At 39.0% G+C, this 131,387-nt stretch overlaps 3 protein-coding genes across 3 annotated transcripts; all 3 read left to right on the top strand.

The window, feature by feature from the left end:
- Window positions 1–12,399: 12,399 nt before the first annotated feature.
- On the top strand, window positions 12,400–50,371 carry LOC139740667 (sodium-coupled monocarboxylate transporter 1-like). Its single transcript, XM_071651238.1, has 14 exons — window positions 12,400–12,982; window positions 24,284–24,349; window positions 25,269–25,320; window positions 25,783–25,850; window positions 38,008–38,162; window positions 39,539–39,679; window positions 41,699–41,828; window positions 42,468–42,556; window positions 43,357–43,469; window positions 44,713–44,867; window positions 47,110–47,312; window positions 48,086–48,186; window positions 49,218–49,336; window positions 50,240–50,371. The coding sequence occupies exons 1-14, from the start codon at window positions 12,578–12,580 to the stop codon at window positions 50,369–50,371; spliced, it is 1,929 nt and encodes a 642-aa protein (XP_071507339.1). The 5' UTR covers window positions 12,400–12,577.
- Window positions 50,372–60,951: 10,580 nt separating this feature from the next.
- Window positions 60,952–93,544, top strand: LOC139740666 (sodium-coupled monocarboxylate transporter 1-like). The gene is made up of 16 exons (XM_071651237.1): window positions 60,952–61,284; window positions 61,797–61,862; window positions 63,403–63,454; window positions 64,473–64,540; window positions 67,361–67,515; window positions 68,416–68,556; window positions 69,624–69,753; window positions 71,863–71,951; window positions 72,731–72,843; window positions 74,518–74,672; window positions 82,709–82,914; window positions 84,045–84,151; window positions 85,857–86,884; window positions 87,275–87,461; window positions 89,914–90,035; window positions 93,440–93,544. Exons 1-16 carry the CDS (start codon window positions 60,952–60,954, stop codon window positions 93,542–93,544), a joined length of 3,057 nt encoding a protein of 1,018 aa, XP_071507338.1.
- Window positions 93,545–100,252: 6,708 nt separating this feature from the next.
- LOC139740647 (uncharacterized) lies at window positions 100,253–108,377 on the top strand. The gene is made up of 3 exons (XM_071651224.1): window positions 100,253–100,349; window positions 103,741–103,971; window positions 108,310–108,377. The coding sequence occupies exons 1-3, from the start codon at window positions 100,337–100,339 to the stop codon at window positions 108,375–108,377; spliced, it is 312 nt and encodes a 103-aa protein (XP_071507325.1). The 5' UTR covers window positions 100,253–100,336.
- The last annotated feature ends 23,010 nt before the right edge of the window (window positions 108,378–131,387 follow it).

Here is a 131,387-nt window from a genome sequence, read left to right as displayed (position 1 = left end):
GGAATATTTGTACAGCAGGCAATGGACCCCTTGTCCACATGGTCAGTGTGCCGTGACTGGTGCAGACATGTCAAAAAAAAAAATCATCAAATCAAGTTCGCAATTGCAAGTTTGCCGGATAGGCATCTGACATTTTGTTTTTAAATCCACAGACTGTGTCTAGTTTGATTGTACAGTGTAGTGATTTGATTCATGAAGTTGTCAGGACATACAGTCAACCTCAGTGAAATGTTTGTGATATCATGGTGTCCTAGTGAAAGGCTTATCCACTTCTTCAGGCCTTGTGATACACAGTATTATTGTCGCAATTCTGCATCATCGATTCCATGAAGTAATATGCTACTTTGTTCCTCCGTTTTTATTGTTGTTGGCTTTTTTATGATCATGTAGAGAATTTTTCCCCCAGGCTTGTTTTCATATTCTTAACATAATGTGAAGTAATATGAAGGAGTGCTCTCCAAAACGTGATGTTTATGTTGTTGAAGTAAATGTGAATTTGTGGTTCTGTTTGACAGAGTGAATACATGCTAAATGCTGAATTCCTTTAAAAAAAAATAAGTGTCTGAACATGACAATCATGGTAAGCTGAGCTCATGGAGTATTTTTGGTTTTTGTTTGTTTGTTTGTTTTTTATGTGGCATTGAACCTCTGGAACTGCTATCCTGTTAGTAATTTCTAGCTGCACTGGAGTTAGGCTAATGAGTGGATCCTTATTGATGTTTATCGTATTGTGTTGCATGAACAAAAGGGTCTGAAAAGTGAGAAACTAATCTGCCATGCACGGTCCTCTCTAGGGCTCAGAATGTATGGATGGCACAAGGAAATAACATGTCTGTTGATGGGAGGTTTATTACCAGAGACTCCAACTCTCCCGTTTTCGACGGGAGATCTCCCGCCGAAAGCCCATTTTTGCAAAATCTCCTGTTCTCCCGTTTGAGATTTGATTTCTCCCGCCCTGGCTCTGTGTCTCCCGGTGGATAAGATTTCTTACTTATTGCTAGCGTATGTTGAAAAAATAAGCCTTAGATAGCACCAGAAAACATCTAGAACCCTAGGAACTTCGCGCTTCTCACACATCAACTTGGAGTCTCCCGTTTGCTCGGGGTTTCGGACGGGAGAATCTCCAGATGAGAAGGTGCTTGGGGTTGGAGTCTCTGTATTACACATGTACAATGTTCAAGTTTAGCTTGAAACCACTGCTGTAAAAAAAGGATAATGGACAAAGGTGTGCTGTCACAAGAGTGTTTCAGGTTTAAAATTTTTTTCCAGTATGAGATAGAGAGAGAGAGAAACCAGCCTTACATGTAAAAATGACTGATCTATAGGGTGGCAGTTTGAATATTGATAATGACAGTAAAGCAGCATGCTTACGAAATCCTAGAGAAAAACACAAATGTTTTGTTTCAATTATGTTTTGAGATTGCTAGTAACGCCCATGACTCACTCCCTATTTTTAATTGGTCATATGAATGACTGCTGTACAAGGTAATGTTGTGTCAGTCTAGAAAGTCTAAATGACGTGTGAGTCAATAAACTGCATGTGTGGACACATATTTCTGAAACTGTTTGTTGTGGTACATGTAGTTTGTATTGTATCAAGTTCTCATCCGCCCCACTCTGATTACTGTTTGTGGGGCTTGTAATGATATTTTTTGTAAGATTTGTATTTGTTTTATATGTTTAAATCGGTGGAACTGGACCTATTGTGTACCGTATGTTGTAATGCAAGAATATGGAAGAGTTCTGCCTTTATTATGTCTGTTGCAATTTTCAGAATGTCCTCGTTGCATCGCAACAGTTCCAATTTTAATACTTTGAAAGGTTTTAAAAAGAGATTATGATTTCCTCCATTGTGTTAATCTTCATGAAATTTTGGTTTGACCAAACGAAACATATCAAAGACATTTGCCACAAGTGATACAGGAGGTGCCCCCTTTTTTTTTTCCCTTCTGTTTATTACATCCATGCCTGTATCTGTGCATTTACTCATCTAGTTTCTGTAGCATCACTTTTTGTAAGTCTGTAACTTTTATATATGTGTACTGCCACTTAAAAGTGACACATGGAATGACAATACTGATATTTTTTCGGTCCTGCCTTACTAGTGTACATGTAATGGTCTGCTAACTAATGAGCAGATATGCTATTTGGGTTCCTCATGCAAAGAAAATGCTTACCAAGTGATCAGTATTGTTATAAGCGGGTTAAATCGCTCAGTCTACCTTTGAATAGGACCAGGATTCAGTAAAGAACACTGAAATTGCTAGTGGATAATTCCACAAAGTAAAGACGTCTTCTCACGCGTATTCCCTAAAATAAGGCTACCTTGCAATACGAAACCGACATCACTTTGCGTGAAGCGGATGGAACCTAGCAATCAGTACAGCACTTGTTCTCTACATGGTTTAGGTGTAATATTTCTATTTCCTGGAATACCGCTTTTGCTTGTGATGGGCAGTTTTACTGCCGAACAGATGAAGTAAATACCTAGCTAGGCAATACTTACTGAAATGACTCTCTTTCATCATATTTCAAGGAAGTAACCCTCGGTGGTTTGAAGGCATTTTTTTCCAATTTCTGGTAAATTTGATCCTGTGATTGAATCATGCATCAAAATAGCGAACGGTATGACCTATGTGTACTATTTAATTCTAAAGTACGCCCTCTCTTGTGCAACAAGAAGTGAACATGTCATCCAAGTTTCCTATGTAATATTTATGTTTTCTGTGAAAGCCAATGGCCCCCATGATACAGTAGATCCTTCCTCCTTGGCCATTATGTTGCATGTATAACCATGGAGGGAATCGTGCATTTTGTCTTCCTCATGTGTTTTTATTTAAAGCTATGTACCTGTATACCAAACCCACTTCTTGTCCATACTAGGTTTTGACAATAGCACTTGTCTGCCTACCTGGGGCAAGTAAAAGTGTATGTAGGTCAAGTGAAAAGATAACAAAGCTACATGTAGGTTACTTGCCTGATTGGCAAGTGAAATTTAGACTTGAATATGAATATCGGAAGCTCCTCAAGTCTATATTTATATTGGCATTTTTTTGGGGGGGGGGCAAGTGCTTTTGACTTTCGGTTAAGTTGAATTTGATTATTGATTATTCCACTTGGCTGATGGGCTTATGAAAAAAGAGTAAATATCTCTACTGGTACCTTGAATTGATTTGTAGCTCCTATGTTGGATATTGTGGGAGAGGACTTACAGACAAACACCAACTTGATTGTGTGTAGCATGTATCAAGTGCATACCTCAACATACAATTGTACATGTACTGCAGGGAGAGAATGACAAGAAGTGATGTGACAAGCCGTAATGCTGTAAATGACGGAAAAGAGTGTATATTTTTTATGCTGCTGCCTTTCTAGGGCATCAGAAGCGTCCCGACTTCACTAGGTGACCATCTGTGATGATATGCGGAACTGTATAAAGTGTACAATAAGGTTGACATGTTCGGTGCAGGGGATGGCGAAATTTGCACAAGATTGAGCTTACCCATTGTGTGTTCATATGTCTGTTTTGTATTTACACCTACCATACCTAAATGTATATCTCGGTATGCTCACCCAATTTGTGGATTTACTGTGGATGTACAATTTGTGGATTTACTGTGGATGTACAATTTGTGAGACACCACGCTAGAACCCTGATGTTAAGACACACGTTAATGTGACTATACTCGGGTTATGGGTTAGTCGTCACAGATCTGCAGCACATTTCAATTGTTGCTTCAGAGTGTGTGGTTACAATAAGAACAAGAAACGAAAGGAGGAATGGGATGGCCTCTTAATCTGAATACATTTTAACTCTCATAACTGCCATTTGCAACCTGCTTGAACAACAGTGAACAATGGCATTTTGAGATTATAGTCCTCAACGGGTTACTATTTTTCTATTGTGTGTGTGTGTGGAAGGGGGGGGGGGAGGCAAATTGTTGGTAATAGTTATCGTTCAATTATTTGAATAAGTAGGTTTTGTTGTTTCTAAGAGACTGATCCCCCCCCCCCCCCATGTTCTGTTTCCTCACACATGTGCAGTTGTAATTTTGCAACCCTTTATGATTTTGAGCGAACTTATTTGCTGCTGACTGATACTGACCTTGTCCCATAATCAGTATAAAAGGAAACCAACTTGTGGCAGGACTTGTATGAAGAGTTTTTGCTGTTGTTCAAATAAGATTGATGCATTATTTCATTACCGACAAGCAGCATGTGTGCGGTAGTGTACGCTCATTTATAACGCACCACCATACGGCATTCACTGTCACAATAGCTAACAGTGTGTCTTTATGCATGTAAAATCACATTGATGATGTGCCATGCACAAATCTGCACTGTAAAGCTGCGCTGTAGCCCCCCCCCCCCCCCCCCCCCCCCACCACCACCACCACCACCCTCCCATGAGTTGCACTATGCATGAATAAAAAAGAGACTTTTGTTTTCTGGCTGGCAAGGTGGGGATCAGCAGCGATGGGAACAGAACTAGGTAATGCCCATCCCTCAACCTCTCAGCAACATCCAGCAATAATGCACCGTCATCAACACACCGACTCACTAGATTAAGGAGTAGACAAAAAGGAAGAAAAAACAAAAGATAAAAATAAAGAAGTAAACATGATGACAATCTCCTTTGTTAACTTGAGCAGTGAAACAAACAAGATTTAGATTCAGTGTAAATGGGATTTGTCTCGTATCTTGTATTCAAGTGTCCATATTTGGCCAGTCCACAAGCTTCTGTGCTGGCTGTCTTGAGACAGAAGAATTATGATATGATGAAATCATCTTGGTGAAAGAAATGAATACTGATGGCAGTGTTATTGATATTCAACATCTACATGTTTGTCATATTATGATGATGATGATTTTTTTTTTTTAATGGAGAGGGTAGTTGGTTAAGATTGCTGCATAGGTGACGTCCATTGTAACAAAGTCCTAAGGACTAGCAGATTTTCTTTGTTGTATCGAAATTAAGTTTGACCACATTAAAGTATAGTATGGATACATAAATGATAGTTTGGGGATGTCAGTCTTTACTTCATTGTAACAAGAATTTTGTTGAAGCCATGTTGGCTATAATGGGAGTGCACTGTTTATGTAGGTATTTGAGTTGAATTGTGTGTCATTTCTTGATTCATCAGCTGTGAGGGTCAAATTAAGGAAACAGGCCTAGTATGAAGAAATTGTCATGGACACATCTTTGGCTGTAGTGAAAGCTTTCTCAAACTAAATTGTAACATTCAAGGAAATGTATAATGGCACGATGTCGGCTGACCATCACCTCTAGAGTCCATAAGTACTGACCAGTCGTCTGTCATTCTTCTTATTTCACCGTTCTGCAGACTGACAGGCCAGTAAGAGTGTTCATTTGAGGGGACTTATTCTGTGACTAAACACCTATAGAGTCATAACTCTCATTTTGTGCATGGTGCAACATGGATACTCTCTATCCACCTTCTTGTTGCATTATTGAAGCTAACCCCCCCCCAAAAAAAAAAATAAATAAAAAAATAAATAAATAAATAAGAATAAATAAGTAAAATAAATAAATAATAATAATAATGATAATGATAAATAAATAAAGAAAGAAAGAAATGAATAAAATAAAAAAATAAAATAAGAAGAAGAAGAAGAAGAAGAAGAAACAAAGAAAGATGTATTATGAAGAGTTGAATCTGAACTTGAGGTCTTTGAGCTCTTTATCCTGTATTATGTGAAATTTTGACAACACAAAATATGCATGGCCCTTCTTTTCTCACCTAGCAAATCGTTTGAGTTGTGTATAAGTTTTCTTGACTTCATTTTCCATGTTTATTATTTTCTTCCTGGGTTTAAACAGAGACTCCACTTCATGTTTAGGCAATGGCATCTTCACCTTGCCTGCTTACGTGTAGGATTCTGACTGATATCACTGCTCAGCAGACTCTGATGAAAAACTTGAAATGTCCATTATCATGCTGTTCTTCTGTCAATTATCAATGAAACTTGTGCTGTTTATTTGGACTTTCTTGTTTCATCGAAGTCCACATGAATGTGGAGTGGTGTATCATATGAAATGCAGATTGTGCTGCATCTGTTGTACATAGTCTATCTTGAATACTCATGTGTGGTGTCAATTATATACTGTACTAAAGAAATGACATGATTCTTATATCATGTGACTCACTGATAGCTAGTGCCAGTTGAGCTTTGCTTGAAATGGGATATTTGCTTAGCATCACATTTTTTTTTCTTTTCTCATCAATATGCAACGAGAACATAAAACAAGTATTATGTAGATGAAACGTCTAGATTATCTTGCTTTTGTATGGCTTTGTGAGTTTTGGCAGACATTGTACTGATGCTAACAAGCTGACATAATTATATCTACCGAAATAAAATACCGAAGTACAAATATGCATATGGTTGTTACATTGCTTTGCTTCTTAAAGAGTCCTATCCGCACATTTCATGAAGATTATACATGTAGTAATCGTCTACTACTACATTGTATTGGAGCCTGCTAGTGAGATTAAACATTCTGCAGTGGATTCTTGGTTTAACCAGGGAGGTGGAATATCTCTTTCAACCTCCCTGACCAACCAAACTCCAATGAAATCAATGTTGACTGGAAAGTTTGTTTTATACAGTATCAGGGTTTTAGAAACAATAGAATGCAACAAAACTGAACTGTTGGGAAAAAATTGAATTACAGTACAATTGTACTTGGTTGTAATGAGAGTTTATCATATCAGTGTGTTCTTTGGGATGCACGTTCATTTTGTCATCCAAACATAAACTATACCAGGCAGACTTTTGGAATCTCACCCACAGAGGACTTGTGATAACAGAATTTCATATCTTGCACGAACATCATCAACAAACAAACCATGCTATTACAGGAAAAGTCCATACTGAGATCATGTTGCTCTGTATAAAAACAGAAAAATCAGAGAAGTAAATAAATATAAATGAAAATGGGTGGGGGAGGGGAATTACACACACACGCACACACACACATACACACACACGTTATGAACTGATAAAGTGTAGAGAGTAAGACAAATTGGCATCTCTGTGACATATATTTATATATATTATATATATATATATATATGAAGAGTTTGTTTGCAAAAACCGATAAGTCCATATTTGTCAAATGGAGATATTTGCGATTAAAGGTCAAGAAAAATAAAGAGAATAATAAGAAAATTTTTGCTTCTTTTGACCATAACTTCAAAAATATACCTTTATATGTAGTGAACAATATATCATTTAAAAGGTATTATTTTGTACTTAATGACAGAGACCGTACTTCAAAATCTTCAAAAATGGACTTATCGGTTTTTGCAAACAAACTCTTCATCTTATATGTTTAGCAGCTCTCCATTTGTTTTGTACACAAGATTTCACTAGTTTTTCTTTTTTCTCAAATATTTTGGCACAGACAGAACTTATCTAATTACGAGGACATGAAAAAATATATGATTATCCATATTATGTACCAAGAACAGAGCTGGAGAAAATATTTCTTGTGAGAAAATGAGCATTTTGACTTTTTGTGAACAAATCAAATGGACAGGTGCTCAACATCTACCTCACAGAGAGTTGCCAATTTGTCTTGTTCTCAAACTTTAATAACAGTTCATAACTTATTTGTGTGTGTCTAATTTATTCCCACAATTTTCACTGATCTACTTTTCCTTCATTTTTTTTTTTACTTTTTACTTTTTCTGTTTACATACAAAGCAACATAATATCGGGGTGGAGAGAAGACAATTTGTGTAATTGATACTGGAATGTGATACATGCAACTCGGTCATGAAGCAATTATACAAACAGTATGTATATAGTTGGTATTAGATGCAAATTATAGCATAAAATAAGACACTATGCAACTACGTCATAATGTCTTAGTTTCCACTGCCTGTATGTTGAGGTACAAAAAGAGATAAAAATGAGTATTTACTAGGATATGATTTACAGGGAACCTCAATCATTAAAGGACCTAAAAACCATTTGTATACAATTACACCTTGTTCTAGAGTGTATTAGGTTTCTGAGTATATCGGGTTAAAACAATAACAGCAGCGGCAGCAGCAGCAGCAACAACAACAACAACAGCAAAAGAACCACACACAGTGACTATATAGTACAGAGTGTGGACATGCAAAATCATGTTGTTATAAGAGGTTTTGTTAAATCCAGCCTCTTTATAAGGAGGTTCCACTAAATTGACCATGCTGATAAACTCCTCTGTCAGACAGCACTCTATTCTTATGCGTAATACACCTGTATCAATATATCAGAACACTTGTATGTACAGGATCTTTAAAAAATCCGTACTCGTGCTTTTGAAAAAAAAAATGGAAGAATAATGATGCATCTGTATCACATCACACGAGTTTGTATGACCACCTCATGTGAATGTAGTATACTGAATCTTGGTACATTATTATTACGTATGCAAATTACTTGGATTACACTGATGAAATACTATAATATATTGAAAACACCTTAAATTATGGTTGTAATGATATGATTAAGTAAGTGAACTGTTGAGCCTGAAAAAGTGGCAGGAAAAGAGGAATGGAGCAAGAAAAGAAGTGAGGTTTTAGGGAAAGAGTGAGGGAGAGAGAATGACAGAGAAAGTGAGGATTTTGGGGGTATATAAACAAAATCCATCAGCTTGCTTATGATCTCTTCTCTATTTTTTTTTTTTTTCGGATGACCCATTATATCCCAGCAGCACAAATAATGTGTTTCACATTGTTGATAAATGACAGTTTGAAATAAGGAAGAGAAGAGTTTGATCTCTGAACGAGATAAGTGCCACTCTTCTGCATTTTCAAGCAAGTCCGTCATCAGACAGAGCAAATGATTAAACCGTTCCCTTGAGAGGTTCCTGGTGTGGCCGACTCAGGACTTCCACCATGATGTTCCACGTGGTGGTAAATATTTTGTATTGAGATTAAAAATTTAGCACCAATTTCAGATGAATCCCCGATACAGATGAGCTAGTGCTCTAAAGCTCAAAGCATTGTCATGGATATTGGAGAGTACGACCAGGTTGTGATAATACGAAAAAAGAACAGTTGTCGGTCATGAGGTCAAAGGGCCAGGGTCAAAGGTTTAGTGAAAATGTTCAAATTCCCGAATACTTGCTCTCTGAAGCAATAATTAGCCATCCAACTGAAACTTGGTTCAAGGGATGTAAATACATTTGTAGTTCTGCTAAACTTCCAAAGATGTCATAGCAATTTTTTATCCAACCATGTGAAACTGTTGTCTTACATTGTCAAGATGTACTTTTTAAACCTACAATCGGGAGAACAATGCAATGTGGCGAAGAAATACCAGTCGCCATAGTGATATTTCCAGTTTTCGTCGTTTCCTTTCGTTTTTTGTTTTAGCACGGCATCAAGATTCAAACAATGGCTGTCTTTCAACATATCCGTGCAAGGAAAAAAGCATATAGAAATATACAATTACAATACAAAAAGAAAGAAAGAAAAAATAATCAGATATATACTACAAATAAGTACACAAAATGGTGAGCTTGGTGAGTACGCTGTACAATGTGATGATTTAAAAAAAGATAGATCATAAAGTCGTACAAAGAGATAATAACCTTTTGTTATCAAATATTGATAGCAAGATAACAGTCTAAATTCTGTTTAAAACATATGTGGGCTTTATTAGCTTTAAGTTCAGTTCGGCTTCGGCAAGGTCTCTGAACACAATTTAGAAGACATTCTTGAGGCACATAACAAGGGTGTGGGATTTTACCATCTTTTAATTGGTATGCAAAGCGTGTTGAGCAAAATGTGCAGAACACGCGCGTGCATGTGCGCAGGCTTGCACAATCGAAAACAAATACAAAGACACGATAAAATCAAAGGTAATTGGTCTGTCTTTGTCCTTGCTCTTTTTTTTTTACAGCAAAAACAGCAGACTCCATGACACAGCAAGAAACTCGCTGGTCTGGTGTGCTCATCGAAGACCATTGCACTTTGCCTTCATGGTACTCCACCTGAGACAACGTATTATAGGACGATATACATGTACATGTAGGCCTATGTATTTCAAAAATTTTGAAATTCGGGAATTTATGCACGGACCCTTTCGGTAACATCCTCCTAATTTGGGTATTTTGGACGCGTCTGTAGGGGCTCCTGAGGGCACCACCATTCCACCACCATCATTAGTAGACAATTAGGCCTACTAACTAAAATCCCCCCCCCCACACACACACATTGATGATTTCTTCTAAGTTTGGTCAAAATCCAGTCACCAGTTTCAAAAAAAAAAAAGATAATGTGTTGTCTGCGGTGATCCCATCCTCGTCGTCAGTAACGTGTTGTGAGGGGGTTGGGGGTTGGTTGTTGGGTTGTTGGCGTGATGTTGTTGTTGGATGACTATGATGTGGTAAGGCACTTAAAGCTCTACAGTCAATTGTAGCCATTATGTTGATTGTGTCCCCATTACAATAAAAAAAAACAACGAACAATTTTATGGACGATGGACGTCACATGATAGAGACGCGGGATGGCGAGGGATCGGAATACCTCCATGAGCTATTTGGCTCATAATGAGATGATGTTGAATAGAGAAGGAAAATCGATTGTGTAGGCCCTTATCATTTCAGACTTTTCGGTGGGGATTGGGGAGGGGCGCCCAAGATCATGCCCAATGGTACGCACAATAGTAAAAATTGACCAGGTATAATTTCAAGAAGATGAAAATGGTGAAATTTAGACCCAATTTCCCCCCCCCCCCCACCATTGGATCTTGGATCTGATGTGAACACATTACTTTAGAAATGTACATTTATCATTAATGACTTATGATAGGCCTACTTGTTGATAACATCAACTCGGCTCTATCGATTTTGTTTTGTTTCGTTTTTTAGATTGCAAATTGGGTTTTTGGGGTGGGATGCAAGGGGTACCCAAAAGTGTCATCACTTCCATTTCCAGAAATATTTACGTTATTACCCTTGTGATTATCAAGTTTGGCCATGCATTCTCCCTGAAAAGATGAAAATGTGAATATTGGTTCCAAATTTGATCTCCCCATGCACCATCGATCAGGTCCAGAGGAGGGCACCCAGATCTGTCATGGAAGAGCTTGTGAGTTGAAAGTAGCGCACTTGCTCATGTACTTAATTATTATCTTCAATCACTCCTGTTTCGGGAGAAGAAGATTTCTATTTAAAAAAAAATAAAAGAAAACTCTGATTCTGGAAGAATTTAAGAGAATTCCACAAAAAAAAAAAGGGTCTAGGGCAATTACCCCCTGGGCAATTACCCCGCACCCTTCCCCTGGCCCTAATCCTAATCCTAATCCTGAACCTAACCCTAACCCTATTCCAAACTCCTAACCCTAAACCTAATCCTAACCCTAATCTTTACTCTAACCTTACCACTAACCAGTATTTGGCTGGGGGGGGGGGGGGGTAATTGCCCTCTGGGGGTAATTGCCCGGATACGCAAAAAAAAAAAAAAATCATTTTTCATGTAAATTACACATTCCATCAACTTGATACTGACATATGTCAGGGATATCAAATAGCAATTATTCCCCCTGCTTTCTGAAAGCTGTAAGTGCTCATTCATAATGCTTGAAAAGTTGATTTTTGTGGAGTTTTCTTTATATTTTCTTTACATTGTTCTCCACACGATCACGTAGGCCCTACGTCAGAAACTCCAGTAGTCTCCTCATCCATCCAGCGGTTCCAACACCAAAACTTTAAAAATTCATAACTTTTGAATGAATTGTCCGATTTTCCTCAAACTTTCACTGATATGTTCTATTCATGTTGCTGCTTTCACTCAATCCACATTGATCTTTAAATCGGTTATTGACCCATGTGTGTATACTATACGCATACTTGTATCGTATGTCATTACCGGTACTCTCCGTTTTTTATTTCTTTTCTTCTTTTAATTCCCCACCTCCCTCTTGTTTTTGTTTCTCTCCTCAGCCCTTTATTTATCTTAATTGCAGTACATTGTAAAATTATACCATTTCCACTTATCTGCATGTATATCTGGGGGGATCTTGTTTAAAACAAACTGTGCTTTTTTTCAAGGTCCCACGTCCACAAAATTCCATGTAAACATCAACCTGGTTCAATTTTTGTAATCCCAAACAATGTACATGTCCCATGCCCATGCATGGGTGTTACGCAATGGAGCGTGCCTGACGATGTCGCTGTATACTAGTACGTATGGGACTGTGGAATTTGGCTGTGCATTTGCTACCACGTGCTTGTCTAGCGGGCAGTTACGACATTGCTTCTGACGAAGAAGTGTGTGTCCAGTGCAGTGTGTGTAGGGTACCCGTCCGCACCACCGTCTGCATGCTTTATTTGTGCACTTCCAACACCCGGCGAATTCCGCGTCCCCGGTTCTCGTAGCGTACTGGATTTCGGCCTCTGCCAACAACTGGACTGTTACTAGTTTGTGGTTGCAGGCATATGTTTGTTTTTTTTAATTGTAATGTGAATAGCGGAAACATCTAACTTTTCGCAGAGTTGTAACTGTAAGTCTGGACTCTAAAATCGTTGACTGAGCTGAGAACGGGCCTCGACATGGACGCAGCTACATTCGCAACAACAACCGGTGAACCGGCGCCGCCCGGCTACAATGGCCAGCCGAGCGGCCCGGCAACTTTCTCCGCAGTCGACTACGTCGTGTTCGTGTTGGTTTTACTGGTATCAGCTTCCATCGGAATCTACTATGCATGTACTGGTGGGAAGCAGAAAACCACGCAGGAATTCTTTGTCGCTGATCGCAAGATGCCGTCAGTTCCAGTTGGTTTTTCTCTCCTCGCAAGCTGGATGTCGGCTATAGCACTTCTTGGAACTCCATCCGAGGTCTATGTGTACGGCACCATGTTTTGGTACATCGGCGGGAGTTACATCCTTATGTCACTTCTAGTCGCGAATATTTACATTCCTACGTTCTACAAACTTCGCTTGACCAGTGTGTATGAGGTACAGTATGCCCCTAAATCAGTGCGATGATGAGGCTGAAAGTGCAAGAGAAAGTACCAATGAAAAAATAAGGATCCCACCACAATTGGTCAATGACATGTCAAAGTGATATTACTGGTGTGGTGGTGGGCTGCAATTTTGCAATAAGGTCAAAACTAGGAACCAATATAAAAACACCAAAATTCTGATGACAAATTGAAAGATAGGTCTAGATGTCATAACACTCATATGGAACCCACATAAAATACTTTACTTCCATCTTCCAATCAGTAATTATTTAATAGCCAACTGAAAAATTACTTTTGTCATTTAATAAGCTGGAGGAGTACATGATGTAGTATTTACAAATCTAGACAGAAAGATCAGTCTGTCCGGAGGAGTCTTCTATATTTTTTTTTTACGTTACGCTCTCCTCCGTAGACAAGGAGGGGATCCATGAAGCCAGACGCAGTCTCCGCAGAACATTTTCCCGATGACCAGATACAGGCCGATCTTTCGGTCAAGTACAAATCATACCAGTACTGGCAGTAGCAGTATGAGAGGTTGTTTTCAAATGGTATAATCTCCTTGTATACTACACTAGTTGTAGTACTGGTGGTACTACAAACATCATGTAAATATACCCCAAACTGTTATAGAATGTCCTAACACATATTCAGGGCTCTTTGTTTTGTTTTGTTTTTGTCTATAATCCATGTCCATACAATCCATGCTCTTTAATTCACTTTGTGGCATTTGTACAATTTTTTCCCCCAAGGTTTTGTATTACTTGTAGTCTCACCTGTTCTCGTCAGACCAGTAAATAGGCCCTACCAAGTTTTTCATCTTTATTACTGGTCTAATCTGAAATTTATGGGTCCTGTTCCTCTTTTCTTTTCATTTTTTTTGACTGACTCCAGGATCCAACTACAATGTAAGTTATTAGGTTTCTGTTATCATTTTTTACTTCAACTGGTCATTGTGGACTGTCATTAAATTTGGCAAAATTCCTGAAAATAGTGACTTTTACCAGTCTGGGACCATCAGAGACCAGCACCAGTGTTAAGCATTGTACTTGAGTTTTGACTATATGTTTGTGTTTTATGATGAATACAGGGGTCTCTTTGAATTATAACGGGCCCTTGTGCTCTCAAAAGACTAAGCTGTTTTTAATACGTGTAAAGACTGAAAATAGTAATATATACAAACTTATATTAAAATACAGACTGACCAGCATCTGACCTCTTGGCACTCGCCTTTAATAATGAAAAAGAAAGGGGAAGAATTGTGTCATATAGAGAAGGAAAAATTGTCAAGGATAATAAGGGCTCAATATTACTGGTGGCCAGGGGCCACTAAAGATTGGTGTTTGGCCACCAAATTTGAATACTGTACGAGCTGAAATTTTCGCGGTGGTTTTATTTCGCGAATTTTGCGAATCGCCTTTGAACCATGAAAATAACAACATGCGAAAATAACAACGCGTGAATAACTACACATACGTTCAGTTAGACCCTCGCAACCGCGAAATTAAAAATGCGAAAATGTCCTCCAAGTAGTAATTCGCGAAAATATCTGTACGCGAAAATTTCAGCTCGTACAGTAAAGGGTCTGTTGGTGGTCCAGTCAGGCAACTAAGATTTAAATGTTGTTGTTTTTTGTTTAGTGGCGTTTCACATTCTCTTTGGAATACTTTGATTTGCCGTAAACATCTAGCTATAAATTTTCTTTTTCCTTCCTTCTCTTTCTTCTTTTTTCACACAAAAAGGTAAATTATTGCCATCGGGGTCCTTGGTCAGCTGTTGGCACATCGATTTGCCTGCTTAAAATGGATGGTCATGTTTACCTTTATTTCAGGCCACTGCATATCTTTTTCAGGTCACCAAAATTTCAGGGTGGTGTTTCATCAACGTTTGTAGTTGTTAGCGCTGACAATTTCAGCAAAATCCTTGGTTTAGATTGGCTGAGATGCTCTGGTCACTGACTGTTACTATGGTGATCCAAGTTGTCAGCGCTGACAAACGTTGATGAAACACCCCCAGGTTTAAAGATTTTAGTGGCCTATATACTGTAAATGAACCATCAGAGAATTAAAAGTTAGTTTCAAGTTGTGATATAAGTTTGCAAATGAGGATTGTGATGTAAGGAGAGGTTACTGCGAACTGATAGTGATCTGATTGGCAAGATTAGATATTGTGAGGAACACAAAATGCTGGAGATAGCAGCGTACAGTGCATACTTTATATTTACACTCCCTGTACTCTTTTAAGTACGGGAGTATCTGTGCCTGGTCAATAATTGTTATCAGATACAGTGATCATAAAACTGTTAAAGAGTTTGATGTAATCACAAGGTAGGCCTTTGAAGTTCCTTAACCTCAAAGTTGTTTCATCACGGAGTGCTGTGCTGTGCATTGTGCACACAATGTTTACGTGATATCATTCTGGATTTTAATATGTCATGTACCGGTACATGTACAGACACTTTGTGATGACAGTAAAGGCTCTAGAATCGAGGGAAACAAAAAGCATTAATTCAAACACCTACAACAACTTTTATTCTTCTGTGTAGCTTCCAATAAATATTTCATTATTTACATACAAAGGATATGCTAGAGCCCTGTTATTATGTTTGAGTGGGACTTTCAGATGACTCCAGACGGATGATTGATTGCAATGCAGAACCGAGGCAAAACATTACTTCATGACAGGACAGTGGCTCAAAGTGGTACATGTAGACTGAAATTTCTGTCTGTCCGGAGGAGTTTTATATCATTTTTTTTTTTACTTTCACGACTCTCCTCTGTAGACAGGAGATTCCATGAAATCAGACAGGCGTATGTCTGTAAATTGTAGTCTCTTTGGAACATATCCCAGATGACAAGATACATGTACATCGTACAGACCAATCTTCGATCAACTAAAGTGTAGCGTATCTGACCTTGAAATCATGTGCCTGCATCATATGTTTGGCTGTGTAATGTTGTTTTGTGTCATCTTGTCCCCTCAAGAAAGAGGCAGAGATATTCCGTTCATTGGATATGGCATGAAATGGATGCCTTGTATGTGAAAGAGACTGACACGGACAGGCCTCAAATTCCACTTTGATTTGAGTCATGACCATTTTGGCCTTGACTCTCAAATTTTTGGAGGAGTCATCAAGACCAGTATAGGGGAGTCAGGACCATTTAATTATCGTACCTAAAAGTAATGTTTTAACCCTCACTGACATTGATTTGATTGATTTTTCTTTGCTTGGCAACATTTAAAGTTACCACTGTTGTTTTAGAGTGTGATGCTGCATGTGCTTTATATGTACCTGTAGCTAGATTGTATCTCACACAGCTGAACTGACAATGTCCAGCGTTAGGTTGTATGTGTGTACACAAGTCTGTGAAAAAAGAATGGGGAAATGATATCTTTGTCTTCAAAACTCGTAAGATTTTCTAGTTACTTTTACAGAAAAAGATCACAGCCAGTGACTGTTCATTGAATTTTGGAGGGGCATCGTATGCAGATGGTGGACATCATGGCCATTGGCCGCATGAATGGCCTCAGTGTAATTTGAGCACTGTAACTTTTCACTTCGAGAGATCGCAGTTCAATACTCCCAAAGAACAGGGTGCAATGGACCAGTGACACCAGCCTTTTATTAATCACTTCAGTTCAGACAGTTCAGACTACCAGTACCAGTTGTCCGCCAGTGGTATCAATAAAGGCACATGATGCCACGTGAATCCAATGAGTGAATGAATCAAGGATTTGACTAATCTGTGGTTAAAAAAGAAAAGAAAAAGAAAATGACTCATGTGTCCAGTGAGGTGAGAGCTCAAGCTTTTTTTTGAACCACGCAAAATGAATACTGCTCAATGTGAAAGCTAGTACTGCAAAACTTGACAAAAATAACAAAAATTGTGACTATTAGTGAATTTCTATGATGATGTGTTTGTTTAGCTTGATTGTACATGTACCACTAACTGCGACCAGCAGCCCCATACGCATAGCGTATGCGTATGGGGCTGGTCGCAGTAAATGTACCACATACCTATTATGTATAGATTTTCTACTAGAAATAGTACATTTCCTTAGGTACACGCGTACATACTACATGTATGTTGATGCGAAAATAGATACTGAGAGTAGTTGTCCTGAAGAGAATAAGATTTTCTAGAATTGAGGTTTCATAACCTAAAAAACAATAGAAGTTTCAGTGGTATGTATAAGGGTGTCAACAGATAACTTGTTTTGAGTAAAAGACCTTTTCTATTTCAAAAGAGCATGGCCTTTCAGTTACATACCTTTTTGTTAAAAGACAATGTCTCAAGTATCAGATCTTGAACTGCGTGGTTTCAGGCTGTACAATGTACATGTATGTTCACCACAGCCAATAGCCCTTCGAAAGTGAGCTCTTCATAGAAAAACAATACTGTGGGTTAACTCTTTTCAAGGACAAAACACATCCAAGTTTTTATGATTACTTTAGTTAATGGTGTTTCAATAGGCTCTTTGGAAGTATTACGGACATCTTCTTCTTTTTTTTTCATTTTGATAGTGTTGTATTCTGGTGTAGATGACTCTCAGGATAATTTTCAGTAGTGAGAGTTGTCCGAACAAAAATATAGTGGTAATCAGTGAGTTTATACTGCCCAGGGGTATATTCCTTCATATGAAAATCACAGATGGTTCATTTTACTCAGGCCTAATTGGGAAGAAATATTTGTAATCATGAGAGTGTGCAAGTGCTTGGAAATGTATTATGATAGGTTGTACAACTTGTATGAGATTATTGCATACAATATGCATTTTTCAGTTGTTGCAATGGCACTGTAGGGTATGAAAGAAGTTTAGTTTTGGAATCTGAATGGGATCTAAATTAGGCCTATCAGATTCATACTAATAAGCAGAGAGAGAGAGGAATGAAAATTTGTTTTCACTCTTTCAGACTGACATACAGTAACACAGCTTGGCATATATACTATACAAGATATAAATGACTGCTGTGTACGAGAAAACCCACGCCCACCCTAGTTGAACTTTAGAAATGGGAGTAATGACAGTACCCTGGTATTCATCAATTCATGGACCTTCATAGTCACTCATTCAAAACCCAGTACTTTGCACCTGGATGGGGAAAAACAGACCATAATTGAATTGTGACTAAATAAAGCAAGGGTATTCATCTTGAGTAACACATAATCATCGTGAACACTCATGCAAGTGCAATGAGTGGGGGTGTGTGATCCGCATACTTACATCTACTGCACAATGTACACTTTGTATAGTGGTACACACCATACCTGTTCTGTTCAGTCTTTTAGTTCATCAATGCATCATCTGTTGATGTGCTATTAAGCAAAGCACTGGTTAGTATATGGATGTAACCCTATATGCTTTGCATCATTACAGGAAACAAAATGTCGAAATATTCATCCATGGTCAGCCCTGTAACAGTTGCATACAGCTGTAAGTTACATCCAATATATCCAACAACAGGCCTTGTACTCAGTTAATGTGCATGAATACTTCTACAAACTTTATACTATTGTACACGGTTCATGTAAATGTGTACAGCTGAAAGCGAAAGTAATATTAAGAACAAACATTTTAAAAGTGACTGCTAATTATCTGAATTGATGATGACAGTTTAGCACAAAAGTGTTATTGATGAATCTTCGGTCTTGCAAACGAGCGACTGTTGACTTGGAAGCTTGATCAATTCATCTGGCGTCCGCCTCATGAGTCGTCAGTATAGCGTATGTACAGTAGGCCTTTCAGAGTTTCAATATTCTCAGCCTTATAAATTTCGAAATCTCAGGGAAAAAAGGTCTGTTTTTTACTGGTGGCATTGCAGTAAAATTTCATGGCCTGTCGACGAAACCTTGAATATCACAGGTTTTAACACGAATATGAATCTCTCTTAATTGTGTTTGTGCAGTGCTCGAGTAGTCGTGCAAATGATCGGCAAGATGTAGATTAGTTATGGAATTTCATGGAACCTATGGAATACATGTACACTGCTGATCTACTGATCTAATGTAATGATGGGTTTGCAAAGGTGTTGACAGGTAGGCTGTTTGTCAATACTGAGCAATCTGGAGATCAGACTACAGTACCACATTCAGACCAAAACCCATGGTGTTAAACTCCGGAATGGGAGTGCAACAAATCAAGTACATTGTATAATGGTGACCTGTTATAGAGACCGCTGAATGAGACCCATACAATATCATTGGCAAAAACTCTCAGAAGTCTCCAAGACCAGATACCAATAGTGTCTATGTGGAATGGCTCTTAAACTTCTTAAAAGATCACTGAACGATCAAAAAGAAATTTTCCAGCATACTTCTCAGAGATCTGGGACCTTGAAGAGTCCAGAATGTTCACTGAAAGACCAGTGATTGAGAGATCAATGAAAGATCATTTAAAACACTTTCTGAGATCTTCAGTCAAGATCTCTAAGAGATTCTAGTCTTTCGATAATCCCTCAATGATCTCTCAAATATCTTTCACTGATCTTCTCCAAATAGCATATGTGGCAATTCTTGGGAGACTGATGAGAGATAATTGAAAGACTACTAGGACCCTTGACCACTCATCGAGAGATCGCTGAAAGACATCTGGAAGCCATTTTCTTGAAAGACCGCTGAAAGACTGTTTTGATCCGTTTGAAAAAAACAATTTTGGAGATCATGAAGTTCACCGAAAGATCACTTTAGGAATCATGAAGGACCTCGGGGTTCATATAAGACCACGTAAAGATCATGGAGAGATCTGCTAATTTTTATGCGCTTTTTCAGTGGTCTTTGAAAAGTCTTGCTCTACATGGAAGTGGGGTATAACTACAGTCAAATCTGGTGCTTCTGTAGCTCGCCAGACTCGGTTGTGATGTTGCCAGCTCAAAGTATCCGTATGTTTACTTACAATGTACAAGTGACAATCGAAAGAAGCCCACTATAGACCACGCATTCGCCCTCTATAGTACGATACCTGTGGTTTCTTTTTTCCACACTACATCGCATGAAAAAGTAGGATGTCATTATGATGTCACATGAATTTCATGTAAGGCTAAATATTGTAGGCCTAAAGAGAGCTCTGCACATTTCATGCAAGATCATCAGAATACAAAGGGAGCTATGTAAATGGCACATACAACTGTACAGTGTATTTCCGCTGAAGAATTTCTTAGTGTTTAACAGTGCAGAGAGATGTTGCCATACTTTGCTGCAGACCATCTAAATACTTTACTGCAAAGAGGCATTTCAACTCATGATTCGCAAAATGTCTCAATGTTACAGAGATTGGCACATTTTTTCTCTCAAGACCTGTGAATGGTTTGGAAATACAAAGGTAACCACTGATAACTTTCAAACAAAAACAGACGGACCAAAAAGGCTTTGAGAGATACTTCCGCTCATATCTACAGAACATCTTAATTACTGCATAGAGACATTCCACTCAAGATCCCCCCCCCCCCCAAAAAAAAAAAAAAAAAAATTAAAAAAAATTAAAAAAAATTAAGAGGTTGGTACGTTTTCCCCCGAGACCTGCAAATGTTTTGCGAGTACAAGTCCATTATGTAAAAGGGCAGCCACTTACAAGCTTCAAACACAAAGAGAAACAGACCATTTGAAAAGGCCTTGCTTTTGAAGGAAGTGAAATTGCGGAAGTGGATTTGGAATGACACTGGCACTGTTCGACGGTCTTCAATAATGATTCCCTTTTATCGGAAAAAAAAAATCAGTTCAAGTGTGGCCAATTTTGTGTTTAATAATACAAGTCATTATCGACACCTTAAAATTTCTGGATTGTGGGCACGCCTACCGTGTTCCGTCATTGATTTGATTCGTTTGACTTTTTTTTTAAAGGCGAGGCATTGTGTAATGATGATTGTCGAATGTCCGGACAGACACAAAATGATGGTCTTGTTACGGGTACAAAGCACACATAATATACAGATCGTACAGTGCGAGGCAAAATTATTATTTCTTCAGCTCATATGATATGGTTTCCAAGATCGTCTATCAGAACCATTCAATCGCAAGATTTTCCTCAATATATTGTGTTGTTTTCATAGACTCACTGACAGAGATCGGGGGGAGGGGTACTGAGTATTTCATGAAGCGTTTTGGTCGGATATTTTTCTGACAAACAGTTATTTTACTGAAATCCTTGCATATGATTGGCTGAGAGCAAATTGTCCGACAACTTTGTCGGCAAAATGCTTCATGAAATGCCCCACAGGGCTTCGTAAATGAACAGGTATACCTGCTATATCTAAATTCGTCTTCAACAGTCACAACGTTTCATAAGAATGACACAAGTCTCATTTTGGATGACCAAGTAAATATGCGATTTGTGTTCACCCTGCGGAATGGAGGCCGTGTCGTGATGGAGCTGTATCTGTATTCATACGACTACCAGCCTGCTTGCTGTTCCAATCCGAGCTCCATCACGCCCTGGAATTCGGCCGCGCGGATGTTGTTCCACCTGCCAAGACGATCGATCGTACTCCGCTCAGGATAAACATCGTTACACATTATGCTAATTCCGATCCGAAACGTTGTGAACGACTGGTTCCCTTGCGTCTTGCATGTATACCATTTCTTTGGCCACTGCAGACTTGAACTAATACAGTGTACTTGTAATGCAATGGTCGCCCCCAGCTAACATTTGGACGTTTTCTGAACGTTCTTGAAACGTTTCAAGTTCGTTATTTGGACGTTTTGTCAAAACGTTTCCAGAACGTCCTTTTGTCTAAGGTTTTCAACGTATTTAAAACATTTCAAATGGACGTCATAAAAACGTTTTTTAAACGTTTAAAAACCCAAATACAAATCCTTTCGGAATTTTAAAGGACCTGCAGAAAACCTTTTGGATGTTATAGACGTCAGTTAAACCTTCAAAACGTTCTGTGGGCGTTCTGCGGACGTCCAGAAGAAAACCTTTGAAATCCGTCTAGAACGTTCAAAAATGTTTTAAGAACGTCTTAGTCTTATGACCCGTTCCAGAACGTTTAGAGAACCTTTCTTATCCGTCTTGAACGTCCAGAAAACCTTAAAAGAACATCTGATGTTTATTTTTTATTTGGTGTTTCAAAAAAGAATTATAGTTACGAGATTATACAGGCACAATCTGGGATTAATATGCCCTGATCCTAATCCTATATAATCCTATCCTAACCTGTTCCTAATGTCCTACCACCTATGCTACACATACCCAATTGATGAATCTGCATCACATTCTTTTACATACCAGCAAAATGTTGAGATGCATGAAGACATGGTTACTAAAATTAGATCACACACTCCTTGATTAGGCCTATTAACATAATTATGAAAATACCTTTCATAACACATTTATTCATTTGATTGGCTGTGTAAGCCTTTCACAGAGAGTGGTATACCACAAAATTGTTCACTCTCCGACGTTAGAATAGGCCTATATACATGACATGTTCAAATCCACTTTGTGAGCACGTATAAATATGTGTATATATATATATATATATATATATATATATATATATATACATATATAACACACACACACGTAATAATCTATTCAAGATTTATGACAATTGATCTTAGGTTGTTGTAGAGATGATCCGATAAGTAGGCGAATGCGATATCGACGTGCATGAAGGGCGCATTGATACGTCGGAACTCCTTATCATCGCGGGCTTCCCTAGATAGTTTGCTTCGAAAAAGTGCGAGTGCTTTTCAATACAACATACTTCAACGTCAGGCGGCACGAATGTCTCGGGCTTTGTGTATACACATCAGTCATTTAGTACAAAACAAATCTAAACCTATATGCTTAAGATAAAGGAGAAAGATCAAAGAGAGATACTTGAAATTAATATAGAGAGGGAGAGGAAAGCCGCTATGTCCATACGATGTATACAATCGTGTCGTTCAGCGTTGTTTGCGTTTATGAAAATAATATTTATGTCTTAATTCTTTAGAAAATAATGAACGCAAAGGTATAGTAAAGCTCGCAACCGCATTTTTAATATTTATCACAAATGAAATTTTAAGAACCACTCTTTTAATTCGTAGTAAATAAGATTAAAAAAATGTTGAGTAATGTATTTAATTACCAACTTCCCTTTATGAAACAATTTTAATTTGCGTAAGTTACAGTAATCACTGCCTGATCAGGATTAGATTCAGAGGCACTATGACCTATGTAGCCTCTATACAGTTTGTAGTAAAAGAACAATTTCCTGTGGCAGACACGGAAATTGTCGACAAAAAGAGTTCAGCAGAGGTTTGATTTCTTGCTGTCGATATGATTTACAGAGGAAAGCTGGTGTAATCATCATATCATTCAAAGAGATTTTATATTCTTTGATTATCATCATGCAGAAAACGTTTCAAAATGCAGAACAGCGTGATATCCACACGTCTTATGGGTATAGAAACTACAATGGTATAAAATCGGGAAACTCGACGTTTTCTGAAGGACAGTACATGATGTGTCTAGTAACTGAGGAAGCAAACAAAATGTAGTATTCGTTCACGTCAGCGTTAAAGGGATGGTATACTTTCGGTTGAGATTGGGCTTCAGATTACCATTTTGTGTGTGTGTGTGTGTGTGTGTGTGTGTGTGTGAAATAATGAGTAGCCAGTCATGAAATATGAAGGTAGTTGATGAAAATTGGTTTTGAAATCACTGAGATAAAAACAAAGATATCCTGATAAAATTTGGGTTCCCACTTTTTATTAGGATCACTTTGTTTTGCTTTGTTTTGGGTTTTCTCGGTCTTGACAAAACGGATTTTCATCAAATAAACTTTGAATTCCTCTGAGAATTGTATGCTCTCCATGTAACACTTCATACACGTAAGTGGTTTCGTAGTATCTTGCAAAAAGTTAAAAGCTCCAATCCTGTCATCTTAAACCGATACTCTACCATCCATTTAACAAGTTGCGGCAAATAAGCACCATAGCCTTGTAGAATTATTATCATGCGAACATGGCGACGAGTGGCTGCATAGAAGAGAATACGGTCGCAAGAAAGTTGATGGTAAGTTAGTGTTTTGATCGCGTTTGAGTGTGGTTTGTCTTTCTGCATTGGCTTGAAAGAAATGGGGATTTCTGCAACGCATAAAAGAAAATTACCATGATTTAATGACGTATATCATCACAATGATGCACTACATGACTGTATACGAATATATTTCTTGATCATACTACCAGATTCAAAGGTACACGTACGCCACTTCTTTTTGAAAGGATTAACCACAACTGAAGATTAAACAGTACATATATTTTCTTCATGGCCAGTAAAAGAAACGTTCTGATTTGTTTCGATGTTGCAGTATCTGGAACTTCGTTTTTCTGTCGTCGCTAGACTGATCGGTACAGCTGGCTTCGTCATCTACATGGTAAGACTCAAAGCGGACGTGATGGGTTTCCAAACGAATTGTGATGTGTCTGACGCGTATATTCCGTGACATGACATTTCAGCAGCAGTATATTTCTTTTGTAGTGATGGATACGATATGTATAGGCATAATATATTGTGAATTTTCTCTATAGGGTAGGATTAGAAGATGCTTAAAAAGCCCAAGATGCATTGTGCTGTGGCTCTGGAGTTTTATGGTAGACTTAGAACAATTCTTATGGATCACTAGTTTCAGTTTCCATGACATCCGTGAAGTGATGAATCGGCTAGTAGCTTTTCAAAAGTTGGTAAAATAACTAATTATCGTAACATGCAACTGCAAGCATCTGCGTGATGACATGGCTGTGCTCTCGACAAAATGGACCCTTCCTTCCAGGCTACGTTGATTACGAATTCCAATACAAATGTACTGTAATACATGTACTTCCAATACTAATAATGGAACCATGTTGTCATACATGTATTTCGATCAAGCCTTTAGAATCAGATAAAGGGACACAAAGTTCCTCGGAATTGTCCGGTTGGTCCCCATGGGGCACCAGGTGCAGAGCTCCGGTTAGGATTAAATTGGTAAAATTTCAAACTCGACGATATTCTCGCAAGTAATGTGACATTGTACACGATGTTTGTCCATTTTGACCCCTATAGTTACAAAAGGTCAGATATTGGAAGGAGTCAAATAAGAAGAACAAGAGCGAGAAACGTTTTTAAAAAAGTACAATGACAATGAGGTTTCAATATTCGGCAGGAAAGATCTGAATGGTACGCTATTTAAAGTTTAATACTCGAGTTGAAACTGTGTTACAAAAGCAGGGCCACGTCCAAGGGAAAGATCATGGCGGGACAATAGTCAAGAAACGCGTGTCTCTTTGTTTTCTTTTGTCCTTGCTGCTGTATAGGTGATGTACATGTCCATTGTTCTGTATGCACCAGCCTTGGCAGTCAATGCAGGTAGCGTATAGTATCATTTTAACTGTTGATCACCCCTGACTATAGTGATTGTCTCGTTTTAATGATTTTTGTAAAACATATGAATGATGCCAAAGCTAATAAAGTCCTTCAAAGGATACACACATGATTATGCCAATCAACGTTTCTCTTGTTCCATTACGCGGCCATTTTGACTTGGTGTCGGATCCAATCATTCTATAATGTATGAAGCGAGACTTCTGTGAGATGTATAAGTTAGTTTCAGCTTGTATACTAGTAGTTGGAGGCAAAAAGACGCAAGGATTGATGAAGAGCAGCGGCTCCGTAAAGATGTATGACATTGTTATATATTGTACTGCCGTTTGGTTCTCTGAAAGTCACCGATACTGCTTATTGAAATAAATTGGAACTTACTTTTGATAGGAGCAGTTAATTCACCATGTTTCGTTGACAGTACTTTTTTTGATTCGTGGTTGTTTTTAGTGACTGGTTTCACCTTGTGGGGATCTGTCTTAACGGTTGGTCTCGTCTGCACCTTCTACACCTCACTGGTAAGTATGGGCAGCTAGTGCTTTAGTATAGGACCGAGAGATGAATAATTTTAGCTGCCTCAGCTACGAATAGTACGCTTTGGGGATTTCCTTCAAACGAAACTTGAGTGTTTATTATTTATTTATTTATTTATTTATTTATTTATTTATTCGGCATTTCAGACATATGTAGGCCTACATGGGTAAACACAAAACACATTTGATTCAGCATAACAAAGATAAGATAATTTATAACACAGAGACAAAACACTTGTGAGAACCCCCCCCCCCCCCACACACACACACACAAATTGTGACATATAGAAAACAGGGCTGCCAGGGGCAGAAGAAAAGGTGAACTTAATTACCATGACCCGCAGGTCTTCTACCCCACACCCTATCTGTCAAAATCTGTACATAAACCAGCTCTAACATTGTCTCAGTCACAGTGAATTAAAAATGCAGTCATACAGGAACAAAATGGGGATATGAGGAGGGCAACATCTGCATGTATTTATGGGACGATGTCGTCTGCCTTTTTCTGCCGCACATGAGACACATTGCGTTATCTATTCAAAAGGGAGCTCATGAATTAGATTTTACCCGATTTTATAAAACTAACATTCAGTTACATTTCTGAGACGAGTGAGTGATAACCTAAGCCGCAAAGCGGATTTCTAGCATAGTTAATATGGGGAAAGCGTTGCTGCAAGCAACCTGAAAGCAACTAATTGACCAATTACCGTTTATCAACGATAAGCACCTATTATTCAATGTTTTTGTAGTAATGATAAAAGAATAAAAGGCATACAAACTCGTATCATGACAACTCTAAGACACTGAATAATCGGTGCTTACGTACGTCGATGAAGGGCAATTCGTTAATTAGTTGCAATAAACACAACCCGACGCAAAAATTCATCAATTTGTATAAAAACCAGGAGCATCGTATATCATTGGTTTTCATCAGTATAAATTGTGTGATGGTAAGTGCTGATGATCAACTCACAAATTTTCCGATCATTTTCCCCCTTGGGTAATTAATGACACATAGCTCTCCACTCTCGGTATAGCCTACCTCTACAGGGCCTTCGCAAATCATGATGGAAGTTGCTAGGCAACTGGATGCCAACGCTGCCAAAACCCTCATGAGAATAACTCAAGCCGGAGTGTTTTGTTGCTTCTTCTTCTTCTTCTTCTTATTATTATTATTATTGTCATTATTATTATTATTATTATTATTATTATTCGTTTTCGTCATCGTCTTCTTCTTCTTCGTCTTCTTCTCCTTCTCCTTCTCCTCCTCCTCCTCTCCTTCTTTTGTCGGTAGCTCCGCTAGAAACTCCGCAGAGTTCAGGCAATTCTTTAGTGTAAAACTAGACCTCAGAATTTCTCGATTTTTTTCACGTGACCTGTTTTTCCGGATTACAACTAATTATACCCCCGCCACACAGTGTGTGAAGGGGGTATATAGGAATCACCGTGATGTTGGTCTGGCGGTCGGGCGGTCGGTCGGTCTGTTGCAAAATTTTGCGTCGCGAACTCCTACAGTTTTGAAGCAATTTAAATGAAACTTAGGGTAAATGATGATATTGAGGTATAGATGTGCAAGACATGCTTTTTTGTGTTTGTCGGACAATGCGATGCCATGGTAACCATAATTTTACCAAAACCTTGTGGATTATAACTTCCATAGTATTTAAGCAATCAATTTCAAAATTGGTATCTATATGATGATCTATAGGTGTAGTTATGCAAAACACTCTTTGTGTTTGTACTTGACAAAGCGTTACCATGGTAACCGAATGTTTTCTTCGAAATCTTTTGGAGTGAACAACTTCCAGTTTTGAAGCAATTGAAATCAAATTTGGTAGGCATTATGGCCTTGAGGCATAGATGTGGAACACATAATTTTTGTGCTTGTCGGACAAAGCATTGCCATGGTAACCATAATTTTACCAAAACCTTGTGGATTGAATAACTTCCACATCATCCAAGCAATTAAGGTCAAATTTAGTATGTATATGATGATCGGGAGGTGTAGTTATGCAAGACAGCAATGTGTTAAAATAAGAAAAATATGTTGCCATGGTAACCACTCATTTTTGTATCAAATTGAACCATTTAATCTATGAAGGTGAAATTTGGTGTGTATGATGCTCTTAAGTGTGGTTTTGCACAATGTCCTTTGTATTTATATTGGACAATGCGTTGCCATGGTAACCGCATGTTTGTTTGTTTTTTTAATCCTGTGGAGTGAACTTCTTCCACAGTTTTCAAATAATTGAAACCAAATTTGGTAGGCATTATGGCCCTGAGGTATAAGTGTGGAACACATAAATTTTGTGTTTGTCACACAAACCATTGCCATGGTAACCACAATTTTACCAAAACCTTGCAGATTGAATAACTTTTCCATCATTCAAGCAATTTAAGTCAAATTTAGTATGTATCATGATCTAGAAGTGTAGTTTTGCAAGACATCAATGTGTTAGTTAAAGGAAAATGTGTTGCCATGGCAACAACTCATTTTTGTATCAAAATAAACCATTCAAGCTATGAAGGTCAAATTTGGTGTGTATGATGGTCTTTAAGTGTAGTAATGCTGGGGGAATGCATGTTTCCATTTGCTGTAAGTTTTATACTCAGTGTCAACTCTGTAATTGTACAGTAAACTAAAATAATTCTGTTTCCAATTCGACAAATGCACAAACTTGGTATTAACGTCATTGCCCTCATGACATCACATACTGTAAAGCAACACTAGGGGCGGGGGTATTAATCACCTTCAGTGATAATTCTAGTTGCTAGTTGGCCCGTATTCGAGATATTCTCATTAACTTTATCTACAACACGACAACATCTCGTTGTCCTTCCCGTTTCAATTGAAGTTGAAGAAGATCGTAGATTCTGGAGAATTCGGTACCGTTGTTCATAACTGAATGCTATACCCATCCATACCCTAGCGCTCACCACACACGTCCTGAGAGACGAGAGAAGAGGTCTCTGTACCTACTTAGAGCGTCTGAAAGTGACGATTGCAACATCGACATCCACTACTGATCGGGTTACTTCTCTGCTGTCCCAATAGCTCTTTCGTCTGTTTTATCAGCTTCCACCTTACTACACCCTTCTGCTCACTGGTTTCTCCCTCTGCTTTCCATTCATCTCCTTCAAATCATTCGTATTGCTCTCTATACGATCACAACGTCATGTTCGGATAATAACATGTTAGCTGACATGCTCTTCCTTTTCTGATTTACCGCGCCCAGCTGTCTCGAGATCTCTAGTCGTTAGGCCTATGTGCCCAGACCGGCCAACACTACTAGAACGTAGTCATCCTCTACCTTTACATCCATACTTGTCAAATCCCAGACGACATACATCAATCATGACAGAGTACATTGTACTCATATTACGAAGAATTTTTAAAATAAGGAAAAAGTAGAAGAAAGAAATTAATTGTCTCCAATTCTTGCATTTATTATCCCAATCCACGATTATGACTATGAACCTTTTTTCTCCTAGCCGTCACTTTCCCAAACTCGCAGGCCACCCCAACCCAGAGCCTCCCTACCTCCCAACTTTTTAGTCTTCACCGCAGTTCCTCTTCCTACCGACACAACAGGTGAAGACTCTCCACCACGTTCGCCGAGATCTCTTCGCCCTCTTTGACTCGTTTGATGACGTGTATTGAATTGTGGCGTTTTGTTTTGAGGCTTCTGGGGTCGTCTCTTCCATATCATTTCCTACAGCCTCAGCTGTAATGCTCTCCTTATCCTCAAGTTGTCCTTTCTTATCTATTGCCACTTGTCTTTCAATAGCAGTCTTTCCGGTTTCCTCCTTCATCTCATCTTGCTCAAAGGTCTCACTCATCCTTTCCTCTTCCAACGCACTGTCATCCTCAGATGCTGTCGCGTTCTTGCACATACCCACGATTATCCTGTCCTCCGTGTGAAGAGTCACCATTTCTGCCTCCGTTTTTGACTCCTCCGTATCAACGCTACAGTTCTTCCCGATCTGAGCCTCCTCCAGCTCTTCTGCGTTCTCGTTATCATGTTCCTCTTCCTGATTTATCTCGAACAACTCGTGTTGCCCCTTCTCATCTCCTGTATGTGTCCCGGTGGCAAGCTCCACTAATACCAGCCATCTCTCTCCAACTTTGTCTACTACTTCATCGTACTCCTCCGCACTGTAAATCTCGTAATTTCTAACTTCTTGTTTGTGCTGCACCTCACCCATCTGACTCTTTCCGAACTCCTCGCATTCTTCCTGTTTGTCCTTCTGTGACTCCACCTTCTCTGGTAGCTGTTTCCGTCCTTGCACAAGGTCCTCCCTTGTCTCCTCCTTCTCCTCCTCATCCTGTTCAGTTTTCGCACCCAGTTCATGTTGTTGCCTCTCCTCCTCCGCCTCCGCAATCCCGATCTGGTTCGTAATTTCCTCGTGCCTGCTCTCTAATTCCCCCTCAGTCTCCCCATTCTCCATCTGCCTTAACTCCTCATCCTCCTCCGCCTCCTCAATCTCTACTTGGTTCGTGATCTCCTCGTGCCTGCTCTCGGTTTCCCCCTCAGTCTCCCCATTCTCCATCTGCCTTAACTCTTCGTCCTCCTCCGCCTCTTCAATCTCGATCTGGTTCGTGATCTCATCGTGCCTGCTCTCATCAGTTTTCCCCTTAGTCTCCCCATACTCCATCTGCCTTAACTCCTCATCCTCCTCCGCCTCCTCATCCTCCTCCGCCTCCTCAATCTCGATCTGGTTCGTGATCTCCTCGTGCCTGCTCTCGGTTTCCCCCTCAGTCTCCCCATTCTCCATCTGCCTTAACTCCTCATCCTCCTCCGCCTCCTCATCCTCCTCCGCCCCCTCAATCTCGATCTGGTTCGTGATCTCCTCCTGCCTGCTCTCGGTTTCCCCCTCAGTCTCCCCATTCTCCAGCTGCCTTAACTCCTCATCCTCCGCCTCCTCAATCTCGAGCTGGTTCGTGATCTCCTCGTGCCTGCTCTCGGTTTCCCCCTCAGTCTCCCCATTCTCCATCTGCCTTAACTCCTCATCCTCCTCCGCCTCCTCATCCTCCTGCGCCTCCTCATCCTCCTCCGCCTCCTCAATCTCGAGCTGGTTCGTGATCTCCTCGTGCCTGCTCTCGGTTTCCCCCTCAGTCTCCCCATTCTCCATCTGCCTTAACTCCTCATCCTCCTCCGCCTCCTCAATCTCGATCTGGTTCTTGATCTCCCCGTGCCTGCTCTCTGTTTCCCCCTCAGTCTCCCCATTCTCCATCTGCCTTAACTTCTCATCCTCCTCCGCCTCCTCAATCTCGAGCTGGTTCGTGATCTCCTCGTGCCTGCTCTCGGTTTCCCCCTCAGTCTCCCCATTCTCCATCTGCCTTAACTCCTCATCCTCCTCCGCCTCCTCATCCTCCTGCGCCTCCTCATCCTCCTCCGCCTCCTCAATCTCGATCTGGTTCGTGATTTCCTCGTGACTGCTCTCCGTTTCCCCCTCTGTCTCCCCATTCTCCATCTGCCTTAAATCCTCCTCTTCCTCCGCCTCCTCAATCTCGACCTGGTTCGTGATCTCCCCGTGCCTGCTCTCTGTTTTCCCCTCAGTCTTCCCATTCTTCATCTGCCTTAACGCCTCATCCTCCCCTTCCTGCTGCTCATTCGTCTCTTGCAAGCACCCCTCTTCCTCACCCGCTGTCTGCTTCGTCTCTTCCTGCTGCCGATACTCTGCTCCCCTCTCCATCTCCCTTTTCTCCCCCACTAGCCTACGGTCCTCATCACTCTTCTCCTCAACTTGTTCATTCTCCTTTTGCCGGCACTCCTCTTCTTCTTCTCTCACCATCCGTGGCGTATCCTCCTGCCGACACTCATTTTCCTCCTCCTTCAGATGAGTGTCCTCATCGTCTTCCTTTCCATTCTCTTCCTCCTCCTCTCCTACAGTATGTGTAGTTTCCTCCCCCTCCGTGAGCTCCTGCCGATTTTTCGCAGGCAGCTCAAGGCTGTTTAAAGATGCCTCTTCTCCAACTTTTCCATCTTCCGGGATCTTGACCGCCTTGCCATCTTCATCGGACGTACCTTCTTCTCCTTCCGTCTGCTCTTTCATCTCTTCTCCATCCTCATCTTCTCCTGCCATCTCTTCAGCAACTTTATCTTGACTTTCCTCAACAATTTCCTCCTCTTCAGCGCGGTTTTTCATTTTCTGAGCCGTGCTGTTCTCCACTGATGCAATTTTTAGCTTCCCTTCCACGACCACGTTTTCTCCTTCCACGTCATAAATTTTCTGTGAGATTTCAGTCACTTCTCCCTCCCCAACTTTAGTTTCTGCAACCTCGTCCCAAGTTGTCTGCCTCTGCACCTTCCACGATGCCTCGGTCGTCTCGCAGGACCGCACGACTTCGTCTGTATTGCCGGTGTAATCATCCGGCATGATGATGTCTCGGATATCTCTCAGAAAGACGAATTCGATGAATTCGTTCATCGCCTTCAAATATTCCTTGAAAGCGGGAATGACCCGAGTGGCTGGAGATTGAATGAATAATACGTGTATTTTATATAACATAATTACATTGCATATGTTATATATGTGTGTGTCAGTGTTGTGTGTTTATAGATTTTGTAGATGGCTTTCATAATTGAAAATGCCCAGTCACTCACTAGCAACGCAAATTAAAGGTCGGAATGTCGCATCGTAAATTTTTTTCGTGAAATCAGAATCTTAAGACGCGTTAGAATGATGGCAAAAAAGAAAATCATTTACAATTGTTATTGCTGCAGCAGAAGTGTTAAATGCGTGCATTATTGTGTGGTGTATGGATACATATATATATATATATATATATATATATATATACAGTACGAGAGTATTAAGTAGCAGCATAAGTAGTCTCTATGACGGGAACTTTACATACAGCAGAATGACACAATGTACTCGTAGTTGGCAAGGCTCATTTGCAAATACATCTTTAGAATCATAGAGAATGCTCTTAACAAAATAAGGAGAACTTACGTTCGTCGCTCATGGTTGATTGGTGAAATTTCAACCCTTAATCGTAATCGATTAATGAAGAAAAACGCTCAGAATCAACGTATGACAATAGTCAATCGTCAAGAGCTCAAGCCTGTGGCCTAAAAAGGTAACAACTATATTGTGATCATCGTATTTATAGCCAGTTATGTTGCCATAGCTATGCACTGTAATTTTGCGCATGCGTGAGAGTGATGTAACAGTGGAGTTGTCGCGCCCATTGATACGCCCTCAATAATGCAACTGCGTAACATCAGCTCAGTGACGCGCATATGTAAATGAGATTATAGAGTATAATGCATTTTTATACAACACCTCAGAATGATGTCGAATTGTGATTGGCCAAGAACATGTCACATGACATTCAATAGAAAATACCTATCAAACTCATTGAGAGTGACAGCCATACAATAGGCCCCTGGCATGGGCCTATTGCATGGCTCGAAGGTACTATAGCATGGCTTCGCGGGGGGCTACTAATGCATGGCCGCTCACAGAGTTCTGTGGCTCACACCCACCCGTAGCAATTAAAGCGCCAGCAAACTACATTGTACGTGCTGGCCGGCTGCGCTGCGCTGCCGGTAAGTCTCACATCACATACCAGGCGCGGCGGAGTACTGGTTAACGTGTACGCGCAGCTACTTTACCTAGCTACTAGTAGTTGCATGTATCGCGGCCTTTACACCTACTGCTGTGTTTTTACTTTTGACTCTGATCTGCTACGTGGACCACAGTGATCCCAAAATCAAGACTTCATTTCAAGTTGAGAAACCGTAATTTGATTATTTTTCTGTGTTTTTATACAAAATCATTTTCGGAAATAGACAAAGTCTAGACCTACTACTAGATCTACCGACATCTCAGATCGGCCTAACAGTCAGGCCTAACTCGATCTAACGTAAGCGTATAATGGGTATAGACCCTGCGGAGGTTGTGATTCCTGTGACTGTGTGGTCGAATCATGACGAGTGTTTGAAAGCAGTACACAGGGTGGTTTACAATTCTCTGCCTGATTGTTACATTTATTTTTGGGCCTTCCTGAGTTAGCGGTCACTAATTTAGTACTGTGATTGTGGACAAGGTGTTGTATAAAACGAATAATTTATGATTTTGTTCGTGCATTGGGGCACGTAATACCGCACTCGGCGCGAGATTCGCCACTGGTCTATTCAACGCGGCGCTACGCGCCTTGTTGAATAGACCAGTGGCTTATCTCGCGCCTCGTGCGATATTCGTGCCCTATGCACTCACAACTCATAAATTATTCGTATAATAGTTGGGGTGTTCGGTTCGATTTCTGTTTCCGTGATTACGATTTACGATACTTTTAATCCCCTGCTGACGACCCATGTAACAAAAGACTCGAAATTTTCATCAGTCCTTCGGACTCGTCTGCATGTCCTCGGATTGATTTGCGTATATTACGCTATCTCACTAAGCGACGATCGCGAGTGTCTGCGAGCATATCGAATTTTAGGTTTCGTCAGGATTCACAATCAAATTCGCAAACAGTCTTCATTGTCGCAATTTTCATTGTCGCAAACAGTGTTTCTTGCCGCAAAGAAAATTTAAACATGTTAACAATTTCTTTACGACAAATTGCGACATGAAAAACTGCGACAATGAAAACTGCGAATTTGATTGCAACTTTTTACGAACCCCGATGAAACCTAAATCGTTACGTTCGAAAACGTTCGCCGCTCAGTGAGATACCACCACCCGCTTCCGACCATAATTATAGTCAACAAAGTGTCATAATGTCGCATGAGTAAAAATGTTCATGTTATACAACACCTCAGAATGATGTCGAATTGTGATTGGCCAAGAACATGTCACATGACATTCAATAGAAAATACCTATCAAACTCATTGAGAGTGACAGCCATACAATAGGCCCCTGGCATGGGCCTATAGCACGGCTCGAAGGTACTATAGCACGGCTTCGCGGGGGGCTACTAATGCATGGCCGCTCACAGAGTTCTGTGGCTCACACCCGTAGCAAAGCGCCAGCAAACTACATTGTACAGTGTACGTGCTGGCCGGCTGCGCTGCGCTGCCGGTAAGTCTCACAGACCAGGCGCGGCGGAGTACTGCAACGTTAACGTATACGCGCAGTTACTTTACCTAGCTAGTGTTGGTATCGCGGCCTGTATACACCTAGCGGTACTGCTGTGTTTTTACTTTTGACTCTGATCTGCTACGTGGACCACAGTGATCCCAACATCAAGACTTCATTTCAAGTTGAGAAACCGTAATTTGATTATTTTTCTGTGTTTTTATACAAAATCATTTTCGGAAATAGACAAAGTCTAGACCTACTACTAGATCTACCGACATCTCAGATCGACCTAACAGCCAGGCCTAACTCGATCTAACGTTAGCGTAGAATGGGTATAGACCCTGCGGAGTTCGTGATTCCTGTGACTGTGTGGTCGAATCATGACGAGTGTTTGAAAGCAGTACACAGGGTGGTTTACAATTCTCTGCCTAATTGTTACATTTATTTTTGGGCCTTCCTGAGTTGGCGGTCACTAATTTTGTATTGTGATTGTGGACAAGGTGTTGTATAAAACGAATAATTTATGATTTTGTTCGTGCATTGGGGCACGTAATACCGCACTCGGCGCGAGATTCGCCACTGGTCTATTCAACGCGGCGCTACGCGCCTTGTTGAATAGACCAGTGGCTCATCTCGCGCCTCGTGCGATATTCGTGCCCTATGCACTCACAACTCATAAATTATTCGTATACTATTGAATACAGTGGATCACTCACAAAACGCGCATTGTTGAAAAATCGCAAGACAGTCAGCGGGTTACGGAATTTAAGGGGGAAGGGTGGGTGGGTGAGGGGATACTAGTCTTCTCAAGAGGGTGCATGGCGACAGACGCGCTGCGAAAATTACCATTTAGATCTCGTTGTTCTCATGTTTTACTTTCCTGCAAAAACAAAGTTAAGAGGAAAATTGTGAAAAGGCAGAGGTCACTCGCATTCTTGCCTTCATACAGAAATATCTGCGACAAAAGCTCTTAAACTTCACGAGTATTAAAATAACATCAACTTGCTGGTATTTTGTTTGTTTTTGTTATGTTAAGTTTTGTTTTAAGTGCAGTAACAATGGTTTTGATTTTAAAACACTTTAGAATAATAAATCCAGTGCAAATTCTCACAAAGCTTCTTCAGATTTTTTTTTTTTAAAAGAAATAATTTCATCAAACCAGTAGGACTACCCATATAGACTATCTATATTTGAGGCATGTTGTAGGGTTTTCAGGTAAATGAGTAAATACCTGGTAAAGACTGATTTTTTTATATTTTTTATACAAAGCCCGGATATTTTGCGTACGTTGCCAACCTGCTGATGACATGTACGACAGCTTCCAGTCAGGTCAAAAGTTACTGAACTGTATTTGAAATTCATTACAGTGTGCTATTATTATTATTATTATTATTATTATTATTGTCCCCGCCGAACGAGTTCGAGCAGGGGACTATGAAACGGGCTCCGTACGTGTGTGTGTCCGTGTGTCCGTCCGTCCGTCCGTCCGTCCGTCCGTCCGTGTGTCCGTGTGTGCGTCCGTGTGTGATCAAAATCTTCAATTTGCTACTTCTCTGTCATTTATGAGCCAATTTTGATTCTGTTTGCTTTATATGATAGCACTACATGGGAGCTTTGAAACTTCTACACAGAATTTCAGTCGTGACCTTTGACCTTGACCTTTGACCTATATTGTACATTTTGCTACAAAATGCTACTCCTTCGCCATTTCTAACCCGATTTCGATTCCGTTTGCTTTATGTGATGGCACTAGGTGAGGGCTTCAAAACTTCTACACAGAATTTTGACCTTTGACTTCTTTGACCTTTGACCTTGATTTTTTGACCTATATTGTACATTTTGCTACAAAATGCTACTCCTTCGCCATTTCTAAACCGATTTCGATTCCGTTTGCTTTATGTGATGGCACTATGTGAGGGCTTCAAAACTTCTACACAGAATTTTGACCTTTGACTTCTTTGACCTTTGACCTTGATTTTTGACCCATATTGTACATTTTGCTACGAAATGCTACTCCTTCGCCATTTTTAACCCGATTTCGATTCCGTTTGCTTTATATGATGGCACTAGTTGAGGGCTTCAAAACTTCTACACAGAATTTTGACCTTTGACCTCTTTGACCTTTGACCTTGATTTTCGACCTATATTGTGCATTTTGCTACAGAATGCTACTCCTTCGCCATTTCTAACCCGATTTCGATTCCGTTTGCTTTATGTGATAGCACTAGGTGAGGGCTTCAAAACTTCTGCACAGAATTTTGACCTTTGTCTTCTTTGACCTTTGACCTTGATTTTTGACCTATATTGTACATTGGCTACAAAATGCTACTCCTTCGCCATTTCTAACCCAATTTCGATTCCATTTGCTTTATGTGATGGCACTAGGTGAGGGCTTCAAAACTTCTACACAGAATTTTGACCTTTGACTTCTTTGACCTTTGACCTTGATTTTTTACCTATATTGCACATTTTGTTACAAAATGCTACTTCCGGCGGGGACATATGTTACGCACCGCGTAATTTCTACTTTTCCTTGTTATTATTATTATTATTATTATTATCATTATTATTATTATTATTATCATTATCATTATTATTATTATTATTATTATTATCATTATTATTATTATTATTATTATTATTATTATTATTATTAAGAACCAGTACTTCACCTAATGATATTTAGTGGTAACGTGATTTGGTAGGAAAGATAGAAATGAACACGTTAATTTGCGTCATTTTGGAAAAAGGTCAAGGTCAGAGTACTTGGTGTATGTGATTGGTCATTATTTCAGCTATAGGAACAACCAGTGCTAATATAGTTTGGTAGGAAGGATAATGATAGATGGTAATGATTTTCATAACATTTTGGTCAAAGATTTAGGTCAGGGATCATTGTACTTTTCTTACAAAGGTCATAAAAATTGTCAGCTGCGAAAAATCCTGTGGGAAGTGAATTGGCTAGATTGGATAGAAACAACTTAAGGAACGATTTCTGTCTGCAAGGACAAGGATGAGAATCTTTTTTTTTTTTTTTGTCTTATGAGTGAAAGTGGCACTTTCACAAATCACAATTTTTCCTCCCATTATTGTTTCTGCGAATAGGGTGGTATGAAGGCGGTCATCTGGACTGATGTCTTCCAAACAATCATCATGGTGTCCTGTCTCATAGCCGTTATCATCCATGGCTCCATCAAGATGGATGGATTCGCCAATGTCTGGAGCATCAACAAAGAGGGCGGCAGAGTCATCTTTGATGAGTATGTGAAATGATTTTATGATGCTGGCCACAGTGCTTGTGAAATCATTGGATTTTTTTGCAACATATCAAATGGTCTTTGGCGAAATAGAATACTCGCTTCTCAAAAGGGATACAGTATAATTGGACAGCTTACTTGGTTCATTTGTGCCTTGTTGAAGAAAATAAAATGATATATATATATGTTTTTTATGTATATGATGTGAGGACGGGTGAAAAATGAATAAATGAATGAAAAGAAATAGAATAAACACACTCGAAATAGTTTTTCTCATGACAGCTTGCTGCAATCAAGTCTTTGATTTGGGAGTGGCTGGCTTGTCATTGGATCGCCTACTTCAGTAATTTTTTGATAGGTCCGTAAAACTTGTCCCTCCCTCAGAGGAGATTTTTAAGGTGTGGTTGGTCACATTCTGTGTGCTGATTAATCGTTTCTAACAGAAACATTCACAGTTTTCAGTCTTCCATGGAATTTGTTTAGGTTAAAGCAGATGTTCACGAGAGTGGAAATGTAAGAGATGCGAAGAAAGTGATTGAGATAAGACAAATTTCCGTGGGGTCATAAAGCTAGGACAGGATGTGAGGTATTTCAACTTAAAGGGTGTGTACAGTTCTGGTCGAGGTGAGGATTTAGCTTTTAACATTTTGCGAGATATTGAGAAACCACTCTATGAGATGTCACAGAGCATGCAATTCTAAGGGGTATCAAAAGTTTATTTGATGAAAATCGGTTTTGAAGTGGCCAAGATATCCAAAAACAAGGTGAAACAAAGAGATCCTAATAAAGTTGGGGCATGTAGTCTTTTATTATTATCACTTTTTTGGATATCTCAGCCATTTGAAAACCAATTTTCATCAAATAAACATTGAATCCTTCTTAAAATTACATGCTCTTTCATATTTCATAAAAGGTTTCTCATTATCTCACTTAGGAATGTTAAACCATGAATCACCACCTCAACCAGTACTGTACAGCCCCTTTAATTTTATATTATAATAGCTGTACCTAAGTCATCTGTATAACACTGCAGTAAAACTTGGAAGTGCATCACCATGGTTGTTGCGCTCATTACACTGAGAAAGTATTCATTTTGAACAGAGCACTGTAAGTTTGATGTCATTTAGTGTGCTACAGAATTTCTCTGCAAATGATTCAAGAAAAGGCATCTACTTTTGACTGATAAGCTTGCTGTAATTCTAACCAATAGAAAATATAACAAAATTAATGTTAGAGAACAGTTCATACTTTGCTATGCCTTCTCCAGCTCACTATAAAGTCTGCTTCTATTACCGACACAGAATGTTTGCTCACATAGTGCCATGTTGTAGAGAGAAGGCCCTAATGGCTTGGTCACTTTCCATGCCTTCATCTTCTAGCATTCGAGTGAATCCCACGATACGGCACACCGTCTGGTCCTTGATCTTTGGTGCAACCTTCAACTGGCTGGCTACGTTTGGCTGCAATCAAGCGTCCGTCCAGCGCTATCTGAGCTGTCCAACACTCCGCGCTGCCAAATGGTAAGGAAGTAAATGAAGGTCTAGACTCTAGGATAGAAAGCATTTCTCATGTGTTGAAGATGCAGGGGCGGATCCAGGAATTCCATAAAGAGGGGGCGCTTTTACAAAATTATTAAGGGTGGACACACGCGCTCCCTCCTCCATTTTTTCTTTTTATTTCTTTTGTTTTAACAAAAAATTAAGTGGGGGGCGTGTGCCCCCTCCTAGATCCGCCACTGAGATGAGATTTGTAATGTCTTTTATTTTGATCACAGTTTCACTATTGTGCTTTGAGATTTTACTCCTCTGTCTCAAACTAGCTTTTACTGGTCTGTAATTTTCCTTTAGAGGAACTGGGGTTGTAACAAAATTCAGCTTGTCCTTCAAGACTCATCCATAATGTGTGGTAGGAACATCTCACTATCAAATGAACAGCTTGTGTGACAAAATTGCAGATGTTAGAAGTGGTTCAAAATTATGCTCAAGACACATAATTATGTAAACTGCAGAGTTGCCCAGCTAGAGAACAAGATGAGTACATATTAGGTGGCTTTACCTAGGGTAGGCCAGTATTTTGAGGACCAAATCTCTTTTAATAAATTCATTTACCAAATAATGTAGTGGGGCAGATGTAGCAAAAATTGGCGGCCATATTGGAATTCAAAATGGTGGCCGACCCAGTGGTCAGATCACTTGGATCCAGCAATTTTTTAAATCAGTGCCCCAAAATACCCCTATATGCAAAATTTCATACTTTACACCAGATGTGAGCATCTGTTTCACATAGCTGCCCCACTGATGTGGTAAATTCATACAAATATAGGCCCTACTTAGGTAGAGAGAGAGAGAGATGGAAACAAGACAACTGAGAATTAGGAGGATTACAGTTCATAGTGTTATAATACATGAACTCATTAATTTAGTGGATGCACAAGTATCATTCATTCTTGAAGAAAAATTAATATAAAAATGATCTATAAAGATGGCTTTCTGTATTTGAGTCATCGGTCTTGTCGACACACTTTTCTTTCTTATCCACCTATTGAAGAATAAAAAACAAGATAGTGATATGACACATCCAGGTTATCCCACAATCCTTTCATGTACAGGCAACTTTTGGGCAAATCTGTCGATAGTATGAGACTCGATACTCTCTAGTGGGATTTTTCCAGTTTAAGATCTGTGCGGAACCACTATCAAGGCCAGAGGACGCAGTATTGGAAGTGGATAATAGCTTATGGCATCGGTAGTTACGAGCTAATTTCTACCATCCAATGTTTTCACAGGGCAGTAATTTCTCCCTTGCTATTGCCATTGAGGCAAATTGTGTGCCATTCCAGTTTCCTCTCTTCCTGTGTCTGGTATTTACTAAAACTTGTAAGCTTTTAAAATACAATACTCAGATGCAGAGACAGAAAAGACACACAGACAGACATACAGACAAACACACACACACACACACACACACACACACATACATACACACACATCTGCAAAAGTGAAATTATTTGTGTGTTTTAGGCAGAGTATTCAGAAATGCTATGCATTTGCAATGGTGTCAGATCATACATCCATAATTTTACCATGAAGGCTGCACATGTCTGATGATTAAGCAATACTTTTAGATGTGCATTTCATTTCTTTTCCTTTATCTCTGACTTTGTAAATTGCCTTTCAGTAACCTTGATTGTCTCTTTGGTGCATGTTTCCTTATTACTGTAAAAAAGAAAGACAGTTTTTTGGATGATTGTTCTTCCTCCTCTGAGCTAATGTTTATTGACTTTGTATAAATGCCAACATAAATTACGATCTAAAGTGATCCATTCACTGATAGTTAATTTCTATTGCAAATTTGTAAGTAGTCAGTTCATGTTTCAGGTGAAAAGAATCAGTCGGAGATATTAGTATTAGCTTCAGCTGCTTGTCAGTTTCAATGAGCAGACTGTAAGATGGCATGGCGTAAATCAACTTTGTATTTGTGCCAATCATGTTACTTTAAATATTGCTGCATGGCGTGTCTTTGTGTTGCACATATTGCAGGTCAATCTACCTCAACTGTCCGATGCTGTTCATCTTCGTCTCACTCTGTCTCATGTGTGGTCTCGTCATGTTTGCCGTCTTCGCTGACTGCGACCCAATCAAGGCAGGCTTTGTTGCCAATGGAGATCAGGTAAATGAACTTTCAAGAGAGACTGGCATGAGTTGATGACACTCAAATGTAGAATATGCAGAAATTTCACAAATTTACTTGCTGAAAAGAGTTCTACTGCTTTGAATTCTTATCTGAATCACACGTAAGTACCAGTACATTGTATGTACCAAGTTTTCTTTGTGAGAGCAAATTATGGTGAAATATGGGTAATGGTGTATTTCTTTTTAGCACTTTTAAGTGAACTGGAACATCTTGTAACTGGTTTCCCTTCAAGTGGTCATGAATGCACATTTCATAGACCACTTCCCCATAAAGGAGTCTAAATCTTCAGTACTATTGGTTGCTGGACCTCTTCTTGCAAATAGTGTTCGGCATGCCCTACATCTAGTCATGTTCCAAATCTCTTGTGGTTGATATTGATGTATGTTGATATTTCCCCAAATCACCAAAATAAATCTTGATTTGTATACAATGCAGGTACGTGTATGTGCCTTGCAAGAGGCGAATCTGATCACCACAAGATTGCAATACAAATACCGATACACAAATTTACTGTCAAGAGCAAGTCTGCATTCAATTCCACAACTCTCATATTGCAGCCCTCATGTACATTCTGACACAAGCTGATGATTTCTCTTACCTCCGCTATGTGTGCAGCTTCTTCCATTCTATGTGGTGACTGAGCTGGGCTTCATACATGGACTTCCCGGGCTCTTCATCGCCGCTATCTTCAGTGGGACCTTGAGGTATGCACCGAGTGATCGATTAGTGCCCTTTAATCAGCCAGTAGGCCTACACAGCTGCCAAGCCAAGTCTGCCTTGTTCTACAGGAGACTTCTGACAACTATGATATCTCTTTATGCTGTGACAGTAGATGTAAAAACCTGCATGTTTTTAAAAATCATTTTGCTACTTGATATGCATATACCACAAAGAAGTATCTCCATGACTAGTGCTCTTTGGAACGTCCATAATTTTGATGTGTGAATGTTATGCAGTCCTGATCAAGGCATTGGTGTATCTAGTAAATATCCAGTATACATACTTACTGTAAAAGTGGAAATTTTTGCGGTGTTGAAATTTTCGCGCATTTCGTGCAACCAGAAACTAGCACGAAAATAAAATCATGCAAATATTTTTGCTTGCCATGTGTTCCAGTAGTTGATGTCTTGATTCCGCGGAATTAAAAACACACGAAACTCCTCTTACCCGGCCGACTTTTACAGAAAGTGTCTGTTCTTCAGAGAGATGTTTTGGAAACTTTTGTTCTGGCCTACATTCATATTCATGTAGAATGTTTATACAAATGGTCAACGATTTTTGCTCCTTTTTTTTTTTCAGAATAGAAAAGTAGGTAATGTCGTGAGTCCAGAAGAACAATGATACAGAACAAATGGAAGTACCCTTTTGGAATCCTATCATATACAGGGCTGAGCAAATACTGGGTAGTGTGAATCCATGAGACTGGCAAACATATGTGCTCTTCACCATTTTAGAACCGTTTTTCCCCTTTGCCATTCTTTTTACCTGTGAAACATCATTGCAGCACTGTGTCGTCGGGGCTGAATTCGCTAGCTGCTGTGACGGTGGAGGACATCATTAAACCGCTGAAGAGGGATATCTCTGAGAGGAGTAAAACCATCACGTCCAAGATCCTTGGTGAGTCAGCCATATTGTTCACTTGTACAATCTTCCTGAAGATGATGGACAGTGTGATGTTGAGCATAAGTCATGATCGGGATTCTTCATTTTTTTTGTTTCACCACTTGGAAAAGAATGTGAATCCGTCATGCTATCTAAAAACATGAATACGAACAGTCAGAGATGAGCTGCTTCCAAAACTGAGTGTTAAAGGGATCAGATAGTTTTGGTTGAGACCTAACTTCAGGTTTCTATCATTTTTTAATGAGATAATGAGAATCCTGCTTATGAAAGATGAAAGAGCCTGTAATTTCAAGAGGGATAGAAATAGCCAAAACTGATTTTCATGTAATAAGCTTTGAATTCTGCTTGAAATGGTATGCTCTGTATTACTTCATATTAAGTGGTTTCTTGGTGGCTCGCACAAAGTTAAATCCTAATCCTCATCTCCACCAATACTATATTATCCCTTTAACCCAGTCATACGGGCAAGGGAAAGGGAGGCTACATTGTATATACAACACCTAGATGTGTATCTCAATAAATGCCTCAGATTGAAGAACTTACGACGGCAGGGTGCTAGATTGCAAATTTGAATGATATCTTTTTCCATGACAACCGACTTTAGCCGATCCACCCCTGGCACATGACAAACGCACATGGTAATGTACGTCATTGCCATTCCCTGGGGCAGGATTTCTGGCCTGCTCTTGTCAGTCATGTTGAAATGGTTCTACTCTGTTTAAATCTGGCAGTGTGTTATACTCATGAATGGAGAGGAACACCAGGGAATAGATAGCGTGTTCTGAGACACAAAGCATTATTGCATAGGTGACTAGGCATGTTCCTGCTAAGCATGCATACCCTTATACTCTGACACATTATTTTACAACATGTTTAGAAAGGCAAATTACATTCTTCATGTTGTTGTTCTTATCCCAAGCAATGCACATACGAGTCATTTCGACTTGATGTATTTGATCTACAGTAAATACATTCTGCATATTAGAAAGTGCAGTCAAGTTCCTCTGTTCTCTACTTTGTCCCATGCATCTACCAATGTTGTAGCTAAAACATTCAAACATAACACAAGTTTCTCTGTATCATTTGTTGCCAAACAGCAGCCATCATTCTAGAGAAGCACAAACAAACACACATACTCACACACAGAAGTTTCTTTTCAACATTTGTCCCCAAGCTTCCAATATGTTACATGTAGCTAACACACAAAAGTTGTTTCTTATCTGTTCATCTCCCACAGCTGCTGTGTATGGCCTGGTGGCCATCGGGATGGCCTTTGTGGCCTCCAGACTGGGCCCACTCCTCACTGTGGCCATTGGGTTGATGGGAATGATTGGTGGACCTCTACTGGGCATGTTCACACTGGGCATCCTCTTTCCATGGGCAAATAACATTGTGAGTGCATTGGTAACAGACCCCTTCAGTTTGTCGAGCAATATATTGACAAAAGTCAAAATAAATTGTGTAATTCTCATGGGCCAAAACTTGTAGCTGGGCAGAAGTGCAAATGTTTTTCCTTTGTATGTCTCGGTACACGTATACATCGTACATCATAACTTGGTATTTCACTTCTTTGGCTGTATGCTGTTAAAATGCAGACAAAGTATCATGTTCAGCAATTACAAGTAAATCACCTTCCTGTAGATATGATATGTGTATATCAAAAGTGGCATATTCCAGATATCCTGTCCTAGATCTCAAGATTGAGCCAGATCGATTCCTCTCATAATGACCACTGTAAATTTCTTCCTTCAGTGTGGTGGTGCAGAATTTGTGCATGCATGCCAATTAATTATGACATGGTGTCATTTTTCCCAGTCTTGTCACATGCTACTCCAAACATTTTTCATTGAGGTTTTATTGGAGTTCTGCTTTTCCGTATTACAATCTGTTTTCCTAGACATATGGTGGCTTTATAAAAAAAAGTTGAATTCTGCAATGTTTATGACATCAAGTTTGAAGAATAATTGTCTTCAAAATTTCGTATCCATTTCAAACTCATGGGTAGTCTTCCAAGATTTGCCATAATAAAGCCCTATACCGGGTGTCCCAAAAAAAGCGGAACGGTGGATTTTCAGTACCTTGCAGTCTAAAAGTTATATATCTTTTGACATCATTAGAAAGAGCATCTTCCGCAGAAGACTATGATACCAAAATCATTTAATTTGGTTCAGTACATTTTATTCTATGCCAATTTCTGAAAATGCAATCATTGTCAAATTTCGCCGGATTTTTGCGACTTATGAGATAATAATTTGAGTGCGACACGCGATCCATATGGTGAATATTGTGTAAGCTCGGTGATCCATGTCAACAAAGATACAGCTTTCACATTGGGCACGGGCCAGGAAAGAAAAAGTGTGTGTGTGTGTGCGTGTGTGTGTGTGTGCGCGCTCCCAATATGAAAGCGTTATCTTTTGTTGACATGGATCAACGAGCTTACACAATTCACCGTATGGAACGCGTGTCGCACCCAAATTATTATCTCATAAGTCGCAAAAAAGTGAAAATGACTGTATTTACAGAAATTGGCGTAGAATAAAAAGTGCTCAACCAAATTTAATGAGTTTTGGTGTCATGGTCTTCTGCGGAAGATGCTCTTTCTAATGATGTCAAAAAATATATCACTTTTAGAACGCAAGGTACTGAAAATCCACCGTTCCGCTTTTTTTGGGACACCCAGTATAATGTAGTACTCTGAGTTTATGAAACGAAAAGTGCTACTTATTTTTATTTTCCTATGTTTTGTGAAAATAAATGGATAAATGAAACTAAGTGAAATGAAATATTCAAAGGTCTGTACTTCATGATATGATATTCACCATCTTAAGATCAGCCTCCCGGGTCAGATAATGGAAACACCAGTCTCGCGCATGTGCAGAGCAATATTTTTGGCCTAATTAGCATCGTCTAAGCGTACACGTTGCATATCTAAAGCTTGCTATTATCAGTGCTTGGATAGGACATTAATTATTTTGATATGAGTATAGTACTTGTTGAGTTTCTTACCCTTAACTATCCTTATACATGTATTACTTAATGAGAAAATGATATATTCCAGGTGGCCATTATCAAGTTATTCTATTTCTCGGAAGGGAAAGAGATCTCCAAATAGGAATTGGTGTTCAAAAGACTACGTTAACCCGTTGAGGACGGACTGATTTTGCTACAACATGCATTTCCCTGACACCTGCCCGAGTATACTAGGGACTCGTCCTCAACGGGGGTAATATGAGACTATTAAAGGGGATGGCTAGTAACTGATCAGTGGGAATCAGTGGGAATTCTGGAGGATGATTGTTCCAATCCTTGTGGAATTCATTTAAGAGTACGTTATATATCTATTGTTGTGTGAAAATTATTTGCTTCAGAATGGTCTCATATTCAAGTAATGTGCAGTTTAATGTTTCCAGGTTAGCATGCTTGTACAGTGACGGGGCATTAATCTGCACATTACTTGAATATGAGACTGTTCTGAAGCAAATAATTTTCACACAAAAATAGATATATAATGTACTCTTAAATGAATCCCACAAGAATTGGAACAATCATCCCCCAGCATTCCCACTGATTCCCACTGATAGGTTACTAGCCATCCCCTTTAAGTGCATGTAATTTGTTTTCTCTCTGCATGCAGGGAGTCATAGTGGGCTCCTTGTTTGGATTTGGCGTGTCCTTCTGGATCGGCGTTGGCGCCTATGTGTATCCCCCAGTAGCGGAAAAGTTGCCAACATCGATTGACGGCTGCCTGCTCCCAAACGTGACAACGACAGTGGCTGCATACCTCGCCGAGAATGTCACGTCCGTATCGGAGATTCTGCCCGATTCATCAGACCCATAGTATGAATCTTCTGCATTTCTATTGTACAGACACTATGAATGCAATGAGTGATACCAGGTCCTGCAGACATTTTCAATTACTCCTGACTGGCCAAACACAGGGCTAGACCAAAACCAGATTTCCAAAGGCAATGGGTTAGAGTGCTGTCTGTGCGTGTATGCTTCCATTATTTGGTTTGGCTGTCCGTTAATAGAACTATTGTCGTACATGTGCTTTTGACGCTCCATAAGTTTGCATGGAGATGACTTATTATGCATCATTGAAGCATCTTTTTTAGTTCTTGGTCAATGACTAAAGTTGGTGACATCTGTTGAATAATAAAGATCAATAAAGCTTTTAAAAAAATGTTGTTGTTGCAATCATTTCTGGCAGATGTTAAGAAAGGCTTGATATGTTCTACACATATATACCATGTATGCATTTGAAGGCTCACATAGTATTAGATTACTATGTAAGTTTTGTAAATGACTATTAAATGTTGTGTATGTACAAATACAGTTTATAACGATGCTGAACCACACATTTCACCAATGCTTTTAATGAAGTAGCATTAGGTGGAGATGCTCTAAAGACTCTAGTGTTATAATACAGTACAATTCAAATGCCCATTCAGTATTCAAAGGCTTGTACAGTAGGAGTACATTTAGCAATGCAATGACCAATCTCCAATTTTTGCATGCTTTAGACTCTTCTTGTCTTTGCCATTAACATATTTTTGATGCTAATCATTTCTTCCTTTATTTCTCTCAACAATACTCCTGGCTGGCTCCAGTCCGCGCATTGCCAAGTTTTACAGCATATCCTACCTGTGGTACAGCTTCACGGCCTTGATGGTGGTTCTCTTTGTGGGACTTTTGACAAGCTTTCTCACAGGTACATTTCATCTTTCCTTTCAAGAATGCCACCTCTGGGCATTCATTCCCATGAGTGTGTAAAGTATTAAAAGGGTCCCTGCTCTGCAGCAGCAGCAGTAACTAGAAAAGCACTCGGAGAGCGCAGACCCCAGCCTAGCAGCTCTTTTCGACCCATACTCACATGCTAAAAATTGCCAACTTTCCCAGTGATAGCTTAGAAGTTAAGAAGAAAGCTAAGAATTGTTTACCTCATCAGCTTCCTGCTGCACGGGGTGGCTCTTCAGTGCTGCTCCTCAAGCAGAGCACTCACTTTAGTACACGAATGTAAGACTCATTTACACACAGCTAAAACTACGAAGTTCATTCACCTTATTTGCAAAAATATCAAAAATCCTTCAAAAATTTGTATATATGCCAGGATCACTACCATAATAAAATCATCTATTATGTCATTATCAACTTTTCCTGTAAGTTTTATCAAAATCCATTCACAACTTCATGAGTTATTTTGCAATCAGACAAACCAACGCCGACGGAAACATAACCTCCTTCCTTGGCAGAGGCAGTAAGTCATTAAAAATTTTGCTCATCAGCTGAAGCAACTGACTACACAGACTGTGCATACTGAGTGTTTTATCTTTGGAAGTGTAGAGGCTTTTTGGATTGTTTTACCTTTGTATAATTGGTGGTCTTGCAATTGATGATCCCTCTTTCAGTCAACTCATGCAAATGCTAGACACTTCAATTTGCTGATAACATTGAAAGACAGTCATGTCAGGAAATGTTGAAATAGTGGAGACTTATTCAAGGGATGATGTATCTAAAGATATCCAGTGATAAAGATTATGCATGATCCCACTCTGCTTCTTATCACAACTTGACTTTAGAATTTGCATAATTCCATTGAATTGATTTTTGTCTAGCCATGTATGTATTGTTTTTGTTGTTGATAATGAAGAGCAAATAATAGGAGACTTCAATACATGAAGCTGATTGAGGTGTCATACTACAAAAAAGTAATGAGAGCTGATCACTTCATCTGCCTGACAGGTGCCACTCGACCGAGGGACTTGAACCCTGACCTCCTGTGTCCGTTGGCGAGGAAGCTGTTCTGCTGCTGTCCAGTAGGATGTCGGAGGGTCATGGAGTGCGGTGTGGAATATGACCAGGTGAGAAAATGGGTTCATTTGCTACATTTGATGGATGTCTGTATTTCAATGATTATGGTGATAACAAATTGTTTGTCTCTTGTACATGTAACTCTTGAGCCTGGTTCATTACCATTTTTTCGCATCATTCATCACCTCAGAGGCTATGCTCATGCTTCCACTTTAGTGCCAGTTGTGCTTGTAACATTAAATTGGCATTGGTTTTCAGGTCATAACATAATGTGTCAATGAAAAGTTGCCAATCACGCAGTTTCTAGTGGCTGCCATGTGTACTCCAGTGATGAATGTAATATGGAATGGAATGTCAGTCTTTGCATCTTTCCATCAGGATGCCAAACAGATAGAGCTACATTATGACTCTTACTATTCCACTGTCATTGCTCATCTAGGCCCTATGAATAAAAATTTGTATATGGGCATCTTTTCTTCTTCTTCTTCTTCTCTTCTTGTTTTTTTTTTTTTTTGGGGGGGGGGGGGTGGGGTGGGATGGGGATGAGGTTTGGGTGAGGGAGAAAAGTTCGGGCAGTGCTAATAACCTTTCTCAAGGTACATCTAGTTTTGGATATTTATCCAAAAAGCAAGATGCCTCCATGACATCCCAAGCCAGAAACACCCAAATGTCAAATATGATATTGTCACTGCTTTATAATATCTTACATTGTTTAGTCACTTTACTGTTACTAAAGACTCTTTATGATTTGTGTATATGTTTGCCCAACCAGTTGGTGGTGTGTATTTTGTGAAACGTGACAGAGCTATAGACAACCCGGCAGAGGTGTAGTTTTGAGCTGTCATTTGCCACTGGCTTGACCTTTGACCTGACCTGTGACCTTTGAGTATCTTAATTCGTCCCAAGGGAAGTAGAATTAAAGGACTGCTATCATTCTTGCTTCTTTCTTACAGGAGGCCAAAGAGAAGAGAGATGCGAATGACTGGAACAATCATGACATTGAGGGACGTGATTACACATCCCTAGCTGAGAATGGTACAGGCAAGAAAGGACCGTCGTCAAATAGTGAAATCACCGCCTTTTAGCACAGGCTGTACTAGCTGTTGGAGCAGAATGATATCTTTCATGGAGTGAATGACACTGAGGTTCTTATGATTAGATTTCTTAAATTTGATCTTCAAATCGATCAAAATGTGAACATTGGGAATGTTTTGTGTTGAGAGGGTGTTTTTTGTGTGTTATTTATCATTGTATGCATTTTCAATATTCTTTCTCTTTTTTTTTCAATTTCAGTGAGATTTTTTAACATTACTACCAAAATGTATAAAATCACAGAAAACAATATTGCTTGATGCTAGTAAAGAGGAAACATCATTTCTAAAAAGAATAAAAAAACCCTAAATTTCATGTATTGTCATGATATGTTAAATTAGTGATGGTGTGATGTCAATTGAGGTTTATAAGGAGCCCTATAAACACCTTTCACAGAATTGTGTTGATGATTGTGTACTGTTAAGATTTCTGATCAACGAAGAGTATTTTGATGATATTGAAAATGCCGTCCTTTGTTTTAGAAAGCTCAAAATAATCTCTCTCTCTCTTTGTATAAACTTGTGTGTTTCAAGACTTGCCATCACTCCAATGATATATGTGGCAATAAGTGAAATTCCGTGAATCATGTTGTATGGAGTGACAGGATAATGAAATCAGTCTGATTTGTGACATTATCTTTACAGTTTGATTACTTTCAGTTTGACTGGGAGTCCTACATATGATGTGGCCGTGTTTTGGTATTTGTAAATTATACACAAAGAGTGATATATTTCTACAGGGCATATCAAAAAAAGTTACACTTTTGAAAAAATTGTCTAAATTACATTTCAAAATATATGGAAGATTTTTTCATATTTATGGATGCCCTATAGTATCATCTATCATGTGCAATCAACAAAACAAATTTTTGTTCACGCTTGGCTGAACACTGACGCTCTTTGTCCAAAGTGTGAAAAATGGCTTGCGCCAAATTGAAAGAAGATGGAAAATTCAGCCAGCAGTCCAAATAAGTGTTCTCATTCAAACAAATTGGTCTTTTTGCTCACAGTTTTGATTATGTTATGATAGTTTAGGAATTTTCTGGCGATTTTCTGTCACGTTTTGAATTATTCCAGTGTGTTATGGAAGGTTGATTAACAACATCAAGATCTTTTAAGCACAGTTATCACAAATCATGCACAGACATATCGAACCCACATGCCAGTCACTCAGTCAAGAAGAAAAGTACAAAATTAATGCATCCTCAGATCATTCAGTCAATCAATCATTCCATTCAATCAATCAGTCCAATCAATCAATCAATCAATCAATCAATCAATCAATCAATCAATCAATCAATCAATCAATCCAATCAATCCAATCAATCAATAATCAAGCAAGCAAGCAAGCAATCATTCATTCAATCAATCAATTAATCAAGCAATCAATCAACCAATTAATCATTCATTTAATCAATCAATCAATCAATCAGTCACAATTGTATGCATGTTTAAAGTGGCAGATCGACATAGGGAATATCCCCCCCCCCCCCGTGGCTTAAAAATGGCAAAAAAAATGACCACTGCTCTCTTCCCTTGTTGTTTCCACCACCAGCCTCTTTACTCATGTATCGATGAGTAGATTGTTTGATTGATTGATTAATTGATTGATTGATTGATTAATTGATTGATTGATTAATTAATTGATTGATTTGATTGACTTCTCAATCAATTGATTGATTAATGGGATGAATGATTTGAATGTTGATTAATTTGGTACCACTACCACATTAATGAATAACTGGCATATGGTATTGATGTGTCCGTGCATTGTGAAAACTGTGCTTTAAAGATCTTGAAGTACTTACAAACTCTAATTCTCACCAATTAATTTAGAAATGGATATCATTGAAATTATGTTAAAGCTGACAAAAAATCTCAGGCTATCGTAACATCATCAAAGCTTTAAGCAACAGAGCAATTTGCTTGAATGGGAGCATTTAGTTGGACTGCTAGCTGAATTTTCCATCTTTCAATTTGGCGCAAGTCATTTTTCACACTCTGGACAAAGAGCGTCAGTGTTCAGCCAAGTGTGAACAAAAATTTGTTTTGTTGATTGCACCTGATAGATGAGACTATTGGGCTTCCATAAATATGAATAAATCTTCCATATATTTTGAAATGTAATTTAGACAATTTTTTTCAAAAGTGTAACTTTTTTTTTTTTATACACCCTGTATAGTGGGTATGTTTTCACATGGTGCTTGGTAGGGAGAGAATTGTTCATGTCAAACATGACTCAACACTCCTTCCATGAGACTTCCAAGAGATAAAAATTGTGGTGTGCTGCAGAGGTGATGGGTAGGTGGATTATAAGTATTCATTGCGTTTGTATGAGATGTAGAGTCACAGATGCGTTCATTATGAGAGCTGTAAACCATTTAAATCTTGGTGATCTTGCAATGGCCGTGATGTTCCGAGATCGATAACTGTCTTTGACCACAAGATGTCATGAAAGTTGGTATTTATATCAAATGTTACTTGAATTTAGGTGGGTTTTTTTTTTTTTTCTTTGATTGCACTGTGTTCACCAATGACTCACAACATTTTAGTGTGACATCAATATGTCATGTCCATTTTGGCACTTCTTGGCTTTTTACTGGTCAATGAACATGTTGTATTAGTTTGATAGGGATGTTTATGTGTTCTTCCTTAGCTGTATGTTAATTCAGGAAATCTGTGTTATTTCCATGGGCACGATATCATTGAAAGTATTATTGCTGTGTTGAATACAGTACTAACAAAGACCCAAAGAAAAAAGAATTTAGCAGTTTCCGTTTGCAATGCCATAAAGTGTGCATTACAAGTGAATATGAAACTGTAAGCATAATTTTATGAAACAGATACTTCATGATAGCAACAGTCTGTGTGAGTTTTTTCTGAATGCTGGAAAAGTTTGTTACAAATTTATTATTATTTAATCTCTTCCTTTCAGATACATGATACTTCAAAGTATGCATGTACTTTTTTTTTTGCGGGTATACAAAGTAAAAGTATGTACAGTGTAATACATTTGTGTCAATTTTGTGAATGTCTGACACATCTGTGATTCAAAGTATTGTAAGTAATTGATTTGTCAGCTGATTGTCATGTATAGCACTTGCAGAATTTTTGTCAAAATTGCCATCATTATCATTGAAAAGGAGTGTGAGCGAAGTAGGTCCTATTTGTTTGGAGTTTGGTCCCCATTAAATGCAGGGACATGCAATATATGGCACATTGTCACAGAACTGAATTTTGATATTGCCCAAGTTAGGTCTTATTTTTAGTTATAAATATTCCTATAAAATTTCCTCTTCATAATTATGGTCTGAATCGGGTACTTTTTTTTTTCATGGAAGCAAGGTGATTTAGAGTTGAAGAGGTGTTGGAGTTCACACCAGCATGCTGTAGTCAGCGTGTCAGTCTGGCAAAGAATAATAAGATGAATGCAGAATGAGTAAGAGTGAAGGACCTTTACTAGCAACTCACCACAGAGTAATGAGTATGAAACAAGACTTTTTAGGTCTTTGTGATTGATTTCATAAGTTGCAGTTTGACTGGTGTATTGTGCTCTCAGCCCACAAGAACGAATCCTTTTGATTTCCGCTTCACCTTGACTCAAATTAAAGTGACTGGATAGGTGCCGAGAGCATCCTCCAACAGCAAAGCTTGTCAGGGGAGCTGTAAGCTAGTTTTTGACATGCAGTAGTGCATCAAGCATACATAGGAAGATCAGGAGGAATGATATCCAAATACAATGTACATCGTATATGATATGTGGATTATTGAATTGTAGTCTTAACCAGCGATGGCTGCACCAAAACTTTAAAACTTTATCACTTTTGAATGGATTGTCCAATTTTCCTCAAACTTCACTGATGTGTTCTACTAATATTGCTCCATTCATTCAGTACACAATACATATATTTGGGTTTCATTTGACTTTAAGGAAGCATCTTTTTTTTCTCATCTTCTGGCATGAACTGACTGAGCTGTCCTGTCAGGTGCTCATTGTATACCATGCCAATTCCAGCTTAGTATGAGAGATGATCAAATTATGAATCTATTCCCTTCTGTCAAGAGAAAGTGTAATTGTGTCTGACCTTAGATAGTGCTCAGTATGATTGTAGCTGATGATACATTGTGATTTCATGCCATGATATGTGATTAGTGCTGTTTGTATTAATAACTGTCAAATCAACACAGTATATTCATATTTTTATGAATCCTTTGTGTTGTCCTCTGGAAAGAGAATAATTATGTTTTATTCTAAGAGGTTCATTGCGGTAACCTTGCCCCAGTGATAATTGGTGCCAATATTAAGGTTGCATGTTTTATACTTTTGTATGGTAGGTCCTCAGAAGTTCTGCTCAACTTTTTCATATGTAAGGGTTGTATGCACTCACTCATACACACATCAGATGGATTTCAGGGCTCACAGATTATTCATTGTTTTACGATCTTCACAAGAAATGCTGTTACAATTGTTGAAGACTTGCTCACATTTCCACAAGTAGGCCAATGAACTCTGTACATGTGTATGGCCATAGAATGGGATTTGTACATTTTGTTAAAAATGTGATTTTTGCACCATGCATTATTTGAAATCAAGCATGTTTCACAACATATACATCATAATTCATGACATGAAACATGTACAAAACTATATGTTGGTTGCACAACATATATAGTTCACGACATGAATTATGTATAAAATACATTTGTTCTTTCATGACCATTTTTAAGAGAGAATGTGAAGTCATTAACACAAACATATGTCTGTCAAGAGAATGTATCACTCCATAGCTTTCAATCGTTTGTGTCAAGTTTTTGAGACTGATTTGTCTTTTTGATCCCTTGTCATTTGTGGGTCAACTTGAGTTCATGGAAATATGGGGTAAGATATGATCGTGCATGGGATCGGCGTATTAAAACATGATCATGTGATACACATTTACTGTACTTTATTGGTGATTTATTCGTTGTCATGTCATCAGCGATGAGAGTATACTGAGAGGTCGGATGGAGGTTCCGGTAAGCGTGTGATGCTAAACAAACAAACAAACAGACACAAACAATTATCTTGGAAAATGACAATTAGCTACGGTGTAAGCCTGTCGAGTCCAGATATTTCAAGATGGAAAATTTATAATCTTGTCAGTGCGTGCTATAGGCCGTACAAAGACATGTTGCTCTTGCTGCATTGACAAATGGCGTGTCATCGATCAAATTTAAAGAAGCATCCCTCTATGACAGTATGCTTTACCCGGACGAATGGTGTACTTATAATATTCACGTCAAAGATGCTGTATTTATTGATTGCAATGTAGATTAATCTGCATTTTGTTGTTAGCAGCTCTGTTGTTATGATCATTATGGTTATGTGGCAAAAGATCGGCAACTCGGCCTGTGGAATGCACGGTCCTTGACCAATAAGATTCATGCAGTTACTGATTTAGTTGTAGACAATAAGCTTGATGTCGTAGTCATAACTGAATCATGGCTCTCTCTGGGGATAGGAGTAGAGATGCTTACGCTTTGGCAAATCTTAGATCATCTTTGCCTAATTATGATTTTACTCGTCAACCCCGTGTATCTTCTAGAGGTGGTGGCATTTTTGTACTTTATAGATCGACAGTACGGTGCACTGTTAATACAAACCACACTTTTTCTTCATTTGAGCTGCTTGATCTAACACTTAACCTTACTTCATCCTCTGCAGTTAGGTTATATTGTATCTATCGTCCTCCTCCTTCTACAAGTGACAGTTTCTCAAGTCGGACCTTCTTGGAAGAGTTCCTCACTCTTCTTGAAGGCGCAAGTGTTAGTGATTACTTACCTGTACTCTTAGGTGATTTTAATGTGCATGTAGATGATCCCAATGATAATTTTGCAAAGTCTTTCATGGATGGAGTTGATTCTCTGGGGTTCAAGCAGCATGTCCAAGGTGCCACTCATCGCGCCGGTCATACTCTGGACCTATAATCCATACTCTGCACTAGAGACTCAGACTCTGATATCATCCACCGTGTCAGCATAGTTATCTTCGCTACCTTCAGATCATTCTGCAATTGTTGCCTCAGCAAACCTCACAAGGCCGCAGAATCCCAAGAAACACGTGAGCTACAGAAAATTTCGCAACATCGACATGGACTCTCTACGTAGTGACATTGACTTGTTTGTCAGTTCTTCTCTTGATCTGACTTGTCCTTCTGAAGTTGCTGATCATTACAACACCTGTCTCCGTTCTCTGTTAGATAGGTACGCTCCTCTCCAGGTGAGAACTGTAACGATCAGACCTCAAGCACCATGGTTCAATGACGAGATTCGAGAGGCAAAGAGGAGACGACGCCGGGCAGAACGTCGAATGATCAAGTCAGGACTTTGTTTTGATCGGGAACAGTATCGTTACGAGTGTGAATCATACTACGAATGCATCTTCAAGGCTAAGTCAACTTACCTTAAGAATCTCATCGCTGATGCTGACACCAAGAGACTATTCAGTCTTGTGAAATCACTCTCCTCATCAAATCACTCACTGATTCTTCCTGAACACTCGTTGGACTCTGAACTTGCAAACAAATTTGCAAAGTTTTTTGCTGAGAAGGTATCCAACGTTATATCTGCCTTCCCCGACTCTGTTCCAGTGTCATCAACCGCAGCCTTGGTTGGTCCATCTCGGTTTCAACTGTCAGAATTCTGTCCTGTATCTGATCTGGAAGTTAAGGAACTTATCGCATCACTACCACCGAAGTACTGTAAATTGGACCCAATACCTACCTGGTTGTTGAAGGACACGCTGGATGATATTCTTCCTGTCATTACCAAGTTGTTCAACCTCTCTCTGTCCACTGGTCTCGTCCCAGAACCATTTAAGTCATCTCTACTCCTCCCTCTCCTGAAGAAGTCTTCACTTGACCCAAATGAACTCAACAATTATAGACCCATCGCTAATCTTCCATTTTTGGGTAAGGTCTTGGAGAGGATTGTGTCATCACAACTCAAAGATTACCTTGAAAGATCCGGCATGTTTCCTATTTTTCAATCCGCATATCGAAATCATCATTCCACAGAAACTGCCTTGGTTAAACTTCTCAATGATCTTCTACTGGCCGTAGACAAGGGAAATGAAGCAGCGTTAATACTTCTGGACTACACAGCTGCTTTTGACACTATTGACCACAGTGTGTTACTTCGCCGCCTTGAAAAAGACTTCCTGATATCCGGAATTGTTCTTGACTGGATCCGTTTATATCTTCACAGCCGTACTCAACGAGTCATCATCAATGACACGCTGTCTTCACCATTCCCCCTGACCTGCGGGGTTCCGCAATGTTCTGCGGTTGGGCCACTCCTTTTTCTTCTATATACCAGTCCATTGTCCAAAGTCATTGAATCCCACCAAGGCGTTCAGCATTTGGTGTATGCTGACGACACACAGATTTATGTTACACTCAAACCAAATGAGAAGGCTGAAGCAGCTCAAAAACTTCAGAACTGTCTTGAGGACATCAAAATCTGGTCCTCAAACAATAAGCTTTGCCTCAATGAACAAAAATCAGAGATGATCCATATATATTCCAAACATAGAAACACCAATTCATTCCCAGATTTAGTTTCTGATAATGTTTCTACCAAGTGTAGTGAATGGGTACGCGATCTTGGTTTGATCATTGACAAAAACCTTACCCTTCAACACCACATTAAGCACATTTGTAAGGCAGCATCTTTTGGATTGTTCAAAATTGGGAAGATGAGGAAACTACTTGACCGACCTACAACTGCCAAATTAACTCATGCATTTGTTTCTTGTCATCTAGATTATTGCAATTCCATATTTTCTAACCTCCCTCAGACACATATATTCCCACATCAACGGGTACAAAATTCTACCGCAAGACTTGTCTCCCTCTCCAGGAAATCCGAGCCCATAACTCCAATCCTCCGTTCTCTCCACTGGCTTCCCATACGTCACCGCATATCTTTTAAAGTTCTTAAAGTGCAAGCCCCCAGGTATCTCACAGATCTTGTTTCTTTACGTTCCATTACTTCCTCAAGATCCCTGCGTTCATCATCTACAATGCAATTGACTCCTGGACCACGTACTTCCACAAAATACGGTGATCGTGCTTTTTCTACAATTGCCCCTTCTCTCGGGAATTTTCTACCCGCCTATATACATCAAGCCACTTCCGTTAATCAGTTTAAGATTTTGCTGAAGACTTATCTTTTTAGTAGATAGTCCTTTGGAATAGTCCAGTTGTGGGTCGGTCGATGGAGGTGCACACTGATTTCGACTTTTATTATTTATCGTAATTATACACTGTATCTATTTTTTTTTTTTTGTATTTTTGTACTTGTATTTTGGTATTTTTGTATTATTCTGGTATAAATATTAATTTTTCCGGTAAACTATGCGCATAGAAACATCTGTATTAAGCGCCTTATAAATGATTATTATTTATTTATTTAATTTTTGCGTGTTTCTTTTTCTTTCAAAACGTTTGGGCCAAGTGCGTGAACACATGTAAAATTATGAACACCTCTAACAGATTGGTTTAATTTATTGCACACACTGAAATTGTTCGTTGTACCAATAGGTTTTGTTATACAACTTGACTTGCAGAAGACCTGATAAAAATCATGGTCACTTCAAAGTTATGAGCTTATTGCCATTGATTTTGGAACTCATACATGTAGTTAATGAAGTTCATTCTAAGCTTTTACAACATTGTAAGTTTTATCAGGGAGGTGAGTTTCCTCTCACCTCCCTGGTTTTGTAAATGAAGGTGTCTCAGTGTAGCCAGCGAGCAGAGAATTCTTGGAATAGCCTTTGTACTGATGCTGTCGAGGCAACATCAGTTAACGCCTTCAAGTCTAAGTTCAATGATCACTGGAAACAGAAGAATAATAAATTTAATTCAGATCGCATAAATTGACCACCCCGTGGGTACATCACATTGAACTCTTCAGGCTCGGGATTGGATCTGTTGAATAGCCTTCTACAAGTCTGACATACTTGGCATCATCATACTATAGGTAATTCAGGTTTGAAATTCAGTTTTACTGAAATGAAGATCAAACAATAATGACACCAATCTAAGTTTACAAGTGGGTAATAAATGCAAATAGCCCGCTGCATTACGAACAGAACAACACGGAGCAGGAACCTGCTTAGTACGACGTTCTTGAGAATCAGGTTGAATAATTCTTTGTCGTATTTCGACTTCTTGGAGGTCTCATGAAGTCTTTTGTCTCAAATTTCATGGACAGGAAAGATGCCAAAGCAATTCATACACTATTGCAGTGGTTGGTTGGGAAACAATATTTACACGTAATGTCATCCCTCGTTATTTGTTACTGGATGAAAGGGAAATTAAGAATAAATGTTTTCGAATGCAAATCATAAATGGGTCTAAGCAACAGGTATGTAGTTCAATTAATTTTGATTCACTAGATGAACAGCTATACGGGAAAAAAAAAGTTCCAATTGATGTGATATAACTTTAAACGCCATCTCTTGTTTACAGTTTGAGAAAATGATTTTAACTATAGCCGTCAAACAATTAGACCCGGTCTCCCCTATACATTTTATACCTGTGTGTGTTATGTATGAATGTGTAGGTGTATGAATGTTGTGTATTTAACCTGGGTATGGTCTAGGGGTGAGTGTGGAATTGTATGAGCCCCCAAGCCCCCACCCCACCCCAATCCAAAAAGGGTGATGTTCGTTATTCCGAAACACTTTAATTTTCTTGTACCTATGGGTGTTCGTTTTTCCGAAATGAAAATAGGTTTTGCCAATCCAAACGCTTATGGGGTTATTCCAAAGGATTTTTAGTCAGATGATGAAATGAGGATCGTTATTCCGAAGGTTCAATAGTCCGAAATAAACCTGATTATACATGTCATAATGTTCGTTAGTCCGGATGTGGAAAGGGATTCGGACTAACAAACCTTCGGAATGACGAACCTTATTGCGTTTTCGGATAAACGAACTTTAGGAAAAGCGATTGTCTTTTTCTTCTTCTTTTTCGGATGAACGAACCTTCAGAGTAACGAACCTCGGCTCATATTCGGATTAGCGAACCTTCGGAATAACGAATCTTTGGAATAACGGAACGTAACCCTGAAAACTGCTTCGGGCGTGCCTGAAGTCTGTCCACGTGACGTTGGCCTGCAGACGCCAACTTACAATAACACGTACCGTTCTGAATCAAAACGTCACACGCCCCCATAATGCAGAGTGACATAGTTACTATGACCTGCCAGGGGGCGGATCCAGGAATTCCATAAAGGGGAGGGGGCGGAAAAATATTTCTTGTGCCCCACTTCCGGGTTTAATCAGCTGACAAGCAATTTTCTGGTTGACAAAAAGGGGGTTCGCACACGCCCATTGCAATTTTTATATTTACTTATATTTTAAAGGAGGGCGCGCCCCCGGTGACTCCCCCCCCCCCCCCAATCCGCCACTATATGCTATGGTATTGGTCCTATCTCGTTGACAATGCAGTGTTCGTACAGGTGGTACTCGGAGCAAACTAGAGGCCCGCACTGAATATCTCCCGAAATCAGATTTTCTTCCGTTCACGATGGCCACGCTATCAGTTTTCGATTATGTTGTTTTCGCGCTCGTTCTCGTTCTATCCGCCGTCATCGGCCTGTACCACGCGCTCACGGGAGGCAAGCAGTCGACGACGGAGGAATTCTTCGTAGCCGATCGCAGGATGAACCCGGTGCCCGTCGGTTTCTCGCTGCTTGCCAGCTGGATTTCGGCGATCGCCATCCTGGGAAATCCAGCCGAGACATACTCCTTTGGGACCATGTACTGCTACTCCGTGCTCATCTTTCCAATAACCATGCTCATTACCGCACACATTTATGTCCCACTCTTCTACAACTTAAAGCTCAGCTCTATTTATGCAGTGAGTGTTTGTTTTTTGTCTGTTTTGTTTTGTTCATGTTTTCTTGTTTGTTTGTTTGTTTGTTTGTTTGTTTTTGTCATGCTATTAACTTGCAATTTCTGTATGTGTTTCACAGTATTTTCTTCGAGCTACGCATTGCAGAAGAAAAGAAGAATGTCATAATTATGTCATAAACAACACAGACAACTTCTACATGAATCGACAAGTATATCGCAAGCATCTCATTAAAAATGATATACGTTTAAATGCTAGTATTTCTTTTACGTATAAAATTAATAAGAACAATTATATAATACAAACGGTAAAATAAAACACAGTGTAACTAAGCGTCAAGTGAAAATTTGTCTGCTTTGACTACTGCATCGTAATTTCTAATAAAGGGCGCCTTTGAATTTGTAGTGAGTGCGAGATTATTCTACAAAAGATATAACACTCGAAATGGTGAGATGTGTAGAAACAAGAAAAGGAAAAAAGCACAGCCTCACAGATTTGTCTACTTAATTTCTCATCAGTATCTGGAGATGAGATTCAACTGGGCTGTCCGAGTCATTGGGTTAACCCTTTTCCTAGTCTACATGGTAAGCTATCTTTTTTTTTTCTCTCCCTAATCTCTTTCTCTCTTTGATACTTATTATGATATATGTAAGTATGATAATGATAATAATAATAGTAATAATTATAATGATAATAATTATATATATATGTATATATATATATATATATATATATATGATTTCTTTTTAGACTTAAAACAACAGATCTGCTCATGTTGGAAGCATTATTCCAGTCACTTATAGATTGTGCGTGAAAAAGGAAAGAGATATTACATGCTTATTTAATCTGCTGATTTCTCGGACAAGGCTAATAAAATTATGATAAGTAAATAAAAACACGAAATCAGCAATGATTACATGTTATTAGTACCTATGGAGGTATACTCTAAAAGCACCATCTTTACCCCTGTAAACAGGATTAATTGTCTAAGTGAGAGAAAGAAGAAAAGAAATAAAAAAGCATGCAACAACTATATATATCAGGTAACAAAGTAATCTGTCTATTTATGGCCTTTCATTTTCATTTTCGGCATGTTGCAAGTAGTATGGAACTAACAACGCAATGGATCGCTTCATGTAAGAAGTGCATGGTTTGAAAGTTCGAAATCGTTATCACACTTTGACAGTTTGAGCTAGCCTTTGTCCGATGTAGGCTTATACTTTTAGCCCAAAGATCACAGATTATTCTTTACTCAATCATAAAACATACTTTTTAAAGTCCCCCATGTTCGGATGCAAACATTTCCGAGGCTTTTATAGAACGTTGAAGTGTTTTTACAGCTTCGAGTAAATAATGATGATGTTAGATAAATACACACATCATTTTGAAGTTCTTCTTTTATATATGATCATGATATAAAAATCGAATATAGGCTTCAGGCCCTACATAACTGAAGGTTCATTTTTTGAAAGTTTTTTTTTCCTTTCAAAACCAATTAACATCGATTTGATATCTTTGATTTGTCGCAACCATCCGCAGTAGAGAATGTCCACATTTCTTCATTTGTATGGGTGTCGTATGTGTGATAATGTATGCTCGTAGGATACCTGAACATTCTTTTTCACTTTTTTATTGGAATCCTATAACAGAACCCCAGCTTTGTTGCTCATGGGGTAGAACACACTCATGTAGATCAAGAACTAACGTAATGCCGTGGTGGAATACTCAAACAAAATTAATGGCTCAGTGTAGTCTAGAAGGAGATGAAAATAAAACTCATGGCATCTCTTGTTATTATCATAAATACAATGTACACTATATTTTTGGCACCCATACAAGCGAATTATCGAGCAGACTATTCTAAATGTCGCAACTCTACCGTAGCTTGGTGTCACCGATCATACTGTCGATGTATAGAAAAACTGAAGTATTCATCCAAAAAAAAAGTTCACAATTCACGCACACATATTTCACGGCGCATTCATTCTATTCTCCCATTCTATGATACAACGAAAGCCCCATAGCTTTTAAGAATAAACAAAATTGGCATAAAATGAAAGAAAAAAGAAGAAATCGATGACTTCGCGGAGGTAATTGTGAGTTTACTTCGTTTATCTTGTGAAGGTGATGTACATGTCAGTTGTGCTCTACACACCATCATTAGCAACAAGTGCAGGTAAGAAGGCTCACTTGAGAATACAAAGACTACATTATTGATGAACCATAAAGTATGCTGGATTTACAGTGCGTGCTAAGGAAGTCTGGATAAATTACGAATACTGGAGGTCAAGTTTAAATCAAGTGCGTGGAAAAGAAAAGTGGAAAAAATGGTCAAGCTCACGGGGAATATCTTTGGTTGGTTTGGCAAACTGTTTGCTTTGTTGTTAGTTGGTTAAAACTGAAACACTATGAATATATTTCTCGGAAAAAACGGCATCAAACTTCAGAATCCACGCAGCAAATCTGTCCTAAAACACTCTCTATGAAGTTGTGCAATTGAACTATTTCTTCTACTAACAAAACCACAATCAATATCATAAGTAGGTTTCAGCTGTGAAATTAGTATACCATTCAATAACTACAGAATTAACAAGTCGTGTTGTTAGGCCTACTTATGTAACGCCATAAATCTTACTAGTTCGAAGTTGCACTGTTGTTCTTGTGAGGTCATCCCACTACACCGACACCCTCGAGTCATACAGCCCACGAGTTCGACGTGAAAACAGGTCCATGAGTCATACGGCTCACGGTTCATACAGCCCATGAGTTCGACACTAGGTAAAAACAGTCCACGAGTTCGACAGATATAACACAGGGCTTAATGTGTCGGTCTCGTGGGCCCTGTTAGCTTAATGTCGCACCAATGGACTGTAAGACTCGTGGGCTGTATAACACATGGGCTGTATGACTTGTGAGCTGTATGACTCGTGGGCTGTATGGCTCGTGGGTGTCGGTGCACCCGTTCTAATTGGCCTATCATCTATAGACTGCATTATCAGTTTAAAAGAAATATCGTAGTAAAACAAACGAATAAAGGATATCACGATCAACGATCATAGCTTTCATTCTGTTCCTTAATGTTTAGCTGTCATCCCTATCCAATTGTTTAGATGTCTTTCTGAACACGTCTTGACAAGCAACTGCTCTGTTTTGTGATATGATATTCTCACGACCGATCCCTTTAATATCTGCAGTGACTGGTATGGACTGGTGGCTAATAGTTCTCCTCATCGGTGCTTTATGTACCTTCTACACAGCCTTAGTGAGTGTGACTATAGTTGTTTTTTTTATTGCAATCATTCGATCTGATCACACGAAACTATGAGCAATGACCTGTGGAAAGTCCACTGTACTGATACTTGTATGCACATGTGCCATGTTCTGGAACTATTTGCTTGCCATATCACATAGAAATGCTATTCCCTGCTGTAGGTCATTATTGAAACAATCGACATAATATTTCATGGGGTGTATCAGGAAAACAAATACAGTCATAAACAGCTCAAATAAACTGCCGTATAAACTGCCATATTTTGTTTGAATGTCACGCTCCACTATCATTGTTTTGTGATAAGCAAAATCGAAAAGCTCATATACATTTATCTTACATTAGGTCATGCATTTTAAGAAAAGAAATAAACATTGTTCCCCTTCTGAACTGATTTGTTTCCGCAAAAGCCTTGAATTAAGAGCTTGGATGGTGCTAACGTTCGAATTTTTTGCAAGTATTGTCATGATACAGTGTATGTAAAATTACATGTTTTTCTCTCCATGTATATGGATCTTCATACGAGCACTCATCGCTAATTATAGTGATAAGAAAAGGGCGGTAATGTTATGTTCACAATCACTATGGCACAGTCTAAAATGAATAACCACGGAGTACACAACAAGTCTTTTTAGTGAAATCCACGTACTATCATGAAATTGTAAATTATACTTCTTTGAATTCTGTATACCACCCATTTCCAACTTCGGTTCAAGCCAGTTCTTTTCTGTTTATCTTTATCAAATTATAACGTTACAGAATTCTATCAAGTGCAGATAATGATTAGGGTCTCTATCTAAATTGATGTAGGGGCTACATTAAGTGATACATTGATACATACGTTCGAACATACAATGTAGGAAAATGTAAAGAAAAATGCAAAATCATATTAAATGTACACAAAGAGTACACTTAACGTAAAGTTTAAGGGTGGGATTTCACGGAGCACGCGAATGATTTGCGAAGGACGGGAATGACAAAATCCAACATTCGGAAAAGTTTTTCTCCGAATGTTTTCCGACAATGAAGCCGAAAACTATTCTTGCGCAATTTGTGCGAAGTTTCCACGACGTATGTGCGAATGTCGTGTGTATCATTGCTAAAGTACAGCATGTTACGTACACGAAGAACACGCGAAGGAAATGCGAACAACGAAAAATTTTCAATAATCATGGGAGAAAATGTACCCAAGGAGAGGTGGAAGCTGTCTTGAGTTAAATTTTTTTCTTTCCTCTATTTCTCCTTTCTTTTTCTCTCATTTTTCTATTGTGTGCTTGCCTACATTTTTTTTCCTAGGACTTATCTCCACTAGTAAAGCATATGATCTTTTTTTTTTTGCAGTTCCTACAACACATAATCTCTATACTTCAAATGAAATTTTACATACTTTAGATTAATTTTAACTGTATTCTGCGATTTTTTTTATATCAAACATTTCTTTCTCTTTGCTAGTCTTTCATTTCTTTTGTTACTATAGTTGTTGATAATTGTTTGATGTTTAGGTGTATGCTACGATTTTTATTTGTAGAAAACGTATATGTCATACATTCCCCAAACGTGCGCTAAACGTTCGCGAGAATGTCTCAAAAGGTACGCGAAGAGTTTGCGATTACGTCGTAAAATGATCGGAAAAACTTCGCAGATTTCGCGTAACATACGCGAGACATTTTTCAAAGTTTCGGAGTCTGTTTGGGGTTTCACGAACATTTTGCGAACATCGCGCGTGTCTTGCGAAGGTCTTGCGCATATGACGAGGCTTTAAAGACACTTTCGAGAACAATTCACGAGCAAATCACGACCAAGTGTGCGGAAAAGGTTCGCAGAAAATTTCAAACTTTTTTGAAATTCTCGCCGAAGTAAAAACGACATTCGCGAACAATTGACGACGCTTCCGAACCCTCACGTTCGTTTGGCGATCTTTTGCAGACCAAAATGCGGATGCTGGATTTTGCCATTCGCGTCCTTCGCAAATCGTTCGCGTGCTCCGTGAAATCCCACCCTAAGAGAGATATTTATAACGCATGGTGCAAGGGAACATCTTCGTATACGCAAAGCTTTACTAGGGTGATGGCGTCAGGTGTATAATGTGAGTGGGTCTTTAATTCTGAAGGGGTTATAAATCGTACCTGACAACCATCATAAAAACACGTTATCCAAATAATCAAACGACACAACAAACAATAAATAGATGATGTATATGAAAACAAACTTTATTCGACAGCCCCCCCCCCCAAAAAAAAAAAAAATGAAGAGGACAGAATTGAACGTTTTCATTTATCCAGTCGCTATTATGTTAATTCACATGATATACCAAAATTTCCCAAACTAATCGACTGTTTGTAAATAATACATTCAATCTCTGCTCATTTTTTATGTAATCCCACCCCCCCCCCCCCAAAAAAGAAAGAAATAGATCTGATTCTTATAAATCAACATCTATACATGCAGAACTAAAACTCAAAGGACTCAAACTTTTTTTTTTGTTCAGAACTAAAATTCAATGTTCTAATTCATTCCAATACAACATAGCAAATCAGAAAAAAAAGTGAGTGTCTCTTTGGTCTTCTTACCTTCAATCTCTTACCTTCAAGTTCAAACAATTTTAGGGTTTTTTCCGTCATAAAACGAATGATCTGTATAGGGCGATGACAATGGTAATGAAATAGATGGGTTTCCTGTATACAGGTGATCCCCGTTTAATGTTTCAGCGCTACAATATAACAGTCTTTAAAGTAGAAGGAAGGGGGGGGGGGTCGATTACTATCAACAGGTATCATGCCGCTGATCAATATCCAACACTTGATTCTCCCCAAGGGTGGCATCAAGGCAGTCATCTGGACCGACGTCTTCCAGGCTGTGGTCATGATCGGCTGTCTCCTCGTCGTAGCCATCTACGGCGTCGTTAAGAAAGCAGGGTTCTCGACGATCTGGGCGATCAACAAGGAGGGAGGACGGATCGTCTTTGATGAGTAAGAAAAGACTTTCAAATATACAGTCAAATTCATGAAATTCTTCCGGCGAGATGTTTTCAAAGCATTCAAGACAAGTTGCCCTACATCGACGTAAATAAGCACTGAATTTATCAGTGTTTTAGTAGTAGCCATGATAAAAAGTCATGGGCGTACATACTCGAGCAGGATTCGAACCTACGACCTCCTGATCACCGGACAGGCGTCATCTCCACTAGACCACCGAGCTTTCGCCCGACAACAATTGTTGGTTCTAATCCTTATAGCATGCAGCGGGTACTGCGTATTTATTCAAATTCATGAAATTCTTCCGTTGAGATGTTTTCATTGCAACTGATTGACAAATTGCCCTAAATCGACGTAAATAAATAAGCACTGATTTGATCAGTGTTTTAGTAGTAACCACGATGAAAAATCATGGGCGTACATGGGACTATGTACGCCCATGATTTTTTATCATGGCTACTATTATACTAAAACACTGATCAATTTCAGTGCTTATTTACATGTACGTCCACATGCAACTTGTTGGAAAATTCGATTGCAAGGGGATCGCAATAGTTATTGATCATCACGTTACGTCCTACCTACTGAGCCGCTACTAAATGGAAAGAGCGTTTCACAAATAACGGTCTTATGCAAACGATAGTTACTGCAACCTACTCCTCTGATCAAAAAAAAAAAAAATCAAAATAACTCATTATCTTTACAAATCGCGTCAGCCAGACAAGTCTCTTGGTAGACCCGTTCGATGTATATTGTAGGCGACTTCCGATTGGCGGAAGATATATTTTGAGACCCGTATGAGAACTAGCTTTTGGCTTTATTTGCAAACCATGTCTCCTTGTAGACTTTTGCCACGCATCACTTATACATCCTGTACACTTTCTCTTGCGTCAGCATCCGCGTCGACCCGACCGTCAGGCACACAGTGTGGTCACTGCTGATTGGTGGAAATTTCACCTGGCTTTCAGTCTTTGCGGTCAACCAAGTGTCCATACAGCGTTACCTCAGCTGCTCATCTCTGAAGACAGCTAAATCGTGAGGTTTTATTCTTCCTTTCTTCCTCTCTCTTGAAAGTGAGGATCCTTCACTTCTCCCCATTACATGCTCTTCTTTCTATACTGATATCAAAGAAGTGCTAGTGAATCATTCGATATAACTATGGTACGAAATACAATCTAGTTATAAGTTCAAGAAAATGTCATGCTTTCATCGCTCTTTCCATACTGGGCTTTTTCTACGTGTATATACGTGCGTGCGCTTCCTATTCTGACACATTTTACGTTCTGTTTTAAACCACAAAATGAGCCTCCAAGAAAATTAAAAGGTAGAAAACATAAATTCAATCTGTCACTCAATATTGAGCAACAATGATATTATTTTCATCTTTATACATTTCGTATATATTTTATGTATATTTCATTATTGGGAGATTGAGATAGTTTTATTTTGTTCTATACAATTTTATTTTTCACTCCTGAGTGTAAGGAACATTTTTTTTAAGTGATGTGAACATGGTACGTTATACTTTCACCTTTCTTTCCTTTTCCGTCTTTAATTTTTGTTGTTCATTATTGATATAAGCAGATATATAGTATCTTTTGTCTCATGTAATTTTGCAATCTATATTGTACTCTATGAAACGCATTCAACTTTAAGAACCGAGTAGTCAAAGCAAGCATTGCTTTTTTTCTGTTGTTGTTGTTGTTGTTTACGGGTTCCATTATATTTCACATTCTTATTCGTAATGGATTCAAGCCTAATCGTTCCTACATTTACTTAAAGATATACACTAAACTTGTATTGTCTATTTGCTCTTTCATCGCATTTATATTTTGTAGCTGTACGTTTCTATCTTTTTTTTAATGTAATCTGATGACTTTGATATTGTTTCTGTCCTGTGATATGCATCGCTTTTGGTTTTTGTCATGAAATATGAGAAATGACTTCACTTCAAGTCAGTTCAATGAGATTACATTCAATATAAATCTACAGCAACTATAGTGCACTATTCCATTATTTTACTGCCTATTTGCTCAAGTTTTCCTTAATTACGAACAAGTTTGTTTTTGCTAGACATCTTCTATCTTCTAAATATTTTCTAGAACTTCGCTGGTAGGAATCCCCCTCTACATGTTGTTTTCGTCACTCTCCTTATTTTGTGGCCTCGTGATTTACGCCTTCTATGCCGACTGCGACCCTCTAGAAGCCGGGTATGTCACATCCTCTGACCAGGTAATATTCAGTAAAAAAATACGAAATTAAGATATTCTTATGTCTTGCTGCTTTTTTGTAGGTCTTTGAAGAGATAGGTACTGGCTTCATAGATCATTGTTTACAGTCTGAGACGTCACCTTGACTTGTTATTGCGTACATTCTCTTCCGTACAGAATGATGGAGTGTTTATGTTTTATATTTTCTGCATGAATCATCATACTTGATATTTCAAGGGATATACATTCTAACTCTCTTGACATTTTCGAATCCCGATAGACTATAATAAAAACAGAAGGTACTTAAACTTTCTTTTGAAGTTTTCATAAGCGGATCCAGAGGGGGGCACCCCGGGGGCGGCCCCTCCCTATTTATCTTCTCTTTTTTTTTTTTTTTTTTTTTTGGGGGGGGGGGGGGGGGGAAACAAAAAGAAAAAGAAAAAGAAAAAATGAAAGGGGCGCGGGCGCCCCCATTAGCATTTGATTGAGCGCGGAAGCGGTTTTTTGTTTTGTTTTGTTTTGTTTTGTGTATTTTTTACTCGTCAGTCGATGAAACCAGGAAGTGGCAGCAGAAATATTTCGCCCCCCCCCCCCCTCTTTCGGAATTCGTGGATCCGCCCCTGCTTTCTAAAGAATCATGTGTACAGTCTGAGACGTCTCCTTGACTTGTAATTGCCTAAATCCTCTGAAGTACGAAACGACGGAGTATTTCTCCGATATGCGGCTTACGTCATCGGGTTTCTTTCATTTTCTGCATAAGTTATCATACTTGATATATCAGGAGCTACATTCTAACCTTGTTGACATTTTCGAATCTCGATAGACAAGGAGGTACTTGACTTTTCTTTAGATTCGTATAGAAAAGCCTTAACAAAGCGTATTTAACTATTGGTTTTTGTTGTTGTCGTTGTTGTTCCTCTGCTGTTGTCATGTGCCACTTGAATCATCGAATGTCCAATAAGGGGTAACCAAGTCCGTCTGAGATGAAGTATGGGAACATTCAGCTTTCGAAGGGTCTTCTCATTCCTTATTTCTGTTTGTTTTTGTTTTTTTAGTTTGAAATCTCCCCCTGTTGAAACACGAACGAAAATTTGAAAGAAAGTGACTCCAACTAGAGATTCCGATAGGTCAGCTGACGAGGCACTGTACCCTTGCTGGTTTTCAGTTCAATTCGGTTTAACTCAAACGTTTTTTCCAATATCACATTTTTCGATATAGTCCCCAAAAGAAATTTAATACAAAGATATAATAACCTACGTATGTGAAACTGTGTATTCAAAATCGTTTTATTAGAGGAAGAGGGAAGCCCACGTTAAGGAGATGTGGGCCACTCAATTGATTGAACGCTCAGACGAAAGTTTAGAAAGCACATAGGAGCACATGCGCACACTGCACACAGGTATACAGACACTCGTTGAAATAAGGACAATACACACAAGAGGCTTGGACCAGTCCCACAACGTGGCTGAGGTGGTCACGATAGTGACAATAATTCATATCAACACTAACTTTTACTCAAGAAGTGGTCTCTCCAAATCTACATGTCTTTCTGTCCATATGAACAAATAGGTAGGTGTAAAGTTGAATAAATAATACATAGGCACATACTTATATGAACATATATCTATCTATATAATATATATATATATATATATATATATATATATATATATATATATATACATATATATATATATATATATATATATATATATATATGTGTGTGTGTGTGTGTGTGTGTGTGTGTGTGTGTTGTTTGTTTGTTTTTATGTTACAGTTCATTCCAATCTGAAAGGCAGGTGGGGCAGTCCGATGTCAACGAAATATAAAGCACAATAATAGTCTCCTTTCATGTATGGCTGAGGGATCCAAAGGTTAAAGAAGTCAGTCTAAAAGAGTATAAGTCCTGCAGGGCGTTCAAAGTTAAAGTGAAAACTCAGCAAACAGTGATGAAAAAAGGTTGAAACGAGAAAAATGAGTGGATATTCTGATGACGACGTAGCTCTGCTTTCTTCTTTGCATTCCAGTCGATCTTCCATGCCATTTCCCCCAATATCTGGCAGGAATTCCAGGAATTCTAATCTGACAGGATTATTTCGTTATACTTTCTCCCACTTCTTTCCCATTGCAGCTTCTCTCGTACTATGTACTGAATGAACTTGGCTTCATACCGGGTCTGTCTGGACTTTTCGGGGGCGCCATTCTGAGTGGAACACTGAGGTATAAAAAAAAACAATCACTCCCTAAGAATTTTCCTTATAATTATACGCTTGTCAAACTGCATTTCAAATGATGACACATTTGCTCCTGCGACAATTGCTTCAGTCTTGTTTTCTCTAAGGACTTATAGCGTTATAGGGTTAAGATTATGATAGGGTTTTAAGTTTATTTTTATGTGAGGATTAGGATTAGGTAATGATGAGGTCATGTTTGTAGGTAGGTTTTATGTTTGGCTTAGCGTGCAGATAATTGATGGGAGCGACTGTCGCAGGAGCAAATGTAATGGAACCATTTCAAACATTCCTATATCACTTTAATTACTTACTTACTTTATCATCACACATCTAGATCATGCCCATGCATACCACTGTGCTCCAGCTTTATTTACATGTATTGATATCAAAGCTGCTGGAGTAAGCGTTTCATTTTAAGTGTCATCGATTCTGTATGTAGCTGGCTTTTATGTTTTTCTTTGTTTAATATGTTTATTACTCACACCCTGCATCATTATGATTATCATATTTCTTTTTTTAGTGTGTGTGTGCGTGCTTGTGTGTGGATGTGTATCGATTACGTTGATTTAGTTGACTGTTTGAATGAGTCGAATGTATTCGTTTCATTGTGAAAACGATGGTGACATCAATTAGAATTCCAATAAAAGTATCATTCAAAAAGTATGTGTGTAATTGACTACCGATATCGCAAATTTGAACATCGTTGTCAAATACCCTTTCCTTCATTCTCCTTGTTATCATGTGTGTGTGTGTGTGTGTTTGCAGTTCGGTCTCGTCTGGCCTCAATTCTGTGGCTGCTGTCACTGTCAAAGACATCGTGAAGGTCATCGTGAAGGACATGACGGACAAACGTCAAACGGTGATATCAAAGATCATTGGTAAAGTGATCGTATGTCATGTAAAATGAATAGGCCTTCCTTTGCCATAAAGTTTTTTTCCTTAGAGTAAGAAAGATAAGTTTGATGAACCGAAGTAAAGGGACGAATGATAACTACGCTATGGCCTCTTAGCCGGAGAAGAGAGTGAGCTTGAACAATATTATGTCAATAGAGAAACACAGACTAACTTGACTGTTGTAGACATTACGTGTTACGATGCTATTGTTGTTTTTGATTTTACTAAAAGATCGTTTATAGCAGTCGACCAACTCTTACAAAAAAAAAAATAACCAAACAAAAACAAACGCCACCAGTTTATTTAGTGATTGCAAAAAGTATGTTGCTCCCAGACTCTCATGAATAACATGGTTACAAAACATTATTCCGAAGGTTCGTTATTCAAAGGTTCCATAATCCGAAAAAGAAATGCTAGTAAGCCATCTCGAATGTACGTTGATCCGAAAATGAAAATAGGCCCGTTAACCCGTTAATCCGAAAACGAAATATCTTTCACAACTCCGACGGATTGTTTTGAAAGCACTCTTCTTTTTTTTTTTTTTCGTTTTAGGATTGACGAACCTTCGGAATAACAAACCTCATTTCACTTTCGGATTAACGAACATGTAGATGCTGGGAATTTGTGCTTTTCGAAATTAAGAACGTCACCCGAAAACTGAAGAAAGCACGTGATGCTCCAAACTTTTTTAGTACAGAATGATAAACATTTATAACGTTGTCTCAGTTTATAATTTTAAAACGACTCTCAGTTTTGTGTTGTTGTTTTTTTTTTTGGTGATTGGTAAAGTTTTCACTTTAAAGCTTCAAACTGATCTCGATGAACTTCATCTATATGTGCATCTAAGTGTATGTTTTTGTTTAATATCTAAACTATAGTGCACATTAATTTAGTTACTATCTAGTTGTCATAATGTCGCTTTCTATGCGCAGTTACAGAAAGGCTCTCTACAACCCACAAAATTATTGTTTCCTGCAACATTTTTTTTTGTTTTTTAGATACGAGCAAACTAAATTTACTTCGGCGTAAGACAAAGACGTATGATTTAGCCAACGGTAAACATATACTTCTTCAAACTAAGTCACAAAAGCCTGTATGCAGGAAGAAGAGAATAAGAGAGAAACAAGAAAAAAAAAAGAAGAGAAAAGAAAAACAGAGAAGGCCGTTACAAGAAATGAAAACAAGGCTAATTAACTGTAAACACTTCACAAGGTACCTTTATTTTGTGGTTTCTGATTACTTTATTTCGTGCCAAATAAGAAAAATAATATGTTATTCAGCAGTATTGAAGAAAATACATTCGCACTATTCTTCTGAAGCCGTCTTCTAAATTACAATGAGTTAGATCTAGTAAAAACAGCACCTCTAAAGTTTCAACAGTGAGGGCGTCTGCGTGCAGTCTACTCAAGAGTCCATTAAAGAGACTCTCGTCTGCTCCAGAGCTCCTATTTTATACTAACATGCACTCATTGCCGTCAGTTTCCATATGGGGGCAAAATTAAAGACGGAATTATTGATCCACACCCACACTTTCACAAGAGAGAGGAAAACCACACCATTATACTTCTCTTCTTTTTGGTGTTGAATATCATGTATGTACGTTGCAAATCGATTTTCTTGTGACACCTTGTACGTATCCACCTGCTTTCACGTTGCAGCCACCTCATACGGAGTACTTTGTGTTGCCCTGGCGCTCGCCGCCTCACAGATGGGGCCCGTCCTCCAGCTTGCGATCACGCTTATGGGCCTCATCGGGGGTCCTCTGCTGGGCGTATTCACTCTCGGTATCTTTTTCCCATGGGCCAACTCAAAGGTATATAATAGATATAGCGGGCGCCTTCCACGTGTTTAAAAAAAATGGGTGTTTGAATGAAATGCAATCAGTGTACGAGTTCATTGCCAGCTATCAATCAAATTGCTTTCTTAGTGTTCTCCAAAATGGTGCTGTGTGCGGCGGCAATATTAGTATCACATCCATATCATGACAATATCCGGACAAAAAAAAATGCATATATATATATATATATATATATACATATATATACATACATACATATATATTGTAACGAAATTCGTTTTAATCGTTCGATTATAATTTGTCATAATCGATTGTGCCTGTAGTATAGAAATGGGCGCATTATCGGAATGTTGGACAAACATTTTAATGTGGTAGTGCATTATTATGAGTTTTAACATTTATTATTAGATATGTGGTTACTTGTTTGTCATGGGCAAGTTTGGATTATTTCAATACCAACTCCGGTTTAGACCGATGATATATGCCGAATTATAGTAACCATGTACAAGAGATACTGTTAAAACGTATACTCATTGTACGAATTTTGTAACCACGCCAACATTGTAAATAATTTGAACCAGTACTGCAGGTAATTTCCGCGTTACTCACGGCCGTGCGGGATTGCCTTCTTACTCCGCGATAGGAGGAGAGGCATATAAAGTGGCCGTTGTGTGACATAGTCCGCAACAAGTAGCCCGTGTATGATGCATTTCCAATGTATTGGTCATGTTCACTTCTATATGTAATAAGCTATACATGCGTTCCTGAATTAGTGACTGCACTGTGTCTTCTTGAGACTTCTATCACCAATAGTCCATGGGCCAAGAGCCGAAAAATGGGTTGTTGGTACCACCCGAGGTGGCAAAACCTTTTTGGTGTCATTTTGTTTGTCGGACATAGATACGCTTATCAAGCTATGATAGCATTTCCAAATGAGTAGCTTAGTCATAATAAATGAATTTTAAACCAATTTGGTCTCGTTTTTATATCCCTATACTTCTGAATCGAAACTAACCGCTATACAAATACGAGCACTGCCTTCTGTATGTCCACAGGTATTCTGTTGTAAACGTGGTGCGCTTAGTCTTTATTCAAGGCAGCGAAGGGAATATCCAAAGGGTTATGATGTCCACAGCTGTCACGCGGTGTGCTTAGTCTTTATCTAGAACAATTTACCGTTATCATATCTAAAGTTCCTAATAAAAGGGATTATCTATACTGTTTTTATACCACCCTCTCAACAAATACATCAGTTTTAAACAAAAATCACTGTTCATTTACAACATTATTAATTATAATGTATTGTAGTGTACCGGCACATTGTTTTTGCATGATCTTTCATTGTTGGATGGAAATAAAGCGACATTGGCATAATATTAGCGTTTTCAACGTAGCGTTTTCACCGGAAAATGATAAATAAATGAAAAACAGCTACAATTCACGAGAAATTGATTTTTTGTTGTTGTTTTTAGATAAAGGGATATACATTGTATTATAAGCTTTGGATATTCCCTTCGCCGTCTTGAATATTAGACTAAGCGCTGTGGACGTCATAACCCTTGGATTTCCCTTCGCTGCCTTGAATAAAGACTAAGCGCACCGCGTTTACAACAGAACACCTGTGAACATACAGAAGACAGTGCTCTTCTTTGTATATAGCGGTTGGTCTCGATTCAGAAGTACAGGGATATAACAACGAGACCAAATTGGTTTAAAATTAATTTACTATGACTAAGCTACTCATTTGGAAATGCTATCATAGCTTGATAAGCATATCTATGCCCGACAAACAAAATGACACCAAAAAGGTATTGCCACCTCAGATGGTACCAATATCTGGCCTGGCCCATGGACTACAAGCAGCGGTGTGCGGAGTGGTGATACATGTTCTTGAGCTGGAGCACCGTTCCTGAGAAAACCAACTAGCAAGCCGTTGGATTTCGGGTATATTGGTAATGTGACTTGTCGCATAGTCCGTGCCCAATCCAAGTTCCAGTCGTCGCCGTTGGATTTCGGGTGTAGTGGTAATGTGACTTGTCGCATAGTCCCTGCCCAATCCAAGTTCCAGTCGTCGCCGTTGGATTTCGGGAACAGTGGTAATGTGACTTGTCGCATATGCCCTGTGCCCAATCCAAGTTCCAGTCGTCGCCTGAAGGTGTTGGTAACGGTGCGATATAGCACTTTACCCCGTGCCATCAACGATACCTGTGCCACCATATGGTTGTGAAAGGTGTTCCACGTTAGCGTGACTGAGTTGGTAATAAAACTTGATAGCAAAACTTGGTAGCAGCACTTGGTAGCAAGAGTTGGTAGCAGAACTTGGTAGCAAAAGTTGGTAACAAACTAGACGTACCAATTTAACACCATCTACAACTGACGTTTGGAAGTGACATTATCTAAGTGATGCTGAACTTTGTATGTGTGCCGCTTGTGTTGGTGAGCTGCTTCTGACACAACATATTACATGGTAGACACAGACTGGTAGTTTTAATGATTTAAAGGGATCGTTGTAAACTGCAACAAAACGAACCCCGCCTACTCGGCCATTCTGACACGGCTCGCGGAGACATTTGTACAAACAGGCAAATATACTCTCTTAATTCACGACGAGAAGGCGAGTTCGTCACAATATATATGTATTTACAAATATATATATATATATATATATATATATATATATATTGTGACGAACTCGCCTTCTCGTCGTGAATTAAGTGAGTGTATCTGACTGTCTGTACAAATGTCTCCGCGAGCCGTGTCAGGATGGCCGAGTAGGCGGGGTTCGTTTTGTTGCAGTTTACAACGATCCCTTTAAATCATTAAAACTACCAGTCTGTGTCTACCATGTAATATGTTGTGTCAGAAGCAGCTCACCAACACAAGCGGCACACATACAAAGTTCAGCATCACTTAGATAATGTCACTTCCAAACGTCAGTTGTAGATGGTGTTAAATTGGTACGTCTAGTTTGTTACCAACTTTTGCTACCAAGTTCTGCTACCAACTCTTGCTACCAAGTGCTGCTACCAACTGTTCTGCTATCACGTTTTATTACCAATTCAGTCACGCTAACGTGGAACACCTTTCACAACCATATGGTGGCACAGGTATCGTTGATGGCACGGGGTAAAGTGCTGGTATCGCACCGTTACCAACTTCCTCAGGCGACGACTGGAACTTGGATTGGGCACGGACTATGCGACAAGTCACATTACCATTATACCCGAAATCCAATGACGACGACTGGAACTTGGATTGGGCACGGACTATGCGACAAGTCACATTACCAATATACCCGAAATCCAATGACTTGCTAGTTGGTCTTCTCAGGAACACGTACCACTACTCTCCAAGCTGTTGTATCGTGGTAGAACACTCAAGAAGACACAGTGAAGTCAGCATTACAGGAACACATGTACAGTTTATTACATATAGAAGCAAACAATAACAACACATTGGAAATGTATCATACACGGGCTACTTGTTGCGGACTATGTCACACAACGGCCACTTTATATGCCTCTCCTCCTATCGCGGAATGAGGAGGCAATCCCGCACAGCCGTGTGCGACGCGGAAAATACTCGCAGTAGTCCTTCAAATTATTTACAATGTTGGCGTGGTTATTAAATTCGTACAACAATTATATATTTTAGCAGTATCTCTTGTACATGGTTACTATAATTCGGCATGTATCATCGGTCTAAACCGGAGTTGGTATTGAAATAATCCAAACTTGCCCATGACAAACAAGTAACCATATATCTAATAATAAATGTTTAAACTCATAATGATGCACTACCACCTTGAAACGTTTGTCCAACGTTTCGATATTGTGCCCCTTTCTATGTTATAGACACTATCGATCATAAAAATACTAATCGAACAGTAAAATCGAATCGGTTCCACCGAATTTCGTTACATGGCTTCCCTCCCCATGCAGGCTTCGTCCCTGGAGCCGAACACATGAAGAAGCAAAAATGACAACAAACATGTACTACTACAAACATTGTTGATCGTTTTGCTCCTTTACAAAACTCTACGTACAGTTCATAGCAACGTTATGAGACAACTACAGTATTTAGTTCAAAGTTGTCCAATTGTCATATAGACTAATTGTTCGTCAGAATCTCATCTTTTAAGAGTTCAACAGTCTCTTCATTTGATTTCCTGTCCTGGCTGCTCCCTTGCAGCAGACAGGTCGACGAGAGAAATGTCACATTTCACCCTGGCATGGTGTGCCAGAATGAATCGGATGTACGACGAGATGAAGAAGGGGCGTGTCTCAACGGAGAGCGGTTCCTCGATCGGGGTAGATAATCAGGTGGTCTTCCCGGTGACCGAGAGTAGCATGCAGGTGAGGAAAAGTCGTCACACCGGCGATGTCCTCTAGGTAGCTTTCCCGCAACCACTGGTGCTGTCGCGCTGACGCTGACACGTGTCCCTGCTCGGCCTGTAGAGAACACCTCTAAGTCGTCTCTCAGAAGCTGGTATGCCGATGAATTGCTTTCTGGGGGAGTTTCTGTCAAACTGCATTGACAGAAGTTATCCAGATGTGGCGGCACACGATTCTGAGATATGCCTTCGTCGAGAGGCGTGGTCTCCGTGTCGTCCTCAGCAAGGCTGGTAAGGTTGGCTACCTCTGTTCCTTTTACCAATGTTGGTGCTGTCGTTGCTGCACATTTCTGTCTCTCATTGTTTATACATGGGAGAGATACCCATGGAGTATGCAACTGCATGTTTTCGAAAACTAGCGCGGTTTGAAGACCAGTCAAGAGATCCAGACCAAGGATGCCCTCAGCTCTTATGTCAGCTACTACCAAGTCAACTTGGCACAAGCAGGAGCCAAGCTGAAGTTCCATGGTTGCATGTCCCTTTGTTTTCAACCGAGATCCATCTGCTTGACGAACGATGCTTGTCACTGGTTCAAGTGGTGGCTTTCGCTCAGGTCTCATTCGCAGGTACATTCCTTCTGAGACATATGACTGCGATGCACCAATGTCTACCAGAAACATCACCTCCTGCCCATTCACGTTCAACTTCACGTACAGTCCTTTCTGGAACGTGGATGACAGAAGTGAAGCTGCGGAACTAGGTAGAGGCGGTGAAGATGTCTCTGGTTCGGGTGCCTTTCTGGCTGGCGTGCACCCGTCGTCTGGAGGATTCGTACCCTCCTTGGATGTGTCCTCCTTGTTATCAGAAGGCTGACTGTCCTCCTTCTGTTCGCTTTTAGGGAGTGTCTCAGTCTTTGATGCCAAGTCGCTTCTCGGCATTGGCGTTGTCTGCTCCTTCTCCTTCTTTATTAGATCGCTCACTGCTTCGATCATGAGAGTGGTGCTATTTTCAGACACCCCCATTGATTTGTCAGCAGTGTCTTCATCCTTCACAGCCACGTCTTGTTCTTCCTCCTGTGACAACAAGACCCGGGTATACTGTCGACGGTCACTCTCCATCCGCAGGAAGGCTTCTGTGTTGAGAGCAGCTTGGATTGCCTCATCGAGCGTACGAGGCTGAGCCCGGAAAAGGCCGATTCGGATATCCCGGTCAACTATAGCATCGAGAAAATGACCTCGAGCCAATTTATCTTGGCCCGCTTCCTCGAATTCAGGATATGCCATGGATGTAAGCTCGCGAATGCTCTGTCCTAGCTCCTGCAAACTTTCCTTCGGTTTGCGTCGTCTGGTACGCAGTTCTGCCAGGAATACTTGTGAATGCGAAACAGGTCCAAAGCGGTGCTTCAGGCAGTTCACGAGTTCTTGGTACGTCAACTGACGTCCCGTCTGCTGTGCTAGTACTTTGACAGCAGCTGCTTTCAAGCTGGCAGCCAAATATTGAAGAGCTTCCACTTCCGTCCAGTGGTTAACTCCAGCGCAAGCTTCGAAATGGCAAAGATAATCCAGCACAGGTCCTTTGCCATCATATCTGTCTGGTATGACAGCCGGTGTGCTGGTTCCGTTGCCCTGAACATCATAGTGACGTCTCTGGTCCCAGAGCTCTGTTCGACGTCGCTGGTTCGGGCCAAACTGGTGTGGCATTACATCTGGTTGTCCTCCAACTGTAACAGGCTGGTCACTTGTACGAGATGAATGCGCCTGCTGCATTGGAGTTTGATGGTAGTAGCTTTGCCGATGGCGGAGCTGACAACTCCACCTCTCTATTCGCATCTCCAAACAGCTGAGGTGACACCACTGGTGAGGGTGGCAGTGACGACTGGTTAGGGCGCCCTGCAAGTGTCATCGGTGAGCAGCGTAAGTTTGAAACCGAAGTTGGTGCTACTCCAGTTTGTTTGCGCACCGACTCTGACACCTGAGCAATCAAGTCGTCGATTTCGCTAATCTTGCTCTCCAGCAAAAGTGACAACTCCAACAATGGCGTTTCGCGTGCCATAGTGAAAACACAGTTAACTACATTTATTCATACAAAAGTTACAAATAGGGATCCCACTCCTGACACCATGTGTGACGAACTCGCCTTCTCGTCGTGAATTAAGTGAGTGTATCTGACTGTCTGTACAAATGTCTCCGCGAGCCGTGTCAGGATGGCCGAGTAGGCGGGGTTCGTTTTGTTGCAGTTTACAACGATCCCTTTAAATCATTAAAACTACCAGTCTGTGTCTACCATGTAATATGTTGTGTCAGAAGCAGCTCACCAACACAAGCGGCACACATACAAAGTTCAGCATCACTTAGATAATGTCACTTCCAAACGTCAGTTGTAGATGGTGTTAAATTGGTACGTCTAGTTTGTTACCAACTTTTGCTACCAAGTTCTGCTACCAACTCTTGCTACCAAGTGCTGCTACCAACTGTTCTGCTATCAAGTTTTATTACCAATTCAGTCACGCTAACGTGGAACACCTTTCACAACCATATGGTGGCACAGGTATCGTTGATGGCACGGGGTAAAGTGCTGGTATCGCACCGTTACCAACTTCCTCAGGCGACGACTGGAACTTGGATTGGGCACGGACTATGCGACAAGTCACATTACCATTATACCCGAAATCCAATGACGACGACTGGAACTTGGATTGGGCACGGACTATGCGACAAGTCACATTACCAATATACCCGAAATCCAATGACTTGCTAGTTGGTCTTCTCAGGAACACGTATCACTACTCTCCAAGCTGTTGTATCGTGGTAGAACACTCAAGAAGACACAGTGAAGTCAGCATTACAGGAACACATGTACAGTTTATTACATATAGAAGCAAACAATAACAACACATTGGAAATGTATCATACACGGGCTACTTGTTGCGGACTATGTCACACAACGGCCACTTTATATGCCTCTCCTCCTATCGCGGAATGAGGAGGCAATCCCGCACAGCCGCGTGCGACGCGGAAAATACTCGCAGTAGTCCTTCAAATTATTTACAATGTTGGCGTGGTTATTAAATTCGTACAACAATTATATATTTTAGCAGTATCTCTTGTACATGGTTACTATAATTCGGCATGTATCATCGGTCTAAACCGGAGTTGGTATTGAAATAATCCAAACTTGCCCATGACAAACAAATAACCATATATCTAATAATAAATGTTTAAACTCATAATGATGCACTACCACCTTGAAACGTTTGTCCAACGTTTCGATATTGTGCCCCTTTCTATGTTATAGACACTATCGATCATAAAAATACTAATCGAACAGTAAAATCGAATCGGTTCCACCGAATTTCGTTACATGATATATATATATATATATATATATATATATATATAAAGCCCTTGAATAGTGCACATAATGACACTCTCTTGTTATTCATTTGTTTTTGTTCGATTAATGTTTTCAAGTATATCATATCACATTAAATTGCATGCTTTACTGCTGACATTGCTTATCTCTAATGCCATTGTCTACACAACGTCTCCCTAGAGCTGGATTAAGAGTTTGTTCGCATCGTTTGCAGAGAATATATTAAAATACACACACACACACACACACACACACACGCACAAACGATGCGAACAACAGTATACATGTATTACATGAATATATATGTTGTTGTTGTTGTTGTTTTTTCTTTTTGGTTTCCAATTAGGGTGCCATCGTTGGATCACTCTGTGGAATAGGGATGGCTCTTTGGATAGGAGTTGGCTCGTTCTTGGACCCACCGGACAAACCGAAACTTCCAGTGTCCACTGACGGCTGCCTGGCAGCGGAAAATGTGACCACGACTAGTGCCCTCCCCACAACTACTGATCCATATGAGTTAATGACAACATCTCATGGCAGTAGTTCGTCATAGTACGTCTTTGAGAGATTGAGCATTTATAGAGTCGCTTGATAATGTGTAGGCAGGAATAAAAAATGTCGATAAGGATGTATATAGTCCTACTTCATTCATCATTCGACCTATTTGAGAATAGAATAAGAGTAAGCATTATATAGGATAACAAAAATAACTGATAACTTCATGCCTGTTCAGTTGCTTTGTACATTTCATGCCGGCATTGTATTTAGTTGAACAAGGCATAAACTTTTGCAGTTTTAATCTATGTGATGGTAGAGGACAACGTTTTTATGTTAACGACCGCCAAGAAAGTGATGGTATAACGAATAAAATCGTTGCCTCATTCATCGCTATGAACAGTCATACAGTATTTCCAAAAAAAAAAAATACAATCGGATTGTCGCATTGAAAACTCCCAATATGATTAAACTATCTAAATACTACTTTAGGGTCTTGAAATATAACATCTTAGCTCTATTTTGCAGAAAACCCCGTTCAATTTGGTTATGCGGTCACAGAGAAATGTGGCTTGTTGTAGAGCATGTCATGAGTCTGATTCTTCCAAGTTTAGCACGTGAATGCTCTTGGACTGTGAACACAATGGACAGAACTTGGAGGGAAGAGATTCCTGACGTGCTCTACAAAATTCCTCATGCACTGAATCAAATCGAATGGGGTTTTCTGTACTATTTTCAAAGTTATCATTGTGGAAGGTCCCGTTGTAGTTTTTTTTTTCTGGGGGGGGGGGGTCATACGGTAGTTTGGTTCTGATCTGATCTAGTGCTACTTACAGCGATGTAGTTATTGTTGGTGCACTGGTTCAATTTACAGTCCAAATGTGTATTAACGTAATGATTCTACGCCCAAAATGGGTGGACATTTCGGGAGGTCTTGTTTCCACGACAAAAAGAGCTCGGTGACGCTCCATAAACAACGTCTATCTCTTGTCTGTTCGAAAAAAAGAAATATAGATGAATTGACAGAAGACGATTAAGACGATTTAGTATACGCCTATATGGAACAGAGCTCACCGACAAGTTTTAATTGAAAGAATGAAGCAAATTTTCTTGAAACCTTGCAAAATAGAATACCGTTATGTTTCTTATGAGTCAGTGTTGCTCCCAACTCTTTCCGGTCCTTGTAGCTCAGGTCACAGCATCACAGACCTGTACCACGTGTCTTACTTGTACTACGGTCTTATCAGCGCCTTCATCGTCGTCTTCGTTGGCCTGCTCTTCAGTTTCCTCACTGGTGGGTATATTATGCGATTACAGCTCAGAAAATGGCAGTAAGCATTACATACGGAGAGATGAATTCTTGGTTGGCGGATCATTGAGAATGATTATAAACACTTATAGGCCTATAGCCCTTTATACTGGCTTTTCAAAACGAATCAATACGAGACAAAGAAATTGAATCGAAATACAAGTAGGAAAAAGAGAAAGAAGGAGGGACTGAGATGCGAGGTAATTATACATTTTAGAGTGATGAGGAAAGACAGCTGATAGAAATATCCAGAGCCATACACAAAAGAGCTGAAGGTAAATCACAAAAAAAAAAAACTATTCACTCGAATTGCCGACCAGCACGGAAATTCAATTCCATTCAATTCAAGTGATTTTATTTCCACATAAAGTAATACAAATCAATATACATAACGCTTACATGAGTACATTATATTTCAAGGAACTTTGAATCACATAAGTTTCAACAAAACATGGATACAATTATTATGATGATATCAATTTTGTTTGTATATAAATAGACAAGTATGCAATACAATTTTATTTTGTAACTCTATATGGAAAAGAGGAATTCACAAGAGAAGCATAATAGCTTGTAAATTTTGTGAATTACTCACCGCCAGTATATATTGTGTGTTGTTTATACGCCCTCTAGAGGCGACTGTATTGTAACCATGTTACAGCCTGGATCTCCAATAAAGTGGAGTGTTCTTTTCGCATCCTAAATCCGATGTGTTATGTTTGTCTGTTTTACGGTAATGGCGTGGTGGCAGCGCTCGGATCGTTTTCCACCCATCAACCAAGGCTTGCAGGCCACATATGGCCGACACATCAACAGTTAGATACAGTAGCTGTCGTGATTTTTGCGATTTGAACTGGCTGTTCATCACCTCCATCAGCGTTAGCGACACACAGGTAACGCTTTGATAGCCCCACGTATACATACGATACGATGGCGCGGTCAGCTGCGGATGCGCCCGCACAATGGCGCTTATGTCGGGACGAGACTCCCGAGTCCTTCCTAGCGTGGAAGAGTAGTCTCATGAGCACACTTCGTGCATACCCGGAATTCTCTCCATTCCTAGCGGAGGGGGTTTCTTGGAAAAGGAAGTCGAAGGCAAATCGTTTGCGCGGTTTCGTCGATGATTCCTCTGACTTGTCTGGCGGCAAGACAGCCGCGCAGAAAGTTCAATTGCTAGAATTGATGCTAGGTCAAATTTCAGCTTTCTGCCCAATCATTTCTCGAGGTTCAATTGTCAATAATTCAACTTCCCTGGCAGACATTTGGCACCTGGTTTGCATCCACTATGGGTTCGATAGACAGGTAGTTGATCATGACATACGTAACTGTGATTTTGTTGATGGTGAATCTGTTGCCAGTGATGATGAACCAGTGAATGATGTTGAGCCATTAGAGGATTATAATGATAGTGAACTGAGAATCATTGATGAGCCTGAATACGAGATTGGGCCCAGAGCAAATAAAGAAAGCAATCATGATGGGTTGAATGTGAGAAGTGTAGATAACGGGATAAGTTATGCCAGATCTAGTCATAATTTGGATGAGTCACAAAGTGAACTGACTAGCAGTACCAGTTGGGATATGTCTGTTGGACGCATTGTACGTGTTGCTCTACCCATTGGTTGCACAGGATCTAGATCTGTTGCAGACTGTGATCATGATCATACCGCTGTTCCCCCTTATGGTCTAGGCCAACATGGCACGTACACTGACAAGAGGTTGGTAGTAGATGAAGTCGAGCTCCCTGATGACATTCCCAATATTCCTGGTGATCATAAGCATGTGGAGAGTGTGTCAGTGTTAGATGAGGGTATTCTCGGATATTCTCATGGTCTTGAACTCGCTCTTGGATGCGACTGCCCTTGTCACATGTTGGCACATTTTGGTTTGTCAGACATCAGTAATGTTGAGTTTACTGCCAATGTTGACAACTGTTTTTGTTGTGTTGGGCCAGTAGAGAAGGGTGAAACTGTCAAAGAAGCGGAATTTTGTGGTAGCGTCCCTGTATTGCAGGCTCAGTTCTCTTCTTCTTGTGTCGATGAGTCCCAGTGTTCTGTAATGCTGCACTCTAGGCGTACACACACTCAGCATTCACACTCACGCAACATGCACACTGTATTTGGTAGCGAACATCACGATTTCGCCATCACGCAGAACACCGGTCCAGCCAATGCCTTGAGCACACATCATCCGGATCTGTACGTGGACCAGCCATTTCCACGTCAGCCATCACCGCTCGATAGTCCACCCCCCACACTAGATCTGGGTGCTACTCACGAGCACGTTACGGCAGACGGCCAGCTCTATCCGTGTGTTGATGCTCCTCAGCCCCACACAGACCAGGTCCAGCTCATTGCAGTTCCTGATCATCCTTGTCTCTGGGATACACGTCCACAACATCTCTGGTGCAAAGCAGCGCAGACGTTCCTTGATGACGCGCACATCTTCATGTACCAGCCAACCAGTCCCGTCCACCCCACCCCCATTATGGTCGATGTCGAGGGAACTCAACTTCAGCTTGATATGAATCAGGCTCCTCCAGGCCGCCCTCCTGACACCCCCGCTGATGGGACCCACCTTCGGCTCGATGTGAATCGGTCTCCTCTAGGCCGCCCTCCTGACACCCCCGCTGATGGGACCCACCTTCAGCTCGATGTGAATCGGGCCCCTACAAACTGTCCTGATTACCATGCTGATGGGACCCACCTTCGGCTCAATGTGAATCGGTCTCCTCTAGGCCGCCCTCCTGACACCCCCGCTGATGGGACCCACCTTCAGCTCGATGTGAATCGGGCTCCTACAAACCCTCCTCCTGATACCCCTGCTGATGGGACCCACCTTCAGCTTGACGTGAATCGGGCTCCTTCAGACCGCCCTCCTGATATTCCTGCTGATGGGACCCACCGTCAGCTCGATGTGAATCGGGCTCCTACAAACCCTCCTCCTGATACCCCTGCTGATGGGACCCACCTTCAGCTCGATGTGACTCGGGCTCCTTCAGACCGCCCTCTTGATATTCCTGCTGATGGGACCCACCTTCAGCTCGATGTGAATCGCGCTCCTTCAGGCTGCCCTCCTGATACCCCTGCTGATGGGACCCACCTTCAGCTCGATGTGAATCGGGCTCCTACAGGCCGCCCTCCCGATACCCTCGGCTGCCAGCAGACAAGCGGTTCTTACTCCACCCCTCCCGTTCCTGACACCATTGCGACCCATTCTCCAGGCCGCCCCCCTGATGTCCTTGACTATCACCCTGCCTGTGGTGCTACAAAGTGTACCTTTGTTGCTGTCAAGGGTAGCTGTTGTGGAACCTACCTCTTGTGTGACAACATGTCATCTCCTCCAGGTCGTCCTCCGGACATTCTGCAAAATGACATCACCACCACTGCAGCACTAGGGCTGCTGTTACTGTATCTTTGCATACCAATGAAGATGCCTGTGATCATCTGCACTATCTTGCCACAATATCTCCTAAGTGTCTTAGTGCTAGCTCAATCCATGTTTGCTGCCTTGCACTGATCATTGTACAGCATGTTTTTGGCACTGGACTGTTAAAACATGTTTTAGTTGCAGGCTTTGCCTGTTTGCTTTGAAATGTTAACGCATTTATCAGAAACGATGATGTATTTTTGCATATTTTTGATAGTTATGGTAGCCTGCCGGCTGTTTTGTATGTTGATTCATTTCTTCATACCACTTTTGACTGAGCAGACAGTTTTGTTCAAATCCTTCTTGCTTGTTTAATACACATGCATTTGGTGCTCGGATTTATATATTATGTGTATGTAGGTTCTACATATTTACCAATCATTTCCTGTTTGTACTGAGTGTTGGTAAAGTATGACTTTATCATTTGTGCAGGTTGTCGGAATTTTTGTGTGTACTTTGTTTTATTGTCTCTTACGCTCATACTCCTACACTTGAAAAAAACTTTCTGCAAATTTGTTGATGGTTTGTTTAGAATATTACAGCACTACTTTAATGTTGTTAATGGGATTTTTTTTTCTCCATTGGGAGGTATTTTATTGACCACTGTATTTTTGAAGGCTTTAGTGATATAAGTATTTTGGTGTACTCTTATCGTTTATGTACATGTCGTATGCTGTGATGATACAGTTTTGATTAGTTTTATGTCTGTGGTTATTTTTTCCAATTCACAGTCCTGAATAGTTCAGGGAAAGGGATATGGAACGTGGTAAAAGAAGGGAAGAGCGTATAGCTTACAATGCAGTTATACAGTGTACTTGTTTTATGGGGGCAAATATGTATAGAAGTTCGGGTAGTGAAAGAACAGAGGAGGTAAGGGAAGTAGTGTGCGTGGATAGGACCAATGAAGATATTATGACAGAAGAATAAAGAGAAGTTATGATGTGTATACAGAAGCCACAGTGTTTTGATAGGACAGAAGATTATAGAGAAGTTATGTTGTATTGAGGGAAAGAATGATGTTATGATTTAATGGATAGTATACAGTAATTGACTACTGTCATAGGACAAAAGAATGTCAGATGTGGTGAGGTACAATGTAATGACAGGACAGAGTAATGTACAGAAATTTCAGTGTAATGAAAGAAAATGCTGAAAGTTGTATGGATGAGAAGAAGGGAGATAATTTCATGAGTTATTCGCAGTTTTTTGATGCATTCTGAATATGTTAAAGTGTAGCATGCAGCACTTACAATACATAAGTGTATGTTGTATTATATTTTGGAGATATACAATGGTTCGGTGAATGTAGGGTTTTTTTATTTAAGGGTTCCAGTTTGGGCTTACTGGATTGATAAAAACAGTTCGCATATTATCCCCTCTCTTTTCATGGAATACAGTGTTAGATGTTGTGTGATGGTACATGTGTATTGTGATGTTAACGCTACACTCGTACTACGGTCAATCCTTGTTTTTTTGGTTTGGTTGGCTAATCACATAAATTGTCAGAAGATAGTAGATATTGGATGCATACAAGTACTGCTTGAGTTATTTTTGTAACGTGTATGTATAGTATGTATGGCAGTACACCTGTAGTTCAGAATATAGTACCTCACAAGTTTTTTAGTATTTTTATAGTTTATACAATAGGCCTGTATATACGTGAAAGGTAAAAGATGACATATTAAAGAAAGTTTGGTGAAGTAAAAGGCTGCTTTGATGCCAACATCATGCACGTGTGATTTTACACGTCTTATGTGAGGTTGTGGAACACGTGACATCATAGTTAGTTATTTCTAATAGAAAGTTCTGTCTCAAAAGCAACACATGTTTGCACTACGTACAGTACATATTGCTTTTAGTTTGTTGGAGTACGGTACAAAGTGTTCCCATACTTGTGATACATTATTCTGCACTACGTACAGTACATATTGCTTTTAGTTTGTTGGAGTACAAAGTGTTCCCATATGTATTCATTATTCATGGTATGCACATGTTTGCACCATTCCCAAGAGAGGAAGGAAAAACAGAAAGAAAGAAAGTAGTCACGCCAGTATATATTGTGTGTTGTTTATACGCCCTCTAGAGGCGACTGTATTGTAACCATGTTACAGCCTGGATCTCCAATAAAGTGGAGTGTTCTTTTCGCATCCTAAATCCGATGTGTTATGTTTGTCTGTTTTACGGTAATGGCGCACAAAATAGGAAAGTAGTAAAAGATTACGGGAAGACACGGGAGATATTATAGTAATTATTCGCTCATCTGTAAGTCGAAGCCGAAGAATGAAATGTGGTAATCTATGGTTTCTTTCTCCGCTCAGGCGCCACGGACCCAAAGGATGTTGATCCGCGCCTGCTGTCTCGAGTCTCCCGTACCCTCTGCTGTTGTGCACCCAGTGGCTGCCGCCGGAAGTTGGACTGCAATGTGCTCTACGAAGAAAAGGTGTGTTTAATCACAAGATCAATCATGTAAAGACAAGTCCTGTGTATGCCGCACCAGATACCACATTTTTTTGGTGTAGTGCTGCATATTTTTGTTATCTTTGTTTATTATCTTTTGTAGTTTTTTTTAAGTTGCTCTTCATTTGAGTTCTTTGTTCTTAATCCATCGATTTTTGTTTCGCCCACCGGAGGTGAAGGCGAGACTAAAGGATCAAAATGGCGTCCGTCCGTCGTCCGTCCGTCGTCCGTCCGTCGTCTGTCCGTCGTCCGTCCGTCGTCCGTCGTCCGTCGTCCGTCACAAATGTTAAAGTTTACCTGCAAGACTCTCTTATGATGCATAACTTGGCAACTGTTACAGCAATGGCAGCCACACTTGGGTGATAGAAGCACTAGGGGTATCTTTATGTTATGGTGTTGTCGGAGGTCATGTGATGATGTCAAAGGTCATTTGAGGTCATATATTAAAGAGTATGTGCAAGACTCTCTTTTCTATGTTAAAGTTTACCTGCAAGACTCTCTTTTGACAAATAACTTCACATAAGTTGCTTGGATTACAACCTAACTTGGGTCATAGATGCACTGGGGGTACCTTCATGTTATGGTTCCGTTGGAGGTCACAGGATAAGGTCAAAGGTCATTTGAGGTCATACGTTAAAGTTTACTTGCAAGACTCTCTTATCACACGTAACTCGACACATGTTGCTACCATGGCAATCAAACTTGGGTGATTGATGCACTGGGGGTACCTTCATGTTATGGTGCCATAAGAGGTCACATGATAAGGTCAAAGGTCATTTGAGGTCATACGTTAAAGTTTACTTGCAAGACTCTCTTATCACACGTAACTCAGCACATGTTTCTACAATGGCAATCAAACTTTGGTGATGGTAGATGTCTCTTGGGAAGTTGAAGGTAACCACAAGGTCAAAGGTTACAGACGGGGGTCAACGAACTTTTAGGGCCCAATGTTAAGTTTTTAGGGCGCATTTCGTTTATGGCTCATAACTTTTGATCCCTTTGTGCGTTTGTGACCAAACTTGGATGGAAGATGTCTCTTGGGGAGGTGAAGGTCGTCACAAGGTCAAAGGTCACAGACAGGGGTCAACAAACTTTTAGGGCCCAATGTTATGTTTTTAGGGCGCGTTTTGATTGTGGCTCATAACTTTTGATCTCTATGTCCGTTTGTGACCAAACTTGGACGGTAGATGTCCCTTGGGGAGTTAAAGGTCATCACAGGGTCAAAGGTCACAAAAAGGGGTCAACAAATTTTTAGGGCCCAATGTTAAGTTTTTATGGCGCATTTCGATTATGGCTCATTACTTTTGATCCCTTTGTCCGTTTGTGACCAAACTTGGATGGTAGATGTCCCTTAGGGTGTTGAAGGTCACCACAAGGTCAAAGGTCATGAGCAGGTCAATTAACTTGTGGGAGTTATAAAAAATATTAATTCCTTGTACGCGAATGGGCGAGACACAATTTGGCGATTGCCTTGTTGTAAATTATTGGTTTCCTTGGCAACTTTTCTGAGGCATTTTATTTTCTAGAATGATGCATATGACTCTGAAAGTGGTTACAGATCTGTTAAGACCAAATTGCCTGATTCTGTCACCAATTGATAAGTTTTAGTATATTTTCATGTGTGTGACTGTTTGCAAATTTAAGGAATAAAACAAGTTTTACCATACTCTTCCCTAAAATAGAAATATGCATTAAAATCCACATTTTCCAATTTACTTGCTGGGACAAAACCTTTTTTGCAGCAAGTTAACCCAAGGAATCGATACATTAAAGAATCATAATATGTCTTTTTCTCCAAAACATAATGATTCAATCATACAACTGTACTTTCCAAAGCCAAGAGCTTGTCAGATTGTTAACGCAATAATAAAATAAAATAAAATAATGCAATCGTATAAGCATGCATTAAATTAGCTTTGCAGAGTGCCAATCAAAATCACCCCAAAACATGGATTCGGTACACGCAGAAAAATTGATTTAAGACACTCAATGAAAGCTTGAGGTAATCGGACAATCTTTTAATTGCTAGGTCGTTTTATTGTTGTCACTTTTTCATTTTGATTCAACATTTTTAATGATTCACTTTTCGCTTCAATTTACAATGTTGCACTTTTAAATTTTGATAAATAGTGTGCCGTCCTTTCTGTTATCGATGAATTCATTCTACAACATTGTGTTGTCACAATTACTACAGTGATAAGAGGCAAAGAAGAACAAGAATTTCTCGAAATTTCATTTTTGTGACCTTTGCACATTCCTTGACTTGTTAATGAAATAATGTGAAGGCAAATAGTATTCATCATTTCTGAAGAGCTAAAAAGAGCGAGATCAAATCATTTGTTAAAAGTTTTTTTAATATCAATTTGTTTTTCATGACCTTGTGCTATTCCGCGCCTTGCGCACGTTCTGCGTTCTGCACTATACTGTATTCTGCGCCTTGAGCACGTTAGTTATGTGGAATTGGCGCATTATAAGTACCCTGTATTATTATTATTATTATTATTATTGTTATTATTATTATTATCATTATTCCATTTACACATTTTTCTAACATGAGATAATGAAATTCCAATAATGATTTTCACGACCTTATTGCATCAACAATACTCTTAAAACATCCGAGTCAGAAATGACCGGGAACTGGGTCCGTTGGGGTCATACACCGTTCCGGGTAAAAAATAACTTGGAATTTGGTCATGAAGACCCCAAATGGGGTCACCCTTACCCAATTTATGACTCTGAATGGAACATATCTGACCCCATTTCTTGTCATTTCTGACCCGGAACGGTGTGTGACCCCAACGGACCCAGTTCCGGGTCAGTTCTGACTCGGATGTTATAAGAGTGAAGCTTGAGCTAACGTATGGTTGATCTGTTACGTCTGCAATACCCTGGTAAATGAGTGCCAGTCTTCCTTTTAGGGTGTAAAATACACTCAAAAAGGTATGATTATATTCATTAATGACAGAGAGCACTGCCGAAGGAAAAGCTTCAGTAATGACACCGATAAAGGGACAAAATACAGATAACATAGATTGTGAAATATTTTGGTCCTCCTTGTCATTTGAACGACATCAACTGTGTCACTGAAATGAATGCCAATTTGGAACGGATTCGACGATATCATAAATTATAAAGAAAAAATACATGAAATAACATCTGCTTGAAGTTACATAGCATTGTCATTCAGGGAAACAAATAAATTATCAGATGAGGCTTTCCATTGCATCAGCATGTGCATCCCCCGGAATTCTAAATCCGTGGCGGAGCGTCGAAGGGGACATCCGGGCATTTACCGAAAATGGTATTGGTGCACGAGTTGCTCCAGTCGTTTTATTGCATAATCATCTCTTTGATCTGTGTTTGCATTGTTAACGTCATTTTCAGGCCAAGAGCGATGCCCGGACAGAAACGCCGGACGTGACAAAGAGCTCGAACTTAAACGGAGATGGTCAGACTCGGGACATATTTGTGATCACATCCTCAATATGATATCCTGTTATGACAGGAAGGTGTGAAAAGACGCTGTGTTTATAAGTCCGTTTAGATACACGAATAGGCACAATTATTACAAAATACTCATGTCAGTAAAATTGGATGAATTACGAGACAGTTTTTAAGTCGGTAAAATCATGTAATGTGCATGCCTTCGGAAACCTCAGAGATTGCCTGGAATGACATTTTCCTCTCTCTGCTTTAACACGATGACCCTGAATGAAAATCAAACTTCTTTGAAAGTCTCTTTCGCATGCGATTAATGTGCTAAAATGATTTTGTATAAAGATTACCGTACATCTCTAACTTCGTCGTTGATAACGCTGAAATGGCAATCAGTTCTGCAACTTAAAGATATATAAATTTTGTGTTCTTGCTCTTTAAAAATACAAAATAATCTAATACCGACTTATTCAGAATCATACAATGTAAACCAACTGTAAATAATAGGGCACGTTTTTCTTTGAAATGCCCCCTTTAACTTTCTCTCTCTGTACACTCTCTGTAAAATGTTCAAACATGTAACACATCCCTTTATGGATTAAAAAAAAGACGATGCAAAGCCCTATAGTGATTCAATTAATTTGTAACAGTGCTATGTACTCGTATATCCATATATACACGTACACTTATTCATCATTAACCCACTCTCGATGTTTGTAGTGTACAATGTTACCTAAAACTGTTTTATATTTTGTATTTTCATGTAAAATGATGTGTGTTATTACTGCTGGGCGCCTTTGGAAAGCATTTTTTTTTACAAAACTGAAGAGGCCAACCCTACAGTATGAAATAGATAAAACAAGATAATAATAAATACTTTTCTCACGACAAGAGTTCTGTAATGTAAATCTTTGAGAAGAAATTCCAAGCATTGATTTGCGATTGTGACACTATGTACAGACCTATTATGTCTCCACAATAATCTTCTGAAGAGGAAACCCAATAATGAACAAAGTCAGTGAAGAAAACAAAATCAGGGCAAAGTTTTGAAAGAATAAATTCTTCATGTCTGCAGAGCAAAGTAACAATATTATGATCATCTGAAGAGAAACCCATTAATGAACAAGGTCGGTGAAAAAAAAAGCAGGGCAAACTAATGAAAGAAAATACCCCCCACGTCTCCAGAGCTATAAAGTAATAAACAGTGCGTGCGTATTCTGTGGTCGTCTAAATTATGCTTCTCTGAAAAAGTAATATATTGTTGTTAGGTTGCACTGTGTACTTCTTTGAAAATTATGTGACACAGCTGAGGCACATTAATCATAGGAACATTTTTAGTTGATTGATCTATAAGAAAAAAATGTTCAAGACGTTCATTATAACTGTCATTGAAATAGGTAACTTTGACGTGAGATGTGTTTGTATCGTCATGATTGCTGTACAAAATGTCAATGGAAACAAAATTTCTATGTTCCCATAGATCAATAAATGATTGAATCTGAATCTGAATAAAGTAGTACGATTGTGCAGTGATTCTTCGATACTGAATAATGCTGCGATAAAGATCACCTTATTTCATACAATAAAGGAATATGACTATATTTTGATATTGGTTTGGTATTTTTTAGCACAAAGCAAAGCAAGATTCAAGAAGTAATGCCATCTTCGTCTCATCTATGGTTACATTATCCTTATTATGTAGTTGCTAACGATTTATATGTTGTATTCCCAGAATTCCCATAATCTCTTCATTGCACTTCCAATGTCGAAGATACTTCATCAATCTGTTCCTTTAAAAAAAAAAGACTTGGTTACAGTATGCATTAAAGTCAGCTTAAACATATTATGGAGTGGTATGACGCGAGAAAGAAACAACATGCATAGCTAGCCCGACCAGACGCCGTGCGTCAGCAAGGGGTCCCCATACGTTAGCACGGCCTGTCGCTACATTGTACGGGCGACAGGACTGTGTATAGCTAATGCATTGCAGACTCCTAATAGATTTTCCTGACAACGCACGAGTAATCAGTATACATAATCTGGGTGAAATAAAGCTACAGACAAGTTCATTGATATTATACATCAGCTTGATAAAGAAGTATTATGTAGGGAAGGTGGGGTGGTAACAAGGAGAAGCTGCCTGGTTAGTCAATAAGTCCTCCAAATGGAGGAGATTTGATCTGCACACTCATGATGTCCTTGCCTAGAAATTCTCACTCGGTTTATCCCAAATGACCACATCTGTTTCTTGACAATCATCATGCCAAGAAAGACTTGAAAATAATGTTGCCTGCAATGCGTGTTCATTTTGTTTCAAATAAATTCACCGATATCACAGTGTGGTAAACAGCCCTGGATTTATCATCGATGATCACATCCACATGATGGAGCAATGAATTCCTCTTTCATTTCTTTGCTTTCAGTTCCTGAAATGATTAACGGAACATTGCTGAATCTTCAAACATTTTGCGCAGACCAGATGATAAATATTTTTTGAAAAACTCTCTATAACGTGGGACTTTCACATCCATGGCAAGATTTCATTTTGATACCATATAAAATCTTCGCATTATACAAACTCGGAGCAGTTTCAGTATAAAAAAACCCCGAAAACACATGATCAATATGTGAGTGTGAGTATGTGTGTGTGTGTGTGTGTGTAGGTGTGCGTCTGTGTGTGCGTGCGTGTGTGTGTGTGTGTGTGTGTGTGTGTGTGTGTGTGTGTTTTAAAGACACAATTACGATTACATTTTGTCGATCATACTGGAGGTAAGACCCTTCTCGAACAATAACCATGATGGCCGTTAGCAATAGTGCTCTTCCGCCTCGGGTTGAGTGAAAAAGCCCCAGATCGCCCTTACATTTTACTTTATAGGCCCCTCCCAAGAGGAGACATTGTCAAATGGTATACCTTCAGGTTTACTTTTCTTTGAGTGCATAGATGTTGTTTCTCAAGAATGAAGCAATTGACGCAGGTAAAAGCCACCCATCGTGAAGATTTGGTGAGCTACCTTTTCAATAAGATGCAGAAAGTATCTACCTGTGGAACACCACGAATTAATCACGTGTTGGCAGTGTCGTTTAATGGATATGAGAGCATGTTTTCTCGTTATGGCGTGCTCGCACCAATTTTAGCCGAGAGTGGAAAATAGTTCGGTTGCTATTTGAGCAGCCTGAATCTAAACAAACATGGTGGCTTTAGCTGCGATGCAAACGCAAACGGCTACCAGAATGGCCATCCGGAATTGCATTTCACATCCCAAGGGTTTAAATTTGTTCTTGCAAAGGAATAGAGGTGAGCTCAGATTGTTTTTTTTTTCCAAAAGAGATTGACATGGCGAGGGAAAAGCTGTGGGAACTGATCAAGAACCTGATCTTAAAATTTGAAAGCGGTTGATTTGATACGTTATTGTGTATATTTTACAAGGTATCCTACTAGTGTCAATGATAATAATGACAGGGTACTGTGTCGAAATCTACAATCCATTCGTATCAATTTTCTTCCTGAAACAATTGTACTTTGTTTACTTCTGTTAAGTATTTTGGCATTTCCCTTTGAAACATTTTATTCATGAAACTGTGAAATGCTAAACTGGTCAACGGTCATTACGGCAAAGGTAAGAAAGACAAAGAGAGAGAGAGAGAGAGAGAGAGAGAGAGGAGGGGAGAGAGTAGATAATGTTATGGTCGAAAATGTCTGTGGTGTCGATGATAAAATCAAGCGCAACGCAAATGACAATCTATAGAAATTTGTATTGACATTGAAATAAAACATTTTGTCTGAAATTTGTGTTCAGTTACTTCTGAAGTTTTTTAACCTCACTTATTTTCACCTTGGACAATTCTATCTATTGCAATTTTGCTCTATCTTACTTTTTTATATCTTAAACCGCTTGAGCGAAAGTCCCCAATGCCGGATTGACAGTTTCATGGAAGGGATCTCATCTTGCTATCTATCAAGTACAAAATCTTTGTGCATGTAGTATACATAAATAAGGGCGGTGCATACATAAATAAGGGCGGTGAGTTGGCTCAGTCGGTAGCGCGTCTGCCTCACAATCACGCGGCCCGGGTTCGAACCCGAGTCTGGACTGAGCAATGTTGTGTGTAAACATACCGTCCCCTCTAGCAAGAGGCAAAACACTCTGTCCCTCGGATAGGACATAAAATGGAGGCCCCGTGTATGAGAAAGTCACAGCTCATGCACGTAAAAGATCCCCCTTCATTCATTCATCGCAAAGTGCAGGGTGTCTAACCCGGTGAAGTGGTCCCACCCCACATCCAACTGGACCCCATGGAAGACCAGCTTAGTGTAGCTGAATATGGGCTATCCAGCCATCTTTCACAGATGGAAAATGAACAACAACTTGTCATCTTGTATAACTGACCCTGATGGTGAGTTAGCAAAGAGCTGTCTATCAGTCATCTTGATCAATACTATGGAGGTGGAGTGCTTTCTTTGTAAAATATACCTGCAAAGGAAGAAAATTATAACCATATTTACACCTGCTGTTACACAATTTGGTACAAGTTACCGTTTTTATATAGCCAGGGAGTCGAAGAGATTATGATATTATGGCCCCAACACAAACATTTCACGCACCTACTGTACATGCACACCACTTACTCACATCTTCGTTTTCCCTCTGAAGCGTACATATGACATTATTGCAATAGGGAAATAAAAAATAAAACTACTTTTCGTGAAAGGCAAACCTGCACTACACATGTATATTCCCAATGAGGTCATCAGCCCAGTCAAGCCATGCTAATGCTGACTGTCTCCTGTTTCCTTATTAAATCAAATGTACTGCCTTTTCTGTATTATGTGCAACTATAAATGTTTTACAAAGATTTGCGTTATGCATATAGTATAAACTGCCCTTTTGTATTGCTCCTTTGTAATTTGGTTATTTTTGTTTAAATTTGTCATACCCATGTAATTCATTTTGATTTGATTTGAGAAGCAAAATAAGAACGAAAGAACGAACGAACAAACGAACGAACGAACGAACGAACGAAAGCGATGTGTAATTAATTGTATCTATTTTGTATCTACTGTTTTTCCTTTCTTCACTACATCATTAAACTGGTTTGATTCCCCCTGTTACGGAATATTTTGGTAAATTGCACATTTTGGTAATTTACCAAAATGTGCAATTTACCAAAATGTGCCGTAACACCCCACCTTAGAAGACATCGTTTTCTACGAAATCCTGTAAAGTTACTAAATATCCCATCAGTTTTTATAGACGTGAACTTACAATACTGCATACGCCCTGTTTTTATAAACTTTTGAATACTGCTGTACCAGGAATAAATATTTACACCCAGAATAAATGTAAAGCCCAGTGTTTAATGCTCATTCCCGCATGCACCATTAACGAAACTGTGATTGAACATTGTGTACATTCGCGGACGAGTGGGATATCGTTTGTTTCTATATAATGTTTAAAGATCCATCATGCATGTTATATCTGTATATATATATATATATATATATTAACACATATCATGCATGTTGGGCTTTTGAAGTGTTTTGGGGGAGATGAAACGTTAGTTGAATAATGTATTTCATTATGCCTGTAAGGCCTACGTTTATGGCATTCATATTGGTGTGTGTATGTTCATATTTATTCTAACTTATCCAAGTTTTTGTCTATTTATCTCCCATGTTCCTAGACTGTCTGAATTTTCCTCTCTCTGGTTCTTGTTATTTTAACGTAACGTTATCTTTCAAACGGTATTTATGTACGTTTTGAATTATATGGCTCACTTTGCAAAATATGCCCCCTACTTATAAATCATATCTCTTTGTATCAAACTTAATGTGTTGTTCGCTTTTTGAGTTTTAATCCAGCTTTGCCACCAGATAATCATGCTCACTGACATTTTCTCATAATTTCATTTAAAGTCTTGTGGACATTTTAAAGTCGAAATGCAGATGACTACAGGTTTATTGACCGGGTATGCAAGCGTGAGTTTATGTGTGATCATTGTAAATCATAAGATTGTGTGTGCGCGTGTGTGCATTGCACACTGACTGTGCGTGTGTGTATATGACGAACTTGTGTTTATAATGTTTGTACTTCTTATCACTGTCACATCTGCTGCTGTAAATCATAAAATCCACACTACTGCTGTTTTATCTCCGACTCCCAGTTTTCTACCTGTTCCCCACACTCTTTTTTTTAAACGGCTATAGCTCTCAAGCATACGCCCACAGACGTACAAACACTAACACAGACGCCACATTCGCACATACACACATACACCTAACACACCCACATTTAAAATGTGTTCACCCAATCACACTGACCCGCAAAGTGCGTTGGTTCTCTTCAAGGCCCGATGTCATGGAGCGGTCAGGACAAGCAGACAACAGGATGGAGACCTTGGCAACGCGGGAACGAACTTCGTAAAAAGGGATCTGTATAACTCCCGACGCAACACCTGGTAAGATGAATCTACAACACATCGCAGCGAAGAGCCGCTATTAATCACCTTGTAAATGATTAAGACATCTTGATATGCAAACATGTTTTTGAATAGGCGAAAGAGAGGATTGTGGGTTTTTATGCTACGGATTCTCGGTACAAACTTAGATAGAGGGACGTCAAACTTTCATTATTATGTTAAAAACGACCGTTACCTAAGTATATAAGAGACTGGCGCAATAAATCAAGAGTCAGTCACAGTCAAGAATCGGGCCTGGCCATAAACCTGCAACCAGAGGTGATAGTGTTGATTTGGCCTCTTGATTTTTTTGTTTTATTACCCCGTGCTGTACCACTGAGATTTATACAGAGTGACGAGTCATTTTCTCAACACGCTCTCATTTCCACCATGCACGGCTTAGGTAAGTGCACACCAACTCACTTTCATGGTTGCTGTAGATACGTGCCTCTCTCCGTATAATGTGTTGGGAGCTGACTAGGGACCTCATCATCCGGGGTCATCCCACAAGACCGGCACCCACGAGTCATATAGCCCATGAGTTCGACACTATATAGGTAAATAAAGCCCATGAGTTCGACACTAGGCAAAAACAGCCCACGAGTTCGACAGATACAACACGGGACTTAATGTGTCGGTCTCGTGGGCCTTGTTAGCTTAGTGTCAAACTTATGGGCTGTATGACTCGTGAGCTGTATGATTCGTGGGTGTTGGTCTCATGACGTGCACCCCATCCTCTGATAATGGCGGAACAGATTAAAAAAACAAATTTAATACTGCGTTCACATTACTGTATTGGGATCAGTGATGGCTATCATGTCATAACAATTGTGTTGATTAAGTTTGATTGCAAATTAACAATTTATCTGTTGCATTAAGCGGTAGAGTTTAAACCTAATGAGACCTCTTATGCATTGATCATAACTCCGTACCACAAAATTGATAAACCATTTAAAAATCGAAATTACTGGAAATTTTATTCTAAAGATAAACCGCTTTGGATAACCTCTTTCACGAACTTCCATAAGTACATACAATCACAGATAAGGTCGTACAAAAAGACTTGAAGCCTAACGGTCGGTGCTACATAATATCTCCGATACCTGCAGAGTATGTATTAAGAGGTTAATGGTGAAGACTAGCACTGTCTATTATGTCGCTATTCCATATTTTTTCTATAACAAAATTGCGGACATTAACCTTGAACTGCAAAATGGAAAGTGGTATTCGTAATTTACAGTACAATAATGGAATAAAACAAAATTCATCCAATATCAACTTTTGAGTGAAATATATTCAACCCTTTCTCTCAATACAGCTATGGTTGTTTTTTATTGTATTTTTTCAATCAATTACTTAATTGGCCTGACATGATTGGGCTGAATTTCTGAGAACTTATGTACTTTATGATAGTTTATCCTGATTATGCACTCAGTGTACTCAATCTCCGCCAATAAAGATGGTTCCCTGCAGGCGCGGATCCAGGAATTCCGTAAGGGGGAGGCGCCTTTACAAAATCCCCATTTTCTCTTTTTATTTATTTTTTTTTTAGAGGAGGCGCAAGCACGGTACACCCCCTCTGGATCCGACACTGCCCTGTATCTCCAATCTTTTCTTTTTCAAGAACTTCATTCGAAGTGTTTCCTCCGCTAGTGTACTTTCAGTCTGAAACGTACTGTATTTTGTCTTCAGTTTATACGTTTAACTAATATTTATATAATATTGGATGGCCTTGAGGTTAATACAAGGAAATATTGGACGAGCTATGCACAAATATTGGACGAGTCGAAGACGAGCTCAATATTTTGCTTAGCGAGTCTAATATTTCCTTGTTTTGACCGAAATAGGACATCCAAGATTATCATTATTATCCTACAGAGGATTTTAGCAAAGAATATTTTCACTTACCCTTTCTGTCTCTGAGTGCTGTATGGTCTCCTACTGTACTTGATCCTGACATGGGGTATGGTACACTCTTCAGTGCAAGTTAATCCACTTCATTCCCAGATAAAACAGTGATCTATGTATTTTGATTTACATTCCAAAGGAAACTTAGATCAACGTTGAACCCGGCCAAACCAACCATGTTCTTGTATCCGAGATCTGAGACACAATTCACGTCACATCTACCGTAGATCGTGAAAGATCGAATTAACATATAACGTAACATGCATGCAAATGCAAGGGGCGGCCGGCTATATGTATTTGTATATCGCGGGCCGGCTATCTAGCAGTAGCGCTGAGTTGATCGATCGTCGCCTGCACAACAAACCTAAATCTAATTTCCTGTTACGAAAGTGATATTTTGAAAAATTGTATGAAAAACAATTTTAACTAATTAATATATGATTTTTTTGTGTGTGTACAAACACAGAAAAAACGATATCTTAGTTAATTCGTGATTGACCAATCACAGATGTTTTTACTTCATATTTCGGGTCATCTCGTATATCTCAACCAATCACGGTGCAGTTTATAAAAACTTTGGGGAATCCCCCTCTTGCCGTCCAATATTTTAGATATTGGTCGCCTCGGCAAAAAATATTGGTCGAGTTCAACAAACTTTCTAAGTGGGTCGGAGGTTATGAGGTGCGTCGACAAAATAATACGTGTATTTGGGCTCTAAAAATCCTCTGTATGGATAATAATACATGATAATGTGTAATGATATTAGTTATTCATAGAATTATCCTTATCACCTACACTTTATTCAATTTTGTTAAATGTATTGAAGATAGGATGCAGAAATAAAACTGAACCGGAACCGATCTGGTCATCTGAGAGTTGATGTGATAAATAAAATGCTTTTCACAACTACTGTCGATTTTTTTTTTTTAGTTCAGAGATAGTTCTGAACGATTCTTATTTAGTAAGTGTATCATATTTCAAATTTATTGGTATCATTGAAGATAATAAACTCTCTTAGAAAATACATATTGATCACTTTTGTAAAATCATGGACGTCATGAACAGACTGAAATTTCATATCCTTCAAAAGCCATTATTTATGCTATTCTCCTCTTTGATATTGCCTAACCTTAATCATAACCTTAGCTTTGGCAATACTCATCAGACGCCCCTGAATACAGTGCTGTTTGCAGCAAAAGAAAGCTCTCCGTGTTATTTGTTACTCTCCCATACGTTGACATACAAATTTATTGTTTGCTTCTAATAAGTTATTAAAAATGAAAGAGTTTTTTTTTATTTAAGTTAGGATAATTCATGTACATGTATAATAATAATTTACTCCCGTCTATTTTTGATTCCATGCTTCTAAAAAGTCAATCATTCCAGAATTATCCCACTCATTGCTCCAAAGAGTTTCACTTACCACTTATTCGAACGATTTTAGCTAAGAATAATCTATTCATACTGAACAAATGACTGGAATTCCCTGAATCATAACATGAAACTGCTCCTAACGTACTCATTAGTGGGGGCGCTGTGGCATAATGGATAAGACTCCGACTCCCAATTTAAGGACCCGAGTTAGATTCAAAGTTTTCCGTTTATCGTGTTCCAAAGTAACGAGAATAATTTCTTTTTTTTTTCTCCCATAAAAGTGTAAAAACAACTTTTACCTGATAAGATTACAAACAACAGTGTACCACAGTTCTCCCTCAATAAATAATGAAGTAAACTATAAAATGTAAATCTTCTTTGGGTGACGGAAGAAGTAAATATGTATTATTATATGCAACATGCACAATTGAAAAGAACAGTCTCACTTAGAGTCGAAAGATTTGTGAAATAATTACAGTATATAGGGGATTTCATATCCTTTTCATCTGCAGTGGTTTTACTGGCGATAAGCTACATGGCAGCATTTTCGACAGACGCAACAGAAGCGCAGATGCATCGCAAGAAAATCATTATTGGCAGGAGAAACGGACCGGAACAGCTCCCCCTATGGTCAGAAAACAGCAACACCAGGTCGTTCTCCATGTATGACCTGGACGGCGATGGGTTCCTCTCACAGCGTGAGTTCTACAGCCTGCCGCTTTGCCGAGATCCCCCGCCATGTGGTAAGGGAGCTGTTGGGAATGAGTGAGTGTGTCCGAAAAAATACCCCCATTCCACGGAGATTTTCTCTCATCGGTCACTCACCGGGAGCAAAGTTTACCGCTTCCAGCCACCCACCGAACTGCATCCCGTGTCCGATAAATCCGACTTGTGTTGGTCGACTCTCAGGCCAGTGTCATACATTCATGTCGGGCTGTGATGAGAAGAAATCTCTGTGGAATGGAGGTATTAGAGACAATGTAAGTACCTCAATTAGTTAACTGGACACCTTTTAATTCTTGTCATGTTTTGTCAAGATCGCAAAATTAAAGATGGCTTTCGACGTCACGTTGTCCAGATCAAGAATATTAATGAATCAAATGAAAATCTTACCATTGGGACATCTTATTTCTCAAAAACACTGAACAGACATTGACAACAAGTACAGATCATAAATAGACAAGCGAAACAGAAAATTAGGACAGTTTGAAAGACGTATGTTCATGTAGTATGGCTTGATTGGCACGTGGACATATTCGTTTTGGTCACATAATAAATAACACGGAGACGTCTCGTCATGTTACTAAAGTTCATGTTCGCGAAAAGTCGCTCAGTCTTGAAGGAGCTCCTTTTCTTTTGAATTTCTTTGCACAAGATACATCAAACAAACTGTTCCTTGATGCAGGGGCTGATCCAGGAATTCCATAAAGATGGTACGCCTTTACAAAATTGAAGGGGGCGCACGCGCCCCCTCTGTCCTTTTTATTTCTTTTGTTTTCCCAAAAAATGAAAATAAAGGGGGGCGGCCCGGTGCTCCTCCCCCTTTTTTTTATTTATTTTTTCTTACTCTTTTTCATGTAAAAGGCCGCCGTCAGAGGTACATTGTATAAAGATACGCTAATATCACCTCAGGGGCGGCGCAGCTGTGGGGGCCGTGGGGGCTCGGCCCCCCCCACTTTTTGTTCACCATACAAAGGAACACATAAGGTGTCATCACTTTGGGCCCCCACACTTTTTTCAACCCGGAAGTACGTAAGAAGCACTAAAATGGGAGGGGAGAGAGTGAGCTGAGGACCTTTTTTGTTTGTTTTTTTTTTGTTTTTATTTTTTTGCTTGTCAACTGAAGAAACCCGGAAGTGGACGGGGAGAGATGAGCTGAGGACCTTTTTTTCTTTTTCTCTTTTTTTTTTTTTTTGCTTGTCAGCTGAAGAAACCCGGAAGTGGACGGGGACGGGGAGAGATGAGCTGAGGACCTTTTTTTTTTTTTTTTTTTGCTTGTTAGCTCATGAAACCCGGAAGTGAGCCCCCACACTTTTGAAAACAGTGCGCCGGCCCTGTACCTTTAAGAAATTCAATGGGTACATTGTGAAAATTGCCATTAAAAAACATACACAGTTTTGTTATTCTTGTGTAGGTCCCATAGCACCATGGAAAGGTAAACAAGCATGAAAACAGGGATAGAAAACACAAAGGCCTCCAAGAAGAACTAATCATCTAGTAAGGAAAAAAATAATGACGTGTGTTTGAAAGAGACCGAGAGAAAACGAGAGACCGATGGCGCGAAAGAACAGGCGGGAACATAATAACAAAATCAGGCTGAAAATGTCATATGATGAGTGACATGATTCCAGTGCAAGTGTTCCGTGGAAATCTCAACATTGCCTTCACCCCATAACCGCATTAAACTCCCACATATACTTATTTCTCAAGGTTAAGTACCAAGGATGTTCTCTCATTGTCATTGCAAGGAAAATATCGATAGTATCAATGACCGCTTCTTGGAAAGGCCATCATTTGAAAATTGTGTGAGCGATTGCAATTTTATGTTCAAAACAGTTTCAACTGTACGAACTCGGAATGCGCGAGTGCCACAGATTCTACTACGCATGTATGTTGTCAGTGGCGTATCTAGGGAAAACGGCGCCCGGGGCAAGCGCGAAAATTGCGCCCGTAATTTCAGAAAAAGACTATTGTTCAACCCCAACCCCATCCCGGTAGGGACTTTAAGCAAAGTCCACATGATATGCTTTTCAAGCCCTTAAAAGGGGTCTTTTGAGGGTGATTTAAATGTAATGAATTTTGATAAATTTTGGCGAGCGAGCGCAGCGAGCGAGCCGAAAATTTGTGTATTTCAGCTGACAAAACATGGAATTCTTGTCATTTTTTGTTACCAAATCTTACAATTCTAATCAAGATAGTGACGGCCTTATAGATAACGATTTATCTATACCAACAAACTGAGTACTTTAAAAAATATTCTAAATCAGAGGGGCATTTCATGAAGCATTTTGTCCGACAACTTGTCGGACAAAATTTGCTTTCAGCCAATCAGAAGCAAGGATTTCAGTAGCTTTTAACAGTTTGTCAGACGAAATATCTGACGAATTGCTTCATGAAATGCCCCCCCCCCCCCATGTACACGCGAGTGAGCCGAAATTTGTATATTTCTGCGTCATCATCACGTTTTGTTTCTTATCTCCTTTTTAATTTTGATAAATTTTGGCGAGCGAGCGCAGCGAGCGAGCCGAAAATTTTTGTATTTCAGCTTACAAAACATGGAACTCTTGTCATTTTTTGCTTATCAAATCTTACAATTCTAATCAAGATACAATGTATAGTGACGGTCTTATAGATAACAATTTTTACCAACAAACTGAAGACTTGAAAAAATACTCTGAATTAGTACGAGCGAGTGAGCCGAAATTTGTATATTTCCGCGTCATCATCACGTTTTGTTCTTATCTCCTTTTTGTTTTGATAAATTTTGGCGAGCGAGCGCAGCGAGCGAGCCGAAAATTTTTGTATTTCAGCTTACAAAACATGGAACTCTTGTCATTTTTTGCTTATCAAATCTTACAATTCTAATCAAGATACAATGTATAGTGACGGTCTTATAGATAACAATTTTTACCAACAAACTGAAGACTTGAAAAAATACTCTGAATTAGTACGAGCGAGTGAGCCGAAATTTGTATATTTCCGCGTCATCATCACGTTTTGTTCTTATCTCCTTTTTGTTTTGATAAATTTTGGCGAGCGAGCGCAGCGAGCGAGCCGAAAATTTTTGTATTTCAGCTTACAAAACATGGAACTCTTGTCATTTTTTGCTTATCAAATCTTACAATTCTAATCAAGATATAGTGACGGCCTTATAGATAACGATTTTTACCAACAAACTGAGGGCTTGAAGAAATACTCTAAATTAGTACGAGCGAGTGAGCCGAAATTTGTATATTTCCACGTCATCATTACGTTTTGTTCTTATCTTGTTTGATTTTTTTGGCGCCCCCCCCCCCGTATGTTCGAAACCGTTGGCGCCTTCTTTTGATCCAATTGGCGATCGCTTCAGAACGAAAGAAATTGCAGCCGCTGCTCAGTGAAACATTTTGCCTGCTAAATATAAAATGACATGTGTGAACACAATAGAAATGGTCATTTTGTCCGCTTCATCATCACATTTTGTTCTTACCTTCTTCTTCTATATAAAATTTAGAGAGCGAGCGCAGCGAGCGAGCCGAAAATTGTATTTCAGCTTACATAACATGGAATTCTTGTGTGAACACAATAAACATTGTCATTTTGTCCGAGTCATCGTTATGTTTTGTTTTTATCTTTTTTTGATTTGGTTTTCTGCCCCCCCCCCTTCCGGTGAGTTTCTTCTTCTTCTTCTTCTTTTCTTTTTTCTTTTTTTTTTCTTTTTTTCTTCGTTTTTTTTTTCTTCTTCTTCGTTTTTTTTTCTTCTTCTTCGTTTTTTTTTTGCGCCCCCAAGGAGTGGCGCCCGGGGCACGTGCCCCCCTTGCCCCCCCCCCCCCTAGATACGCCACTGTATGTTGTCTTCCTAACATGATATACGAAAATTTCATTACGTATTGCCAGCTGCACTTCCGTATACTAGTAGGATGAAAAAAAAGTGGTAGCGTTGACTGCTTTTAAAGCGCTCTCTAGTTATAGATAATGTGCCGGGCTAATTTTGAGCTAGCTTATTGTTCTTAAATACAATTGCAACAGTGTTATACAACGGCTGTTTATATGTACGTTGTCTTTCTATTACGTTGAATTTCAAATTTATCATCTTACCAGCTTGTCTATTCCTGATATTCCCTTTCCTGAATAAAACTGCACAACTGTTAGATGACTGTTAGACTTGAAATCAGCCTGCCGAGTAGTGAGTGGCACACGCTGTCTCATTGACATGAAAACAAACTTACAGCTTTCACCATGATTGTCAGTAACTTTTCTCTGATGCTCATCTCTGTTTCAAGTAAACTAAAGTCCTGTATGTGTTTATGCGTTGACGTCAACGTTTCTTTGAAACTAGCTATGATAATAGAAGAGTCTTCTCCTCAATCTTTAACGTACAGATCTGACGATGTTGGCCGAGGAACTTAAAGACGAACTGAAGACAGAGCAAAGTGACTGGAGACGATAGAGAGAGGGCGCCCTCACAGTATTCATTGCCACCTGATACAATCCTTCTCGCATCGCGTCATTTCCAAAGAAAAGACACTTGAAATGAAATACGCGTTTCAATAGCTGTCACCGTAAATATAAAAGGAGCGCATTTCATCAAGTGTTTTGTCGATGATTTTTACTGACAAATTTCCTCTCAGCCGATCAGATGCGAGGATTTTCAGAAGCTTAAAAAGCAGGTGTCAGTGATTGACAAGTTTCGTAAACGCTGCCAAGGTCTTAACTTCTCCAGAAATGCTGAACGTTAGTTCTTTTTTTTAATGGCTAATTAAAGCATGTACAAGATTTCACCAAGCAAAGATGGAAACTGGTACACCACCAAATTAATAATTACAAGGCAGGAGTTAATTTGGGAGTATTGTAAACAAAACAAATACAGTGTACTGATTTCTATGTTGTTGTTGTTGTTGTTGTTGTTGGTTTTTTCTTTTCTTTTCTTTTTTTTTTTTTGCTTTTTTTTGCGGGCAATAAAACTTGACATATCTTCAGATTGATCATAGAGCGGAAAAGAAAATCAAAATCTATTTCAAATGTTTTTCGAACTTTTTTTTAAAAAGCAATTCCTGCCTGTAGTCACTGATGAAAAAGAAATATGCGGTTTATCACTTCTGTTGGCTTAAATGGTCCTGTTTGTATTCAAACCATAATTATGTTTGTTACACGTTTTGAGTTATTTTGTCAATGTACAGCTGTGTGCATTGGCTCGTTTTCAATGCTATAGAACTGAAGAAAAACAATCCTTGATTGCAATATGTTATAAGTTCTTAAATTGTTCTGTCATAGTTTCGATTTGTTTTGATCGACTGTAACTTGTGAGTAACAAACTTGGTCTGTAAAAATGTATTCTTACCAGCAAGATGAAGTCATGCAAATCAGCCACTCTGCAATGTACACTTTTGGCTCTTTAAATGATTGTACTTGATGCGTAAGCAAATTCCTTTAATGCTATGACTAACAAAAAATGATGAGTGCTATTGCCTTTAGAATGCATAGCACTTTAATAGAATTTCTTTCATGACATATTACATAGAACGCTATATAAACAATATAAAGTCATAATGTGAAGAGTTGTTCGCAAAACGAGCTAAGCGCCTTTTTTTTTCAAACATTTTGAAAGGTGGAACAAAATAAGACCTCTCCAGTGATACCTCACTTGTTGCATAACAAGGGAAGTTCTTTAAGTTATGATTAAAACTGTCCAATGTTATTTTTTTGTTTGTTTTAGCAGGTTTGATAGCGAATGTTTTAACCTGACAAGAATGGACTTAATTCGTTTTGCAATTAACTCTTCATTATATACATATATATATATGTATATATATATATATATATATATATATATATATGAAGAGTTTGTTCGCTAAAACCGGTAAGTCCATTTTTGAAGATTTCGAAGTACGGTCTCGGTCATAAAGTACAAAATAATACCTTTTGAATGACATATTGGTCCCTACATGTAAAGGTACATTTTTGAAGTTGTGGTAAAAAAAAAAAAAAATATATTTTCTCATTATTCTCTTTATTTTTCCTGACCTTTAATCGCAAATATCTTCATTTGGCAAATATGGACTTATCGGTTTTTGCGAACAAACTCTTCATACATATATAGATATACACACATATCTGATATGCCTTTTTGCTGCCCTGAATTATGTCTTTTTCTCCATTCAAATATCTTGTTATTGTAGGTTATACAGTGTACAAGGATAAGAAACTGTTTCCTTTCTTTTGTGGAAATAAAGTTTTTCAGAAATGATTGATCTCATGAATAAATATTGTTGACAAGAATGACAGCTGATATTTATATATTACTGTTGATGATTCCACTTTTTTTGAGCTCTGTTTGTGCTTTAAATGATGAATTGGATACGTTTGTCGATGATTAGTGATACTGACTATTCAGACTTACAAAACCAACATGCAAACACACTAACAAAGACAGTCTGTTCCTGTAAACAAAGTGTTTAACATATTAATGTTTACAACAAAATAACGTATCTTCCTTGTCATCAATATTGTCGTGTTTTATCGCCCACTTACCCGAAGAGGATGTGGAAGACTTGCTTGTGCGTGAGTTTGTTTGAGCGTGCGCATGCGTGGGTGTGTTTACAAGATGATTTTCCCAGGATGTAGAACCAAGACTCTCTTCCAGCAAAGGGCTCCTTACTTTGTTTTTAAAGTCAATCGAATCCAACTCCGTACCTTTCTCTCTTCTGACCTTCATCAGGATTGGTTGATGGTGGATTGGGCTTGGCGATTGCGTCTGTTTGGTGATGCTCGCCCCGCACCGTACACGTTTCCTGTTGATGAAGGTGTAAATGAATTTAAAAAAAAGAAGGACCGGATGGGCTTGGTGAATAAACAACGTCTAACCCATGATTTGTATGTATGATTATATGTCGAGTACACTCCTCTACCAGTAATCAGTCTTCTGCTGCAACCACATCGGCAGACATTTTTGGATTTTGTTGGAATATCTCACAAGAGATGAGAGGAGATAATACATGTATTGCACTTAAGCGACTTGTTGACCTAGACCGTCCCTGATGACCGCGAAATCTTTATGAATAGTTAATATAATGTCCACTCATGATGTCTCACGTAGATAGGAATAGAAGAAGGCAATGGCACGTACTATGACCCTTTTCTGCGGCAAATCAAGTTTGATCACTAAAGTCAGAAATACCTGGACTGAAACTCGTCGGTCAAAAAAAAAAAAACAAACTAAAAAACTTACCCAGTAAAAGAGATGAAGACTGTGTCGTACATGTGGAGGTCGCCAAGGTAATTAAGCACCTATGGATTTACCTATTTTTATAGTTCAGATTTATTTCATTTTTTTCCTTTTTATCACCTTATTTCTAAATAGGACCAATATAGAAAAGGCCAAGATAAATGACGGGAAACTAAAGCAATTACTGGATGAAGCCTTATTCATCTAATGTGTTCAATCTTCTTCAATATCCTTCTAGGCTGCGGGCGTACAACTTGTCGGAAATGGCTTCTCGTCCTTACAAAATGGCCGTCATCCGGTCAAAGTGTATCAAATGTATTTTTCAGAGAAACCAGCTTGAGGGAAGTGAGTAAGCAACAATCCAGGATTTCCACCCATGCACAGATCTCGGTGTGATATTGATTAACATTTTTCCTTGATATCCACATCATTACCACCGGAGGGAAGAAAAATCGAAGAACCTAATATCTGAAAGAGCTCTCCTTTGTTTGTGTATCGTGTTTTAAGAAATATAAATTGAATGACTGCAGTATACATTGAATCTCATGACGCGGTCAGTAGTAGATGTTGTACAATATTTTCATTTTCCTTTCAAAAACTAAAGACAAACACAGTATACAGCATTTCAGAAAGGGGAAAAAACAGGACTGGATACTTAGTAATCCTTTAAATTTTCCCTTTAATATTTTCCCATTAATATTCCCTTTAATATTCCCTTAAATATTTTCACTGATCCTTTCTTCCCCGAGGGGCCCACACTCTACCAGCTTTGTCTTTTCAGTGGGTCCTTCCGTTTTTCGCCATATGTATACATTGAAATTTCACTTTATTTCAATTTACTTCAGGCATTATAATGTATCGTTACTGTAAGTATACAAGTACTGTTTTACTCTGTTAAACTCACCTTGTTTTCTTGATACGATTTCTATTACTGAAGAAAGAGTGATGTATGTTATATATGTTATTTCTTATTGTCGAAAAACGGAATAAACTTGAATTTGAAACTTGAATTTGAATTTGAATTTAATGTGAAGACCACAAACCTATATTTTTCTCCCTGTCATAGGCAAATTGTCAGTTAGATCGCATTGTGCTGTGGCTTAGACATGAGGGGAACAATTTCACTTTCCACTTACCCTTCATGAAACCGTGTATGATACATTGTAGTGTATTTTCTCCGCGGCAGTGTTAATTTTACCTTGATACTGTTAATATCCTGAATGTAACTGGCATTTTTCTGTATCATGGCGGAAACTTGAGATCAGAAGATATTCTAGACAAGATAACACTGATCGACATGTATCCACTGCTCTTCGGGGAGGGGGGGGGGGGGGGGGGGGATAACCTTCCGTTGAGTTCAACAATCGGAAAAGTGAAGTTCATCTGCCTTGGAGACCAACATTATAGAGGACGCCCTCTGTGGCACTGATATTTATATTGCGGGTGTGAAAGTGAGAGTGTTCTAGCTTGTCATTTCTGCAAAATATCATATCGATCGCTAATTATTCATTGTCGAAACAGGAAGAGTAGGTGGTTATTTATCACAGGGTCATCTAAGCTCACGTTTTCGACCACGTTCTGGCTACTGTTCATTGAAGCTTATATGATTTATTTCTTTTGTTACCAAAGACTTAGTATACAAACTCGTTTGTTACTATCAACTATTGCAAGTTGTGCTTGTTCAAATTGCAGTATCATTTACACATGTTTGACACCCTTTTAAATGAAGCTACAATTTTACACGAGATAATGTCACGCGACATGTAATACTTCCCCCCCCCCCCCCCCCTTTGTCAGCAGGGAGGATATAACTCGAGCAAAGCACTCACATGCCTGCACAGAACGACCAGATAGCATGGTCCTGGGCTTAAATTTTGAGTAGACTGCAAAAACTCCCTCTACGGTAGAGTTGCATCATGCAATTCTACTTGTCTCGATTCACCTTTCTGTTTTACCTATGCGCCGATGGCATGCGACAATTTCAAAGTTTGCACGTGTTTTGCTTGATACTTGCTTGACCTTTTATTAAAAGGTCAAGCAAGTATTAAGCAAAACACGTGCAAACTTAAACAGAGAAGACATATAATGAGCAGCTAGATCACAGTAACCGGATTTGCTTTTATTCATTATGTGTTTGTGTTCATCAAATCACCTTTTGGTATCAATATAGCCTATGTTTGTTAGCATCTGTCTTTTTTTTCAGTTTTATGCATTCATATACTCTCTATGTTACAATGTAATCGTATGTGTAATTCAGCCTTTTGACACTGAGATATGAATACCTTGACAAAACACTATAATGTACGGAGATGGTTTGAAAATAACAAGAAATTGCTTACTCATGCAAAGTCTTTTACTTTAGCCAGAGATATACAAAATAATATAAACCCTCAAAGCATTCTGCAAACCCTCATCCGATTAATCCTAGCTACATAATGTATCCTTCTGACATGGTCCACTGTCATGTTTACTGTCTGCCCCTTTTTTCTCCAGTCTTCAAGCTAGTCTCATCTCTAGACTGTATTCTTTCTCAGCCTGAGTATATCTCTTAGCGGAGGCCCCATATATTAATATCTCTAACTCCTTTACTTATTTTCTCTAAAATACATCAAACCTTTCCTCCGATGTTGTGATGTCATCACTGATGTGACGAATACTGGCAGAAGATTTTGCTTGCCATAAGTCACTAACAATAATTCTGCATCTGCATTTAGTTTGTGACATTTTATATCTTAAAACAATCAAAGCGAATGGATAGAACAATCCCAAAGAGCAACATTTTCACCGATTTGTAGATGACGCGCACATGTCAACATCACCTCATGTACTTGGAAAAAAAAAAGTTTCCATCCGCGCTATACTCTTGATGGCGGGGGTGTGTAGCAACGTGATTTCATATTCAATGGAATTACATTATCATCCTGGGTGGAACGCCGGGGGTCATAAAAACCTCATTGCACGACCTACATTATGGTATTATGATAAGCGAAAAAGCATGTAATCAAAGGTTTTTCGATGAATACATTACTGCTCGTGATTTCACAGGCATTCTCAAAACGTGCTTCTGCTACAGACATGAACCAAAAAGTACACTCATTGCAGCACCTACCTTCTTGCTCTCAAAGTCTAGCAGACGACATTCAAAGAAACTTATATGGTACGCATGATGTCAAGTCACTCCTGATATCGTTCACCCAACAACGTACTACCAAGATGTATAAACAGGTGTAGTGTGGTAAAGACTAACGAGTTACAGACTTTGGTAGTTCTTCCAGAGTCTTCTTAGATTTGACATTTTGAAGTCTTACATTTCTGCTGCCTTTTCGTAGGGCATCACACTCATTGATTTTAATTTGTCAATTCAATTCAATTCAATTCAATTCAATTCAATTCAATTAAATTCAATTCAATTCAATTTTATTTCCATTTCCATTGAATAAACAGAAAAAATATATACAATACATTTACAGAACAAATTTATAACAGTTTCAAAGAAAACGTACAAGTGGTCACGAGTAACAACAGAATTTCGTTTCTAAGGTATATACCTAATACAAAGATTAGAATGGAAATGGAGGGTCCCACTTAAAAAGCAAAGCTTGTAGGGTATGGGACCCTCAAAAAATACGTACACAAAGTCAAAGAAACCAATGTCAACTGACATGAAATTAACTTAGGAAGGGGAAAAAAGAAGAAGAAAAGAACAAAAAAAGAACAAAAAAGGGGGAAATGAGACTATGGTACAACACGCGCCATCGTGGACACAAGCATACTGTACTTCATGATTAAAATGCAATAACAAAACAATACAACGCTCCCTGGTTTGAAATTGCGATTGATTGGGTGCATATGCCGGTATGAATGCATAGGAACGGATATAAGAAAAAAAGAGAAAGAGAATAGACTCACTGTTACTGGTACAATAAAATAAATATCTGAGGTAAACTTATGTAAATGTCATTTAAATTGACATTCATATACCTTTTCAGATCTCTGCGCCTGTGTCAGGATCTTTTTTTTTTCTTGCACGTATACCTAATCGAGTAAGACACACACATACGCAGACACAAACATATATATATATATATATATATATATATATATATATATATATATATATATATATATATATACATATATATATACACACATTATATATATATATATATATATATATATGTATATATATATACACACACATTATATATATATATATATATATATATATATATATATGTATATATGAAGAGTTTGTTTGCAAAAACCGATAAGTCCAAATTTTAAGATTTTGAAGTACGGTTTCTGTCATAAAGTACAAAATAATACCTTTTAAATGATATATTGGTCACTACATATAAAGGTATATTTTTGAAGTTATGGTCAAAAGAAGCAAAAATGTTCTTATTATTCTCCTTATTTTTCTTGACCTTTAATCGCGAATATCTCCATTTCACAGATATGAACTTATCGGTTTTTGCAAACAAACTCTTCATATGTACATATATATATATATATATATATAATCATATAACATGCCATTGTGAACTCTAGTCCACAATAGTCCATGTAAGTATCAAAATATACCATTAAATAGCAACAATTTCATGTGGCAATTGCGACCACAATTCAATATCGTCGTTTCATTTCCAATGTTTATAGTAAATTCTTATTCACGTGTTGCACGTCTTACACACAAAAATATATAAAAACGACATAAAAATATTCTTAAAATTCATGAAATTCTTCCGTCGAGATGTTTTCATTGCAACTGATTAACAAATTGCCCTACATCGACGTAAATAAGCAGTGAATTGATCACTGTTTTAGCAGTATCCAAGATAAAAAGTATGTAAGCCTATGATTTTTTTTTTATCATGGCTACTACTGAAACACTGATCAATTCAATGCCTATTACGTCGATATATAACGACAATTTGTCAATCAGTTGCAAAGAACATTCTCGTTACAATGAAGAGGGGAAAACCCCTAACAAACTTCCAAAACACAACGGCAATGAAGTAAAGAAGCCTTAGATTGTTACTTGCAAAATTGTTACCTCGACATTTGCATCGTAAAAAACGTTAGATGGTTAAAATAACCAACACCAAACACACAGACACACACAAACCAAAAACACAAGCGGTATATTATAGTCATTTTTCAACTTGGTGGCTTGTTGCTTCACATCTACAGCTTTGTGTAAGGATTGGTTTGTTGATGATACATTGAAATGGGAAGTCATGTGTAAATCCCTACTAGATAACGCTCTTTGCCAGGCCGCAAAAAACCCAAACAAACAAACAAACAAACAAACAGCTCATATCATGTGTCTAAGCTTCAAGCAACCATAAATTTGACCTCATCAGTAAACCCGTCAATGGGCTGTCGTAGTTTTACCTATGAGGGCGACTGCTAATATCTTTCAAAATAATGCTGAAAATATTATGTAATCCATGCTGACAATGTCTGAGTCAGAGCCACCCCCGAGCTTGCCTTGACGTGGCCGTGCTTTCGCCTGCAATCGGCTGGCAGGAAATGGGGATTGGAACCAGGGAAATGACAATGATGAAATTGGAGAGCTCATAACGTTCGTTTAATCTCCAGCGTTTTTATTGCAGATCTCTTTGAGCAGAAAAATGCAATAATCCTCCCATGGCGCCATCTCCTGTAGTATTGACCTTTCGCGTTTTATTTTTCTGAGTTGATTGAAAATAAATAAGTTTTTTTCTAGATTGATCATGTCTCACCCAGCGCACGTTTTCCAATTTGCCGAGGAGAACTTTTAAGATCATAGGTAGGTTTGTGAGCACGATATTGGGATTTATGATTAACCGCCAAGGTATAGCAGACATTGAACCGTATGGTATATATGGAATTCGTGCGATTGACGTGATCGTTTCGAGGCAAGGTGTAATTGGCGGTCTCCGTAACCTTTGACCTCTGAATGCAGGTGGCCAAGAAATCAAACCTAACCCAGTTTGACTTCACGTAGGGAGTTTACATTTGATTTACGCAAAATTTGAACTGTCTTAAATCATTGTTGGAACTTCAAGTTTATCTTGGCATGGGGAAAACATTTTAGTCAGAAGGTATGCGAATATCACTGTTGTCGAGGCATATGTTACAGGATCGAAAATTCTAATCTTACATTATGCATATGTATTTTGGTAATTAGTCTAGAATAGTGTCCCTGAGTTACGACGCATTGCTCATTGTATTCATAATTACGTCCACATTTAAGTTTCCGCAGGAAAAGGGAGTAGCTCCCGGTGATTACAATTCAGGTTTATTACACCGAAGGCTTGTGTTTGGGAAATGAAATTGACTTTTCTGTTGTGATGATGAACACTAGAATCACGTTGAAAATTCTTGGAAATCTAAATTGCTTGAGTTGTTGGAAAAAATAACTGAATTACATAACTCACGCATATCTCATCATCAGTGACGAAAATATTAAGAACTGCGCTTACATTCTGCATGTCAATAGATAAAGAATGATTTAACATCTTTAGTAGATTTCAAACACTTCCGTAGATTTCAAGATACAGCAAGTACTGTCTTCCATCTGGGTGTTACCGGGTTACACCAGTCTTAACATTAGGGCTGTTGGAAATCATAGTCATCAATATAAGTCCTCTTGTTAATTCCGAATCCTTAATGGAGCTAAAATCTATTTGCCCACTAGTTTGTGTATACCAGGGGAGGCGGAACTTTTGAACACACACACACACACACACACACACACACACACACACACACACACACACACCCTTTGTGTGTGTGTGGGGGGGGGGCTGTGGGACGGGGATGTCAAGGTCAAGATCCCCCCCCCCCCCCATCGTTTATAGACGGGGAAGAATCTAAGGGCGGAATCTTTGAAAATTTAAAATTATGGGTGTTGTAATTTCTTTTCCGACTTTTTTCCCGATTTTGCCTTTTTTTTTTACAGTAGCCAAAAGTGTATGTGTGTGTGTGGGGGGGGGGGGGGGGGGGCTTGCGTAATCAGAAGAAGTTACAGTTTGGACATAATGACAGAACAGAAACACCAACACACTACTAATGCACCCACAAACATGAACATAGAGAGGCGCTATAAAGATACGTAATAAAGCATTGAATAAAAATAGATTGAAGAAAAATAGATAACCACAAACAAACAACCAAAGAAACCGAAAGCATGGGACTATAATTGAAGTTGCCATTGCTTCAGAGGAGTGTGAAAGTTCAATGGGAGTAGGAAAGATAAGCAATTGGCGGGTATCCTCAAACACGTGACTGAGACGGTCCAAGGACGTGGAGTGAGGGGCGGAAACGGGAGAAATGGATCGCCTGAGTCAGTCGTTCACACTCACACTGGCTATATAGACGCAGGAGGAGAGAGGCGAGAAGAAAGAAACTAGTCTTGAATGGCAAACGTATACATCCCCACTGCTCTGTATGTCAATGGCGGGAAGGTGTACCTGCCTGCCAAAATGAAAGATATAGGTTTAGCACACACGCAATTTGAATGGGAGGGGGGGGGGGGGGTGGGCACCACTTTTTTTGCACACACGCAATTCAATTATAGCGATGACGTTATTCTTCTTACTTTCTTTTTACTTTTTCTCTCGCTAACTCTCGCTAACTCTCGCTAGTTTCCAACACTTCAGAGAAATAACTATCTTACATTTTTTCTTTTCAGCATATATTGATAGTAACTGAAAGAACGTGCTAATTGTCACGATTGGTTCATAGTCTAAAAGGTGCATAGAGGGTATTTGATTGGAAATTGTGTAGGCTTTCAGCATATCTGATATTTTCCTAATGTAATTCTTGGGCGCACTTCGTTGCAAAGTCTGAAGCCTACGTATAATTTCGGGAAGGATAGAAAGAAAAAAAACCATAATGCAATATTCTGGTTTATGTTCCAGGTAAAAATTTCCATGAGACATGCGAACAACTTATTTAAATACCTAAGATATTTTGCAACTGCTATAAACACTTTTCACATAATATACATTTTCTTTCATGTCAATCCGACAGTCTGCAGCACCGCTGGCAAGGTTATAACTTTGATTGGTTCTAGCTTTGGGAAAAAAACTGATTGATGATTTAGTCAGTTGTCTTGAATAGTTTTTTTTTCCGAGAAAGGCTGTACACTAAACCTACAAAGTCGAAAAGTATGCTCGAGGCGTATATGATGATGATAATAATTATGTTCCACATCATTTGTATAGTGCTATATATATATATATATGTTTTAGAAACATTCAAAGGCGCAGACTCCGCCAAGAGAGTTAGCAAATGAATTTCTGGTGAAAAATAAACGAAGATGTATGCCTACTTACAAGCCAAAAGACAGATTGAACTCGAAAAATTACTTTTCTTTTTGGTTTTTGGTTTTTTCCGCAAGTGTCCTTTCTCGTTTTGCATGTAAAATCGGGCACAAAAAGTGTATCTATGTTATAGAAAATTGAATTTGCTCATTATTTGCCAAGTATATTGTATATTCTCTCATCTTTGATGGTAACTATTGTTCACTCTCAGGAGTGGTTGTTATACTTGTCTTTACTGTGGGAAATTTGCATCTCTTCGAATCCACTTGCAGAATTGGAAAATAAAGAACGGGGGATGGGGGGGGGGGGAGGGGGATGGAATAAATCCTGTATACCTAATACTTAAGAGTGAACACTCCAAGAATAGGTTTACCCTAGGGGACCTTTGTACGAAGTAGTCGATAATTTCTCCCCGGTCCTGCTGACGTTTTTTTCTTCTTGGCGGTAACAAAGGCTGTAGAATTTCTCGTAGTAATCATTTCATTATTTGCCCATTGCTTTCCTTGAGTTTCTGCCACTGACTCTCAATGTGACACTATGTGCAACAAAGAAGCGCCTTTTCATTATCTAAGTTGTTTTTGGAATTAGTGGATGAATGAAATATGCATATCTTACAGCTACGTTAAGTTTTGTGTGGTTATGTATGCTTGTGTATGTCGTTGCTTGTCTCCACAGTTGCCCATATAGGCCTTTGTGTACACCTTGTGGGGTTAGCTCGGGTAAAGTACTGTAGTCCCGTAGACCAGAGAATGAAAAAAAAATATAACAAGATCAGTCAACGATTACCAGGTGTTGATCCCGAATGAAGCCAAATTATGGATTTCTCTCTTGGCTCTTACCTTCATCTTACCCGGGACATTGCACAAACTACGGAACCATTAAGGTTCAATCCAGTAGAATCGTTCTGAACGAGAAGAGAGCACGTAGGCCTACTGCGATCAAATGAAGAAAGAGATGAAACAAACTAGACGCAAAGAGTGAGATGGGGGTGGGGTGAGAGAGAAGGGGGAGGGAGAGGGAGATGGGCGAATCTGTTGCAAAAAAGGTGCGATTTTTATTTTCGATAAAGCTTTTAGGAAGATAAAGATTATTAAGGGTGCGTTTACAAAGGTTACGGAGCGGTTGAATAAAAAAGAAGGAAAATGTGGACCCTAGTAATAAAAGATAAAAAGGCAGAGATAGGCAGAGAAGAAAGAAAGAGAGAGGAGGAGATAGAAGAGACAGTAGAGGGAGAGGGAGGGAGGACTGGAGAAGGGGAGAGAGAAGGTAAGGGGGGTGGGGGGCACTGGGTGGGGGAAAGGGGGGGGGAGGCACAATCCACTCTCTAGCGGTAAAGGTTAATGCGTACCAGTCCGGAGGTTAATATCAATCTATATTCTCTAACCCTATCCAATACACGTACTGCCTTTTCTGATCATCCGTTTCCATAACAGGTGCACTTTGATTGTGACTGGTCTCTTTCGATGAGTAACAAACCCTTCTCCTTTCATAAAAGCCCCATACTTCACTTTCCTTGGAATGACATTATTGTGAAACTCCTATCTATATCGATGTTTTGTCGACCAACGCAAGAGGGAGTTATCTCATGAGCCCACTCCCAAACCATTTTGAGCAAAATGCTTAAATGAGAACAGCCAGTTGGTAAAAATGTGGTCTGAAAAAGTGAACAGATAACAATAGCATTTATATCTGCTGGCAAATCATGACATTTCGAAGAAGATGTACGTCATGTCGTCATAAAATGTATGTTTTGAGCATTACATTCCCTACATCAACTACCAACCTACACATACGAACACACACACACACACACACACACACACAGACACACACACATCATCATCATCATCATTATCATCATCATCATACACACGCCCACACTCTCGTACATAATACCCATTTCCTAACTTGATTTTACTCTCAACTATACACTTCCAACACACTTTCTGAAATGCAAAAGAGAAAAGGTTCAAACACTTTTATATTATGTATTCGGAATATACCCTTTAAAAGAAAAAAAAATCTTTAAAGAAAAATACCCCGAAAAATTAAAATATCTTATTTCCATTAGAATTATGATCATACGACGGAGACCGCGGCGCCCCAGAATATACCCAGAGGCTTCGGTGTATTAGAAGATTTGATAATATCGAAACAGTCATTGATTACCGAAGTCTGATTAACGTACACATTCACTAATGCGTTGCTGTGTGTCTGTTCTTGTATCAAATGGAATTAAGATAATGTTATCAGCAAATTTTGTCCCAGAGGAGGAGATATGGAGTAACTGAGTTTAATCACAATTCCTCCTTTATAAAAAGAGGAGGAAAAACACTGCGTTGTTTAAAGTAAAGAAAAGATTTTTATGTACATCATGAGGCAAGCATTTTCACCATCAATTTAATAAGTATTATTAGTATTTCATCTACAATGTGTTGACTATGTGTCTCGTTTCAATTTATACTGAACATGAAAAAAAAATCACTTATTTTTCGGTAGCATTCTATATTGTATAGCACAAAGTGATTCGTCATAAGACTGTGATTAATCATTGTAGATGCTTAATTTTTGTCTCTCTTTACACATCCGAAGATTAAGTATATTACTCTGATGCCTCATGAATTTTGACGATAATTAGAGTCATCCTGACTCTAAAACCAAGGAAAACAAAACAGGACAAGGATTTGTACCTTTAATCCATTGCTTCAAAATGTTAATTATATAATATTTCTTTTTTTTTTCGTCTGAAGCGCTGTATGGATCTCTGAAGACTGGTAGAATATATGTCTCATTCAGTGCAAATACATAAAAAGTCTTAACTCCTTATGTACATTTGTAAAGAACGCTTTTCTTTTTTAAAGTTTTGTTTTTTGATAAAGAGGTATCAATATGTTCAATTATGGTAGTTAATATACATGTGTAGAAACAAAGCAAATACCGTAATTACAATGATAGCGTGATAGCATCGTTATTAACTTTGATTTCACAATTCACAAAATTTGTAGTTTGTTATAATGTTTTTAGTTATCTTTATGTTGTTATTATTCTTTCAATAAATATCAAATTAATGATCATTTCTCTTTTGAAATTTGATAATAGGCAAAAAAAAAGATTGTTTTGGAGTAACTTGGCATAACATAAACACTGTATATAGTGTAAATTGTAAAAAAAAAAATAGAATTACATTTAGAAGAATCATATCTTAATTTTATGTATCATAACCAATTAGTAATATTTTCCTTATCAACTTAAATGTTTACATTTAATTGATTATTAATGAAATATCTTAATTTTCGCCAAAATGAGTTCACATGTGGGCAATGCACAAGATATGAGCAGTTGTTTAACATCTTTACAATGATTACCAATTATACCTGGTGCGATCTTTCATCGAACTAAGTTTTCTTTGAAAGTTAAAATCTGATGTAAAAATGTGAAATCATCTTACTTTACTCTATTGATAAATAATTGTCCAAATTTTAAATCTAAACGTCAGTGGCGGATTATACTCTCTTAACTGTTTCTCTTTTTTGAATTCCACATAAATTACTAAGTTATCTAATCCAATTTTCACTTCTTTTCGGGGAAGTTAAATGCCTTTACATGCTCTAATTAGCTTTGATAGGCAGAGTGAAATAAACAGAACAACAAAGTAATTTATGAAATGAATTTGATGGAAAATTGACATTGGTTTCATGTACTTCTGAAACTGCATTATCAGATTATGCAGTGAGGTGATGATGTCACATTACAATTCTTCATTAATCTGCCCCCTAAAAAAGAAAAGAAAAAAACCTTCAGTGAAAGTTAATATTTTTCGATATTAGATATTGAAAAGCATGAATTTTACCTTTTATCATAGAATTGTAAAAAAAAAACTTATAGTAGTTTCATAATTTCTAGACCACAACCATGTTTGTTTAATATTTTCGGGCACTGATAGGCTAAGTCGGTTGCGGGTCTGCTTACAATCCCCCTTGCAACCAAGTGACTTTGGTTTGATGCCCAGTGCGTCTAGCTGAACAGTGTTGTGTGTAATCTTACCGTCCCCTCTAGTTAGAGGCAAAAACACTCTGTCCATCAGATAGGACATTAATGGAGGTGTGAGGGAGTCACGACTCACGCACATGAAAGATCCCATTTCATTCATTCATCGCAAAGAGCAGAGAACGTGGCCGGTGATTTCAGAGGCCCACCCACATGACCACATCACAAATCGGGCGAATGAGATTCCGACCCCCTCGTGGTTCGACCTAGATGACTTTATATAAAGCAATAGTCAGCACACGCTATGAATCGGGCGGACTGTGCATAAATTGGAGTATTGAGTATAATGTTCTAGACATGAGCTGTATGATATATATATAATATGTATATATATATATATATATATATATATATATATATATATATATGTATGTATGTATAATATGTATATATATATGTTTGTGTGTATATATATATATATATATATATATTGTGCGCACGTAGGAGAGAGTTGTGAATAATCATGACATTATTGCCTCATCTCATTGCATGTCGGTTGCGACTTCATATCACAGTTTCGTTGATGACGTTATCTTATATAGGCGGTTTCAAATTTTCACTACTTTCATAACATCACATTTAATTAAACACTAGCGTTGGGTTTGTCAATATTCTAGTATTATCGTAAATTTGCTGAAAAAATACTACTCCACCCAAAGAATTCAACAACCAATTTTTCATAATATTCGTCTGGGTCGTTTCCATGAAATTCCCAGTACTTGATCTGTGCATGTGAAATTACAAAAGAAAAAGTGTTGTTTTCCTGTTTATTGACAATCATTTTATGAACAAGGGAAATATATAAGGGAACGAACGGTTACAACAACGACAAAAAAATCATCTTCACTCTCATGATGTCTCTTATTATATATTGTCGTTATTGATCAAATACACGATTCATGTCTTTTATGGCTAGAAAAGTTTTAAGATGGTATGTGAGGAGCTTTGGTGTTAAGACTTTGGTATAAAGTGACGGAGATTTGATTGCGAGTAATGACGGTAAGCCGTGAAATTCTAGCTCCATCCGTCAGACTGAAGTGACAGGTTCACCACTATTTGCAATCTGGCAGATTAGGGGAAACATAACCACGGTGTATCCGAGCGGGGAGAGAATGATGCAGCTTGAAGGTACATGGCTATCGAATGTAATGGCAACGTCCGAATCAGCAGAGGTAGTTTCGGGTCCTGCGCCATCAAATGTCTATTCGTATGTAACACGCTACTCTCCCTCCTTCGCACCCGTCTCGGTTTCTCTCATAACGCGCCGGGGCTTCCGTTTTCTCGGAAATCGCCATCGTTTTGATGCCACCTGTATTCATCAATATGTCAGTGATTCATCCCAAACCATCCACATCCCCCGTTCTTCCGCCTTTTTTGCTGTATACACATTCCTGGCTCAAAATCCGTCAAACGGGGGTGATGCAGCGGCGCCTGATCTGTCTATAGCTCCTTCTTACAGTCGGGTCGCCGCGAGTCTTCAAAACTTGTGAACGAAGCCGGTATCGAATTCCAGGGCTCAGCGGAGAGCTCATCCGCTTTTGATGATCATTTATTCCGACAGATCTCAAAAAGACATATGGGTGTTTACACACTGCATATCGGATGAAGGACGCCTGCACTTTCATAAAACTGCGCACAACATCTCATGACACGAAAAAGAAATGGTCTATTTCTAGCTATACCTACTGAATATTCAGTATAACTTTTGTACGTATTGAAGCATTAAATATCTGAATACATTAAATAACTTGACAAACATAATATAAATATTTTTTTTTCAATCCGAACAAAGAAGAAGAAAAAGAACTCAAATGCAAATACAATATCCATTCAATGTTTCCTACGCAGGGTTATTCCACAAGTAGGGGGATGTTTCTGCAGGACAGTTCTTCCAAGACTCAATTAGTTAAACCGGCTATGACAGAATATGGTGATACTGGTCATTACTTGATGTGTGAACCCAAACAGTCCTCAACACAAAAAGACTTTCAATCCCTCTCAGAGACTTAGTACTAGTAATAGGTTTTCTTATAGCTCTAAAAATGTACATACAGTGTTCATGCACTGTATAATCAGACAAATGAATGAAGAAATGACGCATTGCTCTAGATGTATTTTCTTTAAAGTGCGTTTATGTGAAAGCTATACAATCCTCTGCTCACATTGTATGATTACGTGATAATTTGAGTCTGGAACAAACTGTATACATAATGACTCATTGTCAGCAACGTGTACGTGCCTTTCCCCCCAAACGTATATCGAAGTTCTTGCAATTCATTATTTCATATACTTTAACGCTAAATTTCCCCTGTAAGGCAATTCATACAATACAGAGGCAACTTAACCCCTTTCTATTGATTCAGCAATGCTCGTTGACCCATTTTATAAGATGAGTCCATCATCGCCTTTGTGAAATGGATTTCTTAGCTACTGAAAAAAACCCCAGTCAATTTAGTAGCTCTTTTGCCTATATACGGCTCAACTTGGCTTCTTAAAGGGCAATATCAGATCAGTGAAATGTTAGTCTGAAAAGGAAAAGTACAATCTTATAAGTGTTTTCACAAAGGAAATTGGATAAAAATGTCTCAAACTTCTACTGAAAGAGGTTCTGTATACACAGTATATTTGAAATTGTGAGGGAAATCATCAGCTCACTACCTTATTTGCACATTGATATTGACTGTCCATAGACTGTTGGGTGAAAATTAACGAATCTTCACATTATTGTTTTTAACATCCATCATTTTCATCAAATTTTTATTTTCCCTGACTCTTGTGCATATTATACAAGCTATTCTTTCTGTCCTGGCAACTATCAATTGGCAAACTTTGTCTCGTCATACTAATGTATACTAATAGAAGACAACCAGTATATACCGGAATGATAATTCATTTACTCTTTATGTGACACACATACACACATGCACATATAAAATTAATATGTAAATATAATCATTGTTGATAGGCCCTACTCAGGCAAACCTAACATTGAATTTTACTCAACCCTACTGGTCCTTTCAGGAATGCAGTTGTTAAAAGTGGCTTATCTTTGTTCTTTGCTGCTACCTGTCACTAAGATCACAGGGTTTATTCCTCCCCGTTGATGTTCATTATTCCGAAGGCTTATTAATCCGACGATGAAACAAGGCTTGTTATTCCGAAACACACCGATTCCATGTATACCTATCCATGTTCATTAATCCGAAAATGAAATATGGTTCATTGATTCGGATATTATTATGGCGTTATTCCGAAGGTTCGCGATTTCGAAAATGAAATATGGTTCGTTATTCCGGAGGTTCGTTAATCCAAAAATGAATAAGGTTCGTCAATCCAAAAAAGAAAAAGTGTATTCGGAGTTACGAAAATTATTTCATTTTCGGATTAACAAACCTTAGGAAAAACGACACCCCTCCCTTAAAAAAAAGAATCAATTGTCGGGTTAACGAACCTTGGAATAACGAACCTTCAGACTAATGGACCTCCAAAATAACAAACCTCATTACATTTTCAGATTAGTGAACCTTCGGAATAAGGAACTGTAACTCTCTCAGTTAGGGCCTTATTCGTTTTTCTTTGAGTCAACAAGCAAAGAATACGTCAGCTCAAGTTCAAAGAACGCTTTTTTTTGTGCACCGTGCATACTAACAACATAAACCCCACCATTCAGCCAATTCCACGTTGATTACGACGTGCTACGTATGAACGACTGCAAATTGGATTCATTTACTGTATATTGACTGTGATTTAATTTTGCTCATGAGATTAGAAGGGCACTAAAACAAATGACGTACATTTCCTCAAATAGAAGGGACGTTAATATCTTTATTCAGAGACAACTAAGTCCGTTTTTAGCCCTAAGAGAAAAAAAAAAACATGTAAAGCTCTGCCAGGCAGATGAAACTGTATTCACGTATCGAGCACGCCATGGAAGATAATCTACACACATCAAACGTAAATAATACTCTGTCATTAGGTTTGTCCGACTACGCTCAAACTGATGTATCGATTTTGTATAGTCGCCTTCACTAAGAAAACACAAACTATCACGCTATGTGTGTTTTCCTGTAAGAAAAAGAAAAAAAAAAGAAAAGACTATGTTGGGATGTGAAGAGAGAATGTACAAAATTACAAGCCGCTGTTTGTCAGGTGAAGAAGCTCCTTACATGAGGGATAGTGTACAAGGCTTAATGCAGTCCCTACATTCATAGACATGAATGTCCTGAGGTAAGGGTTATGATTTTAGCATTTTTTGGTAACCTGAATCAAAAGCAACCCACCAAACCGTGCTAAGTGTAGTTTATAACATTCGAGTCACACAGGTAATGAAACATTTGAGATCCACAAATGCCGATAAATTGAAAAAACAACAACAAACAAACAGGCCATTTGAAAACAATTGTGCCTGATAATGTTTAGCTTTAAATAAAAGTGGGCTCTTTTCGTAATACTTCTGCGACATTGCATCAGTAATTGTCACGTCTTTGGATGTTGACAATTACAAAATAATTCCAAAACCCATGACGTAGATAGAAACTTGAACAAGCAACAAATTAAAAAAAACTTGAGTAAAGGGTGCAAAAGGTCTGTCTTAATGCGTGTGCAACATCGTATACCACAACTATAATGGTCCAAAGTTTTTCAAGGAAAAGAAAAAGAAATATAAAGAGAAGGAGATAGAGAAAGAAATAGAAAGAGATGTATAGATAAAAAGATAGACAGAGAGAGAGAGAGAGAGAGAGAGAGAGAAGGAGATGATCATTCGGAGAAGAAAAGAAGAGACCAAGAGGGTGGGGTGAGGAGGAGTCAGGAGATAGATTGCGATATCAATAAAAATGACTGGCGGCACTTTGAGATCACCGGCTAAGACGCGGATTTGCATACATGTATTGCTGGGCGGAATACGAGCTCTGGATCGGAGTCAATCTTGATAGTCGCTCTAGACGCTGGCCGTCCTCAAGGGTCCCAGCTTATTTTGGGTGAGCAGAAGCTGACATGTATATTCTGCATTTATATTGCAGAGTTTAAGTCCCAGAGAGAATTAGCGATAGGCCGGTCTGATATCTTCCTTTTTTTTTCTGATCTGATTTTGTTGTTTTTGTTTTTGTTGTTGTTGTTGTTGTTGTTGTCAGATATTTCCCTGACTGATTGTCGGATAACAAGTGTCACGTTCACATTGTGAAACTTTCCATCATATTCACGGCTGGTGCGTCTCTCTCTGTTTGCAGACAGCAAACATGGAATCATTCAACATATCAGCTCCCCGACATCGACGTGATAGAATGACACGACACGCTGAGAAGAGCCGAGGTATACAACACTTGATGGAAGTCAGCGTAATTACCGTTCATGGGATTATTATGATATAAATCAATCTTACGTGTGCGTGTTCAAAGCGGGAGAAAAATATATTTCAGTTCTTGATATTCCCCTTTTTAAAGGACTACATACACCAATAAAACCCCTTTTATCTGGTAATTAACTCTACATCCCATTACATAACGATTTTCAAAGTAAAAAAAATGATATTGAATGTAGTTGGAACAAAATTACATATCCTGGTGATTCAGATAATGGCACTACATAGAGGTGAATACTATCTTGAAAATGTCAATATGTCGAAAATGTCAAAATTTTGTAATAGTATTGTAATCAATGTCATTTTTTTTTTTTTTGGGGGGGGATCTTTATAAACGCTTTCGGTGTGTTGATTAATGCCAACACGGAGAACGAAGAAACAACAGCTAAGCATTTTGATGTCTTAAAATTATGTACAATGCTGCACTAGCATTCCACGATTCTGCTAGGTTCGATTAGAAATGTTCTTCCATGAATTCATTGATCTATTCTGTAACAATTAAGTAGGACTAGGAAATCCCATATTCAATATGTGTCCAACACTGAAGTTCTCATACTCGCTTGCTTATTTGGAGAAGTGAAGAACTCCATACAATTTTTTTTTCAAAATTAGTTCCTAAAAGAACTCCATAAATCAGATTCTTTTCAAAACGAGTGCATAGTATGTCAGGTGACTTAGATGTTTATGGCTGAAACTGGACTAACTTAATGGTTGATGTTTTTTCACATTAGGACCAAAGAGTGGGAAACATGTAAGTCACCCTGCGTGGTTGACATGCTCTTATTTTGTGCTCTGACATTTTGTGTTATTTTCACTGTATTTCTGTGAAATATTGGATTTTCGATTGTATCATCCTATTTTGTAACGTACATGGATACAGGTGGCCAAATCTGGAACTGTATTTTGCTGTATTTGGTGAGATATTTTATGAATTATTTTCTTACAAGTTCTGATTTGAGCTACACTGAATTTGTAAACCATTTTGTGTACACAGTGACTATGCACTTCACTTTTATCTGCGCCTTATTCATGTTCGCTCAACTCTAACAGAGTGCCCGCCATACTCTAAGTCATTGTTACTCTGGTAGTATAATGGATCTATTGAGACTTTGGCTCATCATTCACATTGTATCTGTTTGTCAAGTCTCAACCACAAACTATCATGTACGTGTACAAGGGTATTCAGGAAATAAAGAGCCCTTTCTTCATAGTAAATACTTCAAATACCGGCTGCCATACTACAAGAATTCCTCTGCAACATTTCAGCTCAATTTACTGAAAGCCGGAGATGTCGCCCCTAACCCAGGACCAACAGCTGAGTATTCTCACTTGAGCTGTCGCACTCCAATACATTCTACATCCTACAATAGATTTGGTACTGGGGAACGCATTGTATACCAACGGCGTAGCCAGGATTTCATCTTAGGGTCCCCCCTCCCACAGTAAGAACTTTTTGCATTTTGATGTTGCAAATGGTGCAATTTGATGCATGGTTTTGCGCGTTTTATCGACGTGAAACAGTCCCACTTGTTTATGGTAGCAGTTTATTTTGATGTAGATTATTATTGAACAATTTGCCTATAAAATGTTATAATTTAGATTCACTTCTTGTATCAATTCTTTTCACTGAATATTATGAACGCGACTGAACCCGAGCGAGCGGAGCGAGCGAGGGGGGAGGGGAGGGTGTGGGAGGGGGGTGTCCCCCCTCCCACAGTAAGAACTTTTTGCATTTTGATGTTGCAAATGGTACAATTTGATGCATGTTTTTGCGCGTTTTATCGACGTGAAGCAGTCCCACTTGTTTAAGGTAGCAGTATATTTTAGTGTAGATTATTATTGAACAATTTGCCTATAAAATGGTATAATTTAAATACACTTCTTGCATTAATTCTGTTCACTGAATATCATGAACGTGACTGAACTCGAGCGAGCGGAGCGAGTGAGGGGGGAGGGGAGGGTGTGGGAGGGGGGGTGTCCCCCCTCCCACGGTGAGAACTTTTTGCATTTTGATGTTGCAAATGGTGCAATTTGATGCATGTTTTTGCGCGTTTTATCGACGTGAAACAGTCCCACTTGTTTAAGGTAGCAGTATATTTTAGTGTAGATTATCATTGAACAATTTGCCTATAAAATGGTATAATTTAAATACACTTCTTACATTAATTCTGTTCACTGAATATCATGAACGCGACTGAACCCGAGCGAGCGGAGCGAGCGAGGGGGGAGGGGAGGGTGTGGGAGGGGGGGTGTCCCCCCTCCCACGGTAAGAACTTTTTGCATTTTGATGTTGCAAATGGTGCAATTTGATGCATGTTTTTGCGCGTTTTATCGACGTGAAACAGTCCCACTTGTTTAAGGTAGCAGTATATTTTAGTGTAGATTATTATTGAACAATTTGCCTATAAAATGGTATAATTCGAATACACTTCTTGTATAAATTCTTTTCATTGAATATCATGAACGCGACTGAACCCGAGCGAGGGGGGAGGGGAGGGTGTGGGAGGGGGGGTG

This window comes from Diadema antillarum, unplaced genomic scaffold (genome assembly GCF_040938485.1).
Source record: "Diadema antillarum isolate AM-2024a unplaced genomic scaffold, OU_Dant_1.0 seq00000871_RagTag, whole genome shotgun sequence".
NCBI lineage: Eukaryota > Metazoa > Echinodermata > Echinoidea > Diadematoida > Diadematidae > Diadema > Diadema antillarum.
Note: the sequence above shows the minus strand (reverse complement) of the source record. Positions and strands in the feature narration are given on the sequence as shown.

Coding starts and splice junctions, on each gene's coding strand:
- LOC139740667 (XM_071651238.1), top strand. CDS start 12,578: ATGGACGCAGCTACATTCGCAACAACAACCGGTGAACCGGCGCCGCCC. Junction 24,350..25,268: donor CTGGCTTCGTCATCTACATG/GTAAGACTCAAA, acceptor GCTGCTGTATAG/GTGATGTACATGTCCATTGT. Junction 25,851..38,007: donor GCACCTTCTACACCTCACTG/GTAAGTATGGGC, acceptor TTCTGCGAATAG/GGTGGTATGAAGGCGGTCAT.
- LOC139740666 (XM_071651237.1), top strand. CDS start 60,952: ATGGCCACGCTATCAGTTTTCGATTATGTTGTTTTCGCGCTCGTTCTC. Junction 61,863..63,402: donor CCCTTTTCCTAGTCTACATG/GTAAGCTATCTT, acceptor TATCTTGTGAAG/GTGATGTACATGTCAGTTGT. Junction 74,673..82,708: donor TCCCATGGGCCAACTCAAAG/GTATATAATAGA, acceptor GTTTCCAATTAG/GGTGCCATCGTTGGATCACT.
- LOC139740647 (XM_071651224.1), top strand. Junction 103,972..108,309: donor CCGAGATCCCCCGCCATGTG/GTAAGGGAGCTG, acceptor TTTAACGTACAG/ATCTGACGATGTTGGCCGAG.